This window comes from Onychomys torridus, chromosome 9 (genome assembly GCF_903995425.1).
Source record: "Onychomys torridus chromosome 9, mOncTor1.1, whole genome shotgun sequence".
Taxonomy (NCBI): domain Eukaryota; kingdom Metazoa; phylum Chordata; class Mammalia; order Rodentia; family Cricetidae; genus Onychomys; species Onychomys torridus.
Window position 1 is genome coordinate 35,153,714 of NC_050451.1, and position 144,179 is coordinate 35,297,892.

Here is a 144,179-nt window from a genome sequence, read left to right on the forward strand (position 1 = left end):
ACAGTCCTTAGCTCCCTACAAACACAGGTGCCCGAAGAAAACATTTTAAGGCAAATTGTACCATCCACTCCTCATGTACTTCAGAGACAGGACCCAGAACCCCTGAGCTGGAACTGGCCTGAATGTCTGCCTGAGGACTAGCTTTCATGGTACCAGAAGGCACCATGCAAGTTTCCAAAGGAGGGAGACAACCAACAGTCCTACCCTGCTAAGATGCCTATGAACCACAACAATGACCAGCATGGCATGATAACCCTAAGGGCGCAGTAGTGGCAGTAACCTACAGCTCTCTATTTGGACTGATACCATTCAACAAGAGGGAGACCATCCATGCCTGGTGCTGGAAACCTAGCTGGCTACCCGTGAACTAGTGAAGTCATGGATTTTGGAGGAGAATCTACAACTACTATTTTACCTGGCCAGCATAATCCTAACTACACTCTAAATATTTGTCCTTATACTCACAGATGAGTGTAGGCCTCCCCCTCATCAGGCTAATATCTCTTTGCAGCAGACAGAGGCCATTACAGAAAACCCCAACCAGTCAATATACAAGGATATGGAGCCCAGTTCCAGTGACTAGATCTGCAAAATAACTCCTACACCCAAGGCTTGGGGAACACCGCAGAAGAGGGGGCAGAAGGATTGCAAGAGCCAGAGCACCGGAGAGTTTGCTGGGAGACTGTTTCTCCTAATGGATGTCAGTAGCAGCACCCATAACATCTCAGGAGCATGACTGCCTGACCATGAGCTGAACAGGGACAACAACAGAATGGCAAAGTGGACTGGGGAGAGACCACAGGCCTCAACCATACGCAAAGAACTCCAGGCAACTCAGGAATCTGAGAGTGGGAGAAATATTCTTGCCCAGGGAAGAGGACCCCATTGGTTATCCAATACCAAATGGTCAGCCCTGAAATCACATACATACAAGTAACACTATACAGATTGAGCATGTTATATTTATATATTTAGGAATACATGCATGTAACAACAATTAATGAACAAAGAGGCTGTGGGTTTGAAAGAGTGAGGAGGGACATATGGGAAGGTTTGGAAGAAGAAAGCGAAAGGAGAAAAATATAACTATATTATAATCTGAAAAAGAAAAGAAAAAAGGTTTTACAAAAAGTTAGCCATGTTACTGTTCAATTCTTTATTGAACGGGATTATTTACAAAGAAGTAATGTCCAGTCTTAGAAATCTCTGAGTAAGAATCGTACAGGAGAGATCTGGTTACAAGTAGATTTGGTAGGTGTCCAGGTCAAATCTTGCCTGATTTAACAGAATACCATAGGCTGGTGGCTCCGTCAAGGCAGATGTACTAACATAGAGAAAATCTGTGGCCTCTACTCCTGCAGATACTTCATATTTTAAGCAGTCTACAACTGCATCTCTGAATCTGCAGTTATTTTTGTTCCTGCCACACAGGCTGATATAATCTAGGATTCTGAAGGAGGGTGCTATCCATCAATGGCCAGACTTTCGCTCTGCGCAGGCCTCTCTCTCCTCCAGCGAGTGAGATTTGATAGATGATTGTAATTTTTTTTTTGGCAAGAAAAGAACAACTAAGCTGTTGGGCTTCAAATCCTCCCTCTATCACTCACTCACTGTGTGATCTTTGGCAAGTCACCACACCTCCAGGAATCTCGTTCCCACATCCCTAAGACTGGAGGGATGGCTCCTACCTAGAAAGTTGAGAATCCAGCATCATTTGTAAGGATCTTAGGGCAGCACAGCAATTCAAGTGCAGATGTGTGGAGTAAAGTAAGTTCGGAAATCCTACTTCAAATCGTCTTTATTCATTTCTTTAAAATGTCCTCTTTGGGTGACTGTTCTGCCCTCCGTCCACGCACTTTCCCACACCAACTTACACCCGATACTCTCAAGCCCAGAAGAAAAGATGCTCGGAAGCAAGGAACCACTGAGGACGGAGCACTCTGGATGGATCTCCAGAACACCATGCTGAGTCCGAGCCTCACTCAGGAAGTTAGATATTGCATGCCTCTGCTTAACTGACACTCTGGAAAAGGCAAAACAGGATAAGGATGTCGGCAGGGAGGCATGAATTGCAAAACGGGGTGGTAAAACTGGGGAACTGATGCCATCAACCCACATTTTTATCACAACAGTGACTTGGATGTATACAGTGGTCAAATCTCACATAACTATACTCTTTAAAGGGTAAATTTTGTTTTGTGCAAATCATACATTCTTCTTCAAAATAAATGATAAGAGACCAAGATGTACTACAAAGGTGATTACTTAAAGAATAACAATATCACGGCACTCTTATTGCTTATTCTGTAACACATAAGCGGAGGCAGCATGTACAGACCTGTGTCTCACTTCACGCTTGGGCTTTCTCCTTCGGTTCCGGGAGCAGAGCGCCAGCAGCCCCGAAACTTTAGTCAGCTGCTGGGTACTCTGACGGAATTACCCGTTGCTTACAGTTGTCTTGCGGTAAGCACTAGAATATTGTCGTTGTTGTTTTGTGTCAATGACTAACCCTGTCATGAGCAAGGAACATCAAAGGACGGAAGAAGCTTCGAAAATAAGAATGAGCAAAGGTGTGTCCCTCTTGTCTGGTGAAATCAGTGTTCTACCCAGACAACTTCATCCTAGCTGTGTGTCTCCAGGGGATGGGGGTTCTGGAAGCCTGTACTTTAGTCTAGGCACACGCAATATTTTTTTTCCCCTGCTTGACCTCAAAACCATTTTTATTCCTTAGTTACTTTTCTATTGTTGTGAAGAGACACTAAGGCCAGCCAAAGCAACTTATAAAAAAGCATTTCAATTGGGAGCTTGCTTACAGTCTCAGACAGTGAGTCCACAACCATCATGGTAGGGAGCATGGTGGCGCAGGCAGGCAGGCATAGCACTGAAGCTGTAGCTAAGAGCTTACATCTAACCAACAAGCAGGAGGGGGGAGGGACTGAGGAAGGGAGGGAGGGAGAGCAAGAGCGGGAGCGAGAAATAATTGGGAATAGCATTGGCTTTTGAAACCTCAAAGCCCACTTCCAGCAACACACATCCTCCTACAATGCCACACCTCCTAATCTTTACCAAATAGTAAGTTTGGTAAAACAGTTCCACCAACTGGGGACCAAGCATTCAAAAGTATGAGCCTGGCTGGGCAGTGGTGGCAAACACCTTTAATCCCAGCACTTGGGAGGTACAGCCAGTCGGATCTCTGTGAGTTCGAGGCCAGCCTGGTCTACAGAGCGAGATCCAAGACAGGCACCAAAGCTACACAGAGAAACCCTGTCTCAAAACAACAACAACAAAAAGTATGAGCCTATGGGGGCCATTCTCATCCAAAGCACGATGACCCCTTATAGTTTACCAGGAAGAAACCTTGTTTCTATCTGTGCCTGATGTATCTTTCCATCATTCATGTCTCCCAGGACCGCTGTGGACCCTTCTCCATAGTTTCTACCTTCAACAGTAAATTGGAAGCAGCAACATCAGCCTTTTGGGCCAGTCTCCTCTTAGTTGGGTACAGGTTTAAGTCTGCCCTTTGGATAGAGCCTAAGTTTTCAGTCCCAAGACTTCCCTCCCCCATACATGCCTCCCCCCACTGGACCCCACTCTCTTGAAACCCCCTCTACACTCTGAGTATAGCTCCTTTTTGCTACCTGGCCTGAACCCCACCTCATCAGCTTAGAGGTTTGGAGCTGACAGTTGGTAGAGAGAGATGAAAACTACCTTCATTGGTCTATCCTCTAGTCAAACAACCAGAATAGTGGTCCAAGCTTTCAGAGGACTGTAAATGATATCTCTTACATTACGTGCCATGAGACAGCTTCGCTTCATTCACCAATCCCCTTTAGTTATACTATGTAAACAAATCTCTCCATCTCCTCTAGCCGGCAGTATCCTAAGTCTTAAAGCCAGGTTCCATCACCACATACATTAAGTCCTGTGACACCATCTGTTACCCTGCACCATAGCAAACAGGCTCAGTATAAACACCTGCATCCGATCACTTTGCTTCAAGAGAAGATGCCACACAGGCACACACTGAGGATCAGGAAAATACTTTGCTCCACAAGGAAGCAAGTATGGGATAGCTCTATATAAAGATCTACACAAGCACAACCCCAGAGGAGAAACCCCCTCCACACGCATAGTTCATGCAAAGGTTCCCGGATGTCACTCAGACACTAGGGCCCTCTGGACTGTGTCAAATACTGGAGCTTTGCCCAGGAGTCTGCACTGTAAGGTTTCTCTCTAGGGCATTCTGATATTTGACCAAGTTGGGAAACCCTGTGGCCAGAAGCTCTATCAGAAAGGAAGCCTGGCACTGCCTGCAGCAGTTCACGTGATCCTCGGAGTCCTTGTGATCCACTGTTGGTATGAGCACTCTGCAGACAAGAATACCGAGACCGAGGGACAGGCCATCCTCCTCCATAGGCGATGGAGTAGACGATTTCACAGAGTCCACAATGAGGTTTCAACACAACTCTTAAAAGCGAACAAAACATTAGGAATGAAGTAGGAAGAGAGGAGACACTGGTAAGAAAATCACTCTGTAGGAACCAGATGTGAGTTCTGGCCTCTAGAGGTAGGCACGAAGCCCGTGGAGAACTGTACTTCAGGGCTGTACATTGAGTGGCAGCTGAGGCTCTGTTTCGGTCTACACGGGGTCTGGCTACCTAGCCCAGGCTGGCCTCAGACTCTGAATTCTCCCGCCTCAGCTTCCAGAGTGCCCAAGTGAATCTTAATGACACTCTGGAGAAAATGAAAATGCTGGCAGGAAAGAACACATTGTTTACAAGAGAGTATGATGGAAGAATTAGTATAACCTTTAACATGAGTTAACTGTTCACACAGAACAATGTAGAAAATTCCACCAACATTTCTTTTAAGGGTGTGCCTAGCCCACGGTGCATTATTTCCCTATTGTCCTAAAGGCCTCCTTCTTGTCTAACCTAGATGACAACTGGGATGTCATGCTTATTTCTAAACCATAATAAAACCAAGATCCTTGAAAATTCCTTTCAGAGCCAGAACACAGAGTATATTCAGATTTGAGAGGATGGGGCTGATAATATCTAGTCTAGACGTAGGGATCCATCAAAGAAGGTACAATTAGAATCTTTTAATCTAAAGTGGGTGTCTTGAAATACGGTTTTTCTGAGAATCCAATTTTAATGTGTTATTTTTGTAAAAGGAGAGAGCACAGGCGTTCTCAGGAGACTAGAATATTTCATTGTGTCCAAGTTGTGCCCACCAACGATTGAACCTGTGATTGGCAGGCAGAATTTCATCTGCAACAGCTGTGGGGCTCTGCATAGCACAACAGCATAAGTGCTGAGGGGCCGGGCACTCCTGTTCCAAGCCAGGAAGGACTCTCCTGAGGTCCCACCAGAATAGTCACAGACCCAACATTATTTAACATGATGGTGGTTGGCTTATGTGGCTAAAGGGATGACCTGTGGCTGACCTGTTTTCACAAAGGACAACTACTTACTAGAATTAAAGTAAAAAAATAATAATAATTTCTCCCCCTCTGGAGAACTCTACCACTAAGTAATCATGTTGTCGCAAAGGCCACAGCTTGCGATGTGGCTGCTAAAGACCCACTGGTATCATTAGAGAGAGGAAAAGGCCAGCAATCCAATTAAGTTATAATAAGCTGAACTATTTCAGGTGCTTTTCATCAACACCCTCCTTACTCTAAGTCCTAGGGAAGGTCTTCAGGGCCAAGAGAGGTACCAGATACAGTTAATACAAATGAGTGATTGCTGAGTGGGTAGAATGAAGGCAGGAGGTCTACCTGAGAGAATGAGCCTGGCCGCCTCATCCCCGGGACTTTGTGCCCTTAAACACCCGACCATAACATTCTTTGGAAACACTCAAGAATCTGGAGTGTGGCCCTTCTTGTCTCAAATTCATTGTCATTGAATGGTCTTTTCAAACATAAACCTGGGAGTGCCAGTGCCTAGACAAAAGTCTTCCGTGGCTCTTCAGTCGATGTTGATTGAGGCATCATGGAAAGTGAGCACTTCCCATCCAACCCCAACCCACTTCTTCCACCCACAGTGTGACCCTAGCAACACACTCTAGCCTTTTACTTCCCTGATGCCGAATCTTCCCTACCACACAGTCAGCCATGCTCTGTCCTTCCTCATGCCTCTAACCAACCTGTTCCCATAGCTCACACAGCCCCCTTCTCTCCCACCCCTCAGTTCTGGCTGTAGCATAGATTGTCGTGGTAACCCGGGCAAAGTAAGTTCATCTCCCTGTATGTCCTTATCTGTCTCCCTGCCCCTGAGCTCCTCAACAGTGCTTACTTAAATGGCTGTCCCCAGCTACTCAATTGGTTTGACTGAAGACATTCAACCCTCTGAGGTAAACACAGGACTAATTTTAACTTGCAAATGGCTGCTGCTGACTGTTTCTCATCTGCTCTTTTGTCTCTCTGGGCAGCAGGCTCCTACAACAACATTTTGTTCTAGGTCATAACTCTGCAGTCACTTGTGTTTCTTAAAACACTTTGGTCCTGTAAACTATTGAATATTTGCCTCAGACCTCTCTCCTCCCCAGGGAAGCCTACATGAAGCAACTCAGTGGCAGATCCACTCTGTGACACTGTCCCCTTTCTTTCTTATGGTGTGTGAAGGAGAGGAAGAGAAGGGGCCCCTCTGTCCTGGTTTTTTCACTGCCTTCAGTGGTGGCAGGGCTGCGGAAATTCTGCTGTTTTTCCACAGCTGGGCTTGGGGAGAGCATCCTATAATGAGTAAACATGTGTTGGCCTTCAGTCTCCACTGAAGAGAGCATCACGCCAAGAAAGTCCCTTGTTCGGTCTGGGGAGACGGTTCAGTGAATGGGTAAAATGCTTGCTGTGCTAGTGCAGTGACCTGCGTTCAGAGCCACAGCGCCCACTTCAAACAAACAAATGAGTCAGGAAGGTCCTAGAGGCTTGCCCGCCAGCCAGTCTACCCAACTGGTGAGCTCTGTCTCAGGAAAACAAGTTAGAGAGTCATAGAGGAAGACATCTAACATCACAAGTCCCAGCCTCCACATGCAAACACACATCAGCATGCATGCATGCATGCATACATACTCACATATGTACCACAAACCCCTCCCAAAGTTCCCTAACCACTGATGACTCCTTCTAAGGAGACTCGATGGCACATCCCAGCTGACCCCAGCCTAGGGGCCCCCATGGCCCACTACTGTCCACTCTCTTTTGCCTCTTCTCATAATGTCTTCATAAAACAAACCGAACTTCCAGTGGATTTTATTGTTAGAGAATTTCACCTATCAGAACTATAGAATGAATAACAAAATCTGCAAAAGGAAAATATGCACTCATGTACTCAGGTTTAAAATATAACGTATCTTATTTACTGTGGGTTCTTTCTTCATCATTTTTCCCCCGTTGGCTCTTTCAGTAATTTGCCTGAGATCAATTAGGGATCTTAAAAATTATACAACTTTAAACACAAATAAAAATCCATGTATCTTTATATTGGATTTTAGACTCAATCTGACCCCATGTTTCTCAAAATACATTCTGAAAACACAAACGGTGTGCTGATAAGACAGTGTTCAGTGGTCAAATATATTTGGGAGACACTATGATCTCTAGACTCATCTCTTGGAGAATCATCATATCTGAATATCAACAAACCTTTACAGGTCCTGTAGTAAGTGAATCTGATAGATACTCCAGAACTTAGAGTTTCACAAAATTACTAAAGCTCTTAATTTCCTGCCCCAATCTTGTATCTTTGTTACATTAGTATTGCTGTAATAGGACATCATGACCAAGGCAACTTATTTAAGAGTTTGTTGGGGGCTTACAGTTTCTGAGGGTTATTGTCCATGACCGTGGTGGGGAGCATGACAGCAGGCAGGCAGGCATGGTGCTGGAGCGGTAGCTGAGAGCTTACAACTTGAGACACAGCTAGGAGGTAGAGAGGGAGACATTGGTAATGGTGTGGGCTTTTGAAATTTCAAAGCCTGCTCTCCCAGCTATACCTATTTTAGTGAGGCCACACCTCCTAATCCTTCCCAAACAGTTCCACCAACTGGGAACCAAGCATTCAACCATATGAGCTTATGGGGGCTATTCTTATTCAAACCATCACACCATGTGACATTTGCTGATCCATTTTGGGACATGCTCACTTTAGGATGAGTATTAGAAAGAATGCAAGAAATGCCCTTACAGGAATCTGTTTGTACTCTGTAGCCCCAATGGACTTGAGGTCTGTCTGGGTATCATGGGTCAGGTACTAACATCTGAAAAAAGGAGAGGTTGGAATCCACTGCTTCATCAACTCTGATAAGACAGATTTTAGAAGGGACCTTGGGGTTCCAGCAGTTTATCTGTGTGCATTTTAGAAAACCTAGGAAAATTCTACCAAATTAGATTTTAAAAACATATGAAGATTTTGTCAAAGGCAGGACGATATTTTGTAGAAAAGTAAAAAAAAAATGATTTAAAACCATGTATTCTGAAGTACAATGATGAAAAGTCCAGATGAATTATCAACAATTTTAGTTTTTTGCATAATTATAGTAGTACATATTTTACATTTTTTCTCTCAAATAAGTGCACTATGGACTAACTAAGGTAAATATTTAGGTTATGATAATTAGAGAAATCCAGAGTGACCAATTTTTGGTATGCACTTTTAATCAGGGAGTTACATATCAATAAAAGGGAGAAAAGTGGTTAATATTTTGTGGTTAATTTTACAAAATCATTGGATAGAAATAAAACTTACACATGACCAAACATGAAATGAGAACATTTGGAACTTCACTCTGTTCTTTTAGAGTTAAATAAAACAAATGCATTCTGAAGAGTCCACAAGACCTGGTTTTTGTTTTGCTTTGAGTCTAACTTATATTTTTCCATGCCCATTAAATCTTTCAGATTTCCTCTGGGTGGGACAGATTGCTGGAGGGCTCCAGCCACCTGAGAAAGGCATCTGTCTTTCTGTTGCCATGCCAACTGCTAGGGATCTCCCCTTTTCTTCCCCAGTGGGAACGACACACTCCCTCATCTCGGGAGGAGCACTATTCCTAACTACATTTGGCCCCTTCCCTCGCTTTTTGTGTGAGACAAGAAAACTGGCGATGAAATTGTCTTTTCGAATATGATTTTCGTTCTGTTTTGTTTCCTTGCTTTTCTTTCTGACGTCTTTGTGTGGTAGAGCCGGCTGGGATCCCAGGGCATTCACATGGCAACCAGGAAATCAGTCATTCGCCGTTGCCTTGGTTACCAGAGTGGGGGAAGGGAAAGGTCCATTTATCACAGTAGGCTGTGTCCCTTGCTGGAAGACTACAGAATTTTTAGACAAAGGTCATTCTGAAAACAGCAATCAAAAGAAAGCAAAAGGAAAGAAGGAAGGAAGGAAGGAAGGAAGGAAGGAAGGAAGGAAGGAAGGAAGGAAGGAAGGAAGAAAGGAAGACAGACCACCAAACTCTGGCCTCAGGATAGGCGTGTGGGGGTGGGGGCGCGCGGGCTGGCATCATCAAGCGGGAAGGTGCAGATGCCACAGAGGCTTCTCCTTCTGTCCTCTGCACAGACAGGACACAGGGCTCTGACAAGTCAAGTCAGCTGAAGAAAGCCTGTGATCACCTAGCCCACTGAGGCAGGAAGCCTTGTTGCCTGCGGAGAGCTCACCTTGGTTGCCTGGGGTACCGCTCTACTTTTATGACTGCTGCGGAAACAGAGCTTGGGGTACTGTCCTGAGAAAAACAGACATATCCATTGAGTCTTCTTTCCAATCACATTTATTAAGGGCAGTGGTTCTCAACCAGTGTGTGTGTGTGGAGGGGGGCGACGGGACAGGGCAGGGGTGTCAAACCACCCTTTCACAGGAGTCACATATCAGATATCCTGCATTTCAGACATTTACATTACAGTTCATAACAGTAGCGAAATCACAGTTATGAGTAGCACCAAAAACTGTTATGGTTGGGGGTCACCACAACGTGAGGAGCTGTATTAAAGGGTCGCAGCATTAGGAAGGTTGAGGATCACCGGTTCAGGAGTAATCAGCTTTCAAATTCAAAGTGGATAAGGCTAAGCAGGGTGATGTCTCTTTTATAGACCTCATTCTTCAGTGAGGAAAATGGGCACAGACTTTCCTCCTGGATTTCCTGGTGTGACTTTGAGAGGAAGAGTATCCAGAGTCCATCACACTGTAAGGTCGAGGAAACATTATTTGCTTGAGGAAACATTATTTGCTTTTAAAAGTTTTTTATTGGCAACACTAGAACCAGCCAAGAGATAGGAGTACTGCTGTAGCTGTAAAAGCCTTTTTTCTTGTAAAATAACATCTTCCTTTTTAAAAAAATGTAGGTTGTTCTTTACCCCCTTACAAGCTGAGAGGAGGAAATCGTTGACTTCCTCCTCCTCTGCAAACTGTCCCTTCCCACCCTCTGTTTCCATCTCTGCACAGGGCTCCGCCACCCATCCTTCACTTCGAACCTTTCTCCCTCCTACTCTCCTTCTCTCACATCCAGTTTAGCAGCGATTCTCACAACCTTATTTTGAAAATACACCCTGACTCTCTTCTCCGAGCCCTCAATATCTGTCATCCTGAACGATGCTCCCACAGTCTTTCTAAATAAAAATAAAATTTAAAAAAAAAAAAAGCTCCCTAAGACACTTGCTCAGCTTCCCTTTTGAAAACCCTGACTCTCATGTTACCAGGCAATTCAGACCAGGCCATACCCAAGTCCACCTGGTCCTCACTCTGCCCCACTGCTGAGCGTCACATCCACTCCACAGCCATCAGCCACCAAACCTGTCCGATGTGGCTCCTGATGACGCCCCTTCTCACACCCTAGCTCCCCTACTTGTGCATTCCTCACCCATGTTCACTCTCCTTGGAAACATCTGCTGATCCCAGGGGCTTCACGCTTGTTGAACACTGTGCCCTGGAGATGAGAAGCCCGCCCCCTTCCCCCATTATCTATTCAGAGAGCCTCTCCTACAGGAAAACATTCATTTCTACCAGCCTGGAAACAGGAGGCAGATGATTTTTTTTTTTTTTTTTTATGAGTGAAGGGACTAGTCACAGTGGTGTGTTCAGGGTTAAGGGAACCACAGCAAGATCCAACGCCATATCCAGACCTGAAGGAGCTGGTGTTGCAGGGACACAAACAGCTGCAGTCTTGGAAGCAGTGGCGATGTCCAGAGGACTTGTGGTTTTTGCGGAAGGAAACCAGAACCAAAGCAATGTGGTAAGGGACATGCTGACCTCACTCCTGCCCATTAGCCAAACACAGATGGAAAGGCAGAGGCAGAAAGAGTCATACAGAGTTACTGCACCATGAATTTCCCTAACACAGGAGCTGGAAACAATACACATTAACTATTTCTCATTGTTTCTGTGGGTCAGGGGTTTGGGAGCTCATCTTTGTACTCCAGGCCCCTTCTCACCTAATGCTGTACAGTCAGAATGCCAGTTATTTGAAAGCTTGCCCTGACTGGAAAGTCTCCTCCCAAGATGGCTCACTTACCAGATTTTCAGGGCGCTGCTGGGTCTTGACAGGCGATCTAAGATCCTTTCTCTCTCCACAGGGCTGCCTGAGTGTCCTCAGAACATGGCACCCAGACCCTCTGAATGGTTGATCTGAGAGGCCACGGTGGGAGCTGTAGTACGTTTTGTGGCTTACACTTGTAAGTCACACAGGTAAGTTCAATGCATGTGTGACTAGAAAGGGGCAGAATGGAATGGTCAGGATAGAAGACCCATCTTGAAGAGCCTGCAGGCAGAGAACAGAGCAAAGAAAACTAGGGGATGGATTATAAAGAGCAGGGGAAGAGAAAGAGCAGAGAAAAAGTGAGCACGGCCAGCACCCTTTGAAGACCGTCTTACTTAAAATAGAGCATGTGTTCCTGCCACTTTACTGTTTTATTATTTTATTTTCCTTCACAAAGTTTAATGTTACATGATAGATATATATCTGCTAACCAGTCTCTTTGTTGATTCCCTTTGATCACATAAACTTAGTGAAACAAGTGACATATTCTATTTTGTTACTTAGCAAGTTCTTAATAAGTATTTGCATGTTTGAATATATAATTATACCCAATTTTAGAGAAAAAGTAAGTGCTACTAAATGACTAATTCCCACAATGTTTCCATTTCTTTTAAACTGGATTTATGTTCTTCCTTCTCACCTAAAGAGTGAAGTAATACTCTTAGGTGAACTCAGTTTTTGTCTGAGCCCCTTGTTAGAGGCTGTTACGTGTTGCCCATTTTCCCATTTTCCCTCCTCAGTTTCTTCTGCTTTCATTTGAAAAGTGTATTGTTACTAGGCAGTGGTGACACATGCCTTTAATCCCAGCACTCGGGAGGCAGAGCGGATCTCTATGAGTTCAAGGCCAGCCTGGTCTACAGAGTGAGTTCCAGGACAAGCTCCAAGATATACAGAGAAACTCTGTCTGGAAAAACCAAAAAAAAAAAAAAAAAGTGTATTGTTTTGTCTGAGGTGAGAGGAGGTCCTGAATTTTAGAAGCAACTGTTTACCTTTCTCCCTCTTAAAATAAGAACACATTAAATTGGGTTTTGTTTGTATGCCTGTCTTTGAGTTATCTTTTTGGAGATCTTATTTTAAAATGGGTCCTCAGGAGAAAATCTTTCTTGTCCTTCTCAAAATATGCCAACAGTACCTGGGGGAATGTCTGTCCTTTGCAGGACAGACAAGCTACAGAAGATTGCTGACTCTCAGTTACTGAGACCAGGGAGACAAGAGCTCACAGTGCGAGAAGCATGTCTTCATGAGCACCATGGAGTTACTCCAGTTGATGGATCCAAACACGGCGGCAGCCTCAGGGTCACACACCCATCTATCCGTGTAGGGATAAGTTTCTCCTCGGTCCCCAAAGGCACACTGTAGATGAACCACTTTGCAGGCACCAAGTGGGGAGAAACCAATCCCTTAGGGTATGAAGCAATTTCCTTTGGGTGAGAGAGACAGTCTGGTATCAAAAGGTACGACCTGATGCCATGGCCACAGATTCATTGCTGCACACCAGAGACAGAAGTCCTCGCCAGCAACCCTTCACCTCAACACCGTATCCAGGAGCTTTGACGATTGTCATTACTATTTTTAGCAGTGGTAATAGTGGTGTGTGTATGTGGGGGATGGGGTACACATGAGTGTGTACCTGCCCTAGTGCTTGTGTGGGTATCAGAGGACAATTCTGGGAGCTGGCTCTCTTCTGCTACCTTTATGTGGGTTCCAGAGATTGAGCTCAAGATGGTTGGGCTTGCATGGCAAGTGCTCTACCCACTGAGCCATCTTGTTAGCCTAGAAGCTGTGAGTCTAATCAATACTAAACTTCATCATTTACTTAATATGATAGTCTACTTAATATGATATGCCTACTGTGCTTTCTAGGTACTGGACCATGTGGAGACGCTGGCTAGTCAGAATAAACTCATTGGGACTGGTATCTCAAATGTCTCCTCAAAGTCTGATGTGTTGAAGGCTTGGTTCCAAGCTGATGGGAAGTAGTTGGATTATGACAATCCACCAAAATGTGAACAAGGTGCATGGCAGGCTCCTGCCTCCAGGCACTCAGCCACTTCAGCCGCCATGTTTCCCCCATGAAGATGGACTGTGTCCCCAATCATAAGGCAAAATAAATCTCTCATACCTTAAATTGTTTCTGTCAGGTGCGTGGCCACAGCAAATAGTCAGAATTTGGGGTACACTAATGTGGTTTTCTGCAGGGTGTGGGGGTGTTTCTTTACAGTCTGGCCAAGTTCTCATTTCAGACTTTCTTCCCCCCTCCCCTCTGCAAGGTACCCAAAGACATACAAAAGCTTGAGAATTTCTGCTACAGTTGTTGTTTGCTCAATACACAGACGTCTATGAACTACCTGCTACATTGGTTAAGAAAACACAAAGGGGCCCAAACCAGAGGGGCGAGACAGGCAAACAGCAGATGAGCATTAAAACAACCAGTGTTGAAGCAGCAAGGCAGAATGCCCTCACAGAGGAGAGAACCAACTCTGCTTACGTGGCCAGGGGATGTATGTGTACATATATTTTTTTTTCTTTTCTTACTGCTCTGACAAATACTCCACAAAAGCAACTCCAGGAAGGAGGGTCTATCGTGGTTCACATATAGAGGGTGTCATCTGTCATGGCTGGGCAAGCACATGGTGGAGGAAGTATGCAGCATCTGGTCACGGGAAGCAGGAAGATGTGAGAGTTGGATCTCAGCCAGCCTTCTGCCTTTCCCCTACTAATTCAGTCTGGGCTCCCATCCCATGGAATGGTGCTCCTCACATTCTGGGTGCACCTCCCTCCCTCAGTGAGGCACTGCTGGAAACATCTTCACAGACACATCTAGAGATGTCTCCTGGGGTGATCTGAAACCCAGTCAGGTTGCTAACAAAAGTTAGCCATCAAACGGGCGGTGGTGGCGCATGCCTGTAATCCCAGCACTCGGGAAGCAGAGGCAGGTGGATCTCTGTGAGTTCGTGGCCAGCCTGGTCTACAGAGCGAGATCCAGGACAGGGTCCAAAGCTACAGAGAAACCCTGTCTCGAAAAACCAAAGAGAGAGAGAGAGAGAGAGAGAGAGAGAGAGAGAGAGAGAGAGAATTAGCCAAGACTTTTAGGAAAGGCTGTCTTGAATGATAAACAGGAGCTTTCCAGACTATGTCACGGGGAGAAGGATGAGGGAGGGTGTGTGTGGAGATAGGGATGGTAGGTGTCAAGGTATAGAGATGGGGGTAGGAGGCAGGCTCTACCACTCACCCACTGGGAAGGCAGACATGGGATTGAAAGAGACAATGAGGCTGGAGTGTGGACAGGTGACATCATGTAGGGTCTTGTGTGCTGTGCAAAGAGGTTTAGGCCTGTATCTCAGGCTAAAATGACGTCCTCATCAGCCTCCACTATCCGATACGTGTGAGAAACGCAACAAGCGATCCAAACAAGCACAGTGGTGAACGTTAGAGTGGTTCCCAGTCTGTCTCTGCATTGATCCAATGGATGCAAGGCAGCTTGCGTCTGACAACTGACGGCATAAACATTTCACATAAGGTAATGCTACCGTGTTCCCTGTGAACTGGATGCTTTGGAGACCTGGTGTCAGGACTTCCTGTGCTTGTGTTTGAGTTAAAATAAATTGGATTAATCTCTTCTCCTGGCTGAGCTACACACCCACCCTTGACTTCTGTCTCCTGAAAAAAGAAAGAAAGAAAGAAAGAAAGAAAGAAAGAAAGAAAGAAAGAAAGGAAGGAAGGAAGAAAGAAAGAAAGAAAGAAAGAAAGAAAGAAAGAAAGAAAGGAACTGCTAGAACTAGCTGGAAGCAATGAGGCCCCAGGAAGGGGAAGATCTTCAAATCTGACTTTTTAGTTTGAGGAGTTTGGTTGACCTCTCTGGGAGCTGGGCAGCTCAATCTGCTATGAGCTTTATGACCAGAGATGAAAGGATGGATTAGAAGGTAGCAGGGCTAATTCCTAGTGATTCATTGATCAAAAGAGATTTTCTTATAAAAGCTTAAACTGAAGTATCAACACCTTTCTCATGGATGGACAGAAAGATTGGTAGATAGATAGATAGGTAGGTAGGTAGGTAGGTAGATAGGATTCAAAGTAAAGATTTACCTGAATCCACAGCTAATGCTGGATTCAAATGGTCTAAAAATGACCAATTCTTGTTTGTTTTCCCCCCAAACTTTAAAAGCATGCTTTAAATTTTTCTTAGGCTTAGCATCACATAGCTATGTGATATATACATTACATATGTATGTTATAAGTATGTAAGTGTGTGTGTGTGTGTGTGTGTGTGTGTGTGTGTGTGTACATACAGTGTTGTACAGTAGACGTCTCCGGTAACCTTTGGCACCAGGCTTCCTGACTGCGTGATAACCTGTGTGACACTGGACCTTTATCCCGTCTTCCGACAGAGCACTCCCATTTGTTACTTCAGAGGTGGTTCCTCAGCTTCTACATGGAAACAAACAAACAAACAAACACCCAACAACTTTCCACACCAGGGTCCTTACAATAAAAAGATTTCCAGGAAACTTCATGGAACTTGAAATCAAAACAACAGGGAACCTGGGACTGTCTTAGAACACTTCACCGAGATTAAATACTGTACCTGCCAGGATGACAGGCTGTGGTCCCCAAGGCATGCTAGAAGGCTCACTTGATGAGCCTGCATCAATCCTAGATTTCTCATGATCCCATCAGTTTCCTCGATGGGGGATGAAGGTAGGATGGGACCTTAAAAAGACAGTTGCAGACTACTTCCAGTGCTTGAGAAGTGTGGCTTTCCAGGCCCTGCTTCTGAGGGAGGATTTACTGATTTATTATTTACACTTGAGACAGGGTCTCACCGTGTCAGTCAGGGAAGCCTTGAGCTCTATGTGATTCTCTTGTCCACCACATCCGGCTGGTACAGCATCACCTCCCTTCTGGAACAAGGACTCACTTTCCACCCCGCCCCCTCCTACCCTGCTGGTGTTTAAACTGCAGCTTCCTTAATCAAGAGAGAGAATGACTCAAGCCTTGGGTATATTGTTACCGTGAGCATTAGGGCTCAGCTGTGAACAACTGTAGGGGAAGCCAGGGGAACAAACACTGGTTCTAGTTTGGCTGTTCAAGTCCCTTGTCACATCTGAGTTTCAAGCTCCTATAAATAATACGCATTAGTACGTATTGAATATTTCTTCTCTTCCTAGAACTATAATGGTGCACCATGTGTCTGGTCTTATTTAGTTCTCAGAATTTTCACTGTGAAATATGGTATAATCATCTCTATTTTGCAAGTGGAGAAACTGAGGCACATAGAAATTAAGTCATTTGTTAAAATTCACAGGCGGGGATGGCAGCTCAGATTCTAACTCTGGTGGACAGACTGCCTATAGGTTCTACCTTTACCCATGACACCAACCATGAAGGGGACAGGAGGCCATGAAGACCCTCTCAGCCCTACCAATATATGCGTGGGTAGTGGAGGAGGGGATCTGTTTCTAGGATGGGGATCCAGGCCATTCAGGACCTCCTCACTCCCTTCATTCACGCTCTTTTCAGCCTGTTTTCACTGTTAGGCCTACCTCAGCGTTGCAGGACTTGGCTTAGCTCCCATGTCCCAGAAGAAGTCCTGTGGGGCCATTATTTTCTCAGCATATGGGTTAAATAAAATCTCAGTGGTAGGGAGACCTTGGGGAAATGAAGCTCCGGGAAGGCTGGCCACAAAGGAAAAAATTCGCAGCAAGAAGGAGCTGTCTGTGGAGGCTGGCCCCGATCTCAGGACTAGAGCCTGGTGGGGGCCACCGACCCAATAAACAGCAGCTGTAGTTCAGAAAGAGAATGCAGCGTAGGTGTTGAGAAGGAGACCCACTGAGGCAGTCTGTGGGTGCTCCTGGGAGATGAGGGCTGGGGAATGAGACAGGGAAAGAAAACAGTGCGGCGGGGATGTGGGGGTGGAGGGCCGCTGGAACAAAGGGGTCCAGGGGATTAGAGCCAAATTACTATCAGCGGCAGGCAAAGCGCCTTGGAGGAAGCCCTTTAGTGGAGTGCGAGGCAAACAAGAAAGCTGGCTTGCTAGCCGACACTAAGAGAGGAGGAAGTGGGAGATGCGCTGCTTCCTGTAGAAATGATGATTGAAGACAAAGCAGGGTGGGGACTCACGCCTAGGCTGCAGCCGCTGCTACACAGACACTCGACGCCGCTCGGTGGGCAACTCCTACTACCGCGGGGCTGGGCTGGGCTGGGCTGGGCTGGGCTGGGCTGGGCTGGGCTGGGCTGGGCTGGGCTGGGCTGGGCTGGGCTGGGCTGGGCGGGCCGAGCTCACCACCCATCAGCTCCGCCAGGGGAAGCTGCTCTCTAACCAAGCCTCGGGAGCCAAGCAAGGTAAAGGACACGTTTTCCATGTAGCTCCTTTGGAATAGAGATAAAATGACCGTGCCTGTGGGTTTTAGGGCGGATTTCTTAGGGGAGCGAGGGACATTGTTCCAGGCTTTGAGGGGAAGTGATTCAGGTGGGGTTTTTAGCTTTATTTATTTATTTATTTCCGAGAAGGATGGTCAGATTTGTGACACATTTTGTTTCGGGAGCGGGGAACCACCCTCCGTGTTTAGGAAAACACGCTGAATGTAAGAAGTGGTTTGCTTAGCTGGCCCGGGACTCAGGCTGGGCTGAGTTGCAGTCAGCTGGGCTGTGAAGCTGCAGTCTGGGCATCGGAGCGTGGCAGTCCCTTGTTTGGGGGTATAAGTAGTGAAAGACGTTAAGCACATTCATATTATATATCGCTGGGCCGTCTTCTTTGCAACATTATGGCTGTGGTTTGCTTTGGGGAAATTGGGTCCTTTTGTGCATAGATTTTTTTTTTTTTTAAACCAACAAAGGCTCAGATTTCTCGAGTGAGGGGCAGGCAGTATTTACCACTAAGGAACTAGTGTCTTCCTGTCTGCTCTGTGCAGCTACTTGAAGGGTAACCTCAGAGTAGGTTTGTCAGTAGGTCTTACCCTAAAGTTGCATCCTTATTCAAAGGACCGACTAGGGACGGTTACTTGCCCCAAATCGGATACCAGTGTGTGAATACAGGATTCTGTGCCTGTATGGATTTATTCATCTCTAGATCGAAGCGATTGTTATTTCAGACAGAGAGATACTATCAAAGTGAGCTGGTTTGTCCCCTTGTCTGTGTATGCTGTACACTGAAGTAATAGAATAAGAACACAATTTTTATTCTGTAATTTTTCCCCAGCAGTGGATGCTGATAATGGGTCTGGGTCTGGTAACTCTTTCGGTTTATGAATGATACATGTAACAGTGCAATAAAGAGGTCTAACAGGCTTGAATCGAGATTGTGAGTTTTCTTTGGCAGAATATGTAGGATAAACAGTTTAATAATTTGTGGCATAATTTAAAAATATCTCCAACAGAAAGTGTGTGGTTATGCACAAAAGAGCATTGATTAAAATGATTTTTTAAACTTTTTTATATAGTGAAAGGAGATAATTTTGCAAAACAAAGAAGGAACCTCGGGTGGTAGAATGAAAACAATACAATGGCATGTTTGGATACTCATGAATTATTAAAATACATTGTTTTTAAACAACCAAATATACCGATTGAGAAAGTACGTACTTTTGAGATAACACTATTATCAGTTGAAGGAGCCATACGATTGGGATTCTGTTCTGCTTTGTTATCTTTATGAAATTAATTTAGTTTCCCTGACTTTGCAGAGTAGCAGTGCATTTTCTGAGACAGGAAGCGTTCATGGGCACCAAAGAAATAAATCTCCATTTTCCTGAGTGTGTAGGAGTTGCTGTAACTATGGGGCTCTTGGGAAGGCTCCCTTGAATTTAATCAAAGAAAATCATGTCAGGGTTCCACAGTCCCCATTGTATCCTAAAGTAAAATATGTAGCTCTGATCTTCCAGATGGGGCTAAGGCTAGACCTAGTCTGGTGATCCAGCTGGGTGTCTCTAAATGAAATAAAAAACTGGGCCTTTGGGTTATGTGGAGGCTGGGACATTCCTTCTATCCGGATCATCTACAGCCTGCCCTCCCCAGACGATGCCAACACCCTGCTTTGTTTGGGGATGTCTAGAAAATGTGTTATACACCCATCCCACCCCGCCCTGCCACCCTCCCACCCTCACCCCGTGTCTCACAAGAGACGGATGATGAAACCTTGGCCAGTAGGCAGAGTAGAATAGAGGGACCCCCTGCCACCTTTCTGAAAACAACTAAGAGGTGCCTATTTTCTACCCAGCACAAAACATTTCCTTAATTGTGAAATTCCAGCTTGAGGCAGAATGTGAGTGAGGAACAACAGATCAGTAAGGATGAAGGCAGGGTTCTTTCTTAAGCAAGAAACAGATGGGCATGCTTCTCTGTTGCACAATCCCACTCTTCTGGCTGTTTGGAATACTAACAGGCATCCTTTTGCCCAGGGTATTCATTGGCTCTAGAAGAAATGGACAAACAACGAAATTTTAATTATATGTGCTTTCTTCCCCCCTCTTTCTGACATATGGTCAATGACTGAATGGAAACATGACTTGTTATTTTCTGGCCAGCCCTGGGCTTCGTGTGATGAGTATATATAGTGATGCGTTTAGCCGAATAATTTTTTTAGTCTGCTTCAGAAGGCAGAGCCGACTTTTAAGTCTAAAAGCAGAAAACCTGTTCACAAGAGATCAGTGTGAGGCAAAGAAAGGACTGGCATAGGGCGCCCGGTATGCAGGCTTTGGAGCAGAACGGTGTGCCCGGGGCCTGCCGGTGCTTCTTCCCACACGACTCAGTACAGTCATTTGGGGACTTAGTTCATTCCCCGGGAAGAAGGAATAGCAGCACATAGTCAGGGTCTTATGTGGTGCAGCCTTGGCTTTTGTGTGTTGATAAGTGAGTGTCGGATACAAAAAGACGCTGGGGTGTCATCCTGGTCCTCTGTAGTAACATAAGGAAAAGTTGGCTTAGTCTTGGTCTCTACCGTTGCCTCTGAGAACAGAGATTTCTTCATCGGAAAAGAATATTCATAACACAAAATGCCCCATTCCGTTCACATTTAAGCATGCAGCTCTGCAGTCACATTGATGTTGTCACCATCCACCCTCTGAATTCTTTTTAATCTCTTTTTATTTTATTTATTTATTTTTTTTCCCAGACAGTTTCCCTGTGTAGCTCTGGGTGTCTTGGAACTCTGTAGACCTGGCTAGCCTCAAACTCACAGAGACCCGCCTGCTTCTGCCTTCTGAGGGCTGGGATTAAAAGTCGTGCACCACTACTATCTGGCTCTTTTTAATCTTGTAGAACAGAAAGTTAGTAAATACTAAATCGCAACTCTCCTTTTCTGCTGTAGCCCAGGCTCTGTCCAATGCCATCGACTTTGTCTCTATGGATTTGACTGAGAACCTGATGGAGAGGGAATTATAGTGTTTTGTGATGAACTTAATTCATCTTCTCTATTGACCCCAGGGTTCATCCATGTTGTAGCACTTACCAGAATGTCCTACCTTTTTAAGTTGAGTAACTTTCCATCACTTATATCTACCACATGCTGTTTTTCCATTCATCCTTTAATGAATACTTGGACCAGTTTTTGGCTATCCCAAACAAGGCTGTTATGGAGATAGGTGTGTAGAGTCCCTGGCTTCTGTGCTCAGTTTTTGAGGTACCACAATATTGTTTTCTATAGCAGCTGCACAATTTGACATTCCACCAGAAGGGGACAATGGTTCCAGTTCACCAACACCTGCGGTTGATTCTTTTTGTTTATTTGTTTGGATAATCACCACTGTAGAGTGGGCAGGGGAATCTCTTTGTGATTGGACTTGCATTTTCCTGGCTATGGCCATACCACTTCAAGTAACCCCACCACCATCTTGCAAGAGCAGATCACATGTGATCGACGTTTTCCCAATGATTTTCACTTCTCATTTCCTTTTTGGCCACAGGTGCATCTTCTTTAAAGAAATGTTCATTCAAATACTTTCCAATTTTGAATTTGATTCTCCCTTTTTAAAAATTTTGCTTTTTACTTTAAAATTATACGCATGTGTGCATATGTGTGTGAATATGAGTACAGGTCCCACAGAAGCCAGAAGGGGTCAGATCTCCTGGAACTGGAGTTACTGGAAGTTGTGAGCTGCCTGACATGGATGTGAAGCCAAAGTGATGGCTCCTTACACACACACACACACACACACACACACACACACACACACACCACACACTCCCATGTGAACATGCACACACTCTGCACAAACAACACACTCAACAGCAGAGGGTGTTCAGTTATCTTGGAGTGATTGCATGTTTCTTTGAAGTCGTTTTCCTGCAGAGGTCTGAAGTAAGGCAGAAGGAGCCTTTTATCTCTGGGCAAGATTGAGCAAAAGGACCAGGGGAGACGGAAGCAGCAACTTCACTGCTTCCTCCGCCCTCGCTGGTCTAGTTGGAGGCGGGCATCCATGCTCCTGATCAGTCCTGGTGCCTAGTCTCTGAGGCAGAGAGAGGCCTGGAAACCAGGCTGATGGCTTCACCTGGCGATCTGCCATCCTGTCAGCAGGTGGTTGTTTCTTGAAAGCCCCCTCCCCCTTTTTCCTCTTTCTTTCAGTCTTCCTTCCTTCCTTCCTTCCTTCCTTCCTTACTTCCTTCCTTCCTTCCTTCCTTCCTTCCTTCCGTATTTCACCTTCACTCTCCCATGCATTCGCAGTGGAGTCTGAACAGCCTCAACCGCTACTCACTTTTCCTTACAGTTGGTCAGACCCTCTCTTTCTCCAACATGTGTTTCAGGCTTCCTCAATTCTTATCACTTCAGATTTTCTCCTTGTCTTTGTTCAGACTGCAGTAACCAATTACCACAGACCAGGCCATTTACAAACCCCATAAATCCATTTCTCACAGTTTCTGAGCCTGGAGATCGGAGATCATGGTGCCAGTAGATTAGGTGAGGACCTGTTCTTCAGAGATCCTGTCCTCTTGTATCCTTTATATTCTGGAAGGCCCTCTTCTCTGAGGGAATCAGTGCATGGCCTGATCACCTCTGCAAAGGCCCCACCTCCTCTAATCCCAGTGCAGCGACACTGGGGGTCAAATTCTAACATGTGAGTGGGGATAAGAGTGTCTGGACCAGAGTCACATGCATTCTGTCTTCTTTCCATAGCTTTTCCTTTGAAGTGAGGTTATAGCCTTCCAACTCTGTTCTGTTCCCTCTTACCGCCTAAGTGATGATGTTCTTCCTCCCTCCCTCCATATTGGGTTTCTTCTCTTATCATTTTTATTAGACTTACTTGTGTGCATGCACATAGGCCACAGTGCACATGTGGAGCTCTGAGGATGGTTTGTGGGAGTCAGGTCTTATTCCACCATGCGTATTCCAAGGACTGAATTCAAGCTGTCAGGCATGGTGGCAAATGCCTTTTTGCTGAACCACCTCATCAATCCCAAATTTCATCCCTTAACTGGCTCCTTCTTATTCCCTTTGTCTAGTTTTTCTTACACGCATAAGTTAATAAATAAAATCTGCTAATCTGGGCTTTATTCCTTTGAGATAAGGTCTCACAGTGGAGCCCAGGCTGGCCTTGAACTCAGGTTTCTCCTGTCTCAGTGTCCTGAGTACTGGGATTACAGGTGTGTACCGTCATGCCTGGAGACTCTTGACTCTTACGACCTTTCCTGCCTTCCTTGTTTCTCCTTACCACTTGAAGGTTTCCAGCACCACTCACGCTTACACAGAATGTCGGACGGTTCTGCCCATTCTCTTTCCCTCTCCCCAACTCCCATTCTTTCCTCTGGGTCTGATCGTTGCTGAGTGAGGGTCAGCCCCAGCTCAGTTTCTCTCACTGGTTTCCAAGCTTCCATAGCAAACTCACTAGACCATCCAACTCAACACCCATATCCGAGATAGCACTCACAACCACCTATTTATACCTCAAACCCACGCCTTCCCTAACACCACGCTACTAACGAACTCTCCTCTTTCAATTCTTACTTAGAAAAACCCTCTCTCACCATTTTCCTCACCAAGCAACCCGAGGAGCAGTAAACAGAATAGCTCTTGCAATTGGGATTGGAAGTAAACCCCGATACCGGCCACTCGTTTCTATGGTGATAACAGTCTCTTGGTTCAGGGCCTCTTGGTCTCTCCAGGAGCGGTTTGACTTCCCCTTAGATTAGCTTTCCTACTTCTCCTTCTGTATTTCACCTCACGGCCCTGCTTCTGCAAGGAGCTAGATTCTAACTAGGCTCAGGTCAGTGGTTCCGTCTTCCATGAAGCCTGCTTCGCTTTCTCCTCCTCCTTCCTGAATAAACAACAGTCTTTTTTCTTCCCTGAGCACAGCACTTAGCTCCTTCTGGTGTGTGTGCATTAATCTTGCACACTCACTCCCCTTTTAACCACATAGCAAACACTTTGAGGATAGCAACTACGTTGGGTTTTGTCTGTCTGCCTCATAGCACACGATGCAACTTGTGTACCATGCAGTTATTTAATGAACTCTCTTGAGTGACTCATAGTTTTGATGCAGTGAGCTAAGACATAGAGCTTGTTCTCTGGGCTCTCACAGACCACTGGGGAAGACAGGCAGATACAGAAATAATTACAATTCAGCGAGTCAGTCTGTCCACAAGTCTCAAATGAATGTCTGCTCTGTGCCACCTGCCCTTTGAGATGCCAGGGAACAAAACAGGCAGGTTCTTTCTTTTCTTAGAACTTAAATTCTAGTTTTGAGACAGACTCAATAAACGCATAAACCAGAGGCTCGTAGATCTGACTACACATTAGAAATCACAAGGGAGTACTTTGGTGGTGGTGGTGGTGGGAGCTATGTCCCAGCTCCACCCCAGACTATGAAATCAGGGTCAGTCAGGATTGGAAACCATGGGCAGAGATAAATCACAGTAGAAGAAAGTATCAGCTACCACTGTGTCGTGTTAGCTGAAGGGGGTGGGGGTGGGGGTGGGGAGGTAGCGTTATATAGGTTGTATATGTGATAATGGAGATTTAGGTTTCTTCTTTTTTCTGTTTTGTTTTGTTTTTGTTTTTTGATTATCTTCTGAGGAGGTGACATTGGGGTTAAGACCTAGGTTGCTAAGGAGTCAGGCATGTGAAGCTCTAGGCTGGACCAGAGTGCTTCCAAGCAGAAAGTACAAGTACTTTTTGGAGGTAAGGATGAGGTGAGACCCTAGAGGTGACAGGCCCTTCCTCCTGCAGAAGTAGGAAGACCTACAGACTTTCTTCTCCTGGCAGCAGCTTTTCAGTCAACCTAGACAGGCTCCAAGGCAGAATGCTTGGCTGTGCGGTTGAGTATTTGGCCTGGGTTAGATTTTATTTAGATCAAATTGATTTGCACAGTCAGGAAGACTTCTCCATTTAATTATAGATTTTTCCTACACTGCAATCAACTCAACAGGGCTTGTTGTCTGAAGTAAACACTATCCTTATTGTTTAAAATAACCTTAGATACATGATATTCATCTCTTAGCCGAATAAAGAAGAGAAAGCAATGCTCTCTGCCCTCATTGTGTTTGGGGGAAGCGGCAAAAACCCTTACAGAGGAGTCCTTCAAGCCGCACGAAGAAAAGCACCCCTCCTGGTAGAAGGGGTGAGTGGCACCACCCTCCCACACCAGTTGAGGAGCAACCGGCATCTAAGGAGTGGCATTTGAGGATCGTTCAAGCTCCTCGACACTTTATATGTTACTGTTTTCAACTCATTGTTACATTAACCACGTGAAATTAACTTTTTTTTTCTGCCAGCTGCTGGTGAGGGAGAAGAGTTGTTGCCTAAATGGAAACAATGGGAATTTATCTCAGGATCCGGAGTCTGTGAGTTAGCAGCTGGGCAGTGTCCTCAACGAGCTGACTTCTTTTATTCTTCCACTCTGGTGGCCTCAGCATGCTGATGATGTGCTTTCTAGGGCCAGCTCCCCTCACTATGTGGAGATGCTGGCTACAAGTCCAAATTAGGAGCAGTTCAGAGCCCACAGGCACAGCTGAGGGGCCAGGTTCTTCTAATGAAGCTTGTGTGCTCATTTGTGTCAGTTTCTCGCTCAATCTACCAGAGTCCTAGAGCTCATCCTGTAGTCCAGGCTGGCCACAAACTTATGACAATCCTCTTGCCCCAGGCTAGTAACTGCTGGGATTATAGGCATGATTACAGGTGTACCTGTCACTCACGAACCCCTTTTTAAAGTTGAAAGGCAGCCTGTGGGTCACCTGTACACTAGGGAGATATGAGAAGGAATTTCTTAAGTATGAGGCCAGCCTAGGCAACCCAGTGAAGTCAAGGCCATCAGAAGCTACAAGGAAAAATTCTGTCTCAACCAAAAAAGGCTGGGGATGTGTCTCAATCACAGAGAACTTGTCTGTATGTCCAAGACCTCAGATGTGCTCCATAGCACTGCAAAACGAAGAAAAAGAAAGGGAAAAAAGTCATCTCCAGCTGTATTCCCTCCTGACTCACACTTGACCAAGCAGAAGGAACCGCTGTGATTGTCTAATTTGGGAGCTTCCTTCCAGAGGCCTTGGAGCAGCCTAACCTCTGTGAAAAACAGGGCCACCAGAACCCAAGAGAAAGGTTCACTACTATTAACAAAAACAAAAGGGTTAGTGGCCCCCAGGTAGGCGGTGAATATATTTTGCTACTATTAGTCCCATTTTGCAAGTGAGGGTACCAAGACTTGAAGGTCAAAAAGCTCCCCCAAACCACACAACCTTACCTGAGTTGTTTTCCTACATTTCATTTTGAGAGCAACACACACACACACACACACACACACACACACACACACATATCCACACATATACATATCCACACACACATGCACACATACACACACACACACACACACACACACACACACACACACACACTCACCACTCACCACTTATGCACATGTCAAAACTTGTTTATGATGGTGATCTAGATAGGACAGAGAAAGAAGTCCAAGCAAAGGAAAAATAGAACGCTGAGGTAAGACAGGTAAGAATAACCTGAAGAGAATAGTCCTGAAGGAAATATGGCAAGTCCTGTAAAGGCAATAGGAAAAGTACTCACTTTAGACAATCAACCCTACATATCTGTATATATGCATATAATTAAATTGGTCCTCTGTGACTGATCAGGCACATCAATTTGATCTAAATAAAAGCCAGCCTTGGGCTGAGTAATGAGCTCAGTGGCCAAGGATTTGTCTGTCCAACTTCAATGAGCAGGCTGTTTTCTCCCGAGGGGTGTACTTGGTTGATGATAGCACCTGTGAGACCTGACCAATCTCTGACATTTCTGATTACAAGCTTCTCAGACAATAGGTTTCCACACTTCGGCTACGGAGGCAAGTGTGTGTGGTTCCAGCGCTGCTAACGCTTGTCTCTGCTGCTGCTTTCTACTCAGGTGTTGCATTTTTGAGGCAACGTGTGTGCCACAGCAATAGGGAAGAGGAGAGATTTCAGTGTTGTGACGGCTTGTCGTGCAGACGCGTTTCTGTGTATTCTCATCCTAGCAGAAGGTGGTGGTGGGAGTGCTCTCTCTGCAGTGGCTGATGGAGAGCTTCCTACTCGTCTATTTGCAGTTTTAAATGGGAAAGTACAGTTAATGTCGAGTACAGTTACTGTGTAATGCAACAGAGCCCTGTTTGAAGAAGGCATTTGTCTGATCTGTGTCGAGCCATATAAGAAGAAAAAAAATGACATAGGAACAACAACAAAAAAAATCTCGCCATCGTTTTGAGCGTTTCCATGGAGTGAACTGATCTCTTGTCTTTTTTTTCCTTTGAGACTTCATGAATGTATCTATGGAACCCTGATATCCATGAGTACTATTAAACTACTTCACTAACAGTTTTGTCATTATTTTTTCTCTTTTAAGCAAAAACAAAAGTAGATATTAAACAGCTTTAAGATTTTTTTCAATAAAAAAATGTAAGGTAAGGTGAGAATTTCTAGGCCAAAATATATTGGTCCAATCTACCTTTTATTCTGTCTTGAAATAATCCAAAATACAGCAGTGTAGGAAAGTTAGAGTGTAAGGGTTGGTGTTTAGGAGTTAGGTAGTTAACGGAGATTAGTGCGGAGGCCACTTGTGCAAGTTGCTTAGACATTCTGTGTCCTGGCTTCCTCATCTGACGGCTGCAGAGTGTTTATTTCTCACGTGCCTAAACTATAGTGATTATTGCGGAAGTGCGGTTATCCTGTAACCTATACAAACCTGAAGGAGAATGCCTTTTCGTTTAACCAGGGTCTTCTTGCCACTCTCTAGTAGAAGGACTCGTTCCCCACTGGAGTCTGGAGTCAGCTGGGGAAGCCCATTTCCCTAGCACAGAGCACAGTCAATGTTCCAACTCAGTGAAGTGTTAATCTCAGACTTGAACTGTTTATCTGGGAGTCCATGGGCTTATCCGTAATCACTTCCAGGTTTCCTCTCAATTCATAACAGACTCACCTTACCCAAACCTGCTTTTTGGTAGGTGTGGCCAGGTGCCCGGCATTGGCACGAGATAGGTGAGCAGTGTGGGATGCGTCATTGGTCAAAAGATGCTATAAGAACAATACACAAACCTGTCCCCTGGCCACTGGCAGTGGTGGAAGGGGGCGGCAGTGGCTTTGATTTGAAAGTGAGGACAGCACGAGGGAGCTCCCTGCACTGACCAGTAATGACCGCAGAGTGAGAGAGAGAAACAGGCTTTGCTGGGTAAACAGTGGCTGTGGTCAGTCCAGTCTCGCCCATTCTGCCTGATAGTCACTTCGGTTTTCCCTTTAAACTGTGGGGGCGGCTATTGGCCTTAGTACCTAAAACATTTACATAATTCTGAAGACGGTGCTTTTAAGTGCACATTTTGAGGCATTGGTGTATATGAATGTTACTGGGGGATGGGGAAGATAATTAAGTTTACATAAGTAATTTGCATTTTAATTTCTTTTTACCATAAAGCTTATTTTCACTTCACACAGAGGAAACCCCTGTATTAAAATGACCAGCACATATTTCTTTGAGGGAGTCTATAGTAGTACCAAAGTCGTGCCTGTGGTGTGCAGCAGGTGAGGAGAGTTCTACCCTTCAGGGGTGCCTTGTGAGTCTTCAAAGAGAAGGGAACAGCCAGGCCAGCCCATGGGCCTCTGTCTGGACCGAGTCTCCTTAAGCACTGTTGTATGTTCCATACAAACAATGAGGTACATACACAGCCTTAAATGATGTTTATTAAATAAACAGAATTCATTTTCATTTCTTCCAGTGTCTGGATTCTTTCATGTTTTGAATTTTAAAAATAAATTATTTAACTTGGGACACCCATTTTAAAATACCTTGATATTAAGATTTCTAATTATTCTTCTGTAACAGTTCGTGCTCCCAGATTTAGCTTATTTTGTTTGGTATTTCTTATTAAATATTTTATTTCACCTGCTTATTTCACTAGAGTCTTTAAAACTACTTCATGGAATTACTTAAATTATTTAAATTAGAAAGAGATTATCTTCCATACATAAATTCAAATTAATTTCATTGTAAACCTGAAGTAAATAGATTAATCTTGGAACATTGAGAGAACTGATTCGGTTTTTTTCTTTCTACTTCTGGTTTCTTTTTTCTTTCTTCCTTCCTTCCTTTCTCCCTCCCTCCCTCCCTCCCTCCCTCTCTCCCTTCTTTCTTTCTTTCTTTCTTTCTTTCTTTCTTTCTTTCTTTCTTTCTTTCTCTCTCTCTCTTTTTTTCATCTTCAAGATTTTATGGATCCCTCCTCATAGCAACAGATATGCTAATAAGAGCCCAAAAATGCAAGGAAACTTTATAATGGATTTTATAAACCAGCCAGAAACCTGTGTGTCTGGGGCTTCTGGGGGAACAACCTGTGAGTCATTTTAGCAAACACACTCATAATCTCATAGTGCATGCGGTTACCATGGTAATTAGGCCTGTGGAGCTGCCTTGCTTATGTTCCTGCAGAGGGAAGACGGAGAAACACTGTGAACTCTATCGGCTTCGGCCTGTCTACTGTGGGAGAGTTTAGGGTTTCCCTTGAACACGCTGGCACATTCTGGAGGGAAGTGGAGGGACTCTGGACTCCTCCCGCCCCCTTGTCACTGAAGACAAACTCGCCGCCATATTAGTGTTGGGGATTGCAGTTCACAGGGGAGAGAAGGACTGATTGGCACTCTCTGGAGAAGAAGAGCACAAATGGCTTCTTTAGCTAATAGATAATTACAGGTAAGTCTCTAAGGTCAACCTGGTGACATGCTTTGAGTGTCTGTGCACAGGGCCCTAATGATCTCCTAAAAGGTGCCGAATGCCTCTGGCATATCATTATTGCAGAATGTAATGATCATCCATGTACTACCCAGGTTGACGCTGGTTTTATGTTTCTGAGCTGATTCGTACGTGGACCTGCTATCTTTATTTATGCACTGCATTTGACTCCTTTATACTGGGCAACCATCTTACAATGCAGGCCCATGGCTCTGCAAGGGGACCACCAAGCTTACGGGGGTTCTGTTGAAACAGTCATCGCTCCTAAGCAACCAAAATCAAAGCACATGGACATCCAAGAGGTCCTGGGGCTCCGTTAGAGGAAGTCTGTGGAGGTCACTCCTCTTGGTTCTGCTTGAAGAACAAGCAGAGTCATGAGCCAAAGACATGAGGGCACACATTGAACTTGTCAAACTCACCTTCTTAAGGCTGGGCTTCCACTCACATTATGATTATTATGTATAGGCTGAAACTTTATTCTTTAGAGCATACCTCTTGGAAGCAGATTTTTACCTGGAGGTAAATTAAAATTTCCTTGTTCCAAAGGCTTGAAATAAAGTGAAATGTGCATGATTGGTTCTCTCTACAACATTATTGGTTCTAAACTCAATATTTATTTTTATTCTCATAAGTAGAAATAACTATTACTCCAAATTTATTTTAGATTTGCTCATCTTAACACTAGTAAATAAAGTTTAACTTGAGCCCCTCAGATACCCTGAGGGGTGAAAGCACCTGCTGCCAAACCTGACGGCCTGGATTGGACCCTGAGCTGGTTAGAGGATCCGCTCCTACAAGCTGTCCTCTGACTTTCCAGCATGTACTGTGGTGTGCGTGTCCATATTCACACATGTGCATACACACTGGGAAAACATGCAAAATAAATACATTTTTAAAACATAATAATATATTTTACTGATCATCAAAGTAATTCACGGAGAGCATTAAAAATTTGGAAGTAATAACATTACAAATTATGAATAACCAAAGTAAGAACAGCCCATTTATTAAGTTTGTTGTTAGTTGAACTAACTGCATGTGGCAGGGACCTGATTTTACAGTGGCTGGAGGAAGTTAGAAAGTATTTATTTCTTTTTAACACAACAACCCAGAGGTAAATGACCAATAGCCGTGCTCAAGATCACACAAGGGACCTGGCTCTTCTGCCAGGTTGCTCCATGATTCTCTTGTTCTTGTAGTCTTAGATGGCTTGTTACAAGAACCCAGAAGGAAGGGAGAAGGAGAAAGCATGGACCCACAGCTACATATGCTACCTTTACAGTTCTCCCATCGAACTCTGTCACATGGCTGCATACTTCCAGCAAGGGAGGCTGGGAAAAATTAGCCCCTCTTAACATGTATGGGCATGTAGTGCTTTCTGAAAATACCTTCTTCTTGTGTACTCACTTTCTTGAGGTGATGTAAGGTAATAAAATCCCTGCAGGATAAAATAAAGTACATTAAATAATAAAGATGTTGTCACATAGCATTAGGCCACTATTTAAAGAATGCTTGAAGCTGGGCGGTGGTGGTGCATGCCTTTAATCCCAGCACTTGGGAGGCAGAGGCAGGCAGATCTCTGTGAGTTCGAGGCCAGCCTGGTCTACAGAGCTAGTCCAGGACAGGCTCCAAAGATACAGAGAAACTCTGTCTCGAAAAACAAAAACAAACAAACAAAAAAAGAATGCTTGACTGCAATACCTTGCGACAAGATGTCTAATAAGTGACTCTAGCTAATGATGAAGAGGCAGGCAGCATATACAGTGTGGATACGTTGGGTAAGGGATGATTAGTTCCCTGGGCAGGACCGAGGGAAGCCAAGTGGCATAATTTAAAACTTATGAATTATTCACTCCTTCAATTTTCCATTTTCCATGTATGAACATTTTCAGACTGCAAGTAACTAAAACCCAGAAGAGCACAATTCAAATGGGACCGCGGGACCGCGGGATGCACAAAGTTATATGTTAGGGAACTAGCTGGCATTACACTGTAGATAGCGGTTTTTTGTTTTGTTTTGTTTTGTTTTTTTGCTTTGGTGTTTCTGCGCCACATCAGGTGCCATTTTCCTCATCATTTAAATTTCTTTTTTAAAGCATCTGGGCTGGGGGTGAAGTGCATGAATAGAGAGCTTGCCTAAGACACAGTCACCACCCTCCCCAACCAAAAAAAATCTTGTCTTTATTGTTGATTCACCATGCAGAGTTCCCGTTGCCTAGGAAGTCATATTATTGATAATTGGGTTATTTCTAACACCTTGGTAATCATTTTTTGTCTACAGCTGTCGTTCGAGTCAAGGACTCACTAGCATGATGACTATGAACACGTCTAAGTCCCTTGATGAATAGCAGCAAGCTGCTTTCCAGAGACGTGTGCCAGTTTACGCCATCAGCAATAATATATGAGCCCGCACCTCAGAGCACCCTTGCGCAGGCTTATTTTCTGAGTCCCACTTAGTCATTATTATCCCCAGGGTTCAATCTCTGAAAATAGGTTGTTTTTTGCCCTTGGCTTGTTTTCTTTTCCTTTGCTGTCATTAATCACAAGATAATGATTTTCTTTTTTAATAACTTTGGCTCATTTAAAAACCTGTGACCTCTTCAAGCACTCCGAGAACACAGCTGATTGGGCAGAGACATACGTGCTGGTCTCACACAGAGTGAGATCTCTGGAGACACCCACCCCATTTAGTTAGTCCTAAGACCCCTTCCTTATGAATTTGACTCGCACCCCCCATCATGCTCCTCTGGGTGTAAGATACCTTTTTGTTCTGAGTCAGAGATGAAGTAGGAATGGGAAGGTGCTCCCTGAGGCTTCGGGGTGGGTGCTCCTTCTGTGGGAAGCACAGGCACTAGGCATAGTTAGGCTGACTCGGTTGGAAGTCACAGGGGCATTTTAGCAAAGAGTGCAGGTGTCTTTAGACCTCAATACAACCTAGGAAAGATTACATGCTAAAGAGACCTTCACAACCACCAGCTCACCTCCATCTGCCCTCTTAAAGGGCCATATACCCACAGACTGAGCACTCTAGCTCCCTTAACACCCAGGGCAAAAGGAAGTAGTAGTCTTTGCTTTGATCTTGGTGGGAACCAATCCACCTAGCCCAAGAGCAGAGTTTAGAACTACCCATCCCGGTGTACACAGCTTCTGCCACCAAGAACTCTGCCTCCCTGCCATTGTGTTCTCATGGTGGTTTTTGGTGGTGGTGGTGGTGGTGGTGGTGGTGGTGGTGGTGGTGGTGAGGTATGTGTGCTTGAGTGCATGTGTGTGTGTATGTTTGGGAGGATAGTGAATTTTACAAAGCAAGGGATTCCTATTTCACTTGCTACATACATTTATTTAAAGAGAAAGTTCATAAAATATAGGTTCTGACATGGAAACCCAGGATTCTCTGCCCTTACCACCAGCCACAGAGCCCTTACCCTGGCCACAGAAACGTCCATTTGCTTACTTGGCTATTATGAATCTTGCTATTTCTCATTTTCTTAAAGTATGTTTTCTTCTGCTTTCTACACAGTCAAATCTGCCCGTGAGCCTCCGGCCTTGAAAATTGACAAGGTAAGAATTCTGAAATATTTCTCTAGGCTCATTATGAACCTAACTAGAGCTTCGGAAGGGACCATGAAAACATCAGGAATCTTATAGACAAGGGCCTTTAAGTGTGTGATGTTTTTGTAGAAAACAACCATTTACAGTCTTTAACAATGCCGCTGTGGTTCTGGTATTTAAAGAAAAAATGATTCTCTTTAGTGATAGTTAAAAGTAGAGTTTTACCCAGATTTCCTCTTATCTTCTAAAAAAATGTCTGAGCTGGAGAATGTTTGAAGTTGTCGCCTTAATAATGAGATCCCTGTGGTACCAAAAGTGATTAAGGAATTTCAGCCATTAATATAACCTGTGCGAGACAGAGAGCCTCAGGGTGATTGGCTTGGGAAGGTTGGCCTTGACTTGATGGACTGGTTATAGCATTGCGCAAGCTTTTCCCTTAGCAGTAACCGGAACAGCAAAAGGTCAGCTGAGTGCTGGTGGGCTTCTTCTGAAAGACCCTTAATTAACTTTGGAGACGAGTTAAAGCCATTCAAAACTGTTAGCCTGAGACAGGTAATACTGTGGTTTGTTTGTCCCAGCCCAGAAGTGAAGTTTCCATTCAGCAGAGACTCAGAATTTTCTTTCCAATTTAAAGATCAACTTCATTATGAAAACTTTTCAGCAGATATCAAAGCAGAGATAACTATTATAAAAAAATCCCCATGACCTCATCACCCGGTGTCAACGGTTGTAGATTCACAGCCACAGTGGTCTTTTATACTTCCTTCTACGTCTCCCCTTCTCTTTCTCCATTGGGGTGAAGGGTGTGACCACTAGCATTTGGTGGTTGGACTTGCAGTCATTTATTTATGCATGCGTTGAGGGGCTTTAGCAAAACATTGTTTAAAGCAGAAAGCCTCTGTGCCTGGCTTAATTGGTTCCCAGAACTCATCATTCATTTGTTTCTTCACACAGCAAATGTATCCTTAGCATTTCCCAAACCTTAGACTTCCTTTGGATAAGAGAGTCAATTGTTTGGGTTTTTTGTTTGTTTGTTTTTGTTTTTGATTTTCGAGACAGGGTTTCTCTGTGTAGTTTTGGTGGCTGTCCTGGATCTCACTCTGTAAACCAGGCTGACCTCAAACTCACAGAGATCCGCCTGCCTCTGCCTCCTGAGTGCTGGGACTAAAGGTGTTCACCACCACCCTCCGACTTGTTTTTGTTTTGTTTTGTTTTGTTGTTTTTTAAACTCACGATAATGAGGTCCTCAATTTGGACTTTTGAGATCATCAAATGAAGTTATCCATCAGAGACACACTGACAGAAAGTAAAGACGACCTTCACCTACAACTTCAACAGTCAAATGTAAGCATTTGACATATATCACAATTTTAGCAACCCGGCGGGGCAGGGGGTATTCCTTAACTTATTAATGTAGTGGGATTGCAAAGACCACACACAAAACAAAACGTCTCCCCACTCTCTGCTCAATCTTTTTGTTTTATCATGCATGTTCCTCCAGCAATGTATTCAAGACAAAGCTCTGTGAGAGCAGGTGTGGTTTCTAACCCAACAATTCTGCCTCCAGCATGTAGACAGCACGCCTGGCATTGTTAGATATGTAATAAAAATGTCGAGAGAATGAACAAAAGAATGCATGCCAGATGCAGGAGCAGGAAGAAGAAAACCACACAGGCCACAGTGTTGCCATGGGGGAGTACTGTGGGACGAGGGCCCCATGGATGAGGTGTGAGTGAAGAGTCACCAGCAGGTGGAGGAGGGGACTGGCCTGGTGGCCCCCGGGAGAGAAACTTTGAGTAGTGGTGAGATGCCCTTGTCAGAAAGGGAGAGAAAACTCAATCCAGCCGTACAGAATACTCACAGAGGCCAAAAGAACGTGGTGTGTTCTGGAAGCCTTCAGAGGTCTAGAGAGGCCAGAGTGGAGCTGGCTGAAGCGGTGGGGCTTGAGTAGCAGGTCAACTAAGTGTGGAGGGACTCTGCGATCTTCTAGGTGGGCAGGCAGAAAGAATATGCAATGAGAAATTAACCTGGAGAAGATGGTTCTACAGGTGGCAGGGAAATGGAAGGAAGGCTTCTGGGAAGACATGGGCCGAAGAAGAGTATGTGGGGTCCCGGGGAGCTGGTGGAACTGATGGAGGAGGTGGGAAGGGGAGGGAGCCACTAGGAGAACCCAAAGCCTCTCTTTGGGGAGATGAGCTGGGGAGTGGTCACCAGGCTCCGAACGCAAGAAAAGAGACTAGAATCCAGATCCCAAGAGTGGCTTCATCTGTGGGGGCATCCCTGTCGGCTGCTCACTGCCGGGCAGAGCAGCATTGTTCTGAGTTGTGGTTGTCCATCGGCACCTGCAGAGAGAGAAACATGGAGACACATGGCTACGCAGAAGCCACCCAGATCAGTTGAATCGGAAGCCCTGGGAAAGACCTGGATATCCGTGGTTTCTCAAAGCCCTGAAGATGCTTTTATAGTGCTGCCAGGTTGAGAGCTTATTTGAAGATAGCTGTGTGTGTGTGTGTGTGTGTGTGTGTGTGTGTGTGTGTGTGTGTGTGTGTGTAAGACCACGCAGAACCTCTGCTGCCCTGTAATCAAGTTCTTTAGGCTTAAGTACCTCATACCTTTTGAGTGAGGACTGGGTCATCCCAAATATTCCTTCAAATATTAGTAATAGCTAGGAATGTTTTATACATCTTCTGATGCTCTTCATATGTTGTGTGGGTTTCATGTTAAAAAGTAGGCTGAAAATTTTCAAATCAACCCAAGCAGAGTTGACCAATGGAGACTGTTCATGTGTACAGTGGGACAGTTCTTCATTATGCTCTCAGTGCTTGTAGCTCATAAAGGACAGTGGCATCCTTTAGTCATTGTGGCCTCTGGAATGTTCTAGGGACACACTGAGAACTACTGTGCCTTTGCACACAACTTTAAAGGAGTTATTTGGCATTTGCTGCTCTCCCCTAAAAGAATTTTTCCTTCAGACAATATTATTGGTCTCAGTGGTCCCTTACCTAAATCATCTCTGAGTTAATAAACTAAAGAAAGAAACTAAACAAGGTAGACATACAAAAGATGGTGTTGTTTTGTACTCTCATGGGGATTTTCAGTAGATTTGGTTTAGTGCCGTCTGTTTTTAAAGTCTGAACAGAGAAGCAAATTAGAAACGAGGTAAGAAATGGTCAAATCTGGTTGGAAGCAAAGTCCCACTAAGGCATCAGGCAAATGGCGCACCACTGATGAGAGATTATTTGTTTTCTTTTGCTTCTTTAACAAGTTATTATAGTTTAACATCTAAAAAGCATACATATGCACATTCCAGTGCTGTGGAATAGGGTCTGTAGGTCTCACTTGGGCTAAAAGCCACATATTAGAGGCTCAAGGCTCCTCATCTTTATAGCTTCCAATTCCATTTTCAAAGCCTGTGACATTGTGTATCTGTGTGACTTTGTACTGTAGGCACGTTACCCTCAGACTGGGTACATCTAGATGAACGGGGATAATCTATCTCATCATAAGATCCTTAATTTAACTGTATCTTCAGAGTCCCTTTATTCAGGTCAGGTTACACATTCACAGGCTCCAGGGGATTGAGACGTAGACATACTTGGAGGCTGTTATTCTGCCTACCACAGAGGAGAGAGAGGAATTGTTCAGAACTGTGGCAGCGCTTCAGGTTGGGATCTTGTCAAGCCATTTTACCAGGCTGAGGGTTTTAGTGCTCCTGAGTCAATGAAGCAAGTTCTTGTCTCAGCTCTACAGTTTCTCTTCTGTGGGTCCAGGCACTGGAGACTTTTGCTTTTCTTAGAGTATTTGGCAATGAAGCAAGCAGACAGGTTGAAGTCCAGTGCCTCCCTTTTCTTGGCTAGACTGCGGTACTGTGGGTGTGGCCTTTGGAGAGGTTGCTGCTTTTGGTATTTCTCCAGCTCTGAGTGCTTGTCTCCTGACCATAGGTTCCAAGGACTTTGAATAGCACCAAAGAGTGTGAAGGTTTTATTGTAGGCTGCCATGTCTGTCTGCCACATCATGCATTATTAGGCTCCGAAATGTGGAGATTGGGGAGGGAATGGTATAATATTCAGCATCTCTGTGTAGCATGGCTATTACATCCAGTTTTCAGGTGTGTCTCAGTTTCCTCCACAGTAGGTAGGTGATCCCTGCAAGGAAGAAACCATTTCTTGTCTTGGGGACAAAATGGATTATTGGGTTATTTTTTTAATAATTTATTTAAATTTATTTTATGTGCATTGGTATGAAGGTGTCAGATTGCCCTGGAACTGGAGTTACAGACAGTTGTGGGCTGCCATGTGGGTGCTGGGAATTGAATCCAGGTCCTTTGGAAGAGTAGCCAGTGCTCTTAACCGCTGAGCCATCCCTCCAGCCACTAATGGGTTGTTTTTTAAAGGACTGTCTTGAAAGGAACGTGAGAGTTTGAAGATTTTGGTGAGATTTTAAGCTCTTCAGATGTTTTTGTAGCAGATCTCCCTTCTGTCAACTTTAGATACTCCAGCACCCCAAGTCTAAAGTCTAAACCTAGGGCTCTCAGTGGAGCATGAAAATGTCCTGATTTTCCCAAGAGTGGGGGACACTGTCTTTCTTTTCTCCCCCGAGATACAGGACTTTCAGAACTAGAACTTGGAGAGTCCTAAGCATATCAGGATAGTGGGTCATTTTAAAGGGCTAAGAAAACAGCTCCAATGGACATTGGTGTCATACTGATGAATTTTTAGAACATAGGCTTTAGTTTAACTGAATAATGAAAACAGCCTCTGGGGTTTGGATTGAAAGTGGTGGAGAATCTATCCTATTTGGAAAATCTGCATCTATTACCCTCTGTATTCATGGGTTCTGCCTCAGCAGATTCAACCAACCATGGCTAGAAAAATATTTTTTAAAAATTACGTCTTGTGGTGAGCGATGTATCTTAGTAGGTAGACTGCTTGCCTAACATGCACGAAGCCCTTGGGTTTGATCTTTAGCATCACATAAAGCAAATGTAGTAGTAGCACACCCTTCAGTGGAAGTCCTTGGGAGGTGGAGGCAAGAGGATCAGAAGTTCAAGAGCAACCTCAACTATATTGGGAATTCAAGGTCAGCCTGAGATATGTGAGATCCTGTTTCAGAAAGAAAACAAAGCTCTCAATTCTGTACTATGCATCTACATGCTTTTTTCCTGAACATTCCACAAACAATGCAACCTAACAGCATTTTCATAGCATTTACAATGTGTTAGGCGTCACGAGAAATCTAGAGGTGATTTAAAGAGAAGATGCATAAGAGGTTATGTGTAAACATTATGTTGACAGAAGGGATTTGACAGCTACAGATTTTGGTATCCATGGGGGTCTTGGAAACAGTCCTTCACAGACACTCTGGACACACGCAAACTGACACGGTAACAATTCCTAGGATTCAGAAGAACAGGCCATGTTTGGGAAATCACAAGGTTGATTAAAAGGGGGTTCCTGTCCAGTTGGTTCCCCAGTGGCCGCTGCTGCTTCCTGTGTGCCATCTGCTATAATGGAAGCTTTAAGAACCATGTTACTGAGGGAGCCATGGGACCTGAACCTTCTTCTTCAGTACGTCAGCATGTAGAGGTTACCACACCAGTCTGCCTTTTGTATTACAGAACTGGACCCTTACCTCCTAATAAACAGCGAAGAGTGTTTGGAAGAGTCTGGATGCTCTAAGGGACAGGATTGAGCAGACAGTGACTTGGATGTTGCAGCATCTGCTAATGACACCTGCTCAGCTGTCCATAGCAAAGCCCAACAGCAGAGAACTGGAGAGTCCCAGGGCGGTGTCCCTTTGCTCTTCTGTCTTTTACTTGGAGTTTTGATCTCTCTAAACCATTAGGACTAAGCAAAGAGAATTGTAATTGTACTGGTAGAGTACTTATTGAACTCCAGGAAAGGTCTTGGTTTGCATCCGAGTATTGGAACAGCAAAATCCCCAAACAGCAGCAAACCCTCTTTTCAATGTCTGCTGGTATTTTTGTGAATTAGCAAGGTCTATAAGAAACTATACAATTTCTTAAGCCCAGATTCTTTTATTCTTTTCAAAAGAGAGATTAGAGAACATGCAAATAAGGGATCAACGACTCTTATGCCTGGGCGGTGGTGGCCCATGCCTTTAATCCCAGCACTCGGGAGGGAGAGGCAGGTCGATCTCTGAGTTGAAGGCCAGCCTGGGCTACCAAGTGAGTTCCAGGATAGCCAGGACTACACAGTATAACCCTGTCTCAAAAGAAAGAAAGAAAGAAAGAAAGAAAGAAAGAAAGAAAGAAAGGAAGGAAGGAAGGAAGGAAGGAAGGAAGAAAGAAAGAAAGAAAGAAAGAAAGAAAGAAAGAAAGAAAGAAAGAAAGAAAGAAAGAAAGAAAAAGAAAAAAAGCCCCTTGTGCAGGGGACAGGATTTCCTACTGGGAAAGGTGACATGTGCATTATTACTAAATGCCGTCCCATTGTTTGCTTTAATGAAAGGTGAACACTTTTACCTTAATTCTAAAAACTGATTAAACTTCCAGAGGGGAAAAGAAGCTGATTCCTCCTACCTTCAAATTCTCGGAAAGGTCTGTACCCAACAGAATGCACTCATGTTAAACCCCTGGCCCTCGGTGATTGTCTGTCTGTTCTGTTCCAGTACTGGGAGGAAACAGGAGCCTCAGAGCCATGGTGGTCCTGCCTGAGGAGTGTTGAGGGAAGCGGAGCACTAGCTGTCCGTTGTTAGAATGTGTCACCTTTGTCACTAGTTATCAACTGGTCTATCCTTGGCAAAGCTTATCACAATAAATGTGTTTTTTAAAGTTAGCTTCTTTCTGCCTGTCGTGGGATACATGTCCTTAGCACCGCTGCAAGCTTTCCCTGTCCTGTAGTACAGACAGAAACTGGAAATGACAGAGTGGAAGAAGTCCAGATGTGACAATGTTAATGAAATGTGAGCAAGGCAGCATATTTCATATATAGAAATATCTTTTATTAAACTATCTCCTTAGACATCCCAAGGGCCGTTAATTGATGGGGACTTCTTTCAAGGGATCACGAGTAAATGTGGGTTTAATTATGAAATCTTGGGGCTTTAAATTTCTGCCAGATTTAGAGATAACCGTTTCAACCTTTCTACAGAGATGTAACTAGGCAACCAATATAGCATTTGGTCTCTGCACAGCACCCAACGTGTGTAGCTATTGCATCATTTTTTTAGAAATACTATTTAAATCTCTTCTTTAGCATTGGCATATGTTGCCATGTAACCTTTATTTTCTTTGAAAATATCACACGCATCCCCACCCTGGAGTGTGGTGTGGTTCCTAGAAGGCCAGCGTCCCTCTTAAGGCAGCGTGTGCACAGGAGCAGGGATGTGGTTGACAGTGACCACATGCACTGGGTTTTATAATTAAGGTTAAGGTGGTTGAGGTTTCACTTTTAAAAAAGCTGTAACAATATTTTAAAATAATTTTTATTAATCCTTTGATAATTTCATACACTGTATCTTGGTCATAATTATCCCCATTTCTCCCCTTAACTCCCTCCAGATCTACCTCACCTGCTTAGTCCTGCAGATTCATGCCCCCTCCTCCCCCTCCTCCTCCTCCTCCTCCCCTCCTCTTGCTCCTCCCCTCCTCCTCCTCTTCCTCCTCCCCTTCCTCCTCCTCCCCCTTCTCCCCTCCTCCTCCTCCTCCTCCTCCCCTCCTCCTCCTCCCTCCTCCTCCCTCCTCCTCCTCCCCTCCTCCTCTTCCCCTCCTCCTCCTCCCCTCCTCCTCCTCCCCTCCTCTTCCTCCTCCTCCTCCTCCTTCTCCTTCTTCTTCTTTTTCAAATAACCCTCGACTCTGATTAGTGCTGTCAATATTTTCCTAAGTGTGGGGCCATTCACTGCAGAGAGGTCAGTAGGCTTACCAGGAGCCACACCCTAAGCTGATTCTCTCCCAGAGGCCATTCAGTTCAGTTATGGTAGAATCCCGTTAGTCCTTCGCCTTCCCACGATGGGCTTGATCTCTGCAGGTCAAATACAGGCAGTCACAGCTGCCATGATTTCATGACTGCAGCAGCCCCGTCATGTCCAGGAGACACTGCTTGGCTTCAGTCATCTCCTACCTCTGCCTCTTAGAATCTTTTCGCCTCCTCTCCCATTTTGGTCCCTGAGCCTGGGGAGGGGCTGTGGTATGGATGTTGCAGTCATGGTGGAGGTTTGATCAGTTTGTTTGTTAACCACGGTCTACTGCACAAACATCTGTGATGAGGTCTGAGGGCTGCACCAATCTATGAGCAGAGAGACATAAACTGAGAGAGCCATTTGGTGCACTATTTTGCAGAATAATGATAGTAACTTCACTCCTGAGGCCTGTGAGCTTCACAAAGCTGTCGGCTTTTGGCCAGGCTTATAGTACCAGGCATACATCTCCTCCTGCACAACAGGACTTAAAACCAATCAGAAAGTGGTTGGTGACTCTTATAACGTTTGTGCCGCACCCATGGTCAATTGGCACACATTATTGCAGTTCACAGGGTTCACAGTGGGTAAGACTGTTGATGAATCCCTCCCCCAAGCAGCCTTCATAGTATCTTCTAAAACTATGACCGTTTGCCATATACATGGGTTTTAATCTAATGAATTTGGTTTTACTGTACTGTATATGTGGTAACTAGAAATGTCAAGTTTGGTCAATAAGCAAGAACTTACTGGAAGTATTTTATATCTCAAACACTCTCTAGGTAGGTGCTGTGTTCCTTTTTGGTTATAATCATGATTTAACATTTTTAATTAGCATTTTATTGATAACATTAAAGTATTAGAGATGGGTGTAAGTGATAGGTGAAGGAGTTTTCCTCCATCAGCTCCTAGCATCACTGTTGGAGACGACTGAAGTGAACAGTCCCTGGTATCCATTGGAAAGCTTTCCTGTGTCCTAGTCACTCTGTAGAGAGAAGGTGGGTGTGTTAAGTAGTACACAGCCATCTGTCCCTCAGCATCTCCTCTATGCTAAATCTTTTCATTTTGAAATGCCGTTTGAGGCTTCTTTTTCAAATGTGTGGAGAGGGCTGAGGGCGTGGAGGCCAGAGGAAGAGTCAGTGTGGGCAACAACCAAGGAAGAGTCTTTGGTGTTGTCCTCTGTAATCTCCAGATCGCCCGTAGTACACGATGTCCCTGTATCCTTTGGGTGACCTGTGACACAGCAACTGCTTATTTTACAGAACGGGAAGCTGTGGTTCCCAGAGTGAGACAATTTGCCCATGATCATCAGGTCACATAGACCATCAGTGGAGACAGGGTCAGAATAAACACCAAGCTTCAGCCTGTCTTAGTCAGTGTGTCCTATTGCTGTGAAGAGACACATTGTTTTTCTTAGTTTTCTGAGACAGGGTTTCTCTGTGTAGTTTTGGTGCCTGCCCCGGATCTCACTCTGTAGCCCAGGCTGGCCTCGAACTCACAGAGATCCACTGGCTCTGCCTCCGGAGTGCTGGGATTTGATTGAGGCTTGCTTACAGTTTAGAGGCTTAGTCCATTATCACTGGGGAGGGGGGCATGGTGGCGTGGGGCATGGTGCTGCAGAAGGAGCTGAGAGTTCTATATTTAGATTCTCAGAGAACAGGAAGAGAGAGAGTCTCTGGGCCTGGCTTGAGCTTCTAAACACCTCAAAGCCCACCTCCAGTGACACACTTCCTCCAACAAGGCCACACCTCCTAATGCCACTCCCTAAGCTTTCAAACATGATCGCATGGGAGCCATTTTTGTTCAAACCACAACACAGCCTTAAACCAGAGGACACTGACGACCATGAAGTTGAGGTTAACAACACTTAAGTGGTTCCTGAAGTGACTGACTGAAAGGGACAGTGAATTCTCAAGGCCTGGGTTACACAGTCATTCTGATTCTGCCACTGACAAGTTATTTAAGGCAGTGTAGACTGGGGTGGTGGGGGGAGCCAACTCTCTCCTTTCAGTTTTCCCAGTGCCTGTTCTGGCCCCATTTTATTTCTTTAGGGAATTCTGGGTGCAAGGTGAGGGCTCAAGTCAAACTGATAAGGACATACGTTTCCTTCCCTAGATCCCAAGGGTTAGTTTAGAGAACTGGCATGTGACCAGCAGCGGCCAGAGTGTTCTTCGGGTCATGAAAAGGTCGAGCAGGTGAAGGCCCCATCTCTTCTGCTCTCAGGGCAGAAGGAATTGTGCCTGGCTGTGTTTCAGAAGATGAAGGGCAGTACACAGTGGGAAGCAGGGGTGAGGAAGGGTGGGCTAGGAGTGGGGGCAGGGGAGAAGAGGGGAGGGAGGGAAGTTTTCTGAGTCAAGAAAATGGAAAGAATGGAAGAGTAAAGAGACCAGACCATGCCAAAAAAAAAAAAAAACGAGCTCCAGCGTTCCTAGAAACAGCTGGGCTCCAAGAATCCAGCCAGTGTGAGCGGGCACATTTCCACTTTTTGCCTAATTTAATTCAAGCTGTTACTAAAGGCGCTCTGGGCAACACTTCCAGGCTTTAGTTCTCTCACCTGTAAGCTGGGGTTGGGGTATCTAAGCTATTGCAAGCAACAGTTGAGCTCAGGAACAGGAAAGCGCTGTGTAATTTTTTAAACACAAATGCAGGACGGCGCTGTGCATGGGTGTTGTATCCAAGTAGGAAAAGTTGAAAGAATGAAGTTACCATTCATTTGGAGATTAAGAAATGAGAGCTTGTGAACCATCTGGTCTTAAGGAAGCTGTCAGAGTTCTCTAGTGTTTCTTCTCAGACCTGCTTTCAGAGTCCTTCAAGCTCTGCTTGTGCCTACAATGGACGCGAGGATAGACCTGAGTTAGTCTAATGGGTTTCTCCTCTCTCCCCTCTGCCCCACCAAATACACACACACACCGTCATATTAACACTTCAACATTTTCTAGCTTGTCATCCAGAGAGCTTTACCAATTCATATTAAATAACATTTTGTCTTTATTAAAGAAAATATCATGAAAGAGCTTAAGGCAGTTATTTTTGTTGTATCTTTTTTTTTTTGGAATGATATTGTGTAGGTGATTCTGGGAGTTGGAAGTTGGTTGTTTCTGGATTTAGACAGGCTCAGAATTCATTTTTTCTCTTTTTAAGAGAATATCTTGCTAGTAGCTTGAAGTCTTGAGATTATAATTTATTCACGATGCAAGATTCATATTTCAGTTTTATAGTATTCTTCACTTTGCATGACGGTAGCTCCCAGTGAGATACCACAGATGGAGCCTGCACAGCACCTTAGCTTTGCCGAGTCATTGCAGTTCACATTCGTTTCCTTTGTGTTTGATAATTAGCACCTCCCAAGTCACTTAAGGCCTCAGTCTGACAGGAAATTATTTGCAATAAGGTTGCAGCCAGTGTGGAAATGCGATGTGCAAACGCTTTGTGTTTCTCACGTTGGAAGATCTAGAAAACATGTCCATCCCCTTCACTATAACCAGAAGTCTGTGAGGATGTGCCATCTGACAGCCACAAGTGTATGTGGGCATGAGGCTGGATCTGTGCTGGTACCACCCCTCCATACTTCACCTATGTGCCTGGTATTGATGTCATGAATGTCAGCGATTTCATGTAAACTGAGGACTTGGAATGAGTTTGTATTGTGAACTGTGGGGTCTCCAAGCTGCAGAAAATGCCTGCTGAATTGGAAACAGTTGGCACCCTCAAATTGGTTCATTTCAGCAGAGCAACTCTAAATACAGGGAGTGATTTTCAAGGGTATGGGCAGAGTCTAGGGGACATGAAAAGGAATGTGTGGTAGTCTTGGTCACCCTTTGCCCTGAAACAATGACAGATGAGGAAGAGAACCTTCAAAGTGGAGTTGAAGCCACCAGGAAAGGGGTCTGGTCATCTGATGATGATCCTGTAGACTGAAGTCCAAGGAAACAAAAAGCCTGAATTACTTCTCTTCTTCCCTCTAGTCTGGTCATGTTTCCTGCCAGCCAAGTCCACTGGCAGGCAAAGAGCCAGGCTGCCTGCGATGGAGCCCATGCAGTTTAGTTTCCTAGGGGCACGGAGCCAGGAGGACAGCAAATAGAAGACATCCAGCCTGGTCCACCTAGGGAAGTCTTGCCTGAAACAAATGGCCACACTTCTCCCTAATGTAACCCTCCCAGCCAAGAAAATACTGTTTTAGTAAACTTTCATACATCCATTAATTTAACTTGATCAAGGCTGTAGTCCATGTTCAAATGGACCCAAAAACAATGGCAGTATTTGAACAGAGCTGTTGGGTGAACAATGGCTTGGAGGAGGTCACAGGATCTTCAAAGGAAACCAGCCTCATTCTTGTCTTCTTCAGAGCTGGGATGGCAACTTCAACAGAGAGTTTGAGTTTGCAGCATGGAGTAGCTGGGCACCACTGAGAAATTTTTGTAGCCCCCACTCAGGGGCTTCCCACGGTTAAAGGAATGGCTATCATCCCAAAGAATTGCCAGATCCAGCTAGAGGGCTGAGGGGCCAGGTGTTTGTTTGTTCTTGTTTTTTAATATCAGTTCAATTATTTTCATTCCTTTGCCTAAGGAACCACCATTTCTTACTTTGATCAATCTATTTGAACTGCTTTGAAAATTGCTGAAAATGAGTAAATCCATCGAGTTAGATATGACTTCATAGTTAGCAAAGGTACTGGGAAATAACAGTCAGAAGAAAACCATGTGCAATCCTCTTCTGCGGACCAGAAACTTCCCTGACCTGGCAAATCCAGGTGGACAGAGTTGAGTGTATAACAGGAACAATGGAAGATGTGGGGTGCAGAAAAAGCACATGGATGTCAGATATGGAATAAGAGATCTTGATGTGATAATGCCTGTGAGCCTTGGTGACTTACTGAACTATACTTCAGAGTCTCCTCACTAGCACCGTAAGAATAATTCAACTTGCTTCAGAAGTAATTGACATTTGGTATGCCAAATGAAGACTTAGCTTTCTATCCAATAGTCATGAAATATTTGGGAGATACGTGTCCATATTTGAGCATCTTGATTAAAGAATAACTGATAACTGAAATGATGCATGCATTTAATGTTTGTAATGTGATAATGGATCAGGGTATGGCAGTGCAGTCCTGTAATCTCATCACATGGGAGACTGAAGGGAGAGAATTGCAAATTAGAGCCTGGATCACAGAGCAAGATCCTGTCTCAAAAACAAAGCTCAATAGAAAACTTCCAATTAGATTTGTCCATAGACTCACTTAATAAAACCATCATTTCTTAGGTTTATTGATATTTAACTGATACACAATAAATGGTAATTTGAAGAGTATGATTTGATGAATGAACAGTATGATACCATAGCCATAATCAAGATGATGATGTCCACCCACAAATTGCTTTATCACAGTGATAAGCCAAATCCCTCCCTCTTCCAGCATAATCCCATTGAGAAGCAGGCACGCTGTCCAATAACCTGTTTATTCCTTTTAAGGCTGAACTGCATTTTCTATAGTTAATGTTGTTTGCCTCTTGGTGAATATTGTTCAGTTACGTTTTAGGTCCTTTTCCCTTCTTTTTTTTTTCTCCTCACTCATAGTATAACTTTTTTTTTTTTTAAAAAGAATCCCATGTTATTACAGCTGACAGCTCTATTATCATCCCCTTGGAACAACATAGTAAACAAAGACTGGGCTCAAATGCAGACAGAGCAGTAATTGAATTCACTAATGTCTGGCTTTGCTTGAGTTCAGAGCTGAAGCCTGCTTCCTCCATCCTCCTAAGCTTACTAAAAACAAGCAAGATGGTGGAAAGTATCTAGTGGCCACCAGCTGATGGATGGCTAACAAAAACTGTGGTCTGTAAGAAAGAGGGACACAATGATGCATGTTCCAACATGGATGGACCTTGAGAGCATTACGCCAAATGAGAGAAATCACAGACTGTGTGGTTTTATTCACTGACATATCCAAAAGAGGACAATCCCCAGAGTACACTGGTGGTGTTGAGAGCTGGTGGGAGGCAGGAGAAAATGAATAGGATTCTGCTTTTGCTGTGATGAAAATATCCAGGCATGTAATGATGATGGATATGAAACTTTGTGTCGTATTCCAATAAAGCTACGTGGGGTATGTGTGGAGGTGTGTTTGTATGTGGGATACTTGTTGTAGAAGCCAGAGTCAATGTTAGATGTCTTCCTGTATTGCTACCTACTTTATTTTCTGGGATAGGCTTTCTTCCAAACCTGGAACTCATTGATTAGGCAAGAATAGTTTGCCAGTGATCCCTAGAGATCATCCTGTCCCTGAGCCCCCTGCAGTAGGGTTACAGGTACAAGGCACCATGCCTGGATTTTTACACAGATGCTAGGGATCCAAACTCAGGTCCTGTGTTTTTTGTGGTAAAATTTTTCTGATTTCCTTGCCCCAGCCTGAAGCTAGTGTGTGTGTGTGTGTGTGTGTGTGTGTGTGTGTGTGTGTGTGTGTGTTAAACGAAAAACTTTGCTTGGGGAAAAGCATTCAGGAACAGCAATTAACTGAATTCTTTCTTCTCATTGCTTGTGGTGCATCTATTCCCAGGTCTGGAGCACAATACAGGATATTCCATCAGTAGGTAGTAGAAATGTGTCCCTTGCAAACAAATGGTATTCACTGGTAGGAGGGGACTTGGTGACATGTTGCTTTGGTTTACTTGAGATGATAAAGGACTTTTTGACTTTTGTTGTTGTTGTTGTTTTATTTCCTTTTAAACGTAGCACCACCCTGACTACCCAAGCACCTAGCTTCGCCGTGTTAACTAGACACAGGGTATCCTGTGTACAAGCGTCTTAGCTCTGCTGCCGTGGTAACTAGATACAGGCTATTCTACGTGCAAGCATTTTATCTCTGCCGGCTGATTTATTGCGGAGCTGACAGTGGTAGAGTGATGTAAGTCCAAATCGTTGGCATAACCCTTAGAAAGGCAAGGAACCAAATCAGAACAAATCAGAAAGCGGAGAGACTCAGGGGTGCGGCCAAGCCGCCAGAGGGCAGCTTGGGTTTCAGGCAGCGGTGCAGGGTGGACTGAAAACAGACTTCCTTCCTTTCTAACTCTCTTCCTTCATCTGGGAAAACATCACCCCCTTTAAAACCCATTTAGCTCTCCCAGGGCTGTGATGCAGGGTGACCACTGAACACTGTAGTCACTGTAAGTAGAACCCTCCTTGTCTAGTTCAGTAAGCGTGTATGTTTCCTGGGTGCTCAAGGTTTACAGGAGGGAGACACCTCCTCCCTCTCCCTTCTCCCTTGAGAATATCTTGCTAGCCAAGGTTGGATTTTGATGCCATTTGCTTTAAACCTGAAGGTGAATGAAAGGTACTGCCAACCTAAGAGGAAGACGAAACCAGCATGACTCTGCTCAGAAGTGTTGCCTTTGCTTTTTGCTGTAATTTGACAAGTTTTGGTTTTCCAAGGTGACTTGAAAACTTTGAAGGTGATGTGTGCATTTAGCTGCTGTTTTCTGTTGTTTGCTAACTGCTGGTACACTGCAAAACAATATTGTATAACCTTCCATTTTACCTTGGCACTGGAGGGTGAGGTGCCCCAGTATGTGTCTCTAGGACATATTCTACTAACCTATGTAGTGGATGTCACACAAAGTGTGCTAGGGAGGTGACCACGAGGTATCCGAGTCAGATGATGGACTGTGTGGCTTGAACAGACAGACATGAAAATGGATGGTTTAGGATTTGCATCCTCTTGAAATCTTGGGTGGCTGAGAGAATTTTCATATGGTTTAATGGATCTTTTGCATTTCCTCTTCTGTGAGCTGTCGTTTCTCATCCTTTGCCTATGTTTCTGGAAGGCAGTTTGGCTCCCCCCTCAATTTGTGTCAGGTTTTAGTTGGGTGATGATAAAGCTTTGTTCTGCTTAATCCAGTTATCGAAATCCCTATCACTGCTCTTTTAGCTTGGTTATAATGTTTTCACCTTTAGTCACTCGTCTGTCTTGTGTGGATTCTTCATTTCTTGCCTTGCCTAGGGACATTTCCCTTACCCAGAGTAATTAATTTAAGCAGATTCTCTATTTTTCTTCTGATATTTTAAAATATATTTTCATCGGCATAGATTATGGAATGTATTGCTGTGGTTTGCTTGTTCCCCTATGAGCTCAGGCCAATGTCTGAGTGCTTGTGGGGTGCTGGGCACTGCCGGTGAGCAGGAAAGCCGTTGCTTTCGGTTGTCAATCAGCCACAATTTTGCTCAAAGAAATCTGAACAGAGGAGATGGATTATTACACTTTAGTGTAAACGCTCCTTGAAGCAGAGCTGTATCTGTTGGATAGGGCTCATTTTCCAACCAGACCCACGGGATGCATGCCGCTGTCAGCTAAGGGCCATCGTTTGTTGAACAACCTTTATTATCGATGCAACTTGATCTCTACTTGCTGTGCGTGTGCTCGTTTTTAAAGACTAGCCTTTGTAGGTGCAATGTGGTTACTTCTGAGACACTAATGGCCTCAGCAACGTAGATGGCATTCTCGAGGCTATGAAAACACCTGCCAAACCCAACAATTGCCTCGAAGCAACATAATCTCAGCCTCCAAAGTGCCAGTCCCAGAGGAATTTTTGAAAGTGTCCATTTCATTTTTAAAAACCATGACTCCAAAGAACAAATCTATAGGAGACTAGGGGGGGGGGAAGAATGATGAACTTTGAAGTGATCTGATTTGAAACAACAAAAAGTCCCCATCAGAAATAACAACAGCAACAGAAAATGACAACCTGAATAATAGCCTACAGGAGAAAAAATGAGATAAAAGGCACGAGACCAAAGCTATGTTGTGGAAAATTGCAATGTCACAATTGAGGGTGTTTCCAGAAATAGTAAAAAGGGAGGAAGACAGAGAAGGGTTACATGGTCATGTGGGGAAGTAACTGGAAGTAGCCATACTTAGGTAAGCATGTTCATTTATTATAGTACCAAATAAGTTAGATGGCTTAAATAAGCTTTGAAAAATAATTCCAGATCAACTTGACCCATTTCTAGAATGGGACATCATTTATTACTTTTAAAAATATATAGTTTCTTAGCTTTAAAATAATGAGGGGGATACTTGAGCCAATAAAATAGATAATTTTTTAAAAGCCAACAATTTTGATATATAAAGTCTCCCTAGAACTCATTAAAGATGTGGCATATGTGTGTAAATTAGCATCCAAAGGAAGATGCTGAGGCTGAACAGATAACATGTCAAACTCCAGTGTGGAAGAGACCCTGAAATTTCTGCAAAGTAAGGCCATATGGCACTTTAAATACTGATTTCCAGTGCAGCCACTATTAAGACCATGAACTTCCCAAGGCATTGAAAAACATCTGCAATTGTATTTATAGAAAAAAAATCCAGGCAAGATGGTTGTTCATTTGGGAAAACTCAAGGAGGATTTTCATGTATCCCACCAGCCCTAAATAGTCATTGACTCACACTCCGGTTCCACACAGCTACTGCTCTACACTGTGGCCTCTGGCCAGGTCCTCCTCTCAGGAACATAACCAAGGTCTAATCCAGAACTGTCCAATAAAACAGCTCAGACCTACCAGGGGGAAAGATGTTCTCATGTGCTTCCTCATCCTCATTTAATAAAAGTGAAAGACACAAGACACATGAATCAAGGCCTGAAAAGATTTCTCATTGAAGAGAGAGAGAGAGAGAGAGAGAGAGAGAGAGAGAGAGAGAGAGAGAGAGAGAGATTAAAATAACAGCTCCAGCACAAGCCCAGTGGAGGAAACAAAGCAGCCACAAAGGACCAGGGAAAGTTCTTTGTCTGAATTAAAAATAACTAAAAGTGGTCAGATGTGAGTTGACTGCAAAATGCTGCATGCATGGCAGAATCCCCAAGCTCTCTAAGTCTGCAGCCTTCCTAACAAGGCCTGTCTCTGCTCCGCCTAGCTAGGACCAAGTCACCAATCCTCCTGTCTTTGTGGACACCAACAGCACTTGGCCATTGTTGGCTCCTCCCTGCACGCTCCAGCTGCAGAACCATGAGGAGCTGGTAGAGATAACAGTGGGGTAGGAGCCCACTGATTCACAAGACAGGCTTCTGAAGGGAATGAGGAGATGGGAGCAGAGTGGAGGAGGGTAGCTGTACTCAGACTTCCCTGGCTGACGGCTCTTTGTTGCGCTATCTTCAAACATCTCTACTGTGGAAGAGACCATCAAGACCTCACCGACTGCCAGTGACTGAGACTTGCCCTTTGAATGCCACGTCTGTCTCTGTCACACACTTCCGGTCCTGAGCCCTCTCTGATAATAGTGAGTTTGCAATAGGAATTGTTTGGATGACGTGACCCGCCCAATCCATTCTGGTCCTTCAGCTCTTGGCTGGCATGTCACAGACTCTGGACAGCCCCTAATCTGTGCCTCAGATTAATTACCTTAATTTTTAAAAATTTAGATGGCTGGGTGGTGGTGGTGCAAGCTTTCAATTCCAGCACTCGGATCTCTGTGAGTTCAAGGCCAACCTGGTCCACAGAGCAAGATCTATAATAGGCACCAAAACTTACACAGAGAAACCCTGCCTCGAAAAAAAACCAAAAATTTAGGTGTATTTGTTTCATGTGTATGAGTGTTTTTTGCTTACATCTCTGCGCCATGTGCGTGCCTGGTGCTCTCAGAAGTCAGAAGTGTGTGTTGCATCCCCAGGGACTGGAGTTATGAACAGTTGGGAGTTTTCATGTGTATGTGCTGGGAATAGAACCTGGGTCCTTTGCAAGAGTGAGTGCTCTTAACCCTTGAGCCATCTCTCCAGCCCCAATTATCTTGTTTGAGTTGGCTATGAAAAGTAATTTTTGCCCTCAAACATAAAAAAGCTATAAAAATGAATCGTCCTTTTGAACATACTGAAAATTTTAGTAAGAGCTGAGAAGTCAGAAGTTATATATGCCAAATTATATAACCCATAGTACGTCTCTCCCCAAAATAATGTTGATTTTAAAAAATAACAAACAACAGCTGTACTTACAATCCGTCTGTCATGGCCAAACAGCTACAAAGGGAGAAACGTATTGCTTGTAAATGTTCTGTTCTTCATTCCTGCCTCCATTTAATAAAGATAACTATTCATTAGGTAGAGAAGAAAAAGAGTGGACAGTGTTTGAGTGTTTGGCACCTGCCACCCCCTAGGTGACTTTATTAATTTCTTCAGCAGGCCGGAGCAGATGTTGTAGTTCTTTCCCAGGAGCAGGCTCCTTATCTTGCTTCCAAACTTGTGGCCATTGAACCTATTTTTGTCTTTCTATCCTACCGCCAAAGTTAATTAATATGAACTAAGTTAACAGTTTCAGTTGAAATACTGATAGGAAGGACACTTTATCAATGATAACAAAGTCACTTTAAAATTGGTTGGTCAAGAATTAATTTCTCAGCCAGGCGGTGGTGGCGCATGCCTTTAATCCCAGCACTCGGGAGGCAGAACCAGGCGGATCTCTGTGAGTTCGAGGCCGGCCTGGTCTACAGAGTGAGATCCAAGATAGGCACCAAAACTCCACAGAGAAACCCTGTCTCGAAAAACAAAACAACAAAAAAAAGGAATTAATTTTCAAACAGTCCATGGAAGTCAAGGAAGAGGAAACTCACAAGTCACTAAAGTACATTTTAATATGTCACAATTCAAATGACATGGTGTAGATAGTTACAGATAGGAACACAGATTATCACACAAAACAAAGGTCAAGAGCAAACCTTCACACACTTAGGATTTAATGTACAATGCTGCATTTGTAGTTGGCAGGGAAAGTCATTTATTGTTTCCTCAAGTCACTGTTTCATTAAGATTTTGTCTGCATTTGAAAAAAATAATAAACCTGGCTCCATGCTGGCCAGTAGAAGCTTCGTGTAGAATGTGTGGGTCTGTGGGGTGTGAGGTGTGTGTAACTGCATGCATTCATGTGTGTGCGTACATTCATGAGGGGACTGTGGATGTGTGCTTCTGTCGGGACGTCCGCCCTGCAGTCTCTTCCTTCCCCAGGCTATCTGCCGTTCCCCTTCTCAGATTCGTGTTTCTGTGCAGACCTGGCCCTTCCACATCTAATATTGTGACTTCTGCTCTGTAGTCCTCCTCCATCAGTGAATCTTGAAATTTAGAATGTAGCCGAACCACTCAAGTCCTGGAGCTAGGTCCCATATCAGAGACTGTGCTTCAGTGGGTCTGGGATAGAGCCAGAGGTTTTGCGTTTCCAGCAAGTTCTGGATGCAGCAAGGTAATATATTAATGGAGAGTGAGTACTTAGGAGCTTTTTATATTAGCTGAAAAAGCTTCTGTTTCATAGAACAATTTGGACTCTTTAGATCTAATAATTTTTTTTAAAATGAGTGCACTTTCAATGAAGTTTTTCTTTCATTTTTCTAGTTATCTAGAAATTGTAATTATTCGATTTTTATAATAGCAGCAGACTGCACAGCACTGGAAATGAGAAACAGACAAATAGGGCTGGAGAGATGGCTCTGCGGTTAAGAGTGTTTCTGCTCGGGGTTGGGGATTTAGCTCAGTGGTAGAGCACTTGCCTGGCAAGCATAAGGCCCTGGGTTTGGTCCTTAGCTCCGGGAAAAAAAAAAAAAAAAAAAAAAAGTGTGTTTCTGCTCATACAGAGAACTGGCATTCAATTCCCAGCACCCACAGCAGGTAGCCCACAGGAGATTGGATGCCCCCTGTAGGCACTTGTACACAATTGCACAGGCACACATACATATACACTCACAAATAAAATCTTCTTTTAAATGGACAAATAAAGGCATATATCCTCACCATGGATTGTTCACTATGGTTTCTCTTAGAAGAGTCACATAGTTTGGGTCAGACCACAGTCTACAAACCCTTATAGATAACCTGGTAAAACAAGTAGAGATGAGCCGGGTGGCGGCGGCAGCGGCACACGCCTTTAAATCCCAGCACTCAGGAGGCAGAGCCAGGTGAATCTCTGTGAGTTCAAGACCAGCCTGGTCTACAGAGAGAGATCCAGGACAGGCACCAAAGCTACCCTGTCTCATCCCCCACAACCCCCCCCCCCAAAAAAAAAAACCAAAACAAAGCAAAAAACAAAAACAAAAACAAAAAACAAGCCGAGATGATTTCAATACGACATAGACAGATGCCATCAGGTCCCACAAAGCACCAGAACATAAGACCACATGGCACTGCTGATTTATGTTTTGACCATGACAAACTAAACTAAGCTTTTGGGAGTCAGTTCTCTCCTTCCACCAAGGGTTCCATGGGTCAAAACCAACTCATCAGCTTTTATGGCAAGTGATTCTACCCACCAAATTGTCTTGATAGCACCCAACATTTGATGTTTGCCTGAAGCTTCCACATTCCTCTTTCTCATCAACTTGTGATGGAATTAATTCAGTCAGCCCTGTCTGGAGGCCATTGTCTGCTTTTGATGGTAACTTTGCAAATCTCTATCAGAGCCCATTATGTTATAATGTCAAAGCACGAAAATCACAGATAAATAACAGGAACAAGGCAAAAATGTAGTTAACACATTAGAGGACAAATCAATACAACGCCTGGTTTAAAGAAGCCTGAAGTACAAATACTCTGAGGAACAGGAAGAATGCTGAAGTATGGTTGCCATGTTAGGTAAAAACCAGTTAGTGTCCTCCAGAGTAGGAGAGATGTGACCTTTTGGGTGATTTCCTCATTCAGATAATTTGCACCTCTGCTAGGCAGAACTAACTGACACTTTACCAATCTGTAAGTAGGCTCTTAACTTTCTGGAGTCATGGCCCAAATAGATATTAAATCAGAAGATGTCCTACAAAGCAGTGAGTCACATCAGATGAGTTACACAGTTGTCTTCCTATTTCTGAGCTTTGAAAAAATTGGCTTTGCAAACCTAAAAGCTTTACTCATAGAGAGAAATCCTTTCCTTTGTTTTCTGTAAGAAGATCCTGATGAGTCTGGAGGCAGAGCAGAGAGAATGTTCTTCTTTCCAATGTCCAGGAGTCTGAAATGACCGCCATGGTCTTAAAGCACTTTGAGAGCCTGCAAAATGGCTCAGTGGGTAAAGGCACTTGCTTCCAAGCCTGGGGACCTGAGTTCAATCCCCAAGATCCACATGCTGGAAAGAGAGAGTCAACGTTCATGAGTTGTCCTCTGACCTCCACCCACACACTGTGGCACATACATGCCAACACATATAACACACACACACACACACACACACACACACACACACACACACTCATGCAGGCACACACATGCAAACACACACATATAACTAAATTAATTAATGTAATATTTTTTAAAAAAAATTTAAGCCTTGGGATCTACTGTCTAATTACCAGTAACAGTAACACCATTTTCTTGACTGAACAAGAACGATGGGGTAATTGGGCCCACTGGCATTTAAATGCTGTCCTGTGTGATTGTGGGGTTTGTTTGTGTGAGTTAGATAGTCAATGGATACAAAGCTCAAATATAGACCTTGATAACCTCCGTATTCCCACATCCTGCCATGTAAACTATCTCCACTGCTTGAAAATGCATAGGACCTGTTGTCTAAGCATGATAAATTCCAGGAACAACTTTTCTGCATCATTGTGTAATTAAAGTCTTTGTTTGGGAGTACCCAGAGGCCTATATACCAGGGGAGTGCCCATGCTGATACACTGAAATGAGCCCTTACCAATTGGTAAAAAAGACTCCATCTCTTCACTAAGATTAAAAGTACTAATGATGTGGCCCGTTGGTGGCCAGGAGGTGGTAGTGGACCTGGATTGAGTGCCAAAACAGATGTGATTGCAGCAGCCACCAGTGTCCAGGGGTGACATCGGAAGCACATCTGTTACCTGTCTCTGCCTAGGAGCCATGAGGAGAGGAGAACAGGCAGTGGACCAGATGGCCCCAAGCTGTTGTTTTACAGGGTCAGAGGAAGACCCAGTGAAGCAAAGGCCTGCTGAGAAGTCCTGGCATCCAGATGTGCACTGTTCTGGGAGCTCTGTGGTGCACACTGCTGCAGCAGACACTGGAGTTTCAAGACTGTCCATGCAAAAGGAAGTCTCCAGTGTCACTCTTAAATGGTCTGGCGAGGATGTCACTTAGCCTGACAACTCCAGCATCAGTGGCGATCGCTGTGGAAATTTGACTTTTGGCTTGTTTGTTTTATGGGGGATGGTGTCATGTGGCCTAGGCTAGCCTCCCTATGTAAAATGAGAATGACCTTGTGTCTACCTCTCCATTGTGACTCTGTAACCCATTTGTGCTGGGCCTGGGAAACAGAACTCAGGCTTTGTGCATGGTAGGCAAGCACTCTACCGACTGAGCTACATTCCCCAGTCTCATGACAGAAGTTTGTGAAAAACTCAGCCAAGGACTTGAAAATGCCTACAGCATGCTGGCACATCATTTCTGCTGCAGTTCATCGTGTGTGTGTGTGTGTGTGTGTGTGTGTGTGTGTGTGCGCGTGCTCAGTGGGAAAAGCACTCGTGCAAGTCTGAGGACCTACACCCAGGCTCCCAGCACCCACCAAGAAGCCAGGCCTAGCGGCACATTCCTGTAATCCCAGCACCAGGCAGGCAGAGACAGGAGGGTCCCAGGGCTTGCTGGCCAGCCAATCTAGCCATATTAATGAACTCAGGTTCAGGGTGAGACCCTGTCTCAAAAAAATGTGGGTGTGCTCATTAGTCTTTTGTCAACTCGATACAAACTAGGGTCTTCTGTTGCAAGGAATCTCAGCTGGGCAAATGCCTCCATCTGTAAATCTGTGGGACATTTTCTTGATTGCTGTGGGAAGGCCCCGCCTGCTGTGGGTGGTGCCACCCCAGGCAGGTGATCCTGGGTCATATTATAAAGAAAATTGACCAGCTATGGGAATCAAGCCGGTAAGCAGTGCTCCTCTCCTCCATGGTCTCTGCACCAGCTCCTGCCTCTAGGTTCCTGCCCTGCTTGAGTTCCTGTCCCGACTTTCCTTTGTGTTGGACTGAAGCTACAAGATGACATAAGCCCTTCCCTCCCCAAGCCGGTTTGGTCTGTCACAGCAACTGAAGCAAAGGAGGACAGTGAAGGACACACAGGATGGCTCAGTGGGTAAAGGCACTTCCCAACCTTGAGGACCTGAGTTTGATCCCTGGGTCCCTCATGGTCACATTCCATGGAGACTTTCCATCTTTTGGGAAGGTTTTCAGGTCAATTGTTCAGATCCCTTTTCTCTAACAGATTGTTATTTGAGAGTCATGGATCTGTACTATAAATCCTGAGATGATGTCATCCTCTTTGGTGGACCTACACAGTGCTTTTTCTTGTGTGCCCACAAGGTTAGCTAGTGATAACTACTCTCAAGTCTGTGCTTTGGGAAGAACCCAGGTAGGGACATAGTAGCTTCCACCCAAATCCTAATCAGAGAACTTACACTGAGAAGAAGAGAACCATGCTGTCTCAGCTCTGGCCTCTCTGGATCTTCTTAGTTGTCTTCATATTTGTCCCCTAAATGTCTTGCTCTATGACTGGGAGGGGCTGTAGGAGATTGACTGGGTTGTGTTCTCTGTGCTGTCGGAATTGATGGCCCTCTGCTTCTCTGCCTCTGAGTCATCCTCTTAGCCAGGAACTAGGAGTGGGTCTTTGTGGAGGTTTAAATGAGAAGAATCCCCATAGGCTCATGTATTTGAATACTTGATCCCCAATTGATGGAACTGTTTGGGAAGTATTAGGAGATGTGGCCTTGTTGGAAGAAGTGTGTCACTGGGAGTGTGGGCTTTGAAGTTTCAAAAGCCCATATCAGGCCCAGTCTCTCTGTCTGTCTCTGTCTCTGTCTCTGTCTCTCTCTCTCTCTGTCTCTCTCTGTCTCTCTCTCTCTCTCTCTCTGTCTGTGTGTGTGTGTGTGTGTGTGTGTGTGTGTGTGTGTGTGTGTGTGTTGTCTGTCTGTCTGTCGTGATTGTGTCTCAAGATGTGAGGTCTCAGCTACTGATCCAACACTATGCCTACCTGTCATGATTGTCATGGACTGCAACCCATAGGCCTGTTAAGTCCCAAATAAATGTTTTCTTCTGTAGCTTTTCCTGATCATGATGTCTTATCACAGTAATGGAAAAGTCACTAAGACAGTCTCAACTAATGATTTACATTCTGCGGTGGCCCCATCCCCTAAGAAACTCTAGGCTTGCTTCTCAGAACCTGGAGTCAGTAACACCTTATCTGAAAGAGTTTGTTTGTAGAAGATTTAAGTGGTCTTTGAGACAGCTGTAGTCTGAGTTTTGGAGAAGGTTGGTGCTTCCCGGTTCTTTATGACATCAGTGAAAACTAAAGCCAATACGTGAAAAACAACAACTAGAAGTTACTGTGGCTAAGACTGCGGAACAGTTTCCGTCCGGACACTTCTCCTACCTGATCCAGCTCATTTTTTCCTGAACACAACTTTGGATGAAAAGATTTTTTAAAAAAACTCACATGGTAGCCCGTGAATGCATTTAACTATTACCTTTTGTAAAACATATTTTTCAGATTATAACATAATCACATCATCCCTCTTTTCTTCCCTCCAGCTCCTCTCACATGCCCTACCCTGCTCTCTCTCAAATCATGGCCTTTTAGTTTTTGTTTGTTTGTTTGTTTTTACGTGTGTGTCTTCCTAAGCATATAAATACAACCTGCTCACTTCGTAGTGTTGTTTATCTGTATATTAATGCTTACCTTATCATGCATCAGTTAGAAACAAATATGCCCTTGGAACAGCTGGATGCCTTTGCTTCTTCAGTTTGAATACTGGGTAGGTTCGTGAAGAATGGGATCAAAATGCCACAGGGGTTAGGTCTGCCATGAATAGGAGAGGTTTTCCTTGGCAGGGTGCCATCAAATACAACTGACACCCTAGACCAGCAGCATTTTCCTCCCTGGCTTGAAGACAGCAAGCTCAAAGATGGTCATGGCTGTCTTTCTGTGCCATGGAAATGGCTAGAATCCAGACTTTCCAGGTGAGGCAAGGGTTTCTGCTTCTTTCCTACCACCTGGCTTTCAGGACACGCCCCCCCCCCTTTTCCTCCGCCTTCCTGTTTTGATGTTACTCTTTCACATTATTTTTTGACATCCTAGGAGTTAGAACATTATAGGCTAGTTTCTGCATCATGCTCCATCATGTTCCAGTTTACCTGTCAATTAAAACATGCTCTCTCACCGAGCGGTGGTGGCACATGCCTTTAATCCCAGCACTTGGGAGGCAGAGCCAGGCGGATCTCTGTGAGTTCGAGGCCAGCCTGGGCTACCAAGTGAGTCCCAGGAAAGATGCAAAAGCTACACAGAGAAACCCTGTCTCGAAAAACAAAACAAAAACAAAAACAAAAACAAAAACAATGCTCTCTAAATGTAAATTCCTGGTTAAGTCATTACTTGGTTTAACCAGTGTCCTGGATTTTCCTGTTGGAGGGTGGGTGCGTGGGGTAGGACTGCCTTTCAGTCTCACTGTGTAGCATCCCTGGAACAGTAGCTCCCAACATTTCAAATTGAAAAACATCTTCCTCCTCCACACTTCTCAAATCTCAGTGTAGTAGTAACTGGTAGGACACAAGCTTCTATGTGTGCACATGTGTACATGTGTGTGGAAGCCAGAAGTAGATAGCTGGTGTCTTTCTTAATCATAGTCACTCTGGCCTAAGCCTGGAGCTGGCCAGTTCAGCTAGACCAGCTGGTCAGCAATCCTCAGGGACCCTCCTGTCTCCACTCCCCAGTAACAGGCCCCTCCTAGCCTGCCTGCCTTCCTTCCTTCCTTCCTTCCTTCCTTCCTCCCTCCCTCCCTCCCTTCCTTCCTTCCTTCTTTCTCTTTCTTTTCTTTAATATGGATACTGGGAGTAGAACTATGTCCTCATACTTGGATGACCAGCACTTGACTGAATGAACATCTCCCCAGTCGCTGGAGATGAACTTTTACTGTCTATTATTTGGGAAACGATTTACTGAAACATGTTTTAAGTGCATTTGTACCCAACCCATCACTGCCGTCTTTGTATATCCATGAAAATGGAACCTGTGTGTGTAGACTGTGTTTTACTCACAGCCTGCTGGACGGTCCTTTGCATAGACTCCGTGCCTTCATTCTGAAGCCAGGCTGGAGGCACAGGGACGGCAGCTCCTGCATTGGACTCAAGCTGGCAACCACTGCCAGGTCTGGGGCCTGTGGAGGAGACTGGCTCTCAGTGCCTATGCTGCCACGCCTATGCTGCCACACCTATGCTGCCAGGCTTCTCTGACCTCTCATTGATTTTAGAGGTCCTGATTCACACATTTTCTCACATATACAATAACAACGAGATGCATACCAACTATTTTAAACAGAAAAGAAGAGGCATCTTAGCTGCCTTTGGACAAATTCTCTTGGCTGGGTTGAAATCATGGAAAATAGGGATCATGAATGGGAGCACACTAGCAATAACGGCAGCAAGGGATTCTGTAACATGCAGCCTCCATTCCCTCTGCGTCCGGGGCATTAAGGGAAATTAAGCTTCCATGCATAAGGAGCCCATTTCTTCACTCCTCAGAGATCCCACTTAGCAGGAGAACAATAGGCAGTTTTCCAGCATGCTCTTTGTTAGGGTGTGCTCCTGTGACATCTAATTTGAGTCACTGTCCGGCTCAATAATGGAACAGTGAGTTGGGTCAAATAGGAAAGGCAGAAGTCTTTTTTAAAGTGCAGGACTTGAATCTGAAGGCTCGGGAACACATCAGTCCCTGGCTCCTGCAATCCCTGTGACCTTCTTCCGACTCATTTCCTGCCTCTCATCCTGAGGAGGCAGAACACCCCAGGGCGGGACAAAAGGCCTCCTACTAAGTCTAGTGCGTGTCGTTATCCATGTGGAGTCGGCACTCAAGTGGTGTGAGAATCGTTTAGAATGTGGGAACAGGCTTGAAAACTTGGCGCTGGCTAGGTCCAAGTGTAGTGTGGAAACCGGCGAACACTTGCCATCTAGAATTACTGCACGTCAGTGTGTGTGAAGGGCTGACGTAAAGAAACTACCCACACAATTGCTCCATGAAATGATGAAGATTTTTATCGTAGATATGAGTGAGTGTGTGAGAGAGAGGGGTGCAGGGGAGCAGTCAGAAGCACCTGGAAGAGTCCAGATCAGAGAGAGAAGGAAGCAGCCTGAATATGGCCCACCCACTGGACCCGGCCAGGGCTATAGGAGCAGGAGAGAATGGTGGAGACAGCGTGATAGGAAGCGGGGAGAATAGAGCACAGTGAGAGTTTAGAATACGAGAGAGTAAGTGCGGGAATAGTACAGAATAGCAGGTTATAAGGAGGGTGAGCAGTTGGGGGGAGGGAAGGGACAGGAGACTGCTGTGGCGCCTTTAAAATGTGTAACAAGTGCTGTCGTCTGGAGGCCAGCACGGGCTTCATATACAGCCACAGATGTATGTCAGTGGAGAGCCATATGTCCCTTCTGCCAGAGGTAAGGAAGATGACTCCTTTAGACAGATGGGCCCAAGTATTACAAGTTTCTGAGGCACGCTGGTTTTTATCTAGCTATGTAACTATTTCTATAGAGATCTCCCTATAATCCAACTTAAGCTCATTCCTGGATATATGGACTGCCCTTTGGAGTTTGGGGAACTGGGGTTTCCTGTGGACCTGACAGGCCTCGTGTGTGTTTTCGAGGGTGGTCTGTCACGAAGCTGCATTGTGATATGAGCCAAAGCCGAAGCCTCTGAGTCCAGACTGGGGCTGCAAATCCAGTTCCAAGCCTGTTTGTGGGGCTGTTGGCAGGAGGCCTCAGTTCCTTACAAGGACTTCTCAAAAGCTCTCTCTTGACAGGCTTGCTGGAGCACCACTGGCCTAGAGAGCAAGACGAGAGACATTTACAGCCTAATTTTAGAAGCTACACATCCCCATTTCTGTCCCTTCTGTTGATCACACAGGATAGGAATACCAGGAGGGAATAATTCTAGAAGGTCATCTTGGAGGCAGGCTGCTGAAGGTCCAATGTGACCAGCTTTCTAGGAAGCACAGACAGCTGCATTCTTTGTAATTCTGGTATTTGATCAAGGTAATAGCAATATTATATTCTGAGAAAAAAAAACTACGTTTTTTAAATGTAAAATTTTATATATGTAAATAAAATATACTCCTACTGTATAAATAATAGATACTAGCATATAATATAGAAATTGAAAGTTTCAGTAATACCCATGATTATCAATAAATATTTAAATATCACTATAAAATATATCCACTTAAAAATACTCAATATTGTGAACCATGCGTTATTTTCCACATAATGGTACATCATGGGTATCTCATAGTGTCATATAAAATCTATTCTTTAACTAACTTTGAAGCACCGCGTTGAATGACTATAACAAATAGGATTCTCTTATCTGGAATTGCCTAAGCAGCCCCATTGCTGGACCACTGAATTTTCACCTGTTTGGAAGTCCGAGTCCTATCTACACCCGTAACTCTACATGCGCTGTGAGAATTTTCAGGGTAAATGATTTTCAGAAGGTGAATTCTGGAGGTAAGGGGGGTGTGCTTTACCAGGGTTCTAGATTTTGCTGAGTTATCAGATAAAAAGCGCAATTACATCTTGCCAGAGGTGACAAAACACGAGACTTCTGACGTCAGCACCTCTTTCCTCTGGTACGCCCTGCTGTGACTTTAAGGAAGACACAACATACTTGGCAGGAGAATTCAAGGAAAGGAAGAGAGCCGCAAACCCTGGTGAGCACGATTTTCTGAGGGCGTGGCTGCTGTACCCCAGTACACCCTCCACGTGCCGCAAGCAGCTCCTGAGCCGTGCTCCAGCTTCTCTGCTTTGAGCATGGACATTAGGGATGCTCACCCAGCTCCTCGCTGAAAGAGCCCACTCCAGTGGTGTCAGCCACCACGGCTCTGTCCACTGCAGCCAGAAACGGCAGGAACCGAAGTCAGTGCTTGACTATGGTAAGCCAGCTTCCCTCTGCGCTTCCCAGCAGCCCACTGTCTTCCTTCTTGAAAATCTCATACTACTGTGGCCAATACTTCAGACTCAAGAGCCTTTAAACAAAACCCACAGATCATCTGAGGGACGCAGTGCATGGAGACTAATCAATAGGGCCCAAGCAAGGTAGCCATTTCCCAGTCCTGGACGAGACTGACCGACGACCATGAAATCCATTCACTGGATTACATGGTATGATGACCACAGCTTCCGTGCATCCACTCATCCACAGACTCAACTGTAAGAGAGTGCCATTGTGTGCCAGAAGCTAGAGGAGTTCCCGGGTAGGGGCGATAACAGACGTGGACATGGAGCTTCCTTCCAGTGTGGGAAATAGACAGCATTCAAATGGCCACAAACAGTTAAATGCAAACTGTGTCTAAGAAATGAGTAGTTGCTCAGAAATCCCAGGAGGTCAAGTCTAAAGGATGTGTTTGAGGTCAGAAAGAAACTGGGAGGATTGTACAAGACAGGAAGCCAAGTCACACAGGCATGCAAAGGCCCTGAGGTAGGAAATAGCTGGTCTGTGAGAGAAGCCAGAGAGACCAGACGACTAGAGATGAGGTAGCAGAGGAGGAAGGAGCCAGGCCATGTAGGACCCACACAGGCTGCTGGAAGTAGTGTCTTCAGAAAAAATAGACTCAAGAAATGGACCTATGAAAGCCAGGCTCAGAAGGGGATGGAGGTGGCATTGGCCATTGGACTGGAGGCATGTTGGCTAGGAAAGACACAGCTAGAGTCTCTGTTAGCCGCGTACCTCCTGGTTGTCATTGTCTGCCTGGGTCTTGTGTGAACACAGTTCCATTGTGCTGACCCTTACTGCATGTGACGAGCAGCATTGCCAGGACCTCCCTTTGTATCCACTTTGCCTTTCTGCCAGCTGGGGACATTCCAACAGAAGTCCATGCTATGAACTGAACTACAAGAGGAACATTCAAGAAGACATAATCCATCTCCATGTCACCCTCAAGTGTTCACAGCTGTAATAAGCCTGTGGTGGTGGGCTTCGGCAGCAGCCCTTAATGGACACACTGGGGGTCACTTGTCTACATGGCATTTGCTGCCATGGTGTCCCGGACAACCTACTTTGCTTTTAGCTGTTGAATTCTTGAGATATATTGCTGTGACCGTGGTCAGTTTTGAATCGTTATTTAACGAAGAGTCAATATCTAACAGATCTGTGCTTCTCGCTCCTGAATTTACCTCTTTTGGTGCTACTATGGGGTGAAAAGTCATGTGGCTGGGGCCTTGGGAACTAGGCCAGGGCCTGTTGGTGATGTTCAACCATCTGGTAGCTTCAGCATTATAGATCAAAGATTGCAATATGAGGACTCACTTGGTGGAATGCTCACCCAGCACCTATGAAGCCCTGGGCTTGATCCCCAGGATCACACAAACTGTGCATGGTGGTGCATGCCTGTAATCTCAGCATTTGGAGAGGGGAAGCAGGAGGTCAGAAGTACAGCCATCCTCTATGCATAGCAAATTTAGATGGCAGGCTGGCATCAAGTAAAAGTGTCACATAGTATGACATTCTAGCAGGGCTTGCTTTAGAAAAGATGTTTTCTGAGTGTATGTGTGTCTGCAGTGGGTTAGGGGTGAAGAAAGAATTTCTCATGGGGCGTGGCAGGGTGTGGTTTATCCTTGTCAGTGGCTTAGCAATAGACCCTAAAATGAGCATGGTGTTCTTTGTATACCACAGAAATGAATGGCCAAGAATATGGCCTTGGAGACTCATGGCCAGAGTTCAAATCCTGACACTACCACTTACTAACTTGAAGTCTCGAGAGTTGAACGAATTTACCTGAGCTTTATCCTCCTCTGGATGATGCTCATATTGGCAGGTGTTCTTCATAGGTTTGGGGTTAGGACTACAGTAGTGGAGGTATGAAAAGTCCACTATATTGAGTGATTTTCTGTTTTTAGGAAATGGAAAGGGAGGCGAAGAGCACCCAGGCCAATCTAGTCTGTACAAGATCCTAGGAAGTATGTGTTGCTACCACCACCCCACTTCCCAGATAAGGAAATCGGGGCGCAGAGGCAGCATCACTATCCACAAATCACATCTCCAGTACGTGGAGCAGAGGCTTGAGTTCTGAGCCGTCCGTCTTGGAGTCTTCACTGCCCTGCCTCACTCAGACCTCTCCAGCTGTAGAAAAGTGTTAGCTTTTGTCACCAAGGGCAAGGAGGAAACTGTGCTGGGATGTAAGAGGTAAACATGCAGAGAGTTAGAATAATCCTCAAGGAGCCATGCCAACACCAGGTACCCCAAGTGACAGCACTGGAGTCTGTTTCCTGTCCCTCTGTCTCTCCACACCCTTGGATTCCTCGAAGCCCCATCCATGGAAACTCCAGCAATTGCCTCATTTTGAAAGCCGGAGTCGGGAGCGTGAGCTGCTGCCCCACAGTGTTTGCTTTAGTTGTTCCCCACCCCACACCCCCACACCTCCACACCCCCGCAAGTAGCAACATACCCCTCCCTGCCTGGAGCAACATACCCCCCAAAGAGTAACAGCTGCCCCCCCCAGAAGCAACATACCCCTCTCTCCAAGAAGCAATATACCCTTCCCCCACAAGAAGCAACATAAAAAACTAAGGCAAGCCAGGTAGCTAAATTAGGAGGTGTGGTGGTATTGTGTTCCCCAAAATATTGTGTGTTCCCCAAAATAAACTTATCTGGGATCAGAGAACAGGATGGCCACAATATTAAACATGAGGATGGGCAGTGGTAGCACACGCCTTTAATCCTAGCATTCCAGAGGCAGAACCTCTGGATCTCTGAGTTCAAGGCCACATTAGAAACAGCCATGCATGGTGACACTCGCCTTTAATCCCAGAAATCCAGCCTTTAATCCCAGGGAGTGACAGCAGAAAGTAGACAGATATATAAGGCGTGAAGACCAGAAACTAGAAGCATTGGGCTGGTTAAGCATTTGGCTAGTTAAGCATTTAGGCTTTGGAGCAACAGTTCAGCTGAGATTCTTTTGGATGAGGACTCAGAAGCTTGCAGTCTGAGGAAACAAGACCAGCTGAGGAACTGGCAAGGCGAGGAGGGAGCTGTGGCTTGTTCTGTGTCTCTGATCTTCCAGCATTCACCCCAATAAGTGGCTTCAGGTTTGTTTTTATTAATAAGACTTTTAAGATTCATGCTACAAGGAGGTGTCCAATCTGTATGTCCAGCGAGGCAGAGAAGAAAGCAGTGTCACGCCTTACTACCGCAGGCAGGACTGGAGGTCCTCCCTCCCTTTGCCCTACCCCACAATCCTTCATTCCAGTGAGCTGTACTGATAAGGCTCCAGCACTCTTCCCGGTGAGCCGCCACACTCTATCTGATAACATTCCGGCACTCATTGTTCACACTTGGACGGTAGGGACTGTCACTCACTCTTCTCACTGCAGCTTCCCTGGCTTGTGGAGGCTGCCATGGGTCTCTCTTAGGGCGCCTGGAGCCACTTGAGGGTGGAAGCCCTCCTCCTGGTTGTGTCCTGTCTGCTTTCATTACTCCTGGGCTTCTTCAGAACTACCAGAAGTTCCTCAGGGGTGAATTTCCCCAAACAGAACTGCATGATTGACCGGATCTGACATTCCAAAGCCAGTGTGTCCCTCTGGACTCACCAACCTAGATTCTTTCTCTTGAGATGTCAGTGAGTCTAATAAGAGGCCAGAGGCACCGCTCAAGGGAGCAGGATCCACGGCAGTCTTTAGGGGTCTTTTCTCCCAGCAGTATGCAGAGACACAAGGCCCCCCTGATCAAGGGGTTTTGTGTGGTCTTAGCCTCCCTCAATCTCTGTGGTTCCTTAACATAGGATCTTAATAACCTTGATGGACGACAAACTTGGCTATGCAGCTGAGGATGACATGGATTTCCCCCTATCCTGCTTCCCTTTTTTTTTTTTTTTTTAAATATATTTCTGAGATGTTACTTAGGTTACAATCAGCTTTTTTTTTTTTTTCCTTTCGAGACAGGGTTTCTCTGTGTAGCTTTGCACCTTTCCTGGAACTCACTTGGTAGACCAGGCTGGCCTTGAACTCACAGAGATCCACCTGCCTCTGCCTCCCAAGTGCTGGGATTAAAGGTGTGCGCCACCACCGCCCAGCCACAATCAGCTTTAATTTTGGAGAATGCAATAGTCCAGTTTGGGCTCATGGGTCTGTCCGTCTCCATTTTCGTTTCTTGTGGTGTGGAGAATGGGATCCTGGGCCTGACACATGCTTGGAAAGAGTTCTGTCCGCTGAGTTACAGTCCACCCCCTTCACCAGTTTAATAAGCTGTGGGGACTGGATAGGCTTCATCGGGATTATAAAATGGGAAAGTCAGAGCGAGGCTAGGTAGGAGAGGACTGTCATCTTAGGCTGCTCCCTTTGTATGATGCAGAGGAAGAAGCCAAGCCCACAGGCCTCTGCTCCGGCCTTCATGCTCCTCCTCTGAATCTTCTCGAGGGACCCTCGGTCTTGAGGGTGCTCGGGGCATACAAGAGATCTGTCCTTTCTGGGTCCTGACGTTCCCAGTGACAGCATCTGATCAGAGTGTGATGTCGGGGTTTTTGGTGCAGCTGTTGTTTTAAATCTACTTAAAGCTTTAAAGAGACCACTTGAGTAAAATACTTCAGGTGTGGCTCTCTAATTCATTCATTCATTTGTAAGTGAAATGCCTAATTAAAGCAGGCTGGGGAGTGCCTCAGCAGCCACTCGCTGGCGGATCCGGTAACAGATCTTTGCTCGTGACACGTGTGGGACCTGCCCTCACGCTTTCTCAGAGGTTGGCAGAAGACTACTGTTAAATGTCACGTGGGATGAGCTGGCCCTGCTGTCTACCAGCCTCCCATTGGTAGCTCTGGGAGAAACCTGGTGACAATATGTTGGGTCTCTCTCAGTTAACATGGGCAAGACAGTGCTTGTCCTTGCTCTGTGGCTGACGGTCACTCACAGTGCCATCGGGAAGAGCCAGAGAGCCTGCCACTTCATGACGGCTTGCTCACCTTCGAGGCTTTTCTTTCTACTTAGAGTCTGCTTTGGCTCGGGTCATTTGTCACCTAACTGCTGCACTCAGGGTGCTCACCATTGTGATGTGGCTGTTGTGAGTCCGTGTTCTATTTGCTGTGAAGAGACACCATGGCCACAGCAACCTTTTTAAAGGAAAGAATGTAATAGGGGCTGGCTTATATTGTACCCATTTTCCAGAAACCCCCAGAGACCACCAAGGAGCAGGTTTCCATTGCAAGCACGTAAGAGTCCTTTTATTGTCAGGTTCTAACCTGGGCCACCCCCAGGCAGATGGAGGGAAGTGTGGTGGCAGCAGTGGGCCCCGGGGGTAGAGAGTTTTTATAGGGAAAAACCGCAAGCCCGGAATTACATGCTTTGGCATCATGGGATTGTGTAGAAGGGATAGAGGGCAAGGTGATTTTTTTTTTTTTTTAAACTATTTGTCTAGTCTTTTGGCATGAAACCACATTTGAAACTATTGGGTTAGACTTTTGGTGGGGAACAACAACTTGCTGAGCAGTATTATCTGGGCTGCTCAGCAGGATTACCTGGATATCTTCAAGGGCATAAACTGCAGACAAAAAGTCTGCAGGAGCATACTGGCCTGTATCTGTTCAAGTTGTCATGGCACATTCCCGAGGTCCTTCCTGGAACTGAATACAGCAAATGGTCTAAGATGGTGGCCCTACCCTAAGATGGAGTCTGTATTGCCTTCACCCTTACAGTTTCAGAGGGTTAGTCCTTTACTATGGTGGGAAGCATGGTGGCATGCAGGCAGACATGGTGCTCGAGAAGGAGCTGAGAGTTCTACATCCAGATGCACAGGCAGCAGAAAGAGAGAGAGAAACACTGAGCCTGGCTTGGGTTCGAGACACACCTCCTCCAGCAAGGACACAACCCAACCCTAATCATTTCAAGTAGTGCCACTCCCTATGAGGGCCATTTCATCCACACCACCACAGCTGGTGAGAAACAGTGGCCACTTGCAGGGCCCACTGCCCATGCTCATCAGTTTAAGTATCTTTTCTCTATGTTTCCTTTCATCTCCTTGTTATTGCCTTATATAATAAGGGCATCATCCGGGCACAGAGATGGTTCAGTTGGCAAAATGTTTGTCCTGCAAGCTCGAGGGTCTGCATTTGATCCCCAGAACCCACGTGAAAAAGTCAGACAGGGTGATGTGCACTTACAATCCTGGTGCTAGGAGACCGAGGAAGGTAGCCAGTGTGGCCTAATTGGAGAATTCCAGGCCTAAGAGAGAGCTTAAAAGGTCAAAATTCCAAAAAGCAAGGTAAAGGAATGGCATCCAAGTTTATCACTGTCTTCCATATGTACACAGGTAGGTGTGTATACACCTGCAGACTCTAAGTAGAAAGAAAAGCCTCGAAGGTGAGCAAGCCGTCATGAAGTGGCAGGCTCTCTGGCTCTTCCCGATGGCACTGTGAGTGACCGTCAGCCACAGAGCAAGGACAAGCACTGTCTTGCCCATGTTAACTGAGAGAGACCCAACATATTCTTCCATTGGAAGAGCCAACACTTGGTACAGGCAGCTAAGACTCTTGTGAATGAGAATGTCAATGTTTGGACGTGGAATGGCCTCAATCAACACTTTGCACCGCTGATCCTTTCTGAGGGAAAGGATGCGTCTGAGTGCAGTATAGTGGGTAGGGCAGACATGACAGTGCTGTGTTCTTTGTGCACGGTTACTGCCCCGAGTTGAAGAAGAGAAATAAGGACCTAAGTGATCTCACCAGATGGCTGGGCTGTCTCAGGTACAGGAGGGGCTTCGGTTAGAGGCAGCTGGAAAACAACATGCGGAAAGCCACAAGCTGTGAACGTGCCCTGGCGATAATGTGGCTTCACCCTTAGGCCCTTTACCCTTTTCTCCTTCATAGAAAATTGGTATTTTTCTAAAAATGCTTTTAAAACTTAACTTAGTCTTTGACAAGTTCTTACGTGGTACATGATGCGTTCCGAACACTCTCACTCCCTTGTGCTCCCTCATCGCCCTCTCTAAAATATTTCATGAAAAAAAAAAAAATGCTGTCGCTCTCAACAAGCGCGCTCCAAGCTCTCCAAGGGGCATGTCCCCAGCCTGGGAGGAGCACTGTCACCTGCAAGGCGAGTTAAGGGGCCTGGTAAACATGCCAAGCAGAAGCACAGCACAGGTGCCCCATCCAGCTGACAGTTCTCCCGGGACTGTGGTGGTGGGTGATGCTGATGATACTTATTGAAAGATCAACCTATGGCTGGTCATTTTTAGAGAGGGAAGCGTTAGAAAGACAAAGATACCGTGCGGGGGGCCACAAGAGTTAGCCTCAGAGCTCAGCCCTCGAGCACAGGAGCCTCTTCCGGAGTGTTTCTTCTCTTCCTATACAGCATTCAGCAAACAGTTGGGCACCAACTGGGTGAGTGAATGAAGCCCCGCCCCCACTCCATGCCATTTAATTCCGCATGAAATGTCTTGGGACCAGTGACAGCAGATATTCTCTGAACCAGGCTAATTTTAGGGAGAAAGCCTTGTTTTCAGCACTCTTGTTATTTCAGCCAGAAGAAAACACTGACATCGAGTGGGCGCTAGAACACAGCCAGCCGTCCTGTGCCCTCTGAAGATGTATTCGATAGTTGGCAGAGAGGTGCAGCCTCCAAAAAACGTGCCGGGAAGTCTGCACTGCGCGCTGGCTTCCCAGGAGGACTGTTTGATGCTGAGTTCGTTCGTATTTCAGTCTCTACCTGTGTGAGAATATCCTAATGTGTGAAACTTTCTCCACAGAAATAATTCTGGGGGGAGAAGGGAAGAAAATCTGAATGAACATACCCTCCCTGGGGAACAGGATTTGAGCTGGTTAAGCCTGACCAAGAGAGGTGGGAAGGAATGAGCTGCTCAGGGAGAGCCAGCTGCAGGACGTTGAGGGAGGCACAGGGGGCCCTGCTGGGCCTTAGGAAGTGTAGTTCCCACAAAGCCGTGTGACCAACAGGGTGTCAGACAGTGAGTGAGTGGATGATGTTCCCCACTTCTCGGAAACTTCAGATATTGCCAGAAAGGGAGCGAGGAAGGAACATTTTTTTTCACATTGCACCTGCTGAACCCCAGGAGGAAAGAAGCTTCTAGAAAATGCCATCCCATTTTTCAAAGGGCGGTGACAGGATTGGTTGAGTTTATATTGCAGTTGCCTCTGTAATCTTCCTGAAAGATCACCACCCTCTGGAGGATTAGTGTCGAAACCCCAGCCTGGGGCAGAGTTGATTAGAATTTTGTCTTTTCTGTCACTTACCATCCAGCAAACGGAACTAATCCCTCAGACACCAAACTTCCTCAAATTAAAAGTATGTGGAATTAATCAAAGGAGATTTGTTATCCCCTGAAAGTAAAAAAAAAAAAAAAAAAAATCTGGGTCTTTTTTTTTTCTTTCTAAATCTGTACCACTGAGCTTGTTAATTGTTATTATTTTGGTCATAAAAGAAAATCTAAAGTTTTGATCATTTTCTTATTAATCATCAGATACATTATGTTAGAAATGAACAGATGAGGCTGGGGATATGACTCAGTAGGCAAAGTACTTGCTCCCCAAGTATGAGGACCTCAGCTCGATCTTCAGACCTGTGTAAAAACCTGGATGTGATGGCACATTCTGGTAACCCAGCATAGGAGAAGTTGGTACAGGTGGATCCCTGGGGTTCACTGGCCAGCCAGTGTAGCTTACTTGGTAAACTCCAGGCCAGTGAGAGGCCCTGTCTCAACAGACAGGTGAATTGTCTGTTGACACCTAAGATTGTATTGTGGCCTCTACATGCATGTACCTGCACAAGCACACAAATATCCATGCACCCAATAACACTCACTTTCTGTCTGTGTATGTCTGTCTGTCTATCTCTGTCTCTCTCTCTGTATCTCTCTTTGTCTCTCTGTCTGCATGTCTGTGTCTGTGTCTGTGTCTGTGTCTGTCTCTCTCTCTCTCTCTCTCTCTCTCTCTCACACACACACACACACGCACACACACACACACACACACACACACACGCACACGCACACGCACACGCACACGCACACACACACAAGGGGATAAGGGAGTGGGATCAAACAAAGCTCCCTTCTACCACTACCATCCCCCAAAGAAAGAAGATAAAAGTTGTAATGGTAACAAAATGGGTGGAAACAATCCTGGAAGCATTTTTATTCAACAGGTTGTAGGTACTTACAGGGCTGGGGGCTAAGAGCTTTGACCATGTCTCCATGACATCCTGTATGGAGGTCTGAATAAGAATGACCCCCATAGGCTCATATATTTGACTGCTTGGCCACTAGGGAGTGGCACCACTTGAAAGGATTAGAAGGATTAGTAAATATGGCCTTGTTGGAGGAAGTGTGTCACTGAGGGGTGGGCAAAAGCCCATGCTAGGCCATCTCTAGAAGCTCTCAGCTACTGCTCCAGTGCTTGCCACCATGCTCCCTGCCATGATGATAATGGACTAAACCTGGGAGACTCTAAGTGAGCCCCAGCTCAATGCTTTCTTTCCTAAGAGTTGCCTTGACCATGGTGTCTCTACACATCAATAGAACAGTGACTTAGATGACCTATGCGACCCCTACCTCTTCTGTGCCCCATCCTGTGTGATACCTCACTGCTTTTTGCATCCCAGGAGCTGGGCTCATTGGCTTCTAATTGTCTTTATGTAGACAGAAGCCTTCATTGAGAACAAGTCTCAAAAATATGTTGTTTTACCACTGCTTTCCAGTTTCATCTTGGTAAAATGAGGCAGACAGAGGGTCAAGTCCAAATTTAAGACTGTCTCTCTCTGTTGTTGGACTTTTTCTTTGGGACCATCAGCTCCCCAATAATGACACGGGAGACTTAGTATTAATTATGAAAGCTTGGCCAATAGCTTAGGCTTTTTCTAACTAGATCGTATAACTTGAATTAACCCGTATCTTTTCATCTCTGTTCTTTTACATGGCTCAGTTACCTTTACTTTGTAATGCCCATGCTGCTTGCTCTATGTCTCCTGGTGAGTCTGTCTTTATTCTCCCAGAACTCTCTCTGTCCAGAAGTCCCTGTTATACCTCCTGCCTAGCTATCAGACGTTTAGCTTTTTATTAAACCAATCAGAGTGACACATCTTCACAGTGTGCAAAAATATTATTCCACAACATCTCTCTATTCCAACTTTCATGAAGGTGTTTCCTAAAAGTAATGGGGACTTGTTCATCTCTGACCTGGTCCCAATAGGGTGCTTACTGATGTTTGCAGTCTGTCCAGTGACATGTGTTTTTTGACATAAGTAATAAATAAATAAACCCTCACACGGAAAAGACCAATGTATGAGGCTTTTGCTTGGAGATTGGCTTTGGAATAGAACTCAGCAGATTGTCACATTCTCATAGAAATGACTGATTGTGTATTGTCATCACATGGGGTCAAAAACCCACAGGGTTCTTGACACATTGTTATGACATCGTTAAGGCTAGGCTCACAACCAAAAATATGCCATCACCAAAGAAACAGAATTTGGAAAATGTTTTTTGTATTCAGCTACAGTAAGCACTCTGTTCATTTCAGTTCTGTGATGTCCGGTTTACTTCAGACAGTGACTGGCAGTTAACTTCACTCCACACACCCACTCTCTGTAGCTTCAGTGTGCTAACACTCAGTGAGAACAAAAATACATTAAAGAACAGTTCACTTTTAAGCATCTTTAAGAATAGTTCTCAGGCCAAGTAGGAGAGTGCATGCCTGTAATCTTAGAACTTGGGAAGTGTAAGCAAGAAGATGGTGAGTTCAAGGACAGCCTAAGCGATACAGAGTGGGCTTGGCTTAAAAGGAAGGAATGAGAAAAGAAAGGATGGATAAAGAGAAATAGCTTTTTACATAGTTACTGAACGTACCAACCCACCCATAAAAAAATCGTTTAGCCTTTCAGTTAGGGTCTCACAGAAGGCTCTCTATAATGTAGCCACCTCAGACTGAGCGTTTGGTCTCTGCTGAGTGTTGTGTTGGAACCTGCGGTATTACCTGTCCCACCTACAGGATACCTCAGAGAATTTCTGGACACTCAGTGGTAGGAAGATTTGGAAGTCAAGTGAGTTTCTGCTCTTGATTTGAATGTGTTCCGCCTTGGTGATGACAGACATGGTCCCATGACTCGGTAGCATGGCAGACTGCATGGGCTCGAAATGGTAGTTGCTTCTCAGGCAAAATATGGGTGGTTAAGATCATCACAGTGCTTCTGAGAGTCCGGCATACATTTGTTTAACGTATCAGAGTCAAGGACCTGCTATGTACCGGGTTCTAGGTATTTCTGGGTAATCCACATGGCCGCTGTCCTCATGGGCCATGCAGAATAGCTGCTGAAATGCACGTATTATTAGATGTGACTGCAGATCACATCACAGAACTGGTCTGAAGGGAAAGAACAGGAGCCATGAAGTATTACTGGAAGGGCTTGCGGTGGAGATCATTTACAAGGCGAGGCCTAGGTAAACCCTGGAGGCCCTAGGCTTTTAGAACAAATGTCTGGAGCACATCCAAGCTCCCTTCCAACCCGCAGGCTTTGGTAGGAAGGACGATGGCAGCAACGTTCCCGCTATGTGCTTGACCTGTGCCTCCACAAGATGTTGTGGATTCACACAGGCCTGATGAGAGGCTACCCCTGGAGTCATGCCAACATGTGAGCTAGGCTGCTCGGGGAGTGCAGCTGGGAAGGGGACGAGTAGGCTCACACTTCACTGGGATTAGAAGGATCCGGGTTCAGTTGAAACCTTGTCAGGAACCAGCTGTCCTCCCCTGATGGCCCACCTAAATCCCTAGAGCCTCATTTTTCCCCCTTCTTTAAAGTAAAATGATTAAGGTCCATTTGGATTCAAACTCCTAAAAGGCTGGATGGCATTGTGAGTAAAGCTCATTTTCTGCATCCAGTCTACAATGGTTCTGATCCCCGCTCTGCCACCTGCTCACTGTGTGGCTCTCACCACGTCTGTGACTTCAATTCCTAAACAGTGAGTTTGGGCATGTTAATGCTCACCATAATAGAGAGAGCCACTGAGTTAACTCAGCACTTAGAACAGAACCTGCAAGACTGGGATCACATGCCCTGAAAGCATGCCGCCTCCTCTAAGACCAGGCCCCCATGAAGTAAATGATGAGCACACACGGATGAGCAGACAGTGTGAGGGTGAAGAAAGTGCAATCTGGGGCCCTAGCACGGCCCTCTGTTTTAGGCTTTGAAGGCAGGCACACCGTTTTATTGGGGCCTAGCCACTGAGAGCTTTACTTCACGCACAGAGAGCCGTCTTCTCTAGGACTCGTCTGGGAATTAAACACCCTCTATCCCCCCACTCCTCACCCCCACCTCACATACCCCACCCCTGTGCATGAGGTGCACAGCATAGCAAACCAGTACTCACTTCACCCTGCTTTCAACCTGCACCCCAGACCACAAGACAGCAGAAGGACCAGGCAGGGGCCGATTGGCTGAGGCCGGTGGTGTCTCTAAGCAACGTCATGAGACCTCTGATTGGAACTTGTGAAGGTTTTTTTGGTTTTTTCTTCCCTCAAACCAAGAGAATGTTCATTGGAAAGCATATGGGCACTGGCTTCCGCCAATGCCTGTCTCCCATGGAGATGGTTTCAATGAGCCCCGTTTAGCTCCAAGCTAGCCAGTATTGTGTTCTCATCTTTTCATGATGTACCACCGCCAGGCCCTGCCCTTTCTTCCCCACTCTCTTCTTTAGCGTTGTCTGGATAAATCTCATGATACCACCTTTTATATCATGATGAACTCTTATTAAATATTAAGTTGATAAGGGATAAACTAACTCTGAGGGTGTGGTTCAGTTAGCAGAGTGAAGGCCTGAGTTCTGTCTATCCCCAGCTCCACAGAAACTGGTTGTGGTGGTGCATGACTGTAACCCCAGCTCTGAGAGGGAGAGAGGCAAGAGGATCAGGAATTCAAAGCCAGCTTTCTCTACACACTGAGTCAAGGCCCGCCTGGATTACGGAAGAGCCTGGCTCAAAATAAATAAAAAAATTAGGCTTTGTGTGTATGTATAAATCCTTCTGCTAAGGGGATTTGGGAATGTATAATATAGTTTTGGTAGGTTCAGCCTCTGTAGTTAAAGAATTGTAGATCAAAAAAGCCAGGGATGTTGACCTCTGACCTCCACACTCAAGTGCACACGTCAAACCAGCGTGCATGCACCCACACCACACACGCTCATGGAAAACAAACACACAAACCAGGAACTACTTTTGTGATACCAAACTACAATAGTTTGCTTCTAAATCTCTGTTTGTTCAAGACAGTGTCTCACTATGTAGCCCAGGTTAGCCTTCAGGTCTCTTGCCCTGACAAGTGCTGGGATTCCAGTGGAGAGCCACCATGTCAGCCCTGAATCTGGTCAAACAGAAGACGTGGCTTTTCCGGGAGAGAAAATCAGACAGGGAGGGAGACTCAGAGAGACAGATAATAGATTAGGTCTATTTAGGATCAACACAGCTGGAAGTTTCCTGGGGAGCCCTGGGTGTGTCTCCCGGATGTCCCTTGTTATGGCTGTCTTATTTCTCACAGGGAAGGGGTGCTCCGAGTAACTAGATCAGCCAGAGTCTCTGTGTCCTGTCCCCACTCCCTAGCTGCAACTGGAAGCCATCCCCTTCACCTTGGAAAAGTGGGGCTCCACTCCAGACGAGGGCCACTGGCCCTCCCGCACCACCAGATTTATGCCGCCGTCATCCCCCAGCATCCTTCCTGCAGTCAACATCCCCACCCTCTCCAAAGACTCAGGAAAGAGCTCAGCGTTTCTAAAGAGCGGAAAAACAAAAAGGTCTTTATGTGGGAGTCTGCTGAAGAAAGAACCGCCTCCTGTGCACAAAGACCCCTTTCACTCCGCCCCGCCCCGGCCGACAATTCCTGAGCTGTGGGGAGGGTGGCTTAGTGGTCCAGGGAGGGATGGCAGCCACTTTGCCAGGCGGTGGTGCGGGGTGAGGGCGGCCCTGGCCACAGGCCGTCCTGGCCACAGGCCGCCCTGCGGGCACTTGGCACAGGGTTTACTGGGAGCAGCTTCTGGAGCTCATGTTTAAACAGGAAGATAGGCATCTTGAGCCGGGCAGTTCTGTCTGGCAAGCGCCTTTCTTTATGGCTCCCCGCAGGCCGAGGAGTGGGTACAGTGGGTGGGTGGGGGTTGGTCTATTTTTTATAATACTTTTATTTAAAAATATCACCCTGAGCGGAGGAAGTAATAGCCACCCGGCAGGAAATGCCGTCCTCTGTGTGAGGTTTCCTTCTGCCATGGGTTAGCAGAGCAAAGGAGTCTTAAGCCAGTGAGCTGTGGAAACCTATAGGGACTGCTATGGGGTGTCACCCAGCATCCCTGCGTGTGTCAGAGTGAAAAGGGACCACCAAGCTTCCAGGAAACGGGAGGTATGGATCTGAACTGTGGTGGAAAGAGGACCATGTGGAGAGGTGTACAGCACTGTTGGAAGCTGAGAGGCAGATCACTTCGTCTGGCGCATATGCAAATCCATATGTACACACATTTGCATTTTTCCCATTCTCTCTGGGATTTGATTTCGAGTTCAGTGGAAAGACATTCGTTTGGCAAACTTTAAACAGATTCTATCCCATGTCAGCACCTTCTTCAATGGGGAAATGGTACAAGTTTCACTTCACTGTACTTTTTTTTTTTTTTAATTAACAAACCATGAGCTATTAAATAAGATGTCCTTGACTTTAGGGAGCAGTTGCCCAGAGGCAGGATATGCTCACCAACTGCCCTTCTCCCTCCACTCAGCACATACGATGGGTCACCTCAGCTTAGGACTGTTAGTGGAAAAAAAAAAAAAATCAGAAAGATTCTGTGTTCAGAAAGACTTACATCCACTCCCTCCCCCACCTTCATCATATGATTATAAATCCATTTACCTGTTTAGTTTCTCTTTTCAAACGCAAGTGTCTCTCTGTAAGTGGAAGGTATCGGCTGTTCACATTTTAGTAGGAATTACTTTAAGCAAGCAGTATTCTCTTGTGATTGGCTGCAAAGACCACATCAGAACCCTTGATTTCCTAACCAAGAGCTACTCGACAGTTTTGTATACTGTTAGAATAAACTGCTGAACTTATCTGAACTTCAGTTTTACAAGAGTGACTACACCTGCCTACATGTCTTAGAATGGCTAGGATGTCAAAGTGGCGTACTAGAGGTGGGGGCCTCTGTGAAATTATGGAGCACCTTGGTCACCTGTGGAGATGCACGTACGCGCTGCCAGCTCCGAGGGGAGTGAGGCAGGAGGAAGAAGGATGTCTGTCTTAGTTAAGGTTTCTGCTGCCATGGTAAAACACCATGACCCAAAGGGGACGAAAGGGTTCATTTCAGTTTACAGTTTCACAGCACAATCCGTCCATCACTGAGGAGAGCCTAAGGAGTAAATCAAGCATGGCAGGAGCCTGGAGTCAGGAACCTGGAGGCAGGAGCCTGGTGTCAGGAACCTGGAGTCAGGAGCCTGGAGGCAGGAGCCTGGAGTCAGGAACCTGGAGGCAGGAGCCTGGAGGCAGGAGCCTGGAGACAGGAGCCTGGAGGCAGGAGCCTGGAGTCAGGAACCTGGAGGCAGGAGCCTGGAGGCAGGAGCCTGGAGGCAGGAGCCTGGAGGCAAGAACCTGGAGGCAGGAACCTGGAGGCAGGAACCTGGAGGCAGGAACCTGGAGGCAGGAACTTGGAGGCAGGAGCCTGGAGGCAGGAACCTGGAGGCAGGAGCCTGGAGGCAGGAGCCTGGAGGCAGGAACCTGGAGGCAGGAACTTGGAGGCAGGAGCCTGGAGGCAGGAACTTGGAGGCAGGCACCCAAGCAGAGGCTATGGAGGAATGCTGGCTTGTTCCTCATGGCTTGCTCAGTCTGCTTTCTTCTACACCCCAGGACCACCTGCAGGGGGGTGGGGGGTTGGCATCATACCCAGTGAACTGGGCCCTCCCCCAGCGATCATCAAACAAGACAGAACCCCGGGTGCTGATTTTCACCCCAGTAGTGGATGCAGCTCCTCCCGCATGACTCATCGAGCGTTCTGTTTGCTGCATATGTGGAAAGCAAGGGGGTTGCTCCGGGCCAGCACTCACTAAGTAACCTGCCAGTGCCTTAGAAAATGAATCTCCACAAATCACGTTTTCCTCTAGTAGCTCCAGCAGATTTGGCTCCTCCCATCGAGGCATGGTGTAGTTAGATTTTCCTGCCTGGCCCAGTCAGGACAAATCTCTCTTACCCGCGCCAGTCCCACAGTCGCTCAGACCCAACCAAGAAAGCACACAGAAACTTACATTGTTTACAAACTGTATGGCCGAGGCAGGCTTCTTGTTATCTACTTTTTCTATCTTAAATTAACCCATTTCTGCTTATCTATACTTTGCCACATGGCTTGTGGCTTACCAGTGTCTTTACATGTTCTCATGGCGGCGGCTGGCGGTGTCTCCCTCCAGCCTTCTACTTCCCAGAATTCTCTTCTCTCTTGTCCCGCCTATACTTCCTGCCTGGCCACTGGCCAATCAGAACTTTATTTACACAGAGCGATATCCACAGCAGCACGGGATGAAGAGTACTAGACTCTCATAACAAGCATGAAGCTGTGAACCTACAGCCAAGAGTGAGTGCATGTGGGCGGAGGCGATGGTGTACAAGCGCTTGAACTGGAAGCGATGCCCACTCCTTACTCGGTTTGGCTTAGATTTTCATGGAAATGGTCACTGAGATAAGAATGGTACCGCTTGCCACAGGAACACTGAGGGTGAGAGGAGAGGCTGGCAGCAGCCATTGGTACAGGGAGCCCTGATCCCAGTGGGACAGACAAATGGCAGTTGGTTTTTTGTTGGTTTTGTTTGTTTATTTGTTTTTGGTTTTTGGTTTTTCAAGACAGGGTTTCTCTGTAGCTTTGGAGCCTGTCCTGGACTAGCTCTATAGACCAGGCTGGCCTCGAACTCACAGAGATCCACCTGGCTCTGCCTCCCAAGTGCTGGGATTACAGGGTGTGCCACCACCACCTGGCCTCGAATGACAGCTTTGATGGGTACCCCACGCCTCCAGAAAGCTCTGCTATGATGTCATCTGCTTTTGTTAGAACGTGTGTCAACCCTCGTTTTTATTTCCCCAGTAATGAAGCATTTGTCTCTAGAAATTCGATTAACCCCCTTCCTACCCCTTTCTATGCGGTGAGCTGAGGGGTCCATGCAAGTGGTCACAGCAGGCAACGAACTGTGAAGAGGTGAGAATTAAAACTCAGACCAGCTTTGTCAGCCTGGATCAGACCTCAGGGAGTCTGATGCCAGGCAGTTTACTACCAACAAATTTAAACACAGTATAACTTAGAGGGGAGAAAGAGTTTCCTAGTGTAATATAAACCCTGATGAACAAGGAAGAAAAATTAAATCAAATTCGACTCAGAGTACCTGTCATTTCTGCCAAGAAGATGGGTTCTGGAGGTAAACTATCTGTGCTAGCTTAAGGGTCCAAGGAAGGGTCTGGCCAGAACTTGATCATACAGATAGCGTAGAGGTCGTTTGGGCTGTTAGCCATCTCTGGTCATGGTTGTGGGAGCTTTATATGGCCTAGACCAACAGATAACACAGATCACCAGGCTATTAATCACTCCCAGTTTCCAGCTTTCTGGATGGAAGAGCAGGTTTTACATTGGAAAGACAATCCTAAATGCTTAACATTCCTGGTTTCCCTGGAGATCTGTGGGAGCAGAGTCCTTTGAGCTGTGCTCTCCACAGTGAGCATTTGCCTCAGTCTCAATGTAGATGACTTGGTGCTCAGCCAAGTGAGTGGCAGCCTAGCCAGGCAGGAAGTGGTTGCTGTTCTTTCATATGAACTTCCTGTAATATACTTGGTGAGTGTGCTGTACAAATACGGTCAAAGCACTCTCGTTCACTCCTGGCAGAGTCAGTTCTGCTTGTCCAGCCCCCATCCTGTCGTGGTAATAAGGGGATGGCATAACCATGCGGGTGGCTAATTCCTAACTACCAGAAGCTAAATGGCTCAGGATGTGACCTCTGTCCTTAGCCCCAATTGTGGAGCAAACCAGTCATGTTTGCAAGCTGGGCCTTGCCTGGGAGAGGATTCTGGCTTTTTGGAGGTTTCTAGTGTGAGTACTAGTTCTCAGGGTGTGAGGATCACTTCCGGTCAGTCTGCAACCTTGGTTAGGTCACCTGCTCTCCCTATTGTTTCTTCAACCACAAGATCTGTTTCTGTTTTACCTTAGCAGTGTTTCTCCTAAACAGAAAAATACAATGAGTCCTTGATGATAGCCTTTCTTTTTGTACCTACCTTTCTAAGATTAATTGAAACTAACAAGTCCTAGAGGTATCACATAAAGCAGGCATCGAATTTCCTTATCTACAGGTATGAGCAAACCTTAGAGGCCAACAGGAAGTCTTCGCCTTTTTAGAATTTCATATATAAGTACTGTATTCATATAATTTCCTCTCTCTCTCTTTTCTCCCTCCAACTGCTCCTGTGCCCACCCCCACGTCTCAAATTCATGGCCTCTTATTCTTTAATTATTATTGTTTTACACACACACACACACACACACACACACACACACACACACACTTATAAGTACGGCCTGCTGAGTCTTTTTAGTTTTGTTCAGATGTATATGTATTTAGAACTGACCTCTTGTGATTGGAAAATCTATCGTGGGCTTAGTCCCTGGAGAAGATGGAGTCTCCTCTCAGACACCAGGAATTGCCTGTAGTTCTTCATCTATGGATGGGGTCTGCTCTAGTTTGCTTTCTATTGCTGTGACAAAGACTATGACCAAAAGGAACTTGGAGAAGAAAGAGTCTATTTGGCTTGCACACCCCAATCACAGTTTATCATCGTGAGAAGTCACGGCAGGAACTCAAGCAGGGCAGGAACTTGGAGGCAGGAACTGATGCAGAGGCCACCAGAGCAATGTTGCTTGCTCAGCTTGTTTTCTTATAAAACCCAGGACCCTGCCCAGGGGTGGCACCCTCTACAATGAGCTGGGCCCTTTCACATCAATCATTAATCAAGAATATGCCCCCACAGACTTGCCTACAGGAAATCCAATGGAGGCATTTCTCAGCTGAGGTTCCTTCTTCTCATAGAACTCTAGCTTGATTCAGATGGAAAAAAACTAACCAGCACGAGGACCTGTGACACACACACACACACACACACACACACACACACACACACACACACCGTGTTGGCATGTCAGTTGTTATTGTCATTGTTTGGGTCTTATTTTGGCAACCATACTGTGCGGTTTCACGGGTTCTTCCCTGTCATGTATAGAAGACACTATCTCTCAACAGACACCCTGGTTCTCTGACTCTTACAGTCTTTCCACCCCCTGTTCCGAGGTGTTTCCTGAATCTTAGGGGTAGGGATTGTGTTGTGGATGTATCACTTCGGGGTGAGCACCCTCTGCTCAGTTGTTCTCATTTTTGGCCAGTTTTGACTTTCTGTAATAGTCTCTGTCTGTGGCAAAAAGCAGCCCCTTCGATGGGAGTTGAGAGCTGCACTTGTCTGTTGGTTTAAGGCTAAGTGTTTAGAGTGCAGTTAGAAATTATACTGGTTTAAGGAAGTGGCAATGATAGGGTGTCCTCTGGACCCATGTCCTCACCAGCCACGGGTAGTAGACTAAGATGGTGGCACTAGGCATGACTTCCCTCCTATTGAGCAGGCTTCAGTTCTGATTTGGTGACTGTTGGCTGCTCCCTGGATATAAGCTCCACTGTTGCACCTTTCAGGAAAATTTGCTCTTCTTCTCATCAACAAGAAGTCTTGAGAGCTGGCTTCCATTACGTTTCTTTTGTTGTTAATAAAGTCCCAAAGCAGCAGACCTCTGAAGGCCCATCTTCAAATGACTCTTGGATAGAAAAAAAAATTTGTGGGCCTCACTCACTCATTCATTCATTAATTCATACTATGACTATGTACTAAAATTGAACAAGTAATTTATTCACTTTTTCTACAGGAGCAGGACCCTGTTCTTACTTAGCGACTCAGCAGCATGAAAACCGTGTTGTTAGAGGAGACACATGACTAATGTGACCAGGAAGAATATGCCAAGCTGAGGCATGGGGAAGTGCAAAGGTCCCAAGACTGTTCTAGAAGCAGCAAGTTGATGTTGTAATCATACCGGCATAAACAAGTTGGGTCCAGTAGAAAGTCAGTAAGAGGGATTCTAGGTCCCTAGCCATTCAGAGACTGGCGTCCATTAGAAGGACTTAGACCCATGGCTGTGAATGAGAGTTGTAAAAAGATTGACATCCTGCTAGTGTGTGTGTGTGTGTGTGTGTGTGTGTGTGTGTGTGTGAGTGTGTGAGTGTGTGAGTGTGTGTGTGTGTGTGTGTGTGTGTGTGTGTGTGTGTGTGTGTGTGTGTGTGTGTGTGTGTGTGTGTTGTGTGTGTGTGTGTGTGTGTGGGTGGTGTGTGTGTGGGTGGGTGTGTGTGTGTGTGTGTGTGTGTGAGAGAGAGAGAAAGAGAGGGGAGGGACAGGGGTTAAACCTAGGACCTCAGGTCTCACATGTGCTGGGTCAGTGTCTACCACTAAGCTTTATCTCTATCCCTAGGTTTTTTTGTTGTTTGTTTAATTTTTCAGACAAAGTCTTGTTAAATTGCCTAAGCTGGCCTTGCGCTCAATCAATAGCCCAAGCAGGTCTTCAAATGAAGATACCCCCGCCTTGACCTCTCAAGTAGCTGGAGTTACAGACCTGATATATCTTTTACAAAAGGATGCTCTGTGTGGTGCACAAAAAGTGGACTGAAAGGGACCAGGGCAACGTTTGGGACCATAGGATGCTATGTAAATGTTCAAGACAGGGAGCAGTGTGGCTAGACCTGTGAGGAGAAGGGCTGGATTCTGAGTGTATTCTGAAGGGAGAGTCCTGGAGTCTGGCCCTGCAGTGGAGATGAGATGTGAGAAGTACTCCTGGCAGCCAGGTTCCCTGAGAGTTTTCAGTGTGGTCCACCGGAAGCACAGAGCTGTGGGAAAGGCCACAGGACCAGCCAGTTGACAGGAGGAAAGCAACAGTTTGATTTGCGTGACAGCAAGTGGGAGCTGCATTCGTGTGCAGAGAGCTGGTTAGTGGTTGGATATGTGGCTCCAGACATCACAGGCAAGATTGGTGCTGGAAACATAAACCTGGGAAATCAAAGTTGTTTTTTTATAAGTGTGGCGGTGAATGAGATCGGATAAGGTGATGAGTGTGAGCACAGAAAGAAGCAAACATACTAAGATGTGGGGATCCAGGCGCTCACGGAACCAAGCAGGCAGAGCTAAGAAGGGCCAAAGGACAGTAAAACAGGAATCCAGAAAAGGCCAAACCAGCCAGCATTGATGAGGATGTGGTCACAAATGCAGAGTCCGGCAAGGGGCTAAGAACTGAAGATTCGGGGCAGCTCTTCCAGATGTGAAGGCCAGAGGAGACTGAGTAGGCTTTGAGCATTGTTGCTAGCCATGCAATCAATATAGGGCCAACGTTATGGAAAACCTAAGGGGATTACTCAAAAATTAAAAATAAGCAGGATGCCATGACACCGGTCACAGCAGCTCAGAGGCTGAGGTAGAAGGCTTGCTCTGAGCCCCTGGGTGAGATCTAGTTTCAAAAACACTAACACTGGAATGGCATGATCCTGCAATCCCACTTCCGGGTGGATATCTCAGGAACGGCAAGCAAGACCTTGAGAAGCTGTTTGGACACGCGTGTTCACTGCAACGGCACCTGTAATAGCAGGCGCTGGCAGGGACCCACCTGTCCATCACTGGCTAGCTGCATAACGTGTGGAGTATCTGTAAGAGGTAGTCGGTGTCCCGCGCCATCACTCCCTGCCTTTTTCCTTTGAGACCTGGTCTCTCACTGAATGCAGAGCCCTAGCAACACTCCTGTCTTCAGCCCATCTCCACCCCAGCGCACTGGAGGCACAGGCTTTTTTCCTCTCTGACCTGAGTACCAGGGATTTAAACCGAAGCTCCTGCGGGGTCACCAAGCACTCTTACCTACTGGTGCCATCTCTTCAGCCCTCTTGTTCATTTCTTACGAGGAGAGGTGGTTTGGCATGTTTACGTACTGATATCGGGTAGTGCTTCCATAAAGAGACAAGAGCAACTACTGATGTCAGAGAGAGCCAGAAACACAAGAGGCGGGACTTCAGACAGCAGGCAAAGATGGCACCTGGGGATCCCCTGAGAAGGAGCCACCCTGACACAGGGCAGGAAGCACTCACGCACCCCAGAAAAGAGAAGTCAGAGGGGATGCTCAGATGGGGTGCAGAGATGTCACGGGGGGGGGGGGGGGGCGGACAGACATGTTCTCGAGTCGCTGCTGCTTTTCTTTCTGAGAAGAGAAGCAAAGTCACCAGCTGAGAATGGCCCCGGGGGCAAGGAGGTGCGAGAGGTTTGAGGACAGAAGGGAAGGGTGGGCAGACCACTCAAGGGAGCTAGGGGTGTGTGGTTGGGAAGCAGGGTCCACTGCAGTGAACTCTGGGTTCTCACTGAGTGTGTGTGCTCACTTATCACCCTTCAACGGCTCCAGACCCACCTACGCACCCCGTCCAGCCAGGATTGGGGGATCTTACCAGCTGGTGTGATGGAGAAAGGATCAGGAATGGCTGCTGGGAGTAACAAGGAGACAGACATTGGGATGGAAGCCTGGTAAGGTTCTGACAGCTTGGAGAGACAGTGGAAAGACAGGAAATTCAGTAGAGTGCAGTATGGGGTGGAGTGGGGGTGGATCAAAGAGAGGAGAGTGGGGGTGCATACACTAAGGGCAGTCTGGAAAGCCGGGAGCAGACATCTCGGGTGGGAATGTCTGAAATTTCCTTTCCACCTGCACTGCGGTTGGCCTCAGAGGTTTTCTATATGTTTACCCATGTTTCTTAGGTTTTTTATTTTGGAGTGTGGCCTGACAGAGTCCAGATCTGTGGGACTCACTGATACTGGAAAAGTAATGCCACACCAGGTCTCTCAAAGAAATATACAAGGGGGCTGACAGAAAGAGCCAGAAAGGAATCAGCGGTCCTCAGGAACAGTACTGGAAACCCTCCATGAGGAAGCCCATGCAGTCACTCAATAAAGCAGACACTCAGATCCAGGGTTCCAGCCTGAGCTTTCAGCACTGTGCTCCCCTCCACACCGATGATGCCCTCACCTCTTCCTCTGCTGAGGACCATGGCTAGCTGCCCAGGCTGCGTCTCAGTCCGCAGCCTCCAGGCTTTGCTACTTCCCCCAGAGTCTCTCTTTCCTTTCCATTTCCATCTCAAGATACCACACTTACAAAAGAAAAATGTCCTCCAAGAATCCTCTGGAGATCCACACAATTATCTTCCCTCCCTCCGCACAACATTCAACCTATTTCATTGAAGTGCAGAGACTTGCTTGGCAAGTACCATCACACTCTAATCAGGAAGCCTTTGTAGTTCAATTTTTTCCCCTTTCATGTTAAGTTTCCGTAAAGCAGCACAAAAATAATAAGAAGGTGAGCAAATCAAGGCTGGTGCCTTTGATCTCACTACATTAGAACTGAGCGACCACCAGATCCCACCCGGTGGTTGGCGGGATATCACTGCCACTCACCGACTCTGCCTTTCTGTTCTCCCCACAGGGTTGCTCTAGTTGTGGCTGGTGATTTAAAGGGGGGAACAACTTATTGAGAAGTCTGGACCTCAATAATGCTCCCAGTGTTAGGGAAAGGGCCTGTCAAATGCTTTAAAAAAAAAAAAAAAAAACTCGAGGAACAGTCAGTAAGTGCATCTAAGTAGGTTAGAGATGATTTCCAGTACTTGGCTCTGACATTTGTTTGTAGTCATGTTTTCTAAGGTAATTCAGGTAATCTTTCTGTCTCTTGTGTTTAATCTACCCAGAACGTAAGGGTCGTGGTTCAACAGGCTTCAAATGCCTCATACTGCATGCCTGTTTAAAGTGAGTGAAAGAAATGGATAGTAGAGTCTTTTCTGTTTATTCCTAGAAAACTCCTCAGCCAGTTCCTGGAGAGAAACTTCTTTCATGAGCTAGCCACCCACTTCCCCATCCCCCCCAAAAGAAAAATGGAACCTGTGTTTGTTAAATAAAAACGTCACTCTGGGGCCTGGAGTGATGGCTCAGAGGTTAAGAGCACCGACTGCTCTTCCAGAGGTCCGGAGTTCAATTCCCAGCACCCACATGGTGGCTCACAGCCATCTGTAATGAGATCTGGTGCCCTCTCCTGTGAAAAGATGTCACTCTGGGTGCTACAGTAAGAGGCTTCCTAACCTGTATGACAAGCGCTTGAGGTGTTCCATTGGCAGGTATAGAAGAGGTCCCTGCTTTGGACAGATGACTGCGTCTACAGGACAACCTCGGCTTCTGTAACTCTGGCATTGAAGGATTGATTTCTGGTGTGTTACCCAAGGTTGTTTAAGGTCACAACTTTGGCCCTTTCAGAACTGCTCTTGGTGCCTGGGGGCCTCATTTTATGAAGGTAGGAAGGAATGGAAGAAGAGCACCAAAGATGGCTTAGCAGCTCCCTAAGATAGTGCATGCCATGATGGTGGTTTGGGAACTGCACACTCATTGGCTGCCCCAAAGAGGTAAAGGTATACATGCGTCATATATGTATTGCAAATTGTGCATGTCTTATTGATACGACATGGGACCCAGATGTGTGGGGTTTTTGTCAGATGTGGAATTTTCGTGTCATCCTGGCACTTTTCAGCATTTTAGATTTCAGATTTAGGGATGAGCAATGTTCAACCTGTTTGTGAAAGATAACTCCCAGCCCCCAAGTCAACATTCAAGTAGATTCTTCCATCCATTGGGGAAGATGAATGAACAGCTCTCTTGAGAAGGCGCCTTTCTGGGTTCACCATCCCACCAACCTGGGCATTTCTGAATCCGCAAAAGCAGTAACCGTCCACTCTCTGTGAGGGACATTGTGAATGGAAAGGGTACATACCCCTCCCACATTTGCCCTGAAGCACTTCTTAAAAATAAATAATATTGGCACGACCATTTATTTTTATGTAGTTAGAGAAGGAATTTAAAACAGTACCGATTGCAGGAATAAAAAGAGGCTCTGTTCTGTGCAGCGTTGCTGATGGAACTGCTCATTATGAGGTATAACATAAATGTTGACACATGAACGACAGGGAAACTCAAAATCACTTCATTCTCCAGAGGGAGTGTGTGTGGAGTGGTAAGTCTCACAGTGGAGATAAAAATAACTCACCCCAGAAAGTCAGCCTTGCACAGGGCCCAGCAAATAACCACATATTAGCTCACATTACCTTCTCCGCAATGGGACATACACACACACACACACACACACACACACACACACATACACAGAGAGAGAGAGAAAGAGAAAGAGAGGCACTCCAAGTGTGTGTGTGTGTGTGTGTGTGTGTGTGTGTGTGTGAAACATTGAGAAATTACTGCAAAATTTAACTTAATTGTCTACAATTGAGAGGATTACAGGGCATTCTTATTTTCTGAATCTTTACGCTTTTTGGTTTTCTAAAAACAGCTACGTAGTTATTTTATAAGAAGAAAATGGGGGTGGGGTTGGAAAGATAGCTCAGCAGGTAAAGGCCCTTGCCACCAAGCCTGACAACCTGAGTTTAACCCTTAGGACCTCTGGTGGAAGATGAGGGTCAACTCCTGAAAGTTAATCTTTGACCCCACACATAAGCACCATGCCAGGTGCTCAAGCCCCACCCCACCCCCACCCCCCAACACAGACACTAAGCGGCAGGAGCTGGGTGGAGGCCCTTGCAGAGGCATGATCGGAGAACTTGATATTTGAGCCTGGGCATGAGTCAGAAAACTTCGTGGCAGTACCACCTGACAACAGATGTAGCACTGCAGGCAGGGAGGCAGCGTGTGCAAAGGCCCCTGGGGGAAACCTGGAACAGACTAGTTAGTACAGTAGGTACCATGGCTATTTCAGTGGTTCTGTAGCAGGTCTAATGAGGAGCTACTGTATACACACTTGAGCAAAATAATGATCTTTTACAACACCAGTCATAGCAAGCAATAACAACAACAAAAAGTCAGAGAGATGGTTTGGATTATCCTGGAGGTTTCTGCAGGATTATCCTGCAGGTTCCTGGACTGCTGTGGCAGGAAGGAGCTGAGAAGGTTATGGAAAAGACACATGACAAAATCACTGTGGTCGCTATAGGCACAAGCTCTGGTGGGAGAACAGAGGGTTTGCCTGAAGATCGGAGCTGGTGATGTGAGCCCAGGGCAGGCAGCATTTCTCTTGTCAGAAACACTTGCCATGGGTGATGCTGGTCCTTTGCATACAGGAATCAGGCCTGAGGAGAAGGTGCAGCGGCCAATTCTGCAAACCGGACTGCTAGGCTTGCCAGTTTATTCAATGGTACAAGAAACCTTTACAGGCCAGACGGTGGTGGCACATGCCTTTCATCCCAGCAGTGGGAGTCAAGTAGAGGCAGGTGGATCACTAAGTTCGAGGCCAGCCTGGACTACAGAGTGAGTTTCAGGACAGCCAAGAATACACAGAGAAACCCTGTGTCAAATCCCCCTTCCCGGAAGGGAGGGAGGGAGGGAGGAAGGAACCTTTACAGCTGCCATTTGTGGACATGGGTTTGTCCTGCAGAGAGAACTGTGAGAGAGGCTGTCATCCTCGAATCATTGAGGAAGCTCACAGCGTGTTCTAGAATTGCTTAGCCTCTGGCTCCTGGAGCAACTTAATAGACCATGTGATTGTTGCTTCTGGATGCCACCCGATAAGTACTCAATAAATCCTTGATAATTTAAAATCACAATTGACTTCCAAATGATCGTCATCCCTGTGACAGGACAGGATGTTCATACAAATCAGAAATTTCAATGGTGGGTGTGAGGATTTCCTTACTCCCTCCTCCAAAACAGATCCCCCACCCCCAAACTGTTTAAGTTTTCGTTTATTATTTAAGTTCTTTCTTAATTGAGTTCATAGATTTTTCTTCTTTGCCTTTCTTATTCCATGACTCCTTTTCCAGGGCCTTTGCTGTATGGAATGCAGATGTTTATGTAGTATTTTTAGGCTGCCACACTCCGCTGTGGTTCGGTAAACAGTAGCAGTCACTGTCTGCTGTTCCTTACACAGCACTCTGTAATTCACAATGGTCTACCACAAGGGCGGGCCCACCTGTGAAATGTTCCCTTTATGGCTAAGCAGGAGAGGCCACGGAAGACTGGCAGTTAGCGCAGCTGGAAGCGCCTGTGCCCACTAGAGTCCAGCGCTCCTGTCTCCTGGTGCCTGCATTTCCAGTCCTGTATCATCAGTCACTTGTATTGAGGGAACACCCAAACAACACATCCATGGAAGCTCACCTGGATGGGACAGGCCCAGTTCACATTTGGAGAGCTCAGCATCTCTGTGGACCAGCTGACTTGTCCCATTTAGTGAGCCAGCGGGACCACCAGAGCCTCGACAAGGCAGCTCAGCCAGGGAAGCCTACCGAACCCCAGGAACCGTTTTAGGTTTGAGATCTACTAAAGATTTAAAAGGAGGCCATGGTTTCTTATAAAGAAATTAATTAGCCAATAGATAATCTCCTAAAGGAAGCAGAAGGCTGCTGCCAGGCAGAACCCTGTAGCCTGCTGTTACAGAGGATTAGGCACCGGTAGGTTAACAACCATCTCCATAGAAACTAGCTTGTATTTCTCTGTCCTCAGAGTCCTGTGGTTCGTGGTCTAGGCTTCTGTATGTATAATTAAAAAAACAACAACAACAACAAGAAACCAGCATATATGACACGGAATAGTAATCTTTTCTTGGTGAGAACAAAGCTTACCTAGTATCTAAAAATGCCAGCTCCCATTTACTGAAACAAGCCATTGCCTTATGCAAGGCACAGAGGAAAACTAAAAGCTGATGTGTCATTTTTTGAGTGGCAATACAGCCTAGTCCCTTCTGTTTCATTTTACAAAATTCGTGACTTTGAAGGAAACATTTTCATCAAGGCCTCTGCTTTTCATAAAGGTCATGAAAATCAGCTAGCCCATGTCCATGAGGAAGGTTCCATCTTGTAGATGTTAATGTTTTCTCAAAACCAGCAGCTTGCTGGGAAGTGGAGAGCTGTCATTTCTTAGGATGGTTCTTCCTCTCCACCCACAGGACAGAAGCAGCCTCCTGCAGGGTGAAAGGCAGTCCCGGGAGTGTGCTTTTCTCCTTCCCTAAGTGACACTTGCTTTCCAGGGAAAGCTTGTGGAAGTTAAGTGTGGATCTGAAGCCATTCCCTGGGCTGGTTTTCTTTCTTTTGGCCCAAGAGCAGGCTGTTTGTTGGTTTCATTCACGTTAGCTCTCCCGGAAGCTACAGAGACCTACAGAGCATAAGAATGGCCTTGATGTGTGTGAAAATGACTAAACATGCACCACAGACCCCAGATTAGAGACCAATGCTTCTGACACTGTGAATTAGGTAGTGCCTGAAGGAAGTCTTTCCCAGGGAGAAAGGAGCATCCTTCTCCATAATGTGCACACTTAATCCAAGCCTCAGTTTCCACTGAGGAGGGAGATAGTACCCGCACTTCCCTGAGTCACGCTGAGGATTAGACAGGATAGTGCTTGAATGAGCCTGGCCCAACCGTGATGCGTGGCAAGCTCTTAGTGTACAAGAGAATGTATTCACACGAACTCTTTGTCCCTTAGTGAAAGCCTAGAGACAGGAGACGGGAGCCAGGGCTGGGGACTGCTCTTGGGAGATTTCTGTTTTTCTTACAAATCCAGTCTACACTTTAACCAGTGCCATGGTTCCAGCCCATGGCATGATGGCAGGCCTGTGAGCTTCCTGAGGCTTCCTAGGGACGGCTTGTTTTGCTGTACCGCCCCATCCTTCTTCCTGCTCCTCTCTGTTCTGTCTGTCATCCCTTGTCTCCCTGTCATGGAGCCCAAGACCATTCCACAGCTTCTGTGTCCAAGCTCCTCCATGGTGTCCGTGTGGACACATACATACTGCACACATACCCTACCCAATCTGTTTTCATTCTCTCCCTCAAACCTTCACAGTACTGCTCCAAAGTGAGCAAAGGTAAGGAAACCAAGACACTGTGACACCAAGAAGTTCTTTGTGACTACCCAGTTGTTGAAATACATAGACAGCTAGGGCTGGATGAGCAAAGATACAGTGTGGATTCTAATCCAGACACCCCAGGACTTGACAATGTTAAGGGAGAAGCGGCAACTCATGATACATCTTTTATTGATTTTAACTGCCCCCTCGTTGCTGGGGAACCAAAGAAAATGAGTGTGTGCTGATTGGCAGAGACCCATGAGCTGTTTTGCTGTTTCAAGTCCAAGCAGCCAACTGTTAACAGGAAGAGATGCAAGACCAGAAGCTAGCCACCATGAGATCCAACAGACTCGTGTTTTATCATTATTTCATTTATACTGCAGCCACTGTGCATAAGTTCACTAGTGTCCTGATGGTGAAATTGTAAGTGCAAACTATCTGATATTAGTACGTATGCTAATCTCATCAGTATATATAATACAATCAATTTGATGATATATAATGTAGAATGTCCTTTATGATAAATGTCATATATAATATATAACACCGGTTTGATGTCAGTATACTTGCAGTAAATTTGAGTAAGGACTAAAATGCAGAAGACAGAAATGCCCAAGCTCAACTTGGATGTTTATGGGTGTGTGACTATTTAGCACAGGTATATCTGCAAACAAATCACTGTAGAATCTCTGAACACTTTTAAAATTGGAACATTTAAAAATTAGTCTTCCAATTTAAAATGAACTAACCCCCAAACACCAACGATAGCTAGCTGACAAATGAAAATAGCAAAGACATTACCAAGTGGCTGGGAGACTATAGCCTATAATGGGTATTTTAGATCTATAAATTGTTTATTACCAGTTTAGTACAAAACAAACTAATCACACCCCACACACACGCCTACTTCAAACATCAAAACATGGTACAGAGAAACACACAGTTGTAATTAAAATAAAAGTTCCTAGGGAAGTGTGTCTGAATGCTTTAAAAAAAAAAAAAAAACACTATTAAAGGATGATAGAATAAAATACACTACAATTAACCTATGTTCTCTAAGGAAAAGATCCCAATTCCAAAACATGCATTTATCTTTGTGCCATGGAAATAAAGTTATATATATATGGTTCTTTGACCAAAATGTTCCTCCTGAAGAAAATGAAAGTGCTGAATGTGTTTTGAGGAAAAAGAAATGTTATCACCCTGCTATAAGTCTGCTGGTCCTTGGACTGGGTGGAGACTCACAAATGGGGTAGAATAATGCTTTGTGTATGCTGCTTGCGTCTGGAATTCAGGTGGGATGTAACATTCTGGCAGACTTCTTCAAGTCCCTCACATACAATCCCTGTGACTGTTCTCGAGATATTTGTGGGGGTTTGTTTTGTTTTTGTTTTTCCTTATGGGCAAACTCAGCTCAGCATAATCTCAGTCTACCAGGACACCGAACAAAGAGTTATGTTCTGTTTTAAATGAGCAGGCACCACAGATCCTTAAGGCACAGAGATGCTGACGAGAATCGTGAGCTCTCAGCACTCATTCATCATTGGGAGAGTGCTGGGAATAAAAAACTATCAGGCTCTAAAAGCAGGTAGTGAATGGTTCTGCATGGTATGTGTTCCATGAGCAGCTTTGTCATGTATGACTGAGGGCACCAGGGGCATTTGGAACAGCCCACCTCATTGTTATGTGCTATGCTGCAGAGAACGGAGTGTCTGCCTCAGCACATTACATACCACTTGTATCTCCATTTATTGTCACAACCAGAAGTACACACACACACACACACACACACACACACACACACAATTCCAAATGCCTTCTGGTATCACTGCCAGTGGGTCAAGTTCAGGGTGTGGAGCAAAGATTCAACCTATTAGAAATTGCCATAATTATTTATTTGAGATTACTTAAATGAGGAGGGAGGGAAAGAGGAGAGATCGAAATTCAAGAATGTAACCACAAGCATCCCATGCTATGTGATGGCTGCCAAATGATGCACACTTGGTGGCTACACAATTGTCTCCCAGGACAGTTTGCTAGTCCAAAGACAGTCACTCTAGCATTTGTCCAGCTTTTGACCATCTCCCCAACTGACTCCCAGAAAAGGTTCTGAGGTCTTTTGGATTTTCCCCCAAACAATTAAAATTGGACTCTAATTCCCTCTGCCCTACAGACTCCTGGGAGAGATGCCCAGCACTGCCCAGCACATCTCCGTGGTAGTCTTTAGGGCTCAGGGCTGCCGGGGCTCTACAGAGCTCTAGTTTGTCACCAAGGACCAGGCTGACAAGAGAGCAGGGATGCGGTGTATAGAATAATCACTTTGGGTTTGGGTTTGGTTGGTTTGGATTGGGTTTCTGTTTCTTTTGTTAGTGTTGTACTGAGGATTGAATTTAGGGCTTGGCATGCTAGGAAAACACTGTACTGCTAAGATACTTCCTGTCTTAGTCAGGGTTTCTATTGCTGTGAAAAGACACCATGACCATGGCATTAAAACATTTAATTGGGGGGCTCACTTACAGTTTCAGAAGTTCAGTCCATTTTCATCATAGTGGGGAGCATGGCGGTGTGCAGGCAGACATGGTACTGGAGAGGTAGCTGAGAGTCCTACATCTTACAGGTAACAGGAAGTGGACTGAGACACTGGGCAGTATTCCAAGCATAGGAAACCCCAAAGCCCATCCCCACAGTAACACACTTCCTCCAACAAAGCCATACCCACTCCAACAAAGGCACACCTCCTAATAGTTCCACTCCCTGGGAGATTATGGGGGCCAATTACGTTCCAACTACCACACATCCCATCCTGTATTTTAACAACAAAAAAGGCATGTTTTTTTCCCCCACTTGTTTTCAAGAGGTAGGTGTAATTTGAAACTTCGTCTGCATGATCTCAGCAGAATGTCCCTTTCTTTTTAGGGCCACTTCAGAGATTAGCAAGTTTGTCTTCGTTTCTTCTCTCTTAAAATAAATGCTGTCCAATTTGAGTTGTGCGTAAATGAAAGAGCACATTGGCCAAGTGTCGACTGTGTGTTGGTGCTTCTCTGTAGACATGCTAAGCATCTGATGGAGTGTACTCTTAAGCCCACCGTATTCACGAGCTGCAGCACCATTCCTCAGCCATGCTTTTCCGTGTAAACTGCTTCCAACTCATGTGGGAAGTTAGTGAGGTGCTGCTTCTATACACTAACAAGAAATGATCTGAAGGGAAAATGCTTGCACGTATAATAATAGCACCAAAAAGAATATTTAGAAATTAACCAAAGAGATAAAACATATGATGAAAACTGACAAACATTGCTGAAAAAATTAAAGAACACACCAAGAAATGAAGATGCCCCAGAGCCATGGATTGAAGATGAACCACCAACATGTCAAAACTGCTCCAAAGAATTTTACGTAACAACACCTATCAAAATTCCAACCCTAGGATAATATTTAATTGAGGCTGGCTTACAATTTGAGAGGCTTAGTCCATTATGATGGCAGGAAGCATGGCGGCACACAGGCAGACCTGGTGCTGAAGAGGTGGCTGAGAGTTCTACATCTGGATCATCAGGCAGCAGGAAGAGAGAGAGAGAGACTCTAGGCCTGGCTTGAGCATTTGAAACCCCGAAGCCCACCCCCAGTGACACACGTCCTCCAAGGCCTAATCCCTGTCAAATAGCACCACTCTCCAAGGAGCAACCACTCAAATCTATGAGCCTACGGGGGCCACTCTTTTTCAAACCACCACAGGTCAAAACTGGAACTGTGATGGAGGGGCTGGGGAAAGGGGAGCCCATGTTGTTCAGAGGAGTTTCAGATCAAAAGTATTCTGGAAATGGCTCATGCGATGGCCTCATACAGTGAAAAATGTCCCTCACACTACTGAAATACATGCTTAAAAATGACTTAAGACCATGAATTATATGCTGTGAATTTTGTAGCAAAGGGATAAATATTAATTAGTGATGCAGAAGTCTCCTTTCAAATAGGTGTGTTTTGAATAAGTATTCACAGAATACACACACACACACACACACACACACACACACACACACACACACACACACACTAGTACAAAAGCTTAGAAGGCAGGCTAATTGTTTTAAACCTGCCACACTGAAACAGGAGACTGGTCCATCTCTTCTTTCTCCCACATTGCTTCAGGCTTGTTTGTTTGTTTTTTGTTTGGACTTGGTTTTGGTCTTTTTTTGTAGTACTTGGCTTTATAGGGTTCAGAGGTTCTCGACCTTCCTAATGCTGTGACCCTTTAGTACAGTTCTTCGTGTTGTGGTGACCCCCAACCATAAAATTATTTTGTTGCTACTTCATAACTGTAATCTTGCTACTGTTATGAATCACAATGTAAATATCTGAAATGCAGGATATCTGATATGTGATCCCAAAAAGGTCATGACCCACAGGTTGAGGACTGCTGGTTTAGATAAACTTAAATAAGCCAGAAATAGAGACATATCACGCCATGCTTCTGAAGCAGCTGGAAGGCACAGCTGCATATGTTTTCTTCCACATTATTTCCAAAGCCACGTGCTTTGGGGATGCGGTGAGTTTACCGCTGAGAGGCTTAAGTTTTCCTTTACTGACCTTCAAATTCTGCATAAGTCTCAATATGAGCAAAGATCCTTCAGGGACGTGAGCTTCAGAAAACCAGGGCCTAATTCTTTCCTTCCTTCCTTGCTTCCTTCCTTGCTTCCTTCTTTCCGCCTGCCTGCCTTCCTTCCTTTCTTTCCTTTCTTCCTTCCTTCCTTCCTTCCTTTCTTTCTTTCTTTCTTTCTTTCTTTCTTTTTCTTCCTTCCTAGGACTTCCTTTCTTAATTCTAAAATTTTCATACATTATATTTTGATGTTCCCCTCCCCCAATTCCTCCTGGATCCTTCCCACCTCCCTACCTACTCAACTTATGTTCTCCCCACCCCGCCCTCTTTTTTTTTCAGTTGTTTGAGACAGGGTTTCCTCTGTGAAATAACTCATCCTGGCCTTGAACTCACAGAGGTCCACCACTCTGCTTCCTGAGTGCTGGGATTAAAGGCATGTGCCACCACTGCCCAGCCTTTTTCTTCTCTTTTTAAAAAAACAAAACAAAATAAGAAACACACACACACACACACACACACACACACACACACTCATGCACGCACGCAAGCACGCACGCATGCACGCAATAACAGAAGTCGAAATAAACAAGTGAAAGGCCAACAAATAAAAATAATAATAAAATATAAAAAAAGCCCAAACAAGGTAAAATGAGACAAAATGTTTACAATTGTACCGTATCGCTTGCTTTGTGTTAGACAGCTACTCTTGTGGATGGGGTGGGACCTGCCCTGATGTGTAGTTGATATACCCTGTGCAGCGCCATTGGAGAACGCTGGTATTTGCTGTGCCCGTGGGTATCAGTTAGAGATAGCCTCTCGGTTGGGGCTTGGAGCCCATGTTCACTTCCTCCCCTCAGTGCTGGGACCCTGCCTGGATTGAGCCTGTGCAGGCAGGTCTTGTGCATGCTGCCACAGCCTCTGCTAGTTCATCTCTTCATCAGTACTGTTGTGTCCGGAGGACACTGTTGCCTTGAGCCTACAGCTCTTACAGTCTTTCCATCTCCTCGTTCACAGAGATCCCTGAGGGGAAGACTTGAATGTGAGCACCCCATTTAGGACCGAGACTCCAAAGTCGCTTACTCTCTGCCCATGTCCAGTTGTGAGTGAGACACTGATCTGTGAGAATAGCAGGATGTCATTAGGAGTCATTGCACTGCTCTGTTCCTTCAGCAGAGTAGCAGAATGAGGGTTTCCTCTGGGCTCATGACTTCTCTAGTCTCAGGTTCTTGGCCACTTTAACAGTGTTGGTTATGGGTTCCATCTCATGGAGTGGGCCTTAAATCCATCAGAAAGTAATTGGTTATCCCCAACTTCCCTGAAGTTGGTCAGGTTCCAGTTCCTAGAACCTGTAAATGCACAGCAAAGGGGACTCAGGTTGCAGATGGAATTAAGGCTGTTGTTCAGCTGACATAAAGTGGGGAAGAGCATCTGAGGTGACCTGGGAAGTCACAATGGAGCACAAGGATCCTGGCAGAGATAAGCGGAACAGGAGTTAGAGTAGAAAGATATGACCTCAGAAAGCCAAGCAGTGATAGGAGGACTCGCTCACCTTCTCCAGCCATGAAGAATGCCCTGGAAGCCATGAACAAATGGAAATGGGTTCTTTCTTGGACCATCACCCTCCAGAAGGAGCCCTGCCCATCATCTCTACACCTGGACTTTAGCCTCATGAGACCCATTCCATATTTCTGATATCCAGAGCTGCAAGGTAATTTTCTGCTGTTTCAGGAGCTAAGTGTGCAAGGTACACTACTTCAGCAACAAGTCTGCACACTTTAAATGCGTCCCCTCCAGAGCACGGAAAGACACCAGGACTCCCCTAGAATCCAAAAGAAAAGACTGGAGCATTCAATCGGTAAACAGCTAGTTGGGGGTGGCCATCACCAGGCAAACTCTTACTAACTACAGGGCTGTGAGCAAGATGCCCCTTGTTTCTCTCTCACATAAAAGGTGGCTGGTCCACAGCTGGCAGGATATCTCTACACTGCCATCAAGAATGCAGATTATGGACCTGGAGAGACAGCAACTAAGAGCACTTGCTGTTCTTCCAGAGGACCTGAGTTCAGTTCCCAGCAACCACAGTGCGGCTCACAACTGTCTGTAACTTCAGTTCTAGGGCATCTATTGCACGCTTCAGATTTCCACACATACGTGCATGCACACACACACACATACACACACACACACACACACACACAGAGGGGGGGGAGAGAAATAATTTTTAAATGAATCTTTATTTTTAAAAAGGGAAAAAAAAAATGAAAATTCTCCCTACTCATCCTGGAATGTTTTGGATGGCCAGAAACAGGGAAATTGACAGTGAGGCTAACTCCTTCCCTCAAGGACATCACTCATTGACCAAAACTTAGATAATCATTTCTAGCTGCAAGGGAGGCTGGAAAACAGATCACTCAGCAGATAATACTCAGCTATGCTTCAGGGTTCCTGCAGTCTCTGTGAAACAGGTGAGAATGTGGGCTTGGGAAACAGCCAAGATGGTGAAGTGCTCTCCAAGCAAGTATGAGGTCCCAAGTTTCATCGCCCAGAACCTACGTAAAAATATGGGCACAGGGGTATGCATCTATAATCCTAGGACTGGGAAGGCAAAAACAGGAGAATCCATAGGGCTGACTGGCCAGCCAGCCTAGAAGAATCAGTGATCTCTGTATTCGGTGAGAGTCTCAAAAAATAAGGTAAAGAGCAGTTGACATTGACCTCTGGCTTACACACTCACTCACCCATACAGGTAACCCACATATACACTTAAGAAAAGAAACAAAAAGAAAAAAATCCCATTACTAATGAAGAAGAGAGCAAAAGGTGTTAGGAGGCAAATTATGGTCTGTGCTTCTGGTTTTTATGATTTAGTTTCAATTCAAGGCAGGAGAGTAGTTGGCCAGGCTTCCAAATCTGTTTTGGGCCCAGAGAAGGTTCAGTCATTCTATGATTATCTGCATTCTAATGTGATGAATGAATTGTAGTTGGGCAGAAACATTAGCTTCACAGACCAGTGTCCAGGGACTTAGAGATCATGGCTGTTTATATCTCAGGCTGACTGAGAAGTCAATACTTCATCTTGGCTTTGTAGAGTTTTGCTAGGCTGCTAAATGTTTATTGGGTTTTGGAAATATAATATTCCTGTGCAATGACTATGATTAAATCATAGCCTTTACATTTATTTTGTGTGTGCGTACATAGAGGGCACACATCTGGAGGTCTGAGAACAGCTGGCTGGAATAATTTCTTCCACTGTGTGGGCCTTCAGGGGATTGAACCCAGGTGTTTACACATTGAACCATCGCTCCAAGCCACATTCTTCTTCTTCTCCTCCTCCTCCTCCTCCTCCTCCCCCCCTCCTCCTCCTCCTCCTCCTCCCCCTCCTCCTCCTCCTCCTCCTCCTCCTCCTCCTCCCTCCTCCTCCTCCTCCCTCCTCCTCCTCCTCCCCTCCTCCTCCTCCTCCTCCTCCCCCTCCTCCTCCCTCCCTCCTCCTCCTCCTCCCCTCCTCCCCCCTCCTCCCCTCCTCCTCCTCCTCCTCCCCCCTCCTCCTCCTCCTCCTCCCCCCCTCCTCCTCCTCCTCCCCCCTCCTCCTCCCCCCCCCTCCTCCCCCCCTCCTCCTCCTCCTCCCCCCCCTCCTCCTCCTCTTCTTTTTAGCATAAATTTCTCCCTTTCCTTATCTTCAAGTATCTGAAGATACAGTTTGGAGTTCCTCATTGCTGCAGACATTGCTTCAATTCCCCCCCCCCCCCCACCCCCCACCACCACCACTGTGTTTTCTCCAGATCCTTTGAAACAAAGTTGCGGAGAAACAGTTAATTGCCTTCCCGTTTACATGGCAAAGGTCAGGCAGCTTGGTTTTTTTTCAGCATGCCCTCTAAGTTAACTTCTTCTCGGAAGGAAGGCACGAGAGAATTATACATAACGTCTTCTTTTATCTTGAAGAATTATGTATGAAAAATTACTGAACAAATAATTTAGAAACCTTTTTCTTAAGACTAAAGAGATCACTTATAGTCTGCTTTTTTTTGGTAATTAATTAAAACAACAACAACAAAACAATTTTATTTTAGTGGTAGGTAAACTTGTCTATGACATATTATGGGTTATCCTTCATACCTTGGGTTTCCTATGTGCCCTAGTGCTTTTTTGAGATGAAGAACCTGGTCCTGCTCCATCACTACATTAAAAAAAAAAAAAAAAAATTCCCAAAGAGAGCCAGAGTTATGATGTTTAATATAATGGATCCAAAACAAGATTGGACCAGTGCTGATTGGTGCCATGTGTCAGGTTTCATTTCCTGGGTCTGGCATTCTAGTTAAATTTAAACCCTAGGCCATTGCTATTCTGTTCCGGGGGCTGCTTTAAATGATAGCAAGGCCCGATCAAGATTTGGGGGAGGACAGTGAACACGAAACAGAATGCTTTTTGAAAGGACGGTAATAATAAAGTATGATGATATGATGGGTCAAGAAAGGACTAGAAGAGAACTAAGATTAGGATAGGTTTGGAAGGGTGTGGGAAGCATGCCACATGACGACGGGGCCCAGGAGTTCCTGCAGAGACAATGTCTCATGAGCTACACAGGCCGAGAACGTCCCTTTCGAAGCACAAGTGCACAGAAGAGGAAGTCTTTTGTGCTTAGTTTAGAAAAACTCTAGTAAACCAATTAACGTCCTTAGCAATTTAGATGTGGTTCTGCCTTCCCTCGACGCTGTGGCTGTGTTCCTGAAGGGAAAAACAACTGTGAGCAGCAACTGTGAACTCAGCCCCGTTCAGAGCTGGGAGGATGGCTCTTCGCAACGTGCAATTAAGTGGCATAAAATAGCCCCCCCCCATCCGCCACCACCCCTGGCTCCCCAGTGTAGTGGCCCTGTGGTAAGCAGTCCGAGGTGGTCACAGCTATGCAGCAGGGTGGAGCTTGAGTCCATCAGAATATTGGAAATAGTGTTGAGATCCTAAGGAGCGTTGAATTTTCCCCCATCCCTCAGCCTCATCTTCTAAGGACATTTCACCCAACCCCCGACAACAGAGCACCCACAACCCACAGCAGCCACAGCAGCCACACAGTGGTGGTGTGCACCAGTGCCCTACCACTTCGAGAGCATTTTATAAGTTGTCAATTTAGTATCATATATATGTATATATGTATATATCAGTGCATTTTACTCTGCCTAACTAAGTGAACATTCCCCTTCGGGGCAGGGCAGAAATGGGAAATCAAATCCTCCTAGTTATACATAATGGTGACTGGGTAGATGGCTGGGCAACTGGTCTGGGTTACTATCACTGGTCTGAGATCCGCCAGGTGTGAAGCCTGCATGTCCCGCAGCTTGTGAACTCTCTGATGCAGTATTCCTCTGTGTTTTCTAGAGTGTCTGAAAACCCTGTCCAGCTCTCCAATGGCCAGCAACAACACCGCCAGCATAGCACAAGCCAGGAAGCTGGTAGAGCAGCTGAAGATGGAGGCCAACATCGACAGGATAAAGGTGAGGGTGACGTCATCTGCAGCTCTGCAGCCTTTGACGGGTTTTCCATAGAGGTCGATAGTATCAGGAAGGATAGGAGCTGGGTCTCACACCGTTGTTCATACTCATCTCCCTGGGATATCTCTGCCTCCCCAGGGTTTCCCCAACGTAAAATGACAGCATGCACTGAAACAGGTCCCTGTGTTGAATCCGAAACAAATACCCCAGCAAAAGCAAAGCAGGCTGGGCTGAGCTCCAGCCAAGGAAACGAGTGAGCACTTGAGACATCCAACCTGACCCAGTCAAAACATCTTCCTCATTCTGGGTTCTAACTTTTTCTGTCCCATTCACTGGCTAAGACTAAGTGCCTATTTTACAAGTCTACTCTGTTCATTCATTCACCACTGAAAAATCTTTCATCTTTATTTTACAGGATTTTCTTTCTTCAAAGCACAAGAGTCACAATTGAGACCTAAGTAGATGGCTCAGGGGGTGAAGTGCTTCTGTACAAGCATGGGGGCTGGAGTTTGGATTTCTAGCATACCTCACAAAAAGTCAAGTTTGGGGGCCTGCAAGATGGATCAGTGGTAAAGCTGCTAGCTACCAAACTCGATAAACTGAGTTCAATCTCCAGAACCCACTTAGTAGAGAATTGACTCCCTCTGCCCTCTACAGGTGCACTGTGATACACACACACACACACACACACACACACACACACAGCACACAACGGGGGCAAAGTAAATAAATGTAAAAAGAAAAAAAAGCCAGATGTGTTAATGCACAGAAACAGGAAGATCTCAGGGACTTCCTAGCCCAACAGTTAATAGAAACAGCGAACTCTAGGTTCCGTGAGAGACCCTGTCTCAAAAGCTAAGGTGGGCAGTGATGGAGGAGGATGTCTGGCATTCACCCCTGTTCTCCACATGCACACAAAGTCACACTTGGTCTCAAAAAAAAAAAAAAAAAAAAAAAAAAAAAAAAAAAAAACAGCATAGCAGTTTAACAAAGGTTAGTAATCTACTTTTTCTTCCATGCCCCAGACTTGTTGAGCTTGTTGAGGCTGACTTAGATGCAAGGTTTTTGTTCAAACCATTTATTTAGCATATTTTGAATGTGAAGTTAACCCCACTATGTCATTATGAGTAGACAGCTATTATAGGATGGATTACCAGTAAGGTAAAATTTTATCAGTCATCAATTTTACTTTCTCAAAAGCATTTTAGGAAACAGAACTCAGAAACATATCTCATTGTACTCAAAGAAAAATAGAACATTATTCCAAATGTCTTTTTTCATTTTTTTTTATTATTAAGAGATTTTCTATTCATTTTACATACCAACTATAGATTTCCCTTTCCTCTCTCATCCCACCCCCAGCCTTCCCACTCAACCCACCCCCCATCCCCACCTCCTCCAAGGCAAGGTCTCCCATTCAGTTGAGGCAATGTCTTTTTTTAAAACTACAGTATTTTTCTACTTTTTTCCCCTCTACCTTAAAAAGTCTGGATTGTTCGGCAGATGCATTGGGGTATGCAGTAAGCAATAAAATGTGTTGTGGCTCAGGACTGAATTCCAGCCCATGCTCTGTTTTTATGAATAAAGTATTATTGGAACACATGTATACTCATCCATTTATAGTTTGTGTGTGGCTTCACACTCCAACCACCGAACAGAAGTGTTATTCAGGGATCATACAGTCCATAAGACTCCAAATAATGACTTTCTGTCCCTTTATGAAACAAGTTCCCTGGCTCCTGGTTTAGAACAATTGTTCTCAGCCCATCTGTGTATTCACGTCACCCAAAGGGTTCTATAAACAGACCAATTCCCAAACCACACTAAAAGAAAAACCAATTAAATTAGGATCTCTTGGGTTTAGGATTCAGGCATCAGTATTTTTTTTAATCTTCAGCTAATTCCAATATATAGCCACAGTTAAGAACTGCCCCCTCAAGGCAAGTGGTTAGAAGCGTCTCACCACTATTTGCTCAGTCCTGGATAGTGAAGGGAGAGCTCACCCACCTCCATAAAGAAGCTGGGCTGGGCGGACATAGTTGGACATTTTCCCATCCACTAGAAGCCTCCTTTGTAAGCTCAGACTCCTGGGGGTGGGCCATACCATAGCCAGATCCTGCTTTGTCTTCTCTGGCACTCATCCTTCCCTCTCATGAATGAGATGGGGGCTCCTTCCTGTGTGCTTTCTTCCTCTGCCACTTTCTGGCTTCTCCTCCTTCATTGCTCTTCTTCTTCATCCCCCTACTGGAAAAGTACAAAGAGACTGCCAGGCATTTAACTATTAGGAGAAGAGAGGTGGCCCAAAGACTGCTGTATCCTTCCCTTTATGGGGGACAGGGGCTCCACCCATGCCCCTCCTGAGAAAGAGTGGTTTTGCCATCTCTGCTGTGGTTGGCATTTTCTGCCACTCCTCAGAATCCCCAGACACTGGTCCTGAAGGGGAGTGTGATGTCCAGATGGGTGATAAAAATGACAACAAGAGAGGGTGCTGAAATGACCTCTTCAGCCAAGCCATCCTTCCGGAACCCTTGACTACAATGGTTCCTGCCTGGTCCCTGCAGTCTGCTCAAACCCACATCCACCAGGCTGACAGGTACCTGTCACAGAGCTACCAAAGAAAACACTCCAGAGGAAAATGTCATCATGTTCCTCTCCCACTGAAAACTGGACTGTACCACCCCATCCTTTGTACAATGAATCTCAGACTCTTTAATGGAAACCACAGAGCTCCCCTGTGCATCTCTTCAGCTTTATTCCCCTTTCTCTTACCCACACTGGTCATGTCAACCATTTTTGATTCCCTCAAAAGGAACCTCAAAGCTTTGAATGTCCTATATCTTCCCCTTCCCCTTTTTGCTTTATTCATGGGGAAATGGCACTGATTCCCTGAAGAGTCAGACCATATCATTAGGTTCTCGGTAAAGGTCTCCAGGACCCTCCCTGTGAGGCTGGAGTTTTCATCTCTCCATATTTGTCTATTTGTCTAATGAATATTTTATTGAGATTTTCTATGTTGTCAGTACTTATTAGGTTCTAGAGGTAGAAATGAACAGATATGGGTCTTACCCTCGATAATGTACCACATGGTGAGGGGTTACAAAAGGTCTGAACAAGATCTACTATCAGAATAAGCAAATACATCAGGGAAGCGTAATTACCAAAGGTGTCAAAGCCAACTCCTGATTGCCCTTTGAAGAGGCATAAATAAATAGCAGAGAGCGAGAGAGCGAGAGAGAGAGAGAGAGAGAGCGCCTAACAAACCATGCACAGAGCGGCCACTTTGCAGGCGATCTTCACAGTTGCATCTCTGACTTCTTCTTGATGTCATCAGACCTCCTGTTGATGGAAACCCAGCAGCAGCCTGTACCAGGGCATTTGTTCTGCACCACACAGCCAGGCAGGCGTGCTGTGGTGACAGATTATTTTTAGTTTCCCTGTTGGGTAACACTGTGACTACATTGACAAGGTTGTCAGCTAGCTGGTTATCTGCTTTCAGGGGTCCTTCAAGGGCTTCAAGATTTCTAGCTTCCCTATTTACTTTCTATGCATGAGCCTATCGGGGGAGGGGCTTTTTGAAAGATGCCAGGCTTGTGATTTTCCAGTGACAGCAGTAACCTCAGTGTGTGATCGCTGTATGCACATCTGGAAGAACCAGCTGTAGCTGAGTTGACATGAGAAGGAACCTGAACTAGAGTACAGCTGCCGCTGGACTTTCTAAAGGTCTCACAAGCACCTTATCCCCGGGCGGCCTCCAGAGTGACCCAGCCTGCTCCACTGGACCTCAATAACATGTTTTTGTTTTGAAACTTTTTTTGTTTTGTTTTCTATCCTTTGTATCACAAGTCCCAAAGGATTCGGACTAACACAACCCTTCTCTGTTCAGAAGTCCCAGGCATATAGCAATGATGCCTCTGGCCTTTCTCTATTTCTTTGTTAGCATTTCCTTCAAGGATCGGAAGTAAAAACAAGGGAATCAGAGTGGAGGAGTATGGAGGGGCTGTGAACAGTGATGCTTGGATCACTAACGCAGGACATAGACAAACACTAGTAGGGGAATAAGGGAGTGCAGGAGGAGGGAACATGTGCTGAAGTAGAGGACAGCGGGGTTCAGGAACTATTTATTATCACCATATTAGGACTCTCCAGGTATCAAATAGAAACCGGAAGCGATCTAGCTTAGGCAGAAAGAGAGGATTAATTATAGACAGCATGAAGTGTCTTAGAATCCAGGATAGAAATGCAGCGGTGTCAGCCAGAGAAGGGACAGCTAGAAGCCACTGGGAACTGTGAGTGCTCCATCATGAGCCACTGCTTCTCCTACCATCTGTGTTTCTGGGAAGAGTGGGTTTCTCAGCTGACCGGTGCTTATGACAGACACAAGATGGCCACCCACCGCTTCAGGGTAATGGAGACTCGACCATGTCTTTTCAGTTTCACATCCATAATCTAACATCTCTGTTTGGCAAGAGCAAGATACCTCTAGCTTTAGTCTACTGCTATCAAAATCAAACTGCAGTACCAAAAAATGGTTCCTAGAAATTAACCCATCCATATGGGTAAGAAAGGAACTGGGACTGGTGTAAGCTAGGGTGATATATTTGACAGAGACTACTCTTTCTTTACTTTATTAAGAAATTTTCTACTCACTCTACATACCACCTACAGATCCCATCTCCTCCCTCCTCCCACAACCCAGCCCTCCCTCCCAAGCCACCCCAACCCCCAAATCAAGGTCTCCCATGGGGAGTCAGCAGAGCCAGGCACACTGAGACCAGGCAGGTCCAAGCCCCTCCCCACTGCACCAAGGCTGAGCAAGGCGGCAAGGCAGCACACCACCAGCACTGGTCTCCCACAAGCCTGCCCATGCACCAGGGATCAATCCTGATCCCCCTTTCTGGGTGTCCTCCAGACAGTTCGAGCCAAACAACCATCTTCCATATCCAGAGGGGCTAGTCCAGTCCCATGGGGGCTCCACAGCCACTAGTCTACAGGTCACGGGCCGCCAATAGGGTGGCCGGGTGGTCATCTCTGCATGTCCTCCCATCATGATCTCGACGTTCCTGGCCTACAGAATCCCTCCTCTCTCTCATTGATTGGATTCCCGGAGCTCAGCCTGGTGCCTGGCTATAGATCTCTGCATCTGCCTCCATCTTTCGCTGGACAAAGGCTCTATGATGGACGTTAGGGTATTCACTAGACCGGCCACCAGAGGAGACCAGTCCAGGCACCCTATAGACCACTGCCAGCACTTTCAGGTGGGGTTAACCTTGTGGATTCCTGAGAGCCTCCCCAGTACCCTGCCTCTTCCTATTCCCATGATGTCCTCATCTATCATGGTATCTTCCTCCCTGCCCTCCCACTCTGTCCCTGTGCCAGCTTGACCCTTCCATTTCCCTATGTTCTCATCCCCCACTTCTCGCCCTCTGCCATCCCTCCCACCCAGTCCACTCATGTAGATCTCATCCACTTCTCCTTCACAGGATCATCCATGTGTCCCTCCTAGGGTCTTTTCCTGTTAGCTAGCCTCTCTGGAGTTGTGGGTTGCAGTCTGGCCATCCCTTCCCTCATATCTAGTATCCACTTATGAGTGAGTACATACTATGTTTGTCCTTCTGAGTCTGGGTTACCTCACTCAGGATGATATTTTCTAGTTCCATCCATTTGCCTGCAAATATCATGATGTCATTGTTTTTCTCTGCTGAGTAGTACTCCATTGTGTATATGTGCCACATTTTCTTTATCCATTCTTCAGTTGAGGGGCATCTAGGTTGTTTTCAGGTTCTTGCTATTACAAATAATGCTGATATGAACATAGTTGAGCATGTGTCCTTGTGGTATGATTGAGCATTCCTTGGGTATATGCCCAAGAGTGGTATAGCTGGGCTTGAGGAAGACTTATTCCCAATTTTCTAAGGAGGCGCCGTATTGATTTCCAAAGTGGCTGTACAAGTTTGCACTCCCACCAACAGTGGAGGAGTGTTCCCCTTGCTCCACATCCTCTCCAACATAAGCTGTCTTCTGTGTTTTTTATCATAGCCATTGTGACAGGTGTAAGATGATATCTCAGAGTTGTTTTGATTTGCATTTCCCTGGTGACTAAGGATATTGAGCAATTCCTTAAATGTCTTTCAGCCTTTGAGATTCTTCTCTTGAGAATTCTCTGATAAGCAACAGAGACTGCTCTTAATCATTATGAAAAATAATCTAGAGGTAAGGGGGGGGGAGAGTCCAAGGCCAGAAGCATGAAGGAAATGGTTGTTTCTTACCTGATTAGTCTCATAAATTGATCTCACATAAATTTTTCAAGCTTACTCATTTATTCCAAATATTTCCAATATTCCCTTTCAACCAATTCTCCTTACTGCTCTAACAATGTGTTGGTAATTCCTGCATACCTGGTTATTCTGGGTTCCTCCCTGGGGACCCCCTACCCAAAACCCCTCTTTGCCTGTGCAAATCATATTCTTTCACTGAATATCAGCTCAGATCCTCACCTGTTCATGAATCTTTTTCTATTCCTACCAAATTTGCTAATTTACTTTTATTAGATAAACTTTTCCAAACAGACTGCATGGTTTTTAAAGTCAAAGGCAGTGTTGTGTTCCCTGTGATTCTTTGAAGAGTCTAGCATGAATGTAATTAGATAAACAAAGCTGCAGCAATTAGAGAGATTCAGAGGCTGAATGAAAGGGGCAGGATAGGTGGTTTTAAAGTCAAACTGTTGCGTGTTACAGTCTGAGTGTAAGTCAACTCTATGTGCAGTGCATCTTTATAAACAATTCACAACTAAAAAGCCAGGCTCATTTTAACAATTGAAAAAAAATACATAAATTAGTGCATCAAGTCTGGGCATTTCTATTGAGTAAATCATCTTTCTGATGATTGACTCATAGTGCATAGGAACTGAAATTCAGAGAATGATGTACTGGGAGACAAAGTGGTTTACACCAGGACCAGGTTTGGTGGTGTGCACCTGTAATCCCACCTGAGAGACGGACACAGGGGGATTGCTGCAAGTTCAAGAACAGCCTGAGCTGCATAGCAAGACTCTGGGAGAAGGGGAATGAGAGTGAGCGAACGAGAGAGAGAGAGAGAGAGAGAGACAGAGAGAGAGAGAGAGAGAGTTAAACATCATGCTTGATGCTAGAAAAAGGACACATAGCCTTGGTTTGGGCCTTTGTAAATATTTTTCCAGCATTTGAGTTGAAAGCTTTAATATCACTTCCTCAAAGTGATAGGTTTAATTTTATTAGGAAGAGTAGGCTATAATCCTCCTTATAGGTCAATTGAGAACATCTCCGTGGGTGATAAAATCAGTAAAGCATACAAAGAACTTACAGATAATCAAGTACGGTCAGTCTCAATTCATTGCAGTAGCTGGAGATGAAGCAAATGCTTTTCAATTAAATTCTGCTCTGTATTGATATGAGTGTGGAGCTTCAGTTTCTTGAGGGCTGATACAATTTTTAACAACTCAGTAGCTGTTTTTCCATCACAAAGTGTATACTTAGCCTTATGCATTGTACATAGCCACCGGGGAAACATTATATACTAAGTACTCTGAATTAAAAAAACCCAAAGCGTTCCTAAATCCAAAACTTTGTAAGCATCAAGACAGTGACAGTGTCACCAGGGGAAAACTTCAAATGACCTCATTTGACAGGTCACAGTAAAAACATAAGCTCACTCATAATATGTGCATTACTTCCAGGCCATATGCATGAGACATATGAAGTATAAATGAATTTTGTGTTTTGACTTATGAGTTAGCCACAAGAAGTCTCATCATATATATAATATAATATAACATAACATAGCATAACGTAATACAATACAATACAATATAATATAGCTTCATTTTTTTATTTAAAAACTTTCAAAACACAATGGTACAAGCATTTGAGATCCTCATTTGTACTATAAAACCTTAGACGTTTCAAATCCCTGGGAAATTAAGTTCTTGAAGTAGCCTAGTTTTCAGGGAAAATGGAGTCTCCCTTCCTAAAAAAAAAAAAAAAAAAAAAAAAAGCTGTTTAGCCAAGCTGGTGGAGTAAGCATGTAATGCCAGCTACACCAGAGACAGCCCTGGATAACAGCATTAGTGAGGGTGAACCAACTGAGAAAGCAACTTCCTGATTGACACCCTTCAATGCACAGGCAGCTTCCCATGGGCAGAGGCAATGGCAGTCTATCAGGGGCTTGTTTCTTTGCCTGATGGCTTGCATGCATTCTGTGACATCAATTTGAAGATGGAGTTCAATTTCAGGATGCAATGAAAATGGAACTGTATCTTTTCATTCCATTTAAGTTTGGCGGGAGGTCTGGTTTTTATCTCTGTAGAAAGCTGCCTCTTCCGCAGCTTCTCCGAGACATCAAGGCATCTGTGTGCCTGGAATAGGTTCTTGTGATTTCAGAGCTTATGGTCCTAGTCTGATGGCCTTTACTGGGGCTGTCCAGAGTCCCCCTCTCCTTGCTCCCTGGTTTGAGCTTGGCGAGGTTACCGCATAGCTGAATTTCAGAACTGTCAGTCTGGGAAAATAAATGCTATTGTCAGAAGTAAACTCTTGGGCTACAGACATCTCAGTTATGGACAAGTCACAGGTACAGTTCCGAGAGCTTGTATTTTCCTACCGTTTGGAATAAGCTAAGGTGCGGGCCCACCGCCTTCAAACGCTTTAATGTCTATTTTGCACAACTAAGGATGCTCTTCTCTGTGATCGTAATGTGATCGTCAGAGTCAATATTGATACACAGTTCAACTCTAATCCTGAGACCCCCATCTAAATATTGAAAATTGCCCTTAATAATACCTTTTTTTGTTTTGTTTTGTTTTTTTGTTTTTCGAGACAGGGTTTCTCTGTGTAGCTTTGCACCGTCTTCCTGGAACTCACTTGGTAGCCCAGGCTGGCCTCGAACTCACAGAGATCCGCCTGGCTCTGCCTCCCGAGTGCTGGGATTAAAGGCTTGCGCCACCACCGCCCGGCCAGATAATACCTTCTTTAGAGAAAGGACTTGACTGAAAATCCTGCCTTGCACTTAGCTGCCCTGTATGACACATCTCCTCTCATGACCTTGACACGTTTTAACATTGTGGGCCATTTGTTTTCTGCAAGGTCACTCAGTTTGGGCTTGTCTGACTTTTCTTTCCTTTCGCCACGTGGGCCCTGGGGACCTGACTCAGGTTGCGAGGCGTGGCAGCAAGGACATTTACCCACCAAACCCTTTTGCCATCCCCCAATCTGATATTTCTCTCTTAATAAATTCTAGTTAGAAAACTTTGGCCATATGGAGGTTTACTTTGTTGTGTCCCCTTCTGCGCAAGTGGGACTTGGTCTTGAGTTGTCACGTACTAGTGACGTTAACTGTGATGATTGACTGAGGCACCTTCCAGGTTTATCTGTGAAAAGTAATTCTTTTTTCCCTTTGTACTTCATCAATATTTGGGAACCCTGAGTAGCTCTAGATATGGAATACTTTTACTCCTCTAAAGCATTCTATTATTTTTAAAACGTATTTAATTATGTTGCTATGAGCTCAGGGTGTCCCCTTTAGATCAATGGTTTACAATTGTTATTACATTTTTTATCATTTTATTTTATATGTGCAGCTGTTTTGCCTGCATGTGTGTCTGTGCACTGTGTGTGTGCCTGGCTCTCCAGGAGGCCAGAAGAGGGCACCAGACTCTCTGTAAGCAGCCATGTGGATGCTGAGAGTTGAACCCAGGTCTGCTGGAAGAGCGGCCATGCTTTTACCCACACAGACCACTCTCCAGCCCCTTTAATCTGTTATTTTTACATTGGAGAACACCTTCGGTAGTTATCTGAGCCTCTCTCATGTGTGAGCACTGAGGACACAGTGATGAATAGACAGATAAGGTTCCTGCCCTCCTACCAAAGAGGGCTTGAAAAGTTAGAAAATACTAAGCAACCAATGAGCAAGCTCAGAAGGATAATCATGCCGGCGAGGGGTGTGGCTTCTGTGAGAGAGAAGAGGTCCACTTGGACAGAGAAGGTTAAAGAGGGTCAGGTTGGATGAGGTGTTCAGTGAGCACTCTCTCGGGAGCCATATTTCTGTTGATTCCTGGCTGAAAAACATGGAGCACACGGCGGAGGATGTGAAGGAAGACTGTTTTTCAGGATCAGATATACAAAGCTACAAGGCAGAAAGGACTACAGAGCTTTCAAAATTAAAGGAGAAAAGTACTGAGGCATGAAACTGGAGAGGAGTGTGTCCCAAGTATTCAGATCCCACGGGCCAGTGTGTGATGCTTTTGTTTCTACACAGTATAGTGGGAAACAACTCACGATTTCAAATGGGGACTTACACAAGGCAATCTGGATTCTTAAACTGCCTCTGCAGCCATAGTGTGATGACACCACTTGTGACACTTTGAAAAGCAAAGAAGTCATTCAGCTTCCTAAACAGTGTGGTGCCCTTAACCTAACTACTGTCTGCTGAAGTTCATGGTTCCCTTCTCAGAACAATGCTTTTAAATTACCAAGGAAACTGATTATGTTGAAATATAGTGTATCGGAATATTTCCGTAAAGTAATTTAGATAATAGCATACTTCGAAAAATATGTTCAAGACCTATATATAATATATATGGTTATAGATATGTCCCATTACTATACAGTCTAATGCCATGCCTGTAGCCATAAAGTGGGATAAACAGGAATACAATGCTGAGCTATGAAGATGACTGTAATATGACGGAAAATACCTGATTCTGTTGACTGACTGACTCACCTGCAGAGCTCATGCTAGTATCTGTGTTTATAATGAAAGGAGATGACAAATTTCCATTTGAAGTTAGAAAAAAATAAAGGAATAATTTTTATCATCAATGTTCACAGACCACTCTTTAAATTCTGTCCCAGGTCCATTGGGGAACCCAATGAATGACTTTTTGTATAAGTGGTTATTTCAGTTGTCACAGAGAAGATGGAGCTTCCAGCTCTGGAGATGACAGACAGCAAGGGGTCTAAACGTAGGACATTTTTGGAGAACGAATCAACGGGACAGAAAAGGTAGAGACTATTCTAAATTCCTGAGAAAAATCTCCGTGGAACACCTGCACCTTTGACTACGAAGGTGTTAGAGAGGATGAGATCCAGGCAGAACTTCGCATGGTTTACACCAAGGTAAGGGACACATGTGACAGTCTAGGTAGAGTTTGGATCAGGAACATGAACACTCGCCATTGGCTGTTCCTGAGCTGAGACCCAAGCCAAGCGCTTACTCAGGGAAGCCTAGAATCCACACACCCACATCGGGGACAGTACTGGATATGACGGCACACATCTCTAATGCCAGTGTCTAAGAAATTGAGACAGGAGGATTCCAAATTGTACACCAGCCTGAGCTGTGGAGCAAGGGGCAGGGCAGCAGGATAGGGTCCTGTCCCCAAAGCAAACAACAGGAAGAGCAAAGCCTGAGGATATCAATCACCTACAGACACACACACACACGCTACTGCTCTACAGCTTAAATATGACCCTTGGTGGAAAGTGGGTTACACAGTGTTGACACATAGCAAAGGCCACAAACATTAACAATTATTCTAGTTATAAACAAGATTCTGATGTGGTGATGGATTATCATCCACAGGAGACTGCAATCTAATTGAGGAAACAAAATATATTTTGAAAAGGAAATCATTCAGAATCATTTGTTAAAATACAAACTATGAGCAACTCCGTGTTATTAATTTTTCCCACTCTAGTATCTTCTGGGTCATTAAAAAAGCGCTTTGGGGACTAGAGAGATGACTTGGTGGCTGAGAGCACAGGCTGCTCTTCCAGAAAACCTGGTTTAGTCCCCAGCACCCACTTGGCAGCTCACAACATCCTATAACTCCGGTCCCCGAGGATCCAATGTCCTCTTCTGGCCTCCTGGAGCACTGCACACACAAGGTACACAGGCACACATGCAAGCAGACACTGATACACATACACTGATTCTGAAGTATTTCAGAAACTGTGCCACATGTTTGTATGTGAGCATCGTGGGTGTGTGCGTATGGATGGTACCTGATCTCTTCCTAACAAATGTGATTTCAGTATTGCTGTTTTGCAGTGTCTGCTGCTTAGCAGATAAGCTCCTGTTTAATGGCAACTGCTCAAATAAGAAAAAAAAAAAAAGTCATTAACCCCCTCCCCCCAAATGGCTGCAATTCCTTCTCAAAGTCTGGTGCTTGTCCTCGTTTCAGGGAGTAAGCCTACAGCGGGCCATTCCCTTTCATTTTGCCATCAGCGAGGTTAGTGAAGGTGTGTGAAGAACAACAGTTTCCACCTTTGGGACTAGCCGGGGATTTGAGTGGTTTGCACGCAGATGGCTACAGCTTAATAGAAAGACAACAGTGTGAGTTCTTCTTCCTACCATGTCATTTGCTGCCTGGGGATGACCACACTCAGGAAATCTGCTGATCCTCCGGGTTCCATCTGTAGATGGCAGATACTGATTTTTACTTAAGCACTGTCATGAAGATAGGAAGAAAAAGATGATGGAACAAAATGGGGCCACAATGAAAATATTTCACAAGTACCATAATGTCTATTAAAGAGATAGGTTTTTGGAACAAATATACTATACCACATAATTCCCCCCTTAAATTCGTGTCCACCTAAAATCTTAGAATGTGACTTCATTTGGTAACGGGGTGTTTGTAGGTGTGATTGGGTTAACGGGAGGTCATACTAAGTAGGGTAGACAATAACACAATACTGGTGGGATTTGAACAGCAGAGAGAATGCCATGTAGACAGGGGTCAGCACCGGAGTGAGTGCTCTGTGTACAAACCAGGGAACCCTAACAATCACCACAACCCGCTAAGAGTGGCATGGAGCAGATTCTCCCTCAGAGGGTTGGGAACCACCCCTGCTGACACCTTAATTTCAAACATCAAATTTCTAACACAGTGAGAGAATGTACTACTACTGCTTGAAGCCATCTGGTTTGTAATGCTAGTCAAGGCGGCCATGGGAAATGTACATATGTATCAGTGTTTATATCCGAACCAAGGTAAGCTGGGCTTCCTGGCAGTAACCATGGGTCCTCCTCCCCTAGTCTCTGGACTTCCATCACAGGTGTACTTCCTACTCCTACTACAGAGCAAGAGAAATTTTAACTTGATGTCAAGAGCAAAGTAGGTTTGTGATTACAGAGTGACTATGAGATCTTTCCTAATCAGATCAGCTGCCTCCCCACATGTTGTCACTGTCATCGGGAACATTGGCCTAGGGAGCAGTGTCCGTCTGGAATATTGCATCCTTCTGGTCTGCGGCAAAGAGAATAGAGAAAGGAAAAAAAAAACAACAAGCATTTATTGTTTGAGAATATGACATTGATTTCCATAGCCAACCTGTTAATCATAAGATCGGTGCACCTATAAGTGATGGGAGTCTAATCCACTTGGACAAAGACCAAAGCAAGGGTGTGGCCATTGATCCATGCATGGGAACGTGTGACTGGATGGAGGGAGGTCTTACTATAACATCATGTGGATATTATAACGTCATGTGGATAGGGTGGTAGAGGAAAGAGTGCCTGGCAAGACACGCATGGATTCTTCTTCTTCTTCTTCTTCTTCTTCTTCTTCTTCTTCTTCTTCTTCTTCTTCTTCTTCTTCTTCTTCTTCTTCTTCTTCTTCTTCTTCTTCTTCTTCTTCTTCTTCTTCTTCTTCTTCTTCTTCTTCTTCTTCTTCAAGATTTATTTATTCATTATGTATACAGCATGTATACCTGCAGGCCAGGAGAGGGCACCAGATCACAGACACTTGTGAGCCACCATATGGTCACTGGGAATTGAACTCAGGACCTCTGGAAGTGCAGTCAGTGCTCTTAACCTCTGAGCCATCTCTCCAGCCCAATGCATGGATTCTTCTACCCCAAAACGATTACTATCAATTCTTCTCACATTGCATGGGCCAGAACAAATTGCTTGCGGTATAGGCATGTCAGACAGCACTGTGTGGATCTGTGGGCCCCTACCTGCAGTGAGGAGCATGGTGTAGTTTTAGCAATAGTATAATCTGCCCAAGTCTTAGGGAAGATTATACTTGCAGTAGTCACTGTGGGAGACTTTCATACCCTACAGTGGTAGTGGTTTCATGAGCAACTGTCTTTGGGAGTGACCTTCAGCACCAGTGTATTGTGTCATATAGGAAAGCAATGACCGACTTTATGTTTCTGATTCCAAATGGCATTCTTCTAGGGCATCACCTAAATCATCCCCAGATGTCAGCTGATCTCTCAACATTAAAGTTAGCTCCCCAAGTAACAAAAATGTGGAACAGCCACAAAGGAAAGTACTGGCAACACCTCACAAGGAGCTGGGATGTACAGCCCACCAGCTCCAAAAGCAGGGCAGCACCTCTACTGGGGACCACACATATTAATACTATAATGTATATATTCTGTGCTACATGATATCAGCGTGAGCTGGGATGTGCAGCCCACCAGCTCCAAAAGCAGGGCAGCACCTCTACGGGGACCACACATAGTGATGCTATAATGTATATATTCTGTGCTACATGATATCATCGTGTGTGTGTGTGTGCGTGTGTGCGTGTGTGTGTGTGTGTGTGTGTGCGCGTGCGTGCGTGTGTGTGTGTGTGCATGCGTGTGTGTGTGTGTGTGTGTGTGTGTGTGTGTGTGTGTGTGTGTGTGTGTGTGTGTACTTGAAGCTATGCCCCCTGGGTAGGAAAGGAATACCAGCCTGGCTTTGGCATTCCTAGCAGAATTCCAAAAGCGAGGTCATAGCTATCGATATGTAGATATATAGATATCTTATATATGTTATCTATAAATATACGTTATCTACAGGTATATAATAACAGTGGCTGTCCTGTGTGAAAACCTTCCTGTATGTGAGGTCCTGGAAGTTTTTCCTGGGTTAGCTCACTTGGATCGTCCTTGCCACCAGGTGCAGCAACTGAGGTATCAGGGCACAGAAATGGAAGAACAGGGTTGGTCTTTGCATGACCTTGATGTTGAGTGCTTCTGTTGTCTGAGGCCCTAAGTCTGAGGCCCTTCTGTTTGAGGCTCCTATAACACTAGATCCCCACCTGCTGGCAACAGTCCGTCCACTCAGCTTTGTTGACACCTTGTCTGCAGATCAGGGAGCTGAGTTTCTTCTGCAGGTGGAGAGTCTCCTTTCGTTCTTTGGTTAGCTGCATGAGCCCCAGTGTGGTGGCGCCTAAAACTGAGGCTTGAACGACGCACCGAGGATGTTTGGGTCCATGCTTGTGTAACCTTTCAGACGGTTCTGCCTTCCCCTGCAGGTGTCCAAAGCTGCTGCGGACTTGATGGCCTACTGTGAGGCACATGCCAAGGAAGACCCCCTGCTGACCCCAGTCCCGGCCTCAGAAAATCCCTTTCGGGAGAAGAAGTTCTTTTGCGCAATCCTTTAAGTCTCTGAGAGGAGGCTGAAGAGCACCGGGGCTCCTGGGACATTGGTGTAGAGTTCCTAACAAAGTGGGCGCCTTTCTCGTCCACAGCATTTAAAAAGAGGAAGGAGAACCATCCTGGACACTCCGGGCTGTGCATGTTTAACGAACTGTCCCCTTATGAAAATGGAAGCTGATTCCACGTCCCAACTTTAGAGATCTGACCCGGCAGACCTGCCTGCAGGAGGAGAATGTATAAAAAAACAAAATCGGTGTCACTTCTTTCTGCTATCCCTCTAAAACCTTACATTTCTGCTTCATATTTAAAAACAAAATAAACATTAAAGCCGGTGTCCTGAGCTGAGATATGGCTGACCTTCTGGGAATGAGAATTGTCTTTCAAATACCCTCTGTTAAGCTGTCATCCCATGTAGCCACAGTTCTGTTGAATGACATCCATGTTTAGTCCCTCGTGCCTTTTTCTTTCCCTTCCCTTTCTCTTTCTTTCTGTACCTCTCCCTGTTAGTGTACTGTGGAGATGAGGCTGGGTTTGTGTGTTACCCTGAACGCTAAGGATGAGGGAATAACTGAGACACTTAGAAAGATGTTCCCTGTGGTATGTCTTCACAAGAATAAAAAGAAAGAAAGAACACACACACACACACACACACACACACACACACACTCACACACACTCACACACACTCACACACACTCACACACACTCACACACACTCACACAATGCCGGCAATCTGTGTTCTCTTACCCACTCTTCTTAATATTTGTATATGATAGTTTTGACTCTGCAAGTAAAAGTAAATCATGTGTTGTGACTGGTGCTCTCATGTCTTTGTGATAGTTTTTGAGTAATTCTGCATGAAAATGTCCCCATGTTGCATCCATTCAGAAGTTTTGTGTTCACCTGGAAAGCTAAGAAGAGACGTGAAAGAGAAAAAGATGCTAGACGTGGGGGAAAGTCCTCTGTATTTTGAAAACTGAGATCACTTCAGCGCCTTAGTCATCCTGAAATACCTCCTAGTTAACTGTGGTGTAAGCGCCTAGAGACAGATTTTCCCCAATCCAGAGCGTTTGGGCAGCACAGTTACCCCATACTGGAGACCGGGCAGGGATCCACCATGACTTAGGAAGGCACTGTCAGAATATCAACACGTTCCCACTTTCCAGGAACCATGGAAATCATAGGCAAAAGAATATTGTCCGTGTTCAACACTAGAAACCTATGGCCCTCTTTAGCTCAAGCATCAGAAGAAATAAACCCCCAGCTTCAAAGAAGGTGACCACCCCCACCCAGAACACCAGCTGTCTGAGAGACAAGTCCCCCAGGCATATTCTGAGCAACCCCCGCAGCTGGCTCTTCTTCCCACTGACATGGTCCCCTTTTTTCACTCCCCCAAATGTTCGAAGCAATCATTGCTTTGTGCCCTGTTTGTCAGAGCCTCTCTGCCTTATTTACAGCTTCCTTTGCCTAGTGCTCTCTTCCCACAATAAAACACTGAGAGCGGGTTTTGGTTTGGTTTGGTTTGGGGGGGTGTGTGGTTTTTGTTGTTGTTTTGTTTTTTGGGGGGATCCCCCCGCCGTGGTAGTTTTTGCTGTTTTTTGTTTTGTTTTGTTTCACTGCAGTTGAAAGGCCCTGGGAGACTCCACATACCTTCTGCGTTCTTCCCAGTCAAAGAGGGCCTCCTGTACATCTTGTTATCAAATCCTAAAAGACCACAACAGCCAAGTTAACTTTACTTTCTCCTCCTACCATCCTCTTCCTCATTTTTAAAAAGAGTGTGTGGGGTGGTGGGGTGGGTACCTGGAGGGAAGAGAAGATAAAAAAGATTGCCTATTTATAGCAAGGACCCATTTTGAAATAGATTTGGTAAATATTTTTCTTAACTCTTTTATGGGTTTTCAGGTACAGGAGTAAATATGTCCAATTAAAATTTATGCCTGAGGGGTTGGGGATTTAGCTCAGTGGTAGAACGCTAAGGCCCTGGGTTCAGTCCTCAGCTCCGGCAAAACAAAACAAAAACCCAAAACAAACAAAACAAAAATTATGCCTGAGGTAGGAAGATGAGGATACCAGAACATGTCTCCATGCATAAATGCGATTTTGTAACCAGGAACTCTCTTCTGGTCAGATCTTGGGGGCTTGCTTGTTATTGTCGGTGGGACACTCAGGAAGATTTAGTGGTTGAAATAAAAAGCTGTGAGTCTTGACAGAACTCTGCCGCTGTGCAATTGTGAGTACTGTGGAATCAGCTAAAAGTGTCACACGTTGAAAGTGGGCTGAAACGTGAATATGTGTCCACACGCCAACTAGGGGCACTCTTTGCTGGTGAGTGGCATCACTAGAAGGAATCTGGACTTCTGTGCAAAGGCAGACCTCTGAAGCAATCAAAGCGGAATCACGGTCTTCTGAGCACACCTTGTCCAGGTCTAACAATTCAAAATGAAGGACTTATGAATCACTCATGAGCAGACTTACAGAATGAGAAGGCAGAAAATGCATTCCCCTTCTGAAAGGAAGTTTCAGGAAAATATCTTGTCTCTCTCACAAGATCCTTCGGTAAGGAGCTACAGTCAGAATCAGTTTTGATTTATTGATGTTTGTATTTATTAAAGGGGAAAGGTTTTGTTTACTTGGGTCTCCAAAGAGCTTAATTCTTTTGGAATGTCAACTGTCATTTTCATCAGCAAAATTATCTTAGAGTAACTAATAGGAAACTTCAGCTTAGTTATTTAGGGCCTTCATTTCTATATGCCTGGATAATAATTAGAATCTGCCATGGAATTAGAAATAATAAATGTCATACTTATAATGCAATGTCTGTTAAAATACTTGAACCATTTTCAATACCAACTCCAATTTAAGATGTTTTTCAATTTGAAAGCAAGTAAGATATAATTTAAATAATCATCAGATTTTAAAAAATTAATCATATTTCCCCACATCTGCTTGTAGTCACATAATGAATTTTGAGTAAATCAAGCCAATGGTCTTTAGGAGAGTTTTATAATTCTTTCTTTTTCCTTAGTGTTTGTTTCTAGCTGCTCCTGGAAGTGATGGATATTATGTGTATATTGCTGTCTCATAGCCCAACAATTGTTAAGATCTACACACTTCCTGTATAAGATCTCTGGAATGCGTCTTTAAAGAGAAGGGAACAGAAACATTGGGTGGAGGGGGGGGGGGCTTGTTGCATTTTGGGTTGGGGTTTTTTGTTTGTTTGTTTGTTTGTTTGTTTCAGTTTTTCAAGACAGGGTCTCCCTATGTAGCTCTGGCTGTCCTGGAACTTGTTCTGTAGACCAGGCTGGCCTCGAACTCAGAGATCCCCCTGCCTCTGATTCTCGAGTGCTGGGATTAAAGGTGCAAGCCACCATGCCCAGCTTAGAAGTGTTAAAGCAGGAGAACCTGGATGTAGTGTGCACATCTTTATCCCACATGAACTGTGTATTTGTTATAATAAATGGAATTTTCAAATTCATTTCCTGTGGGGTCACTTTCATTGCAAACACCTGTGGACCACCTCCCACATCAATGTTGATTTTAAAAGGACATGGGGAAGCAGAGATCCATGGTTTCTTTAGGAGTTTGTTCATAGCAGTTTTTTAAAAGAGGTTGATGCTCTGCAAAAAAAAAAAAAAAAAAAAAGTCTTCCTTGGTTGCTGTGTCTCATGTACAACCCTTGGGAACAAAGAAACACGGGAGGAAGGGTGCTCGGGGCTCTGAAGGCTGGACCAGAGAGAGAGAGAGATGTGCTAGCTGTATAGACGGTTTAACTTGCTGTAGCTGCACCCCAATAGTACCACCCTATCCCCACCATATTCAGAGTGTGAAATTCTGCCTGTGATTTTAAAACCATACATGAGAAGACTGAACCGTTGAATCCTAGATTCAACAGTCTCCTTGAAGATCTTCTCAGTCAACAAAGGCTTTTTTTTTCAGCACTGGTATTGAATCTAAGGTCACATGAATTCTGGGAAAGCACTCTACCACTGACCTGTATGCTTTTTCTACTTTTTAAAAAATTTAACAGGATCTTGCTGTGTTGCTCAGACTAGCCTTGAATTCATTCTCTACCCCAGGCAGTGCTCACACTTGCAATCCTGTCTCAATACCACCTCTTCCAATCACTGGGGTTCTAGGTCTGTCCCACCAGACCACCCCACCCCCGCTAAGAAAGCCTTCTGACTGTCCCTCAGATTGTGCTAGTAGTCGGTATTGCTAGTGAGGACGGAAGCGCTGGATCTCTTAGGACTTGTGCCAGCAGCAGCAGAAGTGGCTCCAACCCAGGGATGAAGGAGCCCCATGGTGGAGTTGGTGCATGACCGCTCCAAGTCCAGCGCTGCTTCTCAAATGGCAACCACCTACCTCAGCATCACCTGAGATGCTTTTTAAAAGGAAAGGTCCCACCCCTGCCCACTACACACTCGTGAACTCAGATTCTCTGCAGGTGACTTAACAACACACGTTCTTTTGCATGCTGCCTGCCATCTGAGTTTCATTCTCTAAGTATCCAGCACCGCATGCTTTCCCTAATGCTGAAGAAGGGCACAGATCGCAAGCATGCAAGAGTGAACATTGGACAGCAGCAGGTGAGGACCCAGGCAGCTCCAGACCGGAGCCCTTGCCAGGAGGATGCGGGTGGGCTCCGGCTCTGTTCCTGTTTCCTTCCGTCCCTCTGGGAGGATCCCCTCCAGCACTCCTTCTTTAATAAGCCAGTCACATTTTAGACAGCACTCGCAGTGAGTGACAGAGGGAATTAGAGCTGGGTCAGCTCCAACCCACAAATTGCAAATAATTTGCCAAGGGAAATCCCTTTCCCTTCGGTTCTGCCCCAAATCTACATTTTCTTCTATTTAGAATCAGGAGAGTTGGACAGAATTGATTTCAATGAAGGGGCCATTGGGTTCCCAATCCTTCCCCAGTGGGAACTCCCGCTGGAACCAGCAAACTGCATCCCTACCCTAAGTTACAGGTTGATGGTGTCTGGTGACCTCAAGCACATTTGGTACTCCTTACCAGCCCATTGTGTGAACTGAAGAGTCAGGATGAGGCTCCAGGTTCCCCTGTGATCTCCAAGACCCCTAACCTCTCCAAGCTATAAAACTGAGGGAAGACTACTGAATTCATTTGTCTTACAAAGTACCCAAATAGAGCCCGGTGTGGTGGTGCACACTTTTAATCCTAACACTCGGGAGGCAGACACAGGATGATCTCTGAGTTCCAGGCCAGCCTGATCACAGAGTTAGTTCCTAGTAACCAGAGCTACACAGAGAAAACCTGTCTCAAAAAACCAAAACCAAACAACAACAACAAAACAAAGTGACTAAACCAAATGAAACAAAACGATTTGAAAAAAAAAAAAAAAAAAAAAAAAAAAAAAGGCATCCTAAAGGAGGTAGTGGTGAAGGATGGCGGGCACTACTTGCCAGCAACTCTGGAAGACAGAAACACTAGGCAGCCCAGCCTCAGCTCCTGAAACACGCTCCTCTCTAGCCACGCCCCTGGCTCTAACCCCGAGTGCCTCTTGTCTGAGTTTCTACCACGCCCTCTACTGTGGTCACTCACACACCCTCTCACTCATCAGTGGCTCCAAAGAGGTCTGTGATCAGGCTCCCTCGGTTGCAGGAGTCAAGATCTTCTTAACAACTGCCCAAGTGTAGAAGAGCGCCAAAGCCGGTCTGCTCTTCGCCCCGGCTGGTTCCTGGCGCTCAGTTGAGTGTACTTCCTGTGCAGCATCAGGATACTGTCAGCTCTGACCAGCCCAGCAACTGCAGGAGAAAGACAATGACAGTCCCAGAAAAAGTGTCCGGCCATGTCCCTGGAACATGACCTCACAATCTAGGCTGGGGGCAGAGTCACTGTGGCCACGTGGGCAGAACCGGGATCCTGAGGGAACTGAACTTGCCAGACTCAGAATCCCACGGTGCTCTGCTTCCAGGTACTCCTGTGAGCCGCAGGCATCCTCCTTCAAAGCTCCAGGGGGTCAGGCCCTGCCATGCCAATCTTCCTGCCTCACCAGACCTCTCTCCTCTCCCACTGCCTGGTGACTCTGCTTCCTCAACCCCTTTGCTTATAGACCTACCCCTTCTGGACTGTCCCTACATGTGACAAGAAAAATAACCAATACAAAACACACCTCTTAAACCAGGTGGTGGCGGTGCACGCCTTTAATCCCAGCACTCAGGAGGCAGAGGCAGGCGGATCTCTGAGGTTGAGGCCAGCCTGGTCTCCAGAGTGAGGTCCAGGACAGCCAGGGCTACACAGAGAAACCCTGTTTCTAAAAACAAAAACCAAACAAACAACAACAACAACAACAACCACCTCTTTGAGCAACTTCCTTTTGCTCTTCTTTGGAAGCCGGTTTGAAGTCTGTGCTGTCTCTGAATGGCTTCACCCCTTTCACCAGCGTTTTAAAGTATGTAAAGTAAACAGCATTGTTCTGCCTTCAGGGAACTTGGGGGTTAATGGAGAACGTAAAGTCAATTGCCAGTTACCAAGGACTCAGGAAGCTGGGAGGGAAGCAGAGGTGGATTATGGACTGGAGGGGTTGATGTTGAAGTTAACAGCCCACCATGTGAGAGTCTTGTCTTTCAGGAAAAGTGTAACCATCTCCAGAGTCAGGGAGACCCCTTCAGAAATGTCCCTTTATTCCTCCTGCATTCTTAGGCCACTGAGAATGAAGTTCTCAGAACGAAACAATGGGCCAACTCTGAGTGGAGATCTTGGCTTCCTCTCCTAACCTGTGTGAATGAGATCCATGCCCCCATGCCATGGTCTGGGCATTCTGCCAGCCAGTGATTCCTTGAGCTCAGTGATAATACTGATGGGTCTGTGGGCTTCTCCGGGTTCAGTGATCAAAGACAGCACAAGACTGATTGCAAAATTTGTCTCCAGCTTAGGCCTGCCTGAGGGAGGGGCCTCTTCTCCTGTCTCTGAGATCACTGTCTCATTGCCCTCCAGTCTGCCTATGTGTGACTATTCAAGGTTAGCCATAAATTAACAAGGCTTCAGTAAAGTTAAATTTCAGCCCCTCAGATAAGCTAATCCCATGTTAGGTGTCCAATGCCCACACTCAGCCAGCAGCTATTATATTGAATGGCACAGATACAGACTATTTCTATCCCAGCAGAGAAAGTCCTGCCATATGCTAGTCTAGAGCAGTGGTAGACTGCTTTCCACCCCAAACAACTGACTGACTGTACTTTATCCTTGTACCCAAATTTTGACCATGTTTTTTTTTTTTTTTTTTTTAAAAAGGCAGAAAGAGAAAGTGAAAGTCAGTGTGAACTTGATATCCAAGGGCTCTGCAGCTGTAGATTCACCTATAGGTGGAAAATATTCAGGAAAAAACCTTCATCTGTGTTGAACATGTAATGAGTTTGTTCTTTGTCCTCAGTCCCTACATAATACAGTATAGTGACTCTTGTAGTATTAACATGAGGTTAGGTATTATATGCAAGCTAGAGGTGTCCCTCTGAGGGACAACTATGCTATAATAATTCATAATTGACATACTTAGCAATAGGTCATAGCAAGTCATACAGGCTGTGGATTGTCATTCCTGGAAACCGCTAAGCCACACATTGTCATCTGCTTGTCACTCATGAGAGTACAGTGATAAGAACCACGATGATGACATCAGCAATAGCAGCAACAATGAAGTGAACGTGTATTAAATACTTAACGGGGCATCAGGCACCAGGCCCAACATTTTGTACACAATATTCCTCTTAATTCCCACAATAACTCAAGGAACATCATGTATCTCCTGAGGTGGACAACCTTTGTGCCTCCTAACACATGCATGACCCACTTCTGACTCCAGAAGCCTGGCGGCAGAATTCTCGGTAGGATACAGCTTCCCAGAGGAAACTAGTACCCTCCCCCTCTTCCCAGCCCCTCTCCTCCCCGCCTTCTTCCAACTCCCTCCGCCCTGAAGCAACCCTCAGCCAATGAGGGAGGAAGGGGCGGGGACAATGTCTGAAGCTCCGCCCTCCAGAAGGATCGGTCTGGGTGCAGTCTGTATAGCTGACCTGCGAATTCCAACCAGAGTGTCCCCAGTCATCTGCAATAGCAACCAGCCCAACAAACACTTCAGCGACTTCTGCTTCTTCAAACTGCCTCCTTTCCTCATTCAAACTTTTTATAATTTATTTTTAATTATGTGTATGTGTGTGTAGTCTCTGTCTATATGCAGGTGCCCCTAGAGGGCGCTAGAGGGTGCTGAATGCCCTGGAGCTGGAGTTACAAGCTGCCTAGCCTGGGTGCTGGGAACCGAACCGGGATCCTCTGTAGGAGTAATAGGCGCTCCTAACAACTGAGAACATCCCTCCATCTCTGTGCCTCCTTTCCTCTTATTACATTTTTTGCCTGCTGGGCGCATTCTCAACACTTCCTCCCCATAAGCTCCCTGCCTTCAACCCACAGACCCAGGCCTTGACCTAGCAAGAACTCAAACAAATCCATCCTGTTTGGGAGGTAAAGAATTTGAGCTTTAAAAAGATCAGCATTCTCCCAAATAGCAGATGAATGATGCCTGTGTAGATCCATCTTGATTTCAAAGATCCTTCTCTTAATTCCTATCCGAGGGTGTAAATTGGAATACCAGTGCAAAAAAAAGCATTTTAAGGGAAGTTCTGACTGTGTTGTTGTCTATAAGATACACAGTTTGTGAACATCAAGCCCCTGGATTGCCTCTCTGAATGAAGCAATCAGTATCGTATGTCAATACTTAACCCTTTCTTCACTGAGCTGACTTGGGGCCTCGACAGTGTCAGCAGAAACTATTAGGTTTGCCTTGCACAGAGAATATTTCTTGATATTATGGAGCCTGTGCAAGGAAAACCAAGAAGATTGATTATATCAGGGATGACCTATGGACTCTTTTATATATATATCGTTATTCCTTGAAGACTTTCAGGAGAGGAGAAATAATTCTTCACTTTCCAACTACTTTTCTACCAACACTGCTCCGTCAGCCCGGCGACTGTCTGTGGGTCAGAAGCAATCTTCTGAGAGGCAATGGAGGCTTCTGGGCCCTTCTCCCCTCCAGCCATGATCTGAGTAAAGTTCAAGAAGAAAAGCAAGACCGGGGCCCTCTCGCATGAAGCTGTAGGCCTCATGGAGCCTTGGAGAACGGTAAGAGAAGGGTCTCTTCTCTGCTCCAATCCCCATCCAGTTTCTGTCCAAATGCCAGGAACACGTGAAAGCTCACAAAAGCTTGGATCTGAATCACAGCACAGATCAACAGATGCTGCTGCACACGCGTGCACCCATCCACATGCGCACATACCAGGGAAAGCTGTCCCAGCAGGCTTGTGGAAACCAACCAGCATTCTCAGATGGGGACTAGCACAGTGTACCGGCACATCCCACCATCAAATGTCACTGGCCCCATCTGGAGGTGATTTGTGTTATTCTATAATGGCAGTTCTCACAGAGTGCTCCAGGAGCTCTGTAGGGTCCCCGAGGTCCTTCTGAGGGCTCTCCAAGGTCAAGACTGGTTTGGTAATAGTCCTGGAGAACTGCTTTCACTTCTTTCTCCTAGCAGAATGAGACCTTTGAGAAGCTCCAGGACACTGATGCCACAACAGACTGAATGCAGGAATCCATACGAGACTCTCGCTGCCTTCTAACAAACCACACACTAAAAAGATCAGTAAAAATTATGAAATGAGATCCATCTCTTTTTACCATAGCTCTAGTCTTGAAAACTGTAATTTTTTCATTAAAAAAAAAAAACATGCTAATGTGAAATGGTTTGCTGATGTTATTTTTGATGAATTAACACGCATAATTTCTGTTCAGTTGTTATTTGTATGTCTTTAAGTCTCATCCTGTAGCCCACTATGTAACTCAGAGTGACCTCAGATTCACGGCTGTCTTGCCACTTCAGCCAAGGGTTAGAATTACTGATGTAAGTCATTTTGCCTGGTAAATACACACATTTCAAAACGTATTGGTTTAATCTCTAGTATGGCGAGTAACAATAGATCCAAATCACATAAGTCAAAGTCCTAATCACTGGGGGGGGGGGGGTGTCAGTAATTTAAAATATAAAAGAGTCCATAGGTCACTAAGTGTGAGGACAGCTGCTTACTGTTGATAGACTGTCTTCTCATATAACTATTTTGTGGATGAAAAATTTAAGCATCATTCAAAGTCCTTGGAACTACTGAGGAAGACTCATGAGCAGATAGATGTAAGTAGAAAGAGATGGTTTTTTGGTGGGGGACAGGGTCTCATTATACAGCTTTAGCTGTCCTGGAATTCACTCTATAGACCAGGCTGGCCTCGAACTCACAGAGATCTGCCTCTGTCTCCTGAGTGCTGAGATTAAGGGCGTGTGCTAAATGAGATGATTAAAGGAGAAAGAGAGAAATGTGTGGGGCGTCTCCTGGGGTGCTGTTAAAGACTTTCTAGGATGACATTTCTAATTGCAAGTTCATAATTAAGCAGGAAATTAAGGGATAATTTTCCATGCAAAAAAACAAAATCATGACTGACATAACTGTTGAAAGAACACATATCAAAGATTTTATTTAAGTCATTAGTAAGAAAATTAGACAGATGTCATAATGAGCTTAAAATGGAAGTCAAAAGACAGAGGCATTCATAGACTGGGAATAGCGATGAATCTGCAAATGGATGCAAAGCTGGCTTTGTTCATAAAGAAGAACCATCAGCTGAGCTTCTACAGGGCAGAATTAGTTGTCTGGCTAAAGTCAGAGCTACTCCATGTTGCTATCAGTGACCTACAACATCAAGGCTAGCAGATAGCTCAAAGGCAAGGAAAGGTACAGAGCTCCTACAATAAGAATCGGGCGATCCGGGAGCCAGGTGTGTACGACCCATGGCCTCATGAGCCATATGCCACCAAGGAGAACTGTGAATAAGGCCCAACACTAAATGGTAAACTCATTGAAAATATTAGGGGGGTTTTGTGATTTGTAACTGGATTGCATAGTTCTCTGGTGTGATGTTTATAATTGACAATGCCACGTCACGACATCAAAAGGTTAGGCACCCCTGCCTAGACTGTTTTCTGTTAAAGCCTAAGGTTTCCCCTCTGTTGTAACCCTGAATTAGAGGGGGGTAGAGAAAGAGAGAGAAAGAGACTTGGTAAGCACTTTGATCTCAAAGTCTTGCAGATTCATTCTAATACATAACCCCTATCCTGTTTCTCAGACATGGGCATTTCTTGGAGTGTCCCTCCATTGTTTGGTACTAAAAGTTAGTATGGGTTAAGTGCCTACTTGAAGATTATAATGTCCCCTAGGTTCATGGTTGAACAGCTGGTCACTAGCTAGTGACACCATTTTGGAAGGCTGTGGAGACTTTGGCAGGATGGGGAAGTAGGTCACTGAGAGTATACCATTGAAGGTTATGGATTGACTTTCTGCTTCCTGCCCATCATGAGGCAAGGAACTGCCTGAGCATGTTCCCACTAGCTGGCCACAGAGCCAACATAGAGTACTGTGTGCTCAATTCTCTGCAACCATGAGCAGAAATTGGTCCTTCCCTATGGTGATATACTGTGTACCCTAATAAACTTTGCCTGAAGATCAGAGAACAGAACAAACCACTAGAGTAAACATAGAAGCCAGGCAGTGGTGGCACACATCTTTAATCCCAGCACTTGAGATCTCATGCCTTCGCTTGGGAAGCACAGACACCTTTAATCCCAGGAAGTGATGGTTGAGTGGAGAAAGGTATATAAGGCGTGAGGAGACAGGAACTAAAGTCTTTCGACTGAGGAAAGCTTTTCAGGCTGAGGAGTCCTGAGGTGGCTTGCTCCTTGTCTCTCTGATATTTCAGCATTCACCCCAATGTCAGGCTACGGGTTTATTATAGGACCATTTAGCAATTCGAGTTACACTTCCCATTCTACACGGATTCTGTGAGGTGCTTTGCCAGGATAAAAAGTACCTAGCACATCTATTATGCTCCAGGTTCTTGACAGCCTCCTCCAAGTCCCATGGGAGAACCTTCCCTTACAGCACAGTAAACAAGCTAGAGCAGTTGAGTCACGTGTGCAAAACCTCCATCAACAAGGCTTTGTTTGGGTTCAAATCTCAGTGCATCGAATTGCACCTTTTCTTTTGCCCCCTAGTTCTGCGCCAGGCCACCAGAGGGCCTGCTGGACAAGAAGCGGTTGCTATAGTCGTTATTCACGCCAGGAGAGCCGTTAGTTATCGCTGCTCACTCTGGGAATCGCGTTTCTATTCATCCCTGACCTCCGTCCCAATTTTATTGATCCATATTTTATACGTATGAGAGTTTTGCCTGCACGTGTGAATGTGAATCATGCATGTGCAGTGCCTGCAGAGGGACTGGAGTTACAGAGGGACGTGCGTTAGCTGTCACGTGGGTGCTGGGACCTGAACCTGTGGTCTTCCGCAAGAGCAATGAGCTCTTAAGTGCTGAGACACCTCTCCAGCTCCTCATTCCAGTTTTTAAACGCTTTCTCTACTCAGCAGTACACATAGCATCTCAAAGAGATTTTTGCCTTTTTGATAGTTTGTTTTGTTCTTGGAGGCAGGGTCTCTCTACACAGCCTGAGCTGTCCTGGAACTCGTTGTGTAGGACAGGCTGGCCTCCAACTCACAGAGATCCACCTGCCTCTTTCTCAACAGTGCACAAAGAAGTTTTGTTTGTTTGTTTTGAGTTTTTGTTGTTTTGTTTGTTTTTTAAGGTGACTATCTCTCCATGGGCCCCGGGAAGAAGATATTTTAGACAAGTGTTCCTGAAGAGAAACAGACACAGATGAAGTTCTGAGGTTGGTTGGACTGAGGGTTGCCTTAGATGAGAAGTTAACAAACCAAAGCCATAAGCCAAGTCCAGCTGGTATTTTTAACCTACAAGCTAAGAATGCTTTCACTTTAATGATTTAAAAACTCTCAAAAGAGCTGCGGGGTGGTCATGCACACCTTTAATCCCAGCACTCAGCAGGGGCAGAGGCAGGTGAATCTCTGAGGTACAGGCTAGCTTCATCTGCAGAATGAATTCCAGGACAGCCAGGACTACACAGAGAAACCCTTACTCGAAAAATAGAATAAATAAAACAATTTAAAAATTGCCAGGTGAAAGTGACGCACACCTTTAATCCCAGCATTCAGGAGGCAGAGGCAGGTGGATCTCTGTGAGTTCGGGGCCAGTCTGGTCTAGGTAGTGAGTTCCAGGACTGCCAGAGCTTTTACACAGAAAAATCTTGTCTTGAAAAACCAAAATAATAATTTTTAATTAAATATGTAAAATTAAAATAAAAATACATATCAAAAGAGAAGTTTGTGACAGATGGAATTTACTTGGCATTCGGATTGCAGTTTCTGTGTCTTAGAATACAACCTTACCTGTCAGGGCCTTGTTCTTGCTGTCTGTCTTCAAGCTACCAGAAAGCTAAAGACCAGAGAACAACAACCTCTCTACAACTCCCAGACAACATGATTTTCCAGTTGGGAATAATTTCTCAGAAACCCCAGAGTCAATAGCTCTGGAGAACTGAACATCGTCCGTCCTAAATGTCACAGGTTTTTTAATTATGTAATGGGAATGAGGCCTGGAACCCTGGGCTTAAACAGCACTTGGGGAAGGTTCTCTATTATGCCCCCTACACTTGGTGTCTCAGTCAATTCATGGCTGTTCTGGTTCGTGTTCTGTGGCAGTCTGCTTGAATTTACCATTAATTACAATAATTCAAATCACAGAGCCTCCTCTGTGGGAATTTTCCGGCTCCTGGACAGAGATGTTTCCTTACACTTCTTTCTCAAAAGCTCCCTCTGCTGACCAAGTTCTCAGAAGGACATTGAACTGCAGATGGACTTGAGACCAGGAAGAAACCAAAGCTCTAGGTCTATAGAAAAAGAGTTATTTGGGGTATTGTTTCCAGGCCTGGTCAACCTGTTCACAGCGCATGAACATCAACATTTGAGTATATACAATTTTTTATTTAATCATTTTTTTAGAAACTTCACACGTGAGCACTGTGTCTACATCACCCCAGCCCTTCCTTCTCCTTACCCCAACTCCTCCTCCTGTGCCCCCCACTCTCAAGCTCATGATCTCTTCAGTTATTATTGTTACAGGTATACACACACACACATACGTCTATCTAACTAACCTACTGAGTCCATTCAGCTTTGTGTACATGAGTTCCAGTGGACTAGTTGGGGTTGGACAGCCTGGGTGAAACTCATCCTGTAGAGACTGAAGCTCCGTCCCTCAGCAGCTCTTCATCTACAGGTGGGATATGTGGAATTTCCCCTGTACACATTGGCTCGTCAGCTGGTGATATCATTACACTGGCCTTGTTCAAGCAACCATATCATCGAGGGCTCATGTGTGTAGCTCCTTTGTCACATATAGAAGACACTATCTCCCAGTCGACACAGCCTGGTCTTCTGGCTCCTACGATCTTGTCAATTCCCTTTTCCACGATTCTCCCTGAGCCTTGTGTGTAGGTGTTGCATTACGAATGTATCAGATAGAGCTGTGCCACCCACAGTTACTCGTTCTCTGCATCTTTACAAGTTGTGAGTCTCTATAACAGCCCTCGTGTCCCAGAAAGAAGCTTCTTAGATGAGGGATCAGAGCTACACTTAACCTCTGTATAGGTTATGTATTTAGAATACAGTTAGAAATTATATTGGCTTGGGTGGTTCTTCTCTTGGGTCTCTATGATCCCTCCAGCCATGGGCAGTTGACTAAGTTCACAATCCTGGCATCTATTCCCTCCTGTTAAGTGGGACTTAAGTCTAATTAGGTGACTATGCGTGACCCTCCCCCAAGACAAAAGTGCCACCATTGCATCATTAGGTGCAATTTAGTCATTGTTGTGGGTCGTTAGGAGGACTGGCAATTGCTGCTTTCTCTTGGCAGCGTGCATAGGACCTTCCCATACTATATAGAAAGCTAGTCTTCATGCAGGAGGCTTCCAGGTCAGTTCCAGCTTGATTCCTCCAAGTTCTGTGTTTGAAGTGTGGGATCTTCAGCAACAAGGTCTTACCTTCAAGTTCTGGTGGTCACTGGGGGATATGGCAATCCCCTATACTGTTTGTGTGTGGGGTGTCTCTTGGAATCCCTGACCAACAATTGAAAGGGAAGTTTTCTATGCCTGTCCATGGGGTTAGAATAACATACTACTATGTTTACTAAAATGCATATATAGGGGCTGGAGAGATGACCTAAGAGGTTAAGTGCACTGGCTGCTTTTCCAGAGGTCCTGAGTTCAATTCCCAGCAACCACATGGTGGCTCACAACCATCTATCATGAGATCTGGTGCCCTCTTCTGACGTGCAGGCAGGCATATATGCAGGCAGAACACTGTATACCCAATAAATAAATGAATATTTTTAAGATGCATATATAACATACAAGTATATATGCATACATATGTAAATAATTTAAATGAAGTTAAGTCATTTTGCATGATGTTGCTCCCCCAAGAGCCATAGTTTTGTACAACATCTCCAATGTGGGACCCAGTGAGAGGACAAAATTCCCTCTGAATGCAAATGAACAGTTCTAAGGTGAGTGGGAGAAGCCTTGGCAAGCAATGCCTTCCTGAACACTGGCTCCCAAAACACCTTGCTAATGACACACAGCTGCTCTTAGCTGCTCACCCCTGGAGAAGGATGAGCACAGGTAGGTAGGAATAGAGCAATGTCTGCTTTCCTAAGCAGGGGTGGAGGCAGCCCTTCTAATGTGGGAGAGGGAGGCCTGCCTGGGACTGGATAAGGACTGTGGTATGACATGTTATGACCGATGGACAGACGCAGCAAGGTTATGGGAGTGTAGAAGTATAAACTGCTTGTTGACTTGAAGAAACATCCCACAAGTTTCTTCCATAAAACAAAAATTTGTAGCTTGTTCTTTCTGGCTAAGACTCTCTCTCCACTGATCAAATTATACATCATCCCAGAGGTGTGGCAGAGTCCCTGAACAGTGTTGCGGCTTGATTTGTTACTTAGAATTCCACCCCAGCTGCATGGTGGTAAGTGGGTGTAAAAAGGACAGATAGCTGGGAAGTTCTGCTTGAGATAACAGAGACAGAGGACAAAACAAGTGGTTTTGAGGATGAGGAAGAGAGTCACTGGGCCTTAGTGGCTGTATTAGTCAGACATTTTGTTGGTATGCCAAATGCCTGGTATAAGCAGTTTAAGGGGCAAAGTCTTATTTTGGCCCCCATTTTCCAAGGTTTTGGTCATGGCGGGGAGAACGTGGGCCACCAAAGTGGCTCCCATCATAGCAGCTAGGTTTTCTTGTGCATCTTGATGTTTCTCCTTTGCTCCATTTTATTCCACTGGGGGCCCAAGTCTACGGGATGATGATCTACCACATTCAGGGTAGATGCCATGCCTTTAGCTAATCCTCTGTGGAAACCACTCTTCCAGAGATGCCTGGAGGGCATGTTTTACTTACTTCCTAAGTGTTTCTCTGCCCAACCAAGTTAACAACTAAAATCCACCAACACAAGCCCTACCCCTCCTCAACTTGACAAACTGTAACCAAGACCCCTGAACGCACAGCCGAGAATGAGTTTCTAGTTTGATGGTGCACTGGACTTTGGCTCAGTTAGCTGAAATAGGAAATGAAAGGGAATAAGTGAGTTTGGACATGTGGGCGGAGTGCAGAGGACAGTGCTATTCTAAGAAATGCAAACTTGGAGCTCCTCTGTGAGGCAGAGAAGGAATACACAGCTCTGGCCTCTCTGCAGGTAGGAAGAAAAGGCCACAGAATAGATGTAACCACCAAATGAGACGGTGTGACTAATGAGTAGAAATTAAGACAGCCCACTGAAGGAAACAGCCATTTCTACTGCCCCAGCAGAGCCGGCTGACGGAGCTCTGCTGCATCTTCCTCCACCAACGGAGGGGCAAGTGTCTTAGGACCTGAACCATCACTGACATGTGGGGGCCTGAGCCACCTGCCAGATGCAAACAGTAGGAATGTGCTCCAGAGAGGAGTGAAAAGTACCCCGCCCCCAGGAAGGAACAGGGCGATGGAAGGAAATTGGTTTTTGTGGAACAGAAGAGTTGGCCTATTTCTTACTCTGAATTTAATCAACTCAATGCCTGAAAGGTTGGGGAACAATAGAAGTGTGGGGAAAGAAATCGTTACAAATGAAGGCTGCCTCTCCAGGGAGCTAGCAGGCCCTGAAGGCAAAGCAAGCCCATGCCTGGGCTGGGACTCAGGGCTCAGCCGTTGAACAAAAATGGATCTGTGGTCCTGAAGGGAGGCAGGGTCGAGCAGAGCTGGGAATTCCTGGTGGAGAGGTCAGTGGAGTAATGATCCACTCAAGATAGTGTCTGACAACCGCACTGATTAAGCCAAGTTAAGAGTTTTAAGTACTTTTTATTGATGGCCAGCTCGAGAGCAGGCTTGAGCCTCTTGGTGCCTATATTTAGGGACCAAGCATTTAGAAAGGCAAAACCCACAAGGATACATCAAAGTTAGATGAAGGTCAGAGTAACCTTGAAACCTTTGTTCCTGGCAAAGCATGGTAGTTACTTTAGATGTAACTTGCCAATTATTTTGGTTAACATATCTGGACCATAGTCAAGACCATGGACATCTCAAGTGTTGTCAAGGCAGGTGTGACTGTTGAGGGGAGGGAGGGTAAAGGGCTGAGAATTGTCCAAATGAACAAAACTGGAGTCAGAACATGATGGCGTTACTTTGGTCATTTCATTCCCTGCCCCTTTTTTTTAGTTATTTTCAAATCTTTGATCTTGGCTAAGGGGTACAGACTGAGTCCTGAGGATCATTGGCTTAATGGAGATAATTTATTATACATGGCTTCTCAGCAGGTCTTATAAAAAGTAGGAGAAAGGGGCCTGCAAGGCCAGGGAGAAGGTTGTGAGCCATGTTTTAACCCAATATTTTATGGTACCAGAAATTATTTGATTCACATTCCTGTTGTCTTTTTTGTTTGTTTGGTCTGGTTTGGTTTTATTTTCAAGACAGCATTTCTCTATGTAACAACCATGGCTATCCTGGACTAGCTCTGTAGCCCAGGCTGGCCTCGAACTCACAGAGATCTGCCTGCCTCTGCCTCCCGAGTGCTGGGATTAAAGGTGTGCGCCATCACTGCCCCGCTTCACTCCTGTTGTCTTTTCTCTAGATTATCTTTAACTTTTTGTAAAGTCTCTTTGAGAACTCCCGATTGCTAGCATAGGAAGGACAAGCCTCTCCCAGTGTCATATAAAGTCCTCTCTGGGACATGAAAAGCAAGTCTAAGCCTCGCTGGTTTGGGGGAGGCTTCTGCCAGACTCTACCTGGACATGAGGCATATTGAGGAAGAAGGCGTCTGAGGCCTGCATCTAACTGGTAACTGCCATAGACCCATTTCTCCAAGTTAGAACCGTAGTTCTCAAGGCAGCAGGGCCTGCTACCCCCATTTCTACCATCACCAGAACAAGGAGAGGGGCAGCTCTCTTATGCCACCAGTGGGACAGCCCAAAGGGGATTAAGAGGTGAGTCCCCTCTGGTCCTGAATAAGCATTCACTCTGGGGGGTTGGGGGGAATACATGTACAACCATACATAAAACCAAACAAAAACATATTACACAGATGTTCTGAGGTAATACAGCGGGTGAGACAGGTGGTACACATGCAAGCCAAGTTCCTGTGGAAGAGAAATAAGTTTCTGAGTTACGAGTAGCCATGAGACTAAGTATTACAAGAGGCAGAAAGGGGGACACGTAACCAAATAGGAGTCCTATTCTGCAGGAGAGTCTTAGCCTGGGTGGATCTGGTCCAGGTGAAATGGTCCATTTCTGGTCCTGGTTTAGAACGGGCTGGGCAAGGGTGTGGTGAACCCAGGTAGACATCTGGTCAACCTTGATTGCAGCAGCTGGTGTGGCCAGGATAGCAGTGGGAGTCTTTTCCAGGCAGGTGTCAATCCTTTCTTCTGAAACTTCTTGATGTACCTGGGTCCCTGGGTCAGAATAAGTGACTAGGCATTGAGGAGGGAACCGGAAGGGCATCTGGAACCCTAGAATGGACTGCAGTCTGGACCTGTTGCAGAGGCAGGAGATACTTTAGAAGAAACCAATTGGTAATCTCTTCAATGATAGGGTCTCTTAAACAGGGCCACAAAGGAGTGGTCTTCCAAACATAATCTCACAGGGGGTGAATCCTGCTTTGTAGGGGATACATCTTTTCCTAAAAAGTGCCAGGGGTAACAGGTTGGGCCAGCTTTCACTGATTCTCAAAATTAATTTGGAGAGAATGGATTTACTAGTGGAGTGCATGTGTTTGGCCTAGCCAGAGCTGGTAGGCGCAGTGGAACACCCAGGTTACATTTAGGGGCTTATAGTTGAGCTATGGGCGAATAAGTGAAGGCAGATAAATTATCTGATCCAATTGACAGGGGCTGCCTGCATCTAAGAATAATCAAGGAGTCTTGACCACTGTCAGAGCTGTCTCCCTCCAGGCAGCCAAGACTTTGACCCATCCTGAGAAGATATCTACATACATTAACAGAGATTTATACATGAGAGGGCTTCATCTCTGTGAGGCTGACTTTCCATTTCTCACCAGAGGCTAGTCCCTTCAGAGGAATGGTGGGGACTCCTTTTGGCCCTTGCCTTGGGGTGACTTCCATGCAGAAGAGATAGTTAGAGGCAGCCTAATTAATGGCCATCTCTCAGAGATGTAGAATCTGGTACCTGGAAGATAATAACTCAGTTAGTCTAGTAAGATACACTATCCAGCTGAGTCCTATTTATCATCTTGGAGCAGGCCTTGTCCTCTTCTTCTTGGGAGTAGGTGGGCTGGGGAGACAGCTGGGAATCAGGAAAAGTAATAGTCAAGACAGAACAGGACTCTGCGGGAATCTCTGCTGATTCCCAGGCTACCTGATCTGCTCTCTGGTTTCCTTGGGCTTCTGGTGTGCTGGCTGTTTGATGCCCCTTGCAAAATATAACAGCCACCTCCTTGGGGAGCCAGATTGCTTTAAGAAGAGCAATAATCCACCCTTTGTTAACAGTCTTTCCTTCAGCAGTCAATAGGTCTATGCCTTGGGTAGGGGAGTATCCCAGAGGTCTGGGTGGATGGCCTGACATATGTCCATCAAGTCCCCACAGTCATGGAAGGGGATCTTGGGGTTGTCATCAGCATCAGTGTCGCAAGGTTGAGATTGTGCAAAGTGAGGCTAAGCTGATGAAGCCACGGACTCCAGTCTTGAGTGATGCAGGTATTTTTCCCTCTTAGGAGGGCTTACACAGCAGGGGGAAAGGCAAATATGGGTTAGCTAACTGGCCTCAGAGAACTAGAGAAGCAAGCATCCTTAAGGACCAGGACTGGACTCACCTGGTGGTCTTGTGGGAGGAGACTGAGCAAAATGTACAGATTTGGAACTGTCAGATGAATGATTTCAGCCCAGTAGGTGCTGGACTGGCTGATAACCTAAGGTCCCTGGCTTATGCACAGGCGATGAAGGCATATTCCAAGATGACTGGCATGGAGTGAGGATGTTAGCTTCCAGGCTAGCAATTCCCAGTCTAGCCTTTTGGTTCAAGGGATAGTGACAGCCCTCTATCGGTATGGGTGTAGCCAAGAGACTTACTACAACTGGTGGACGGTGTTGCCAAGCCAGGAGGGTTTATCTCAGCCCATATGTTAGGAAATTGCTGTTGCAAGTCCTCAAACAGGGGCCCTGAGTCTGGATTTGTTTCTGTCGTGAGTGGGGGAGCTAGAAGATGTTCTTCAGACAGAGAACAGTTCAGCTGAGTTGGTAGGACAGGCGTAAAAGACATTTTAGCTTTCTTGGAGAGTAAAGGTGATAGTGATGTTACAGAGTTCCAGAACACCCAGAAAAGACCCCCAGACTCAACTCAGATTCTAATTAAGCAAATTAAAGCTGTTAGCAGGGCTTCAGTCTGTAGCTCAAATTAGAGATGTGCTTCCCAGAGGTAGGTGAAGGACGAGCTTTTAAAGATGAACCCCACAAGAGCTGTTTGTCTCTGCCAAGATTAGGTAGTCAAGGTGACCTCAAAATAGTCCTTGAATATCTGCATAAGCAGGTTGCAGAAGCCAAAATCAGCAGTTAGTCATATCACAACAAGCAGATGGTCACGGCTATACATTTCTAGGGTCAAGGAGTCAGAGTTACCCAGAACTTATCTTCCAGGAACTTGAGTCCAGAACCAATGGATATTAGGTTCCAATGCCCAGCACAAAGTGGAGTTTCTTTAGCCATCACAGTGGTGCCTGATTTTTGAAAAACACCTTTGCCCAGAAGGGGGAAGGGCAATCTGGGACCATTACGAAGGAGGAGTGAGTCACCTGTTTCCGGTCCAGACTAACTGTTGTTTTAGGTGTGAGTTGATTTTCCTTAGCAGTGCTTGCTCCCCCATACTGGCATCTTTTTATTGATAATAATAATTATTATTATTATTGTAGATGTAACTGTCTTGTTAAATAAGAAACACAGCCAATTGCAGAGTTAAAAACCACGAGGTCAGAGCAAGAGCTAAAAACCTCACCCTTCACTGCTTCTGCTGTCTTTCCAGCTGAGGAACTGGCGAGGTGAGGAAACTGTGGCTTGTTCTGTTTCTCTGATCTTCCAGTATTCACCCCAATAACTGGACTCGGGTTTGATTTTATTAATAAGAACCTTTAAGATTCCATCTACAAATTTTATTATTATTATTATTATTATTATTATTATTATTATTATTATTATTATTATTTTGAGGATCTCTCCCTTGGACACAAACAATACAGAAGTAGCCATAGGGGTTCAGAGTGAGCTGACTGGAACACAGCTAGCATAAGCCTTGCTTGCCTGTGTATGGCTCTTTCAGCAGCCAACGCATCGGGCCTCTGCCTTGTATCATCTCAGTTACTGTAAACATTTTGGGCTATTGTGATGAGCTGCGAAGCCTTCTAGCATTCTGAGTTTTTATGGACGTCCGGAGGTGATTGAGTGACAAGAGCCAAATTTAATGCTCTAGCATTTTTCGGAGCCAGTGGATCAAATGGGATGTAAAATCTGAAGGCTTTTTTCCCCTCGAAAAATGCTTCAGGAGACTCTCCTGCCCTGAAGAACCTCAATAGTTTTAGACAAATTGGTTGCTTCAAGCTGCACCCTGAATTCCAGCATAAGATACTGGTGACAAGTGTCCAGGGCCTGGGAACCTGCGTACGTATTAGGGTCCCAATTAAGGCATTTGGATGGAAACGCTACCTCAAATCAAGTAGCTTTTCAGCATGTGTCCAATGGCTGAGAAAAAAAAAAAAAAGCGCCTTCTTCGCCACGGTCCCATACATGCCTCTCTGAAAGTAAACAGAGAGGAATTGCAGACAGACACCTTACTTAGTTGGGGCGATAGATGAGAGGCACAGATTCCAGGATAGCCGTTGTAGGGCTTGGGGCTTATCAAAAAAGAGGTGTGGATCTTCCGGTTATATAGATCTGAAGTAGAGAAAAGAACACAGATCAAGGAAAGGGCAACGCCCTTCCTTTAAATCGTTGCCCCCGCCTTGGAGGGAGCAGCGTCTTGTATGACGACAGAAAAACACAGTCTGGATCTGCGTCCAGTATGGGGCATGGAGGGCCCTCAAGCGGGAAGCCAAGGGTGTCTCGGAGGCCCGCAGGACAATAAGCGGAGAGGAGCCCCCGCCGCCCTGCGAGGGTGCTGGCTCACCAGCTCGCGGGTTCGCCCGGGAGCATCGACGCCGCCCGCCCGGCTCCCCGCAGAACCTAGAGCAGCGGCGGGCCCGCCCCGCCCCGCCCCCTGGCGGTGGCCCAGAGCGAACGCAGCCTACGCAGGTCCCAGGGACCTTGCCGCGTGCCCGGGCGTGGGGATTGGGGGGGGTGAGCCTGCGGTGGGAGGGGGTGGGGGGTGGGGGTGGGGGGGTGAGCCTGCGGTGGGAGGGGGTGGGGGGTGGGAGTGGGGGTGTGAGCCTGCGGTGGGAGAGGGTGGGGGGTGGGGGGGTGAGCCTGCGGTGGGAGGGGGTGGGGGGGGGGGGGTGAGCCTGCGGTGGGAGGGGGTGGGGGGTGGGGATGGGGGTGGGGGGGTGAGCCTGCGGTGGGAGGGGGTGGGGGGTGGGGGGTGTGTGAGCCTGCGGTGGGAGAGGGGGGATGAGCCTGCGGTGGGAGAGGGTGGGGGGTGGGGGGGTGAGCCTGCGGTGGGAGAGGGTGGGGGGTGGGGGGGGTGAGCCTGCGGTGGGAGGGGGGGGGGGGTGAGCCTGCCGTGGGAGGAACGTTAGGGTGCAAAAAGACCAACGGCCAACAGCAGGGGGTGCCACCTAATGGCCCAATCCGGAAACACAGGCAGAATTTTAATCCGATCCCTTTGGGGACAAAACAGAAACACCAGCCGCAAAAATCAAGAAATCATTTCAACAACTCCCAAAGCCAAACTTGCCTGCCACGCGTTCAGTCAACTCTCTGAACCAAACTTGCTCTTCATGCATTCAATCATTCACACAGCTGGAGGGCCATCCACCCAAGCAAAACCAAAATCAGGTCTCCCGTGAAAGGCAGAGCCAGGATACAGGGCCCCCCACTTTTGGCGTTCCAACTCAGTGTGACTAGGAAAGAGTTTCCTGCCAGAAATCCTCTTCCTAAACCAGGTCGAGGACCTTGAATATCCATCCCTCTTATCCAGGAGAGCCTCCCCTTTGGGGCTTACCCCACTTATCCAGAAGGCTCCCATGGGGGCTCGCCCTCTTCAACCAGACTTCAGCATACAGACTCACCTCAGAGGAGTGTCAGGACTCTGTTTGGGTGCTGGGAACACAACAGTCACTTCAGACCTCGACTCAGTGAGAGGTGGAGCCTGGAACATTTGTCGGGGGAGTGGGGGGCGTCTCCCCTGCAACCTCTCCCTGGCTAGGAAGGTGGGAAGCAAGGCTGAGACTCATGGAGCGAGGGCAGGCGATTCGCTGTGTCCTCCAGTGTAAGGATCCATGACAATCATGATGGTTAAACCAATTAAGAATTTTAAAGTAATTTTTATTGATGGCCAGTCCAAGAGCAGGCTAGAGCCCTCTAAAAAGTCTCTTGGTGCCTAAATTCAGGGATACAACATTTTTAAAGGCAAAAAAACCAGAAGCTCCATGAAAATTGATTGAGGGTCAGAGTAACCTTGAGACCTCCATTCCTGGCAGAGCACAGTAGTTACTTTAGACATAACTTGCCAATTATTTTGGTTAACACATCTGGTCCATGGTCAAGGCCATGGAAATCTAATCCCAAACATGTAGCCAAAGCAGATGTTGACTATGGTGGAGAGTTGAGTAATCGGGCTGAGAACTGGCTAAGCCAGCGGTTCTCAACCTTCCTAATGCTGCGATCCTTTAATACAGTTCCTCATGTTGAGCTGACCCCGAACATGAAATTATTTTCCCTGCTACTTCATAACATAATTTTGCTACTGTTATGAATTGTATGTAAGTATTTTTTGGAGACAAAGGTTTGGCAAGGGGGCTGAGAACCACCGAGGCACAGCTGAACCTTATGTGTCTGTTGTGCAAGCATCTTCAGTTCTGTGCAAGGTATTAGTTGCATAAAAAAAAATCATACTTTTGAGACTACTATTTGGAATATATGCAAAGTATGTGTAAATAACATAGCTAATTTAAACAAAAATAATAAGCACTCATGTAGATAAAATGTGGGCACAGCTGGATATGGTGATGCTTGCTTTTAAGTCCAAATACTTGGGAGACAGAGGCAGGCAAATCTCTGTAAGCTCAAGGCCAGCCTGATCTACATATGGAGCCACAGGCTAGCCAGGGATACATAGAGAAATGGTCTCAAAACCAAAGGAAACAAAACCAAAAAATAAACAAAAGGAATGAATAAAGGATGAAAACAAATAAAGGAAATGCCAAGCTTTACAAATAAAGGAATCAGGAACCCTGCCAATGCTTGGGCCACAAAGCTCCTAGCCCAGTCATGGACACAAACACCATACAAGGAACACATGTAACACATACACATGCATTGTGCAGTAATTCACTGAATTCGTAAGTGCAGTTTCAAATGCATCTGAACCAATAAATGTTTTGTATAGTGTATATGTACACACAATTCACAGTGACACGTGTGTGGATTTAATCTTAAATTCTCACAAGCCTGAGGCAGGTACTATTTTTACTTACATTTAACACACGCAAAAGTTGGCACAAAGAATGCTTTAATAATTCTTCAAAGAAAATTATTAGTAAGTAGCAGAGAAGGTATTTGAAGGCAGGACATCTTAGTCCAGAGCTTAACCTTTTATCTCTTACTTAATACTGAGATGCGATGAGACAGACGGGACAAAATGAGAATAGGAAGGGTGTAGATGGCTGCAGACCTGGAGGGCCTCAGACCTTGTCTTAGAGTTTCTAGGGCTATGATAAAGCCGTGGCCTAAAGCAACTTGGGAAGGGAAGGGTTAACTTGGCTTGCATACCCCAGGTCACAGTCCACTGAGGGAAGCCAAAGCAGGAACCTGGAGGCAAGACCCGATGCAGAAGTTACCGAGGGACACTGCTTACTGGATTGCACCCCAGGCTCATGCTCAGCTACCATTTTATACCACTCAGGACCACATGCCCAGAAGTGGCATTGCCCACATCAATCATGAATTAAGAAAATGCCTTCACCGATTTGCCAGTCTGATACAGGCATTTGCTCAGTTGAGGTTCCTCTTCCCAGATGTGTCCAGGTTTGTGTCAAACTGACAAAAACCTGCCAGCACAGACACCACACTGAGGAGTGGACCCTGACACTGAAGGCTGCCAGCTTACGCAATTCAAGCCAAAGGAGGCAAGATTCAATGATCCAGCCTGTCAACCGGTATTTACTAACTGGGGTGGATAACAGTTCTCTAGGGCCTGGCCAGAGGCCAGTGAATGATTCAGGGGGAAATAATCCTTGCGTTCAGGAAGCTCCTTTCTGGCAGTGGGGTTAGCCTTGAAGGGAAAAGCATCCAATTAACTAGTGCTCACAATAGTAATCAACATGGGGGGGGGCTGTTCTGAGTAGGAGGGATACTGTCTTGGTGCGTGTAGGCACTAGACAATGGGAAGTGTTGAAGGAGACCTCTGAGGGAGTTCCAGGCAAATAGAACGGGATTCACAGAAGAGACCCAGGAGGGAGGAGTGGGCTTGACTCAGATGCTGAGTTTAAGGTACCATCAGGGCACTAGTGGAGTCCATGGGTTGAATACAGAGATCTAGACTTAAGATTTGAAGATCATCAGTAAACATAGAGCGTCTAAAACCACCACAACAAGCAAGATCTGAGGCCAGTTGCCGTATTCCACGACAGCAGAAAAATGACTGCACATGGTTCCCAGCTATTAAGGCAAGAGGACAGAGAGATGAAATCTTTGGAGCAGAAAAGGAAGTACCAGCCATGAACTGCCAATTGTAGAACATATTCCTAATGTCTATCACTTCCCCATCCTGGCTGAATCCAGGCTCTCACACAGACTAATGACTTCCATGTAAGGCAGTGGTTGTATGTATGCATGTGTATGTGTACATTCCCATGCATGCGCCAAGCATGTGCACTGTGTGGTGTCTGTGTATCCTTGTGATAAAAGTGTCCATTTGCTATTAAACACTTACTATATACCACAACGTGTTTTGAGATTATGTCTCGTGCATCCCAGG

The 144,179-nt window shown here is 45.5% G+C and overlaps 1 protein-coding gene and 2 long non-coding RNA genes across 5 annotated transcripts; 2 read left to right on the forward strand and 1 right to left on the reverse strand.

The window, feature by feature from the left end:
* Nucleotides 1–9,418: 9,418 nt before the first annotated feature.
* Nucleotides 9,419–17,684, reverse strand: LOC118591075. Its single transcript, XR_004945897.1, has 4 exons — nt 17,067–17,684; nt 15,813–15,951; nt 11,500–11,745; nt 9,419–10,173 (listed from the first exon to the last, which is right to left on the reverse strand). It is a non-coding gene; the product is annotated as an uncharacterized LOC118591075 (long non-coding RNA).
* On the forward strand, nt 11,023–13,663 carry LOC118591074. Its single transcript, XR_004945896.1, has 3 exons — nt 11,023–11,220; nt 11,561–11,672; nt 12,681–13,663. It is a non-coding gene; the product is annotated as an uncharacterized LOC118591074 (long non-coding RNA).
* On the forward strand, nt 17,505–117,906 carry Gng2 (G protein subunit gamma 2). Of its 3 annotated transcripts, none has more exons than XM_036199132.1 (4): nt 17,505–17,687; nt 33,222–33,262; nt 102,042–102,157; nt 117,438–117,906. In XM_036199132.1, exons 3-4 carry the CDS (start codon nt 102,071–102,073, stop codon nt 117,564–117,566), a joined length of 216 nt encoding a protein of 71 aa, XP_036055025.1. In that variant the 5' UTR covers nt 17,505–17,687; nt 33,222–33,262; nt 102,042–102,070; the 3' UTR covers nt 117,567–117,906. The 3 variants fall into 3 exon arrangements, with proteins under 3 accessions (XP_036055025.1, XP_036055024.1, XP_036055027.1); XM_036199131.1 differs by lacking the exon at nt 17,505–17,687 and adding an exon at nt 17,784–17,865; XM_036199134.1 differs by lacking the exons at nt 17,505–17,687; nt 33,222–33,262 and adding an exon at nt 48,267–48,330.
* Nucleotides 117,907–144,179: the final 26,273 nt, after the last annotated feature.

Bases quoted from the DNA above. Each gene is read 5' to 3' on its own strand.
- Gng2 (XM_036199132.1), top strand. From the start codon at position 102,071: ATGGCCAGCAACAACACCGCCAGCATAGCACAAGCCAGGAAGCTGGTA. The intron at 102,158-117,437 runs GTGAGGGTGACG...CTTCCCCTGCAG, and splicing joins CCAACATCGACAGGATAAAG to GTGTCCAAAGCTGCTGCGGA.